This window comes from Sapajus apella, unplaced genomic scaffold (assembly GCF_009761245.1).
Source record: "Sapajus apella isolate SASKATOON/1434 unplaced genomic scaffold, GSC_monkey_1.0 scaffold2, whole genome shotgun sequence".
Taxonomy (NCBI): Eukaryota; Metazoa; Chordata; class Mammalia; order Primates; family Cebidae; genus Sapajus; species Sapajus apella.
Window position 1 is genome coordinate 50,705,400 of NW_022436942.1, and position 137,129 is coordinate 50,842,528.

Genomic DNA, 137,129 nt, shown 5'->3' on the forward strand with positions numbered 1-137,129 from the left:
TCCCCACTACCCTCCCCTCCCCACTTCTCTCCCCTCCCCACTACCCTCCCCTCCTCTCTGCAGGAGGGAAAGCCTGAAATTTTGAGCAAGATACTTTCTTCTCTGGTGTAAATTCGCGTCAAGGAATGATTTTGCAATTGCCATATGAGCAATTATGTAAGCTTTTCAAAAGCATAGAAAATTTCTAGGGCAATTGTCATCTATACACCACTGTAACAATCTAGATGGTTTTAAAAATAAGTAGATATCACCCAATAACAAACATGTGGTCTGAAATTTTTCCCAGAAAATCCAACTGAATCTCTCTTCTCCCACTGTTTTTCTCTTCCCTGTCATAAATTGTAGTAGAATTATAATACGCATAAGAAAAGGCACTGGGTTGCTATTTTAGGTTGGCATGGAAATTGAATTCAAAGAAATTAAGCTCCTAGCAGCCAGTATTAAGAACAAAGTTCTCCAACCTTAAGTATCCTCAATACAATGATTGTTTTCTTCACTCCTTTCCCTGCCTAAGAATCAGTTAAAAAGAGACAAAATAAGCCAGAATGAAGTGTAAATGAAATTTTTGGCAATGTGAGAAAAGAGAATATATGATAGCAAGCTTTCCAACACATGGCAATCAGATATTAAAACTTGAATTATTCATTTAAAACATGCTTATCGCTTCACATTTTACAAAATGCTGTGAATCTCTTGCTATAGAAATAAACATTTGCTGGATTCAACTGCAGAACAAGCAGCATTAAATCGAGAAGAAACATTAACTGCTCAAAGTAACTTAGTTAATGAAAGAGCATGAATTAGAATCCAGGACATTTATTTATTTATTTATTTTTGTTTTTTTATTTAATGAGACAGGGTCTCACTCTGTCACCCAGGCTGCAGTGCAGTGGCATAATCAAGGTTCACCACAGCCTCTGTCTTCCAGGCTCAAATGATCCTTCTACCTCCATCCCCCAAGTAGCTGGGACCACATGTGCATGCCATTATGCCTGGCTAAAAATGCCTGGCTAATTTTTGTATTTTTTGTAGAGACAGGGTTTCACCATGTTGCCCAGGCTGGCCTCAAACTCCTGAGCTCAAGCGATCAGCCCATCTCGACCTCTCAAATTGCTGGGATTACAGGCATAAGCCACTGCGCCCAGCCCAGGCCTTTTAACTGCTAATGTATAATACTCATGTCATGACATGCATTCACTCACTAAGCATTAAATAACTGCCTGCCATGGACCAGACACTGTGGCAAACATTTATAAATTTTACAAGGGTAAATAAGAAGAGATTCCTGCTCTCACGGAACTCAACAATCTAAGAGTGGAGGCAGGCATTTAAACTAAGAATTATAACAGAGCATGACAGGTACGAACATTAAGGGGGCAGTACAGTGGCGGCCAAAAGAAAAAATAGGTCAGTTAGATCAGAAAAGGTCTTCACTCTTCCTGCTTCACATTAATGTTAAAATAATGACCCGCTATTGTGCTAAGTCAAATAAGACGTTGCCCTCAAATTATCCTAGAAAAAAATCAATTACTTGTGACATGTTTTAAATTCCACTTTAGGTATAACTTCATCTGTTGAGTGCTTCCTCCAATTTTTTGTTGGTGCATAATTTTAAAGTGGGGCTCCGTGGTTTCCCCACTCTCGTTGTTTGAAAGAGATGTTCACTGCAGGATTTTGCTGACATGCTAAGTATTATAGCTGAAATTTGGAAAGGAGTGGGCAAAAGGAGACTAGTTTAGATGAGAAAATTACGCATAATTCCTTTCCTCTCATTTTGTGAAAATCTAAGACTCACAGTTGCTAGGGATTAGAAAGAACTTTAAGCAAACCCCTGCCTTCTGCAGAGTTTTTGTGTGTGGGGAGGAGGGGGCGGAATTTAAGTCCAAGTTTTTACTTTCTCAATTGACTATTCCGCCATCATTTCCCTGTGGAATTAATTCCCATCTTGAGGTGTCCATTGACATCTTCCTGATAGGTGTTTCAAAGTCTCAAATGTTGATTCATTTTTTTACTCACAACCAGGTTAAGTGTTCCTAAGGGAAAGTTAATGACTACCTGGAGTTAGTACCTGGTTTAAGGCAAATGTGGTTAAGTGGGAGATAAATGATCAACAAATACTATAGTGCTTATTTGAGTCTGACTTGATAGACAGATACAGGAGACAAAAACCTGGACTGCTTGAAATTCAGTACATCTTCCAGAATTTTTAATTCAGCACCCATCAGTTTCAAACTAAGCAAAATCAATGAGATAGAGTAACATTCTTATAGGATAGAATTTGTCCTCTTTTCTTTCTAAATTAGTTTTAAAAAGGAAAACAAAACTCATACTGCAATCAGGCACAATAATTTCTTAAAGGTCTTCCCTTTTCCTCTCTCCTCTCTCTCTCTCTCTCTCTCTCTCTCTCTCTGTCTCTCTCTTTCTGCATTTGTGTGTGTGTGTGTGTGTGTGTGTGTATCTCTTTTATCTTTGTCTCTGTCTCTTCAGACTACAGTGTAAAGCTAGAGAAAAGAGAGGCATAAAAGAAAAATAAGAAGCAGTTGAGTCCTATTGTACGTATAAAGAGCATAAAATACCCTACCATTATTACTTGTATAGTGTTTTTACTGGTTTATAAAATGTTTTCTGATATACATAATAATAACATCTGCCTCACAGAGGTATTGTGAGAACTAAATTGCAAGCGAAATTAAAAGATCCTACAATGGTTCCTGGCACATAAAAAGCCATCAATAAGTGTTAGATGGTATTACCATTATTACTCATGCTAATTATTTTTATCACTGTTATTATTGTCATAGCTTGCTAACCATATACTGAAAACATTTCGGCAAGTCCAAGTTCACATTTAGTTGATTTAACATACTTAATTTAAAAATGAAGGATTCTATTTCTAAACCCTAAATTACTATCAATACTTATTTCACTACTGTGGGAACATTCATATTGAATTTCTTCCACAAACTAAAAAATATAATCATACCTTAAGCATAACTTTATTTGAAGATTTACTATAAAAGACTTTCCCTTTGTTAGGAGTGGTGGTGCATGCCTGTAGCCCCAGCTAAGCAAGAGGCTGAGGCGGAAGGATGGCTTGAACCCAGGAAGTTGAGGCTGCGGTGAGCCATGATCACGCCACTGCACTGCAGCCTGGGTGACAGAGTGAGATCTTGTCTCAAAAAAAAAAAAAAAAAAAAAAGATTGGCTATTAAAATAATTCTGAATAATTCTAAATTCCTTAGAAAAATAGTCACAACTCAATTCTGATCTACTTCCCCAGCCTTCCTAAATGCTGCTTCCTTTTCTGTATATTTGATGAACTAGACACAATGGACAACTTGCCACTCCCCAAGCATACCTGCACTTTCACATCATTCTACTGCTGCACTCATGCTGTTCTTTATCTCTGCAATATCCTCTTCTGCCTCTCCTATGAAGGTTCAGTTCCTCTCCTATCCATTGTCAAGTCTTAGCCAGAAAATATCCTTCTCCCTCTTCTCTGCTTCCAGAGTTCATTCTTCATGCTATGTGCTGAGATATGTCCTTCCTCTATTTTGTTCTATCCCTCTGCATAGGAATCCTTCATTCACAGGCCTATGAGCTCCTTTGAGTGCACAACCTACGTCTTCCTAAAGAATATTCCCAGTACCAACTATAGTGTCTTAAAGACCCCTTTATTGTTTGCCAGATTTCAGCAAATATATTTCAAGTGGGAAAGACCAGACCCACGACAAATTACTAAGCTCCTGGTTCGTAATTAAGAGTTGAGAACACAGCAAGAAAAAAAAAAAAAAGGCTGTTTTAGATTGTTGATTTGGTGTCCTTAGGCTTCTAAATCAGCATTTAACAGAAATATCAAAACAATATCCCTTGTAATAGTCATAGTAATAAAAATAGTAGCCATTTGTTGGGCCAGCCACTTTCTCATATTTCATGTTTTTGTTTAATCCTCCCAACAACTCTATTAGTTGTGTTCTTCTATTACTCCCATTTTATGGACAAAGAAACAAAGACACAGAGAGATTAAGAGTTTCTGCCCATGGAATACAACCAGGAAGAACTGGATGCACAATGAGAGAATAAAATTTGAACCCAGGCAAATCCCTAAAGCCAGAGCTTTTAACTACCACTACACTATTTGTGGTTGGTCAAGGAAACTATGGTGTTTTATTGAAGATTTTAACACTTACAGTAGATAAAGGAATAGAGTTTTTCTAATCATCTAAATGCTGTTAATGGCGTGTTGACGATAACAAGTTTTAAAATTTTTCATTACCGCTAAAGACAGATACACCAGATTCTCATTTATTAAATTCATGACCAAATGCAGGCTTTGTACACTTTTCCTAACCTGGATGCATCTTTCCAATTCTATGTCGTCTCCCACTAGTTTCTAGCACACATGCTACACACTCACTGACCCAATCACCCCCTATTCTGCCCCTACCCCTCAATAGAGAGCCAGAATATCTCACAAGCATTACTTATACTGTTTTCCTGCTCTCCCTCTTCTCTTCCCCCAATTACTTTTTCTTGACTTTTCATAAACCTACGTTTAATAATACAGCCATCACAGCTTTCTTTTGCATGATATAATTAATTTTTGCATGATATAATTTCCCATCTTTTTATATTCAACCTCTTCAGTATATTTTAGGTATTTTTCTTATAAACAACATAGTTCTTGGTTGTTGTTGTTTTTTAAATCTAATCTGATAGTATTGGTCTTTTAGTTGCATTATTTAGCCCACTTATATTTAATATAATTATTATTAATGCATTTAGGTCTATGACTTTGCTATTTGCTTTTTATCTGTACTCTGTCTATATTTTCTTTCTTTTGTATTTTTATGGTTCCATTTTTTACCCTCTGTTAACTTGGTAGCTATACATTCTTTTATTTTATTTTATTGTTACCCTAGAGATTTTTACACTCATTTATTTTAGACACATAGCTTATTGAAGTCTAAAATAAATACCATAGAACCAGTTCCATTAATATGCTAAGCCACTTTTGTATTCCATTGGTGGTTTTTTTCTGAATTTCTTGTTCTGTTCTACTAATAATTTATTTTTGTACCAGTATTCCATTGTTTTTAATTACTATAGCTTTATATTATATTATGTTTTATATATATATTCAGCAAACACTTCTTTCTTTCACATAGGCCCATGATGCCTGGGCTTGTCTGCTTGTTTGCTTGTTTTTTCTGGCTAGTCTAGAATAATTAGTTTTATCACATAGACTTTAAAATCTTTTGTCTTGGCAGCCAGACCTACTTTCTCAAAAAAGAAAGCCATTGTGATTATTTATTAGGATTGCAATAATTTTAGAAACTAAGGAGAACACATATCTTTATAATATTGAGCTCTTTTAGCTAGAAACATCTTAGATCTCTCAGTTAAACTGCAAATATTTTCATATAAATAGTGCATGTTTCTTAATAAACATTTCAGTATATTTTATATCTAATAAATGAAATTCTTTTAATTGTATTCTCTAATTGGTTATTTTAATATACAAACTATTGAATTTTTTCCATTATTAATCTTGTAAAAACAATCTTACTTATTATTTCTGATTATTTCTGACATACTTTACTAGTTGATTCATTTGGCTTTTGAAGATATAGAATTCTATGGTTATCTAGTGGTGAGAAATGTGCTAACTTCTTTACAATATTTATAGTACTTACTCTGTTCCTTTGAATAATAGCACATTAACTTGAGTGGGAATGAACCTCAAGCTTCAACATTAGGCTTCAGCCTTAATTTACATAAACTAACCATTATCATAATACCGATCCCATCATCAAAGTGATTGGTTCAAGGATAAGTAGCACAGACCCAGACTCAGTGTGGCATGGCATACCATCATAGTGATGTGGGGGTGGGATAGATACAATTCAAGATCTATACGATTCAAGAACTTTTAAGGTTTTCAGAAGAGGAGCTCTTTCTTCTGCTGGACTATAGGGTATAAACACATGAAAGGCCTGGAACCAAACCTCTGTGGCCATTTTGCTGCCACGGAAGAAGCTGCACAACACACCAGGAAAAGAGAACTGAAATATGGAGAGAAATCAAGCCACAACACACAAACCATGCCTGAAACCAGATCTGCCCTAGAACTTTATAAAAGCAAATCTATCTCACTCCATTTTTTTAAATCCTTGTGCATTATTTGCAACCCAAATTATCCTAACAGATACACCAGCTCATTACTATATTCAAGAAACATGCCTAAATCCAAATGATGAAGTTTTAAAATAAAGGCACATGGAAAATTACACCACATAAATTTATGCAAACAAAAAGCAGAAATGTCAAAATTAAAATCAGATAAGAATTCAAGATCAAGATAATTAAGCAGGGAAAAAAAGGCATACTATGAAATCTAAAAATATAATTCATGAATTCTTGTAGACCAGAATCTATAGCAGTAAAATACGTGAAACAAAACTGTAACAAACACAGGTATAACCTTTATAAAAATCACATATCAGAATTTATGATTTTTTATTTGTTTTAATTATATTTTTTGATTAAATTTAATTCATTTTATAGAGTTGGGGTTTTACTTGGTTGCCCAACCTGGTCTTGAACTCCTGAGCTCAAGCAATCCTTCCCTCTTGGCCTCCCAAAGTGCTAGAATTATGAGTGTGAGTCACTGCACCCAACCCGGGAATTTTACATCAGAATTTAATACATCAAACAGATAAAAATAAATAAGGATATAGAGAACATAAGTAATACAATGTAAAGAAAAACGGAAAAAATTCTACTTTTCTTCCTCATCAAATTTCCACCTACCGCATCTTTCTCATACAAACATGTTTCTCCTGTCATTAGAAAAATGAAAAACTCTAACTCCATCCCATTTTCAGCCACCATCCATTTTTCTGTATCTCTTCAAAGCAGAATTGTCCATACTCCCTACCCAAAATGCTTTCATTCTCACCTGAACTAATTCCAAGCAGGCTTCTGCCATCGTTGACAGAAATTGCTCTTGTCTCTATCACTAATGACCACATGTTGCTACATCTGAGCACCTCTCCAGCCTTACCCTATCTGACCTATTAGCATCGCTTAATACATCCATCAATCATCCCTCCTCTTGGAAACGCTTTCCCCACTTGACTTGCAGCATATACTTTGTTCAGGGACATATCCAAGATCCCTGTGACCTAAAATTCTCATAGTTTGAGAGTGGAAAGCACCTCTTAAAGAACATATAAAACTATGTTTTTAATATTAAGCTGAAAATTAATTGTGTAATGAATATTATATGACAAAAGACATCTCAAAAATAATAAATTTTAAAAAGTTGGCAAAATCACAAACATCACAAACTCAAAAGATGCGTTGCTATTAGGCATTAATTCAGTGCCTAACATATCTTATTTAGTGCACTTTTTAACTACATCTTTGATTGCCTTTTCATTTAACAACCACTTTGTTACATGTTTCTATAGAGACAAAAGGAAGATACTTCAGTCTGTTCTTTAGCATGATTGATGAAAATTTGCTATTCGTGCTGCCTGAAGTGCTAATTCCTCAATATTTATTATTATTATTATTATTATTATACTTTAAGTTCTGTGGTACATGTACAGAATGTGCAGATTTGTTACTTAGGCATACACTAGCCATGGTGGTTTACTGCACCCATCAACCCATCATGTATATTAGATATTTCTCCTAATGCCTCAATCTTAACTAAAAAGTCAATTTCTCAGACAGAGCTTCTCTGATCAAGCCTAAATTTGAAACCACCTATCAATATTTTCTATTGCACCTTTGAGTATTCTCATTTGCTGTTCTGTCTGCCTGCAATTCCCTTTCTCTAGGCACCTTCACAACTCATTTTTTTACTTTCTTAGGCCTTTACCCAAATGGCCATAAGACCCTCCCTGACGATTCCATTTAACATTGCGACTATCCACCTCTCCCTCCGCAATATTACAACACTCCCATCTTCCTGCCTGCTTGATTTTTCTCCATAGTATTTGTCACCAGACAACATTCCATTTTCTAAGATTTATTTTTATTTTTATTTATTGCATTGATATAAAGAAATGAATATTTGTTTGTTTATTGTTTATATACATCCATGAAAATGTAAGCCCATAAAAGAGTAAGGCAAACTCAGTTGCCTGTTTTGTTTACTTCTGTATCCTCTGCACTGAGAACAGTGCTTTGAACATTGTAGGCTCTCAACAATTTGTACTGAATTAATAAATTTTTGTTTTATGCCCACCTTAATAAATTTTCTAAAGTAGAGATATTAATTAGCCATTATCTAGTAAAACGAGGTAAGAAAATGACCAAGAAAGTTAAATGCTTGAATATTGGGAACAAGCCTTCTAAAAATTAGTTTATCTTAAGATAAAATCAAAACTGAGATTACAAATTATCTAGAATATCTTCATATAAAGACTAATAGAATGAGGTTTTTAAGTTGTATACGAAAAAATGATAGATTTAAATGTTTGTTATTAAAAACGTTTAATTTATGGAGGATACAACTTAGGACACTTAAAAATAACCATAATAACTGAAAAAAATTTAGGTTATTAGAGGAAAATTAATAAAGGCTGAAATTAATGAAGCAGCAAACAAAGATAATAGAAACATTAAATAAGTAAAGCTTAGATCCCTGAACTAAAAACAATAAATAAACTCCTAGACATACTGATTTTTAGAATATGAAGAAATAGAGATGGAGAGAAAGAAAAAAGAATTACAACTTTGAAATTGGAAAAAGAAATATAACCACAGATACAAAAGATATTAAAATAAATATAAAATAATTGCTGAAGAAAATTAAGTACAAATTAATATCAATGCATTTATAAGTCTAAAGGAATCGGATTATTTTCTAGAAAATATTAATAATTGGGAGGGTGTGGTGGCTCACACCTGTAATCCCAGCACTTTGGGAGGCCAAGGCAGGCGGATCACGAGGTCAGGAGTTCGAGACCATCCTGGCTAACATGGTGAAATCCTGTCTCTACTAAAAAATATATATATATATAATCAAAGTTGACGTTAGAATAAAAATAAAAGAAAACATGAAGAGACCAAAGAATAAATTGGAGCATCATGAAAACCGTAGACCAAGAAAGGATCTAGACCCAAACAGTTTCATTGCAGAATTCAATTTAACCTTCATAATAATAAATAAAAGTTCAGGGAGTATTTCTCTCTATCTCAGCTCTCACTATGCAACTTAAGAGCTGAATATATTCTGAAAATTTTACCAGATCCTTTGGTTTCAAGAACTCTTGCTACTCACGATCCAAACCTCAAAAAATCAAATATGACCAGATATTGTGGTACCCATCTGAACTTTTGCTTTCTGAACTCCAGCACCAAATAAATTTGAATGTTAAGAAAATATTTGTAATTCCTATTTTACCCATTTTATTCAAAATACACTGGACTCCCAATGGTAATTAAAAACTAACAAGATGATCTATTAACACAAGAATATCCAAACTTACTAATTTTAAAAAGCGTAAAAAAAGGAAAATAATTTACTTACAAATATAAGTGCTAATGTTCTAAATAAAATATCAGCAGGCATTAAAAGAGTAACATAACCTGGCCAAGTAGAAATATTTCAGAGAACTATAATTAGTATAGTAAATTTTTTAAAAATATATCTTTAGATGCCAAAATATAGATATATTTTAAATAAATGTCACCAAAAATTCCAAATAAAAATTCTGAATAATTTTTTAAAAATTACTTGTCATTTATCTAAATATTTTTAGTCTATCTGTTTATTATTCTTATAGTTTTTTAAAGAAATCTAAATATAAGGGTCTCCAAAAAGTTCATAGAAAATACAGATTATTAAAAAAATGCATGAGTGGATTTCAAAATTTTGTTGCACCGAAATAAACCTGTACTAACTTGTTCTAACATGTCTGAACAGGATCTAGTTTGAGGTATGAAAAAGGACAACATCAGTTAGAAAAAAGTCCCTATGAGAGTAACATGAATTCTGCTAACATTGAAGTAAGAACAAACATCAAATTTATAGTGAAGCTTGGGTGGAAGAGTGGTGAAATCATGGATTTTTTACAAAAAGCTTATGGAAACAATGCCCCAAAGAAATCAGCAGTTTACAAATGGATAATTCATTTTAAGAAGGCATGAGGCCAGGCATGATGGTGTGTGCCTGCGGTCCCACCTATTAAGGAGGCTGAGATGAGAGGACTGCTTGAGCCCAGAAGTTCAAGTCCAACCTGGGCAATATAGTGAAACTCTGTCTCTCTAAAAAAAAAAAAAAAAAAGGAAGAAAGAAAGAAGAGAGAGAGAGAAAGAGAGATGAGACAATGTTGACAATGAAACCCACAGCAGCAGACAATCCACATCAATTTGCCAGGCAAAATTCATCTTGTTCATGCCCTAATTGAAGAGGACTGATGATTCAACAGCAAAAACAATACCCAACACTATAGACATCTCAGTTGGTTCAGCTTACAAAATTCTGACTGAAAACATGAAGTTGAGGAACTTTTCATTCCATGGGTAACAAAACTTTTGCATCCAGATCACCTACACACAAAAGTAGTTTTCCATGGAAATTTTGAACAAGTGAGATCAAGATTTTAAATTATTTCTTCAAAGAATGGTAATGAGGTAAAACATGGCTCTCAAAGTATGATTCTGAAGACAAAGCACAATCAATGCAATGGCTGCTAGGAAGTGAAAGTAGTCCAGTCACAGTCAATGTGGACCAGTCAACAGCAAAGGTCATGGCAACCGTTTTTTTTTGGATGCTCAAGGCATTTGGCTTCTTCGCTTTCTGGAGGGCCAAAGAACAACAACATCTGCTTATTTTGAGAGTGTTTTGAGAAAGTTAGAGCTTTAGCAGAAAAACATCCGGGAAACCTTCACCAGGGAGTTATTCTCCACCATGACAATGTTCCTGCTTGTTCATGTCATCAAACATGGGCAATTTTGCGAGTTTCAGTAAGAAATCATTAGTCATACACCTTACAGCCCTGATTTGGCCCCATTTGTTTGACTTCATTTTATTTCCTAATCTTGAAAAATCTGTAAAGGGCACCTATTTTTATTCATTAACAACATAAAAAAATATTTCATTCACATGGTTAAATTCCCAGGACTCTCAGTTCTCTAGGGATAGACTAAATGGCTGGCATCATCACTTACAAAATTGTTTTGAATTTGATGTGGCTTATGTTAAGTCTATTTTTTTTTTACTTTTATCTTTTGGTTCCATTTTTCACAAACTCTTTGAAGTCTCCTCAAATATTAAGTAACTTTTAATAAAAGCAGCAACAAATATGTTATAAATGGTAACATTTTAAAGCCAATGCTACTAAATTCAGAATCAAATCAGAAATTCTTATCACTATTGTTTTTTCAAAATTATTTTGGAGGATCTGAATAATGCAATAAGGCAAGAAAACTAAATAAACATTTCATATAAAACAGATAAATTATGTTTATTTGTAGGTTTTATATTGTGTCCTTAGAAAAGCCAAGAAATACAACTACAAAACGATTAAGACTAATAGGAAAACTTGGCAAAGAATCAAAATATGAAAAAAATATAGACAAACTAATCACTTTCATTATATTAATATTATAGATTTAGAAAAAGCATATACAATTATCTTATTTACAATAAGGATATAGAGGAAAAAGTATCTAGAAATATATTTAACAAGAAAAAACCTACAAAAAATGTTTTATGTAAATAAGATATGAATAATTATAAAGCTATACAGTTTCCTAAATGAAATGACTTGGTACTATTAAAATATTAACCCTACCAAATAAGAACATAAGTTAATACAACTACAATTAAAATTTCAAAAGCTTTTTGTTAAACATTGTGATAGATATTATTTTATAATATAAAAATTTAAGATATAATAGAAAACAATTTTTCTGATTAAAGGAAGTCCTGAATATAAATTCTGAAAATGCCATTAAGCCACAGGAATAATTTAGTAGAGCTCACAGTCATTTGCAAAGTATGAGAAATCTTATTCTCCCACATCCTCACCAGCATAAAGCAAAGAGGCATAAATAAAAATACCATGAACATCCATCTTCCCACTACCTTACCTTAAGATGATAACCAGTGCAGTTGAAATTCACTGTGTATACATTTTAGATGCCATTCTCCAACCTCCTGGCATAGCCACTTTCTTGAATTTGGAGTTTATTATTCTCAACCATTGCTTTATATTCTCATGTTATACACATAGAAATGTTTACATGTTTTCAAACTTTACATATAGTATTAAAAACTTGCATGCCTTTTTCTGCCACTTGCTTTGTTTTCTTTTGGATAACAGTATGTTTATAAAATATTGATGCATTATTTAGCTCCAGCTCATTTTAGTTTTTCATCTCCCAGTACACAAATCATTCCCAACTTGTCTCTCCACATCAGTTACTAGTTAATTTCTTCCATTGCCTTGTATTTTTCCACTGCCTTCTCTTCTTCTCATGCCTACCCTCTTTACCTCTGATCTATTTTCAGTGTTGATTCTGCTGCTTCTAAAGCAGTTTTCATTTCAAAACTGATTATATTTTCTCCTTCCATTTCTTAAACATGCCAGCTCTCCTTTCCATTCTCCATGACTTGAATTCCTTTGAGAGGACAAAGGAAATTTAGTCTATTATTTTTATTTCCTTAAGTAATTCTCTTTTGAATATGTATTATTTACCTTTCTTTTACACACCACAATTTTTTCATTACATTTTTCTTTATGAATTTCAGGGAAGCCTCACTTTTCCTTCTTCTTATTCATCTTTTATTAGACACAATTCCATCTAGTTCTGATATTTGCCCAGCAGCATTGGTGGATTACCATCATATCTGTTCAATGTTTACCTGATCCCCTTAAATTACTGTTCCTTATAACTTATGCTGGAAAGCTGGACACTTAGTGGTTGCAGTATTTTTTTCAGTCATTCAGGTAACTAAAGAAGAAAGAGAAGGTGGAGATAGGTGGTGAGTAGCTAAAGTTCAGGTATGGTTATGTTACCTATAGGCACTTTCCCAATTAATTTATTCTCATTCCTGCCACTTCTATGAGGAAACTATAGTCTTTCTCCTCTTCAAGGTGACAAGTTAACCCTATAGAAAGCCAGGCCAGTGTGAGAGCCCTTGGCTCAAAGACCTTTTGTTAGTAATTATTAGAATTCTTACTTATCTCTGTTTAGTCAGCTTTTCTCAGGAGATATTTGACTCCCGACTCCTAGCCCCAACCCTGTCCCAACCCAGTTTCCTTCTAGGCTGCTGTCTTTTTGAGAGCAAGGCAAATAAAAATGTGCCTGATTAGGTCTCTCTTCTCCAGCACCACCCTTACTTTTGGGTATGCAAGTGTACTCAGAATAAAGATATGTGCCTCCAGTCCTCATCTCGCTGAGCGTTCTTGAATAGGCCTTACAACGCTCTGTTATTTCCCATCAACTTCACCATTTGAAACGGGACTAGATCTATGTGAACTCTGTGTCTTTGCTGAAATTATCATTGTTTAACAGAAATTCCTCTTAGCGTGTAGTATGAGACTGTGGCTGTTCCCTAGTTGATGAAGCATCACTATAAACATGAAGTTATCATCGAAAATAGAGGAATTGTGTGTACTAATATGTATATGATTTATTTAGAGATCTTATTTAAATTGCAGGATAAGGGCCTGAGAATATGCATTGCTAATAAGCTCACAGATTATGCCAATGCTGCTGGCTGCAAACCACACATTAGTCAGGGTTCTCCAGAAAAAAACAGAAAAACAGAACCAATAGAATATACATATAGAGTGATTACATAGAGATATAATGTACACACACTCTGTGTGTGTATGTGTATTTTTATTATTATTATTTTTAGTACAGAGGGGGTTTCCCTATGATGCCCAGGCTGGTTGCAAACTTCTGACCTCAAGTGATCCTCCTGCCTTGGCCTCCCAAAATGTGTGAGCCACTGCACCCAGCCCATATATGTATATTTACATATACATTTATACATATATGTATAAAGAGAATTATTATAAAGAATTAGATCGCCCAAAGATAGAGGCTGAGAGAAGTCCCATGATCCGGTCCACAAGCTAGAGACCCGGAAAAGCTAGGGGTAGCGTTTGAAGGCCTGAGAGCCAGAGAGGCAATGGTGTAGATTCCAGTCCGTGTGTAAAAGCCAGAGAGCCAAGAGCACCAAGGACAGGAGATGATGAGTCCCAGCTCAGACAGTCAGGCAGATCTAGAATTCGACTTTCTTCTGCATTTTTGTTTTATTCAGGCCTCAACAGATTGGATGAGGAAGAACAATGTGAGGTCTCCCCACACTGAGAAGGGCCATCTGCTTTACTCAGTCCACCAATTCAAATGTTAATCTCTTGCAGCAGAAACAGCCCCACAGACATACCCAGAAATAATGTTTAACCAGATTTCTGGGCATCCCATTTCCCAGTTCAAGTTGATGAATAAAATTAACTACTATAGGCTGTTCTCGTGCATCATCCAAAGGATGAAAGGGCTAAATGGCTGGCCAAAACATTAAGAATAATAGCTAATATTTATTAAAATGTTGACTACATCCCAGCCATGGCACTAAATGCTCTCTGTGGATTATCTCATTTAATTCTCACAATGTTCCTGTAAGGTACATTACAGTCATGCGTCACTTAATGACAGGAATACATTCTGAGAAATATATCAGTAGGAGATTTCTTGTTGTGTGAACATCACAGAGTGTGATTACACAAACCTAGATGGTATAGCCTACTATACTACACACCTAGGCTAGATGGTATAGCCTACTGCTCCAGCGCTACACACCTGTACAGCACGTTGCTATATTGAATACCTTTGGCAACTGTCACACAATGGTAAGCATTTGCATCTGAACAAATAAAAATACAGTATTATAATCTCCTTGGACAACCGTTGTATACACAGTTCATTGTTGACTAAAACATCACTATGCGGCACAGGACTGTATTTCCATTTGATAGAGGAAGAAATTGAGGCACAGAGGCATTGGGTAACTTGGGATTAAACCTTTAGCAAGTGACAGAATTGAGCAATCAAACTTCAGAACCTCAACTTGAAACATCATTTCCTGGTGCGAATCTGGGAACTTATTACTCTACCATACAGAAAGCATGCTTGTATAACAACTGTTTGTTTGTTTGTTTGTTTGTTTGTTTTTTGATTATTGAAACTGAAGGGATGTTGGGAAAGACAGGCTGAGCGCTTTCTCTAAATTTTAATACAGCATCGGTGCTTCCTACAATGTCCAGGCTAGGAGAGAAGCGAATGGAACTTTACTAAGGAAGAGAAAGTGATCAGTACCAGTGAGAAGAGGTGGCAAAAACAAACAAACAAACAAAAAAACCTAAAAGAATTCAGTGAAAAAAAGAAAAAGCAAAACTTAGAATCCTTACCCTTCAATTTAGGGAAAGGGAATTGTTGCCTAGCAGAATCTTGAAATAAAATTTCATTAGAAAGCCCCAGAAAGTTTTTGTGTATATTACAAGTCCAAAGGATAAGGAGAACTTACATATGCTTTCTTCTTATTTCCACTGGGCAAAGTACTGCTCCATCAAAATTCAGCCCGCCATGAAGCTTTCCAATCAACCCTCGAATACCACCTCAGTTAGGGCTTTCTCCTCTGTGTTCCAAATCACTTTCTGCATAACTCAGAATGCAAAATGTATTCATTCGTTTATTTACATTTTTTCCTCGCTAGGCTAATTTTTTTTTTTTTTTTTTTTTTACAAGGCCTTACTTATAACTTGTGCTCTAGGTAGACTGGAATACTCTATTCACGAAACACAGCCTTAGCTTTGCAGTCTTGACAAATTCCCTTTTCACTATTGGCATCCCTCAACTCATCATGAGTTCTACTAAATGCCACTTTTACAACGAAGCCTTCCCCTGCTTCCTTCCCGAAACTCATTTCACTGTACCTATATCATAACATAAAACACTGCCTTGTTATGCTTTGTAAATCTCTTTTCTGCATTACTTTATAAAGTTTTGGTGGTTATGACTAAGTCTTCATCACCTTTGAAGTCTCATTAGGGATTACTTAGCTGAATCCTGCACAATAGCAGACATTCACAAATCAGATATTGAATGCCTTTTTAAAAAGAAAGGGCCAGGCACGGTGGCTCAAGCCTGTAATCCCAGCACTTTGGGAGGCTGAGGCGGGCGGGTCGCCAGGTCAAGAGATCAAGACCATCCTGGCCAATGTGGTGAAACCCCATCTCTAAAAATAAAAAATAAATTAAAAAAAATAGAAAGGAAATGGGTCAGGCTTGGTGGTTCACACTTGTAATCTCAGCAATTTGGGAAGCCAGGCAGGAGGATTGCTTGAGTTCAGGAGTTCAAGACGAGCCTGGGCAACTGCCTCTATTGAAAATACAAAAAAAATTTAGCTGGGGTATGGTAGCACATGACTGTAGTCCCAGCTATTCAGGAGGCTGAGGCTGGAGGATTGCTTGAGTCTGGGAGATACAGGTTGCAGTGAGTGAAGATCATGCCACTGCACTCCAGCCTGGGAGACAGAGTTAGACCCCATTTCAAAAAGAAAAAGTAGGAAGAAATTAAAAGGGAATTAAAACAAATTAAAAAAAAAAAGAAAAGAGGTTTAGTTATAATGAATCTTCCTGGATTGGCTAACATGGGCTCACAACAGCTTAAAACAAAGTTTGAAAACCTCACAGTCCCCTTTAGAGAGATCTTCCAGATCCTTTCAAATATAGACCCTTTCCAGATCCTTCTTTTTCTATCGATCATATCACTCAACCAAGAGCCATTTTTCCCCTTGTTCTTCAGAAAGTTATTATGTACATGTTTTGGGTATAAAAGAAAGGATACAGGAGCCACATTTTTCTTCAAACTAAAATCAAAACTGAAACAACCAGATTGAAAAAAAAGAAGGAATTCAAAATTCAGAAAGGAATTTACAAGACAAAAATGTATTAAATTCAATTTTGTTTGAGAGGAAGCTCAGACTTTGCTTGTTGTTGGGGGTGCCATACCTAGAGACTGAATAAATGTGGTGCTGATGATGGGGGAATTACTGATTCATTCTCAAGTGCAGTGTGTGGGCCAGACGCATCTTAGAGAAGGCCAAGAAAAATGTGGTTATTTGCACTCTTCCGTTACAGAATAAGGAGAGATCTTTTGCAATTTCCTTCTTTCCCTTTAACTCCAAATGTAAGTGCTTTCATTTCCTACATATTCTTTATTTCTTTCTTGAGGCAACATTACTGGGGAGAGGCTGCTGTGTGCCGTAAAGAACCAAGAAAGCCATTACAATTAAAGAGCAAAGTGTGGATTCTATTAAGAAAACAAAAACAGAGAATCATAGTAATTGTGAGCAAGACAAATTTATTTCTTCAGCTTCTAAAATAACTGTCAGCAAGAACTGACTAGTGGTTGAGTATACAAAGTAATCATAAAATTGTATTAAAACTAAGAATCTCAGTGCTCTATCTACATCTCCTTTTTACTTGCAACAGTTTATTCCATTCCTTGTCTTTTTATGAAGACAACACAGATATCCAGATCTTAGACTAGGATCTGAGAACGCATCTTAAAAGCAAAATAAAACACAACAAAAGCAAACACCAAGACTACTTTTAACAACTTAAAATATGTAATGGAGTACATACTCAGAAATAAAGTCTCCCTCTTTATTTCAGACAGGCAACATGAATTCACAACTTGCTGCCAGTTTGTTGTTTGTTGTTGTTATTGTTCTTTTTTATTTTATTTTATTTTTTTAAGAGACAGGATTTCGCCATGTTGGCCAGGATGGTCTCAATCTCTTGACCTTGTGATCCGCCCACCTCGGCCTCCCAAAGTGCTGGGATTACAGGTGTGAGCCACAGCACCCGGCCCTAGTTTGTTCTTTTTTTTTTACTAAGCATCAAGTTTTGCTTTGTTTTTTTTTTAAATAATAGAAGGATGTTTTAATTATTTTATCACCATGGGACAAAAAGTCTTTAATTTTTTATTTCGATCAGTCAAGTTCTTCCAGTCTAGACCCATTTATTCTTATTCATACTCAACTTCCTAAATTTATGTTTAGGAAAAAGAATTTTACCTTACCTCAGGCAACAGGCCTTACAATGGAGAAAACACCAAACAAAATGCCATTCGCTCCCACCCCTCAAATCATCTTGTATTTATAGCCAAAGCTTTACATCGTGTGTATTCATTTTCCATTTCCCTCACTAAGTTGTCCCTGTTGAGAAGTTCTTAGCACCTGGCCTCTAAGAAAATGGTCTGAGAGTTTTATGGAATGACTGTTTCACATTTAGCATCTTTTAACTATTAATCACTACTCTCAGAGAAAAGCCCTGCAGCCTCCAAAGTAATCAGCTCTCTAGTTCCCTGAGATCAGAGGAAAAGGGCTTTTGAGCAACACACACACACACACACACACACACACACACACAGAGAGAGAGAGAGAGAGAGAGAGAGAGAAAGTGAGCGAGCGCTGGGAAGGAGGGAGGATGAAAGGAGAGGAGCAGAGGAATAGAGAGGAAAAGAATACTATTTTTCCTCAGTTAACAAAGTGGAGTTAAGGCCAAACGTGGTGGCTCACACCTGTAATCCCAGCACTTTGGGAGGCCAAGGCAGGCGGATCACTTGAGGCCAGGAGTTTGAGACCAGCCTGGCCAACATGGCGAAACCCCATCTCTACTAAAAATACAAAAATTAGCTAGAGGTGGTGGCGCATGCCTGTAACCCCAGCTACTCGGGAGGTTGAGGCAAGAGAATCGCTGGAACCCGGGACGTGGAAGTTGCAGTGAGCTGAAATCATGTCACTGCACTCCAGCCTGGGTGACAGAGCAAGACCTGTCTCAATAAATAAATAAATAAGTGAAGTTATGAGGGCAATGAGAAGAGATCTAAAAAGAAAATCAAAACCAACTTCAATACTCAAGACAGATATAAACCACAGATATAAAAGAAGCCTGTGTGTAAACTGCAGGGTATTGTGCACTTCCTACAACTATTGCAAAGTTTCATGGCTATTCCTGGAGACAGTTGTATTTCTGGAACTGAGCATTTTTTGGATTTTTAGAAAGACAATATGAAGCATGTTCCTATAGCATGAATCATCTCCCATGGGAGCTGGAATTCAAATGCATTAATCTTCCTGCAGTAAAATGTGTGGATAGACACTAATGAATGCTGAAGACCACGTTAAATAGTGTCACATTGGGGCACCTCAGGTTTTACTGCCAAAAGTGGTTTTACAAATCTAGTTTTTTTGTTTTAATCTGTTTTCAGAGTTTGAATTCTGGAGTTGAAGAATGAATGTATTATCGACTGCATTTTAAAGGCAAAGGAACTGGGAGTCAAAAAGGATGAAGTGTTTTGCCTCCTGGCACTGCTGCCAGTGTTTGAGCTGGGATCCAACCAGGAAATGTCTGATTCCAGAAACTGTGCCTAGCGCTCCATTCTCCTGGCCCTCTGGCTGTCTCTGGGTGCCTAAGCAAATGCAGGGTTCTCTACAGTCTTTCTGCCTATCCTGAAGACTTCATCCGTTCTCTCTGTTTTCAGTATTTTTCTCTGCAACCTTACCCAAAAAAAATGACTGCAGAAAAAAAGAAAAAACACTGTTTTTCTTTCCCTGATAGCAGAGAGAGGCAACATCAGCTTTGGTCTCCGGAGACACAAAGAGAAGGGAAGGGAAAGGAGGGGAGGAGAGAGAAGACTGCATGGAGGGAGGGGGAAGGGAGAAGGAAGGGGAGATGGGGGATAAAAAGGAGAAGGGAAGCGGGGAGGGTAATGGATAAAGGAGCTGGAGCCTGGATCAGGAAATCACCAAAGCATTAAAAAATCCTAACAATTCAAGACATAGTTGTAGCTTCAGTGTAAGTCTCTGCTGTCATCTCACACCTTCTGCAGAGATGGCTTCTTTAAGTGAATGTTTGCAGTAGAAAGATGAGAGGAAGCTTCACATCTAGGTAGTAGGCAAAAAGGACAGCCCACAGAGGCTGATAACATGACCACCAAACTGACCTAATCCAGCAGCTGCAGGGGTCCAAGACCAGAGGTCAGAAGAGAGGATGTGCCACAAGGGAAGGTGCAAAAACTGGACAATGACATTGGGCTTTATCAGGCCAGAAGAATGGGGGTTGATCAAGGCAGCTCTGGAGGTACAGGGTGACCCTGGCTGAAATGGAGGTAACCTTTTGCAGGCATGCATCTAGGGCTCTCAGCACTGTTACCCTTACCCTCCCATATGCTAATGTGCTTTCCCCAGGGAAAGAAAGGCGTAGTCACAATGAGTATACCTGGAATTACATGTAACCCTGAAATGTTCATGGCAGTATGTGGTTTGTGAATGTTTTCACTATGCCTATCAAATCAAGAAAAGGGTTGACACCCATCATTTGTGTTTTTCATTTGAAATCCTAATATTTAAACTTGAACTTGGTGGTCAAACTAACACTCCAAAAAATCAACCCCACATAAATCAGAGATGTGTAAGGGCAGGCACAGCAGATTCTATGTCAATATTCCGGCCTTCAAATCAGGGCAGCTTGCCCGATCATAAGTGCTCTACAGTGTTACATTCACAGATGGGCATTTGATCTAGGTCTAAGGTTAGAGGTAGGATTTTAACATCACCCCTTCTTTCTGTAACCTGAGGCTCAACTTGTTATAATACGTCATCCTTTTTAATTGGTGTGGCCTGTGGCACCAATGCACAGCTGAGGCCTTGTCAATCTGCCTCCCTTGTATATTTCACGTTCCCAACATGAAGAGAGCACTCAATGCCAATGAGAGCTGCTGCACACAGCAGGCATTCCCTAAATGTTGGTGATCTGAAAAGCATATGAAAACTCTACCTTCTTGGTTCATAAATTTTGTAGGTCCTTTAGCTTAAATTAAAAAAAAATTAATAAGTCTTCTTCCTGAGCTACAGCTAAAAAAGAAAAAAAAAATAAGTCTTTGCAGTCATGAACGCAAGTGCATTCTTTTCTGGTGTGTTGACAGATGGTAGTAAAAGTAGTATTTTTTCAATTTCTCTTTGTAACTTTATAAAAATCAGTGGCCAGACATCAAAAGAAACCGTATCTTTTAAAAAAACTAACCTAGGCCCGGTGTGGTGGCTCAGGCCTGTAATCCTAGCACTTTGGGAGGCTGAGGCAGGCAATCGCTTGAGCCCAGGAGTTTGAGACCAGTCTGGGCAAAATGGTAAACCTAGTCTGTACTAAAAATACAAAAGCTGAGGTGGGAGGATCACCTGAACCTGGGGAGGGCCAGGCTGCAGTGAACCGTGATTGCACCAATGCACTTGAGGCTGGGCAACAAAGTGAGACCCTATCTCAAATAAAATAAAATAAATAGTCAAGGCTGGACTGTGAGTCTTGCAAGAAGGAAAAATTTAAACACTGGAAAAAAATAAAAACCACAGACATTAAAAAGAACTAATCAGCACGTTACTCTCCCTACGCTAATTTAAGAAAGGCAAAGGTATACACATATGACTCACAAATGTATGCAGAAATCTTCCTTTTGCACTATTTCTTGAGTTTTACTTTCTTCCTTCCAGCGCTAACTCTGCCCATCCCACTCTCCCAGCAAGCACATATGTAACACACCCACACACATACACACAAAACTCATTTTGTTCCTTTGAAATAAATTTCTAGTGAAAGTTTCCACTGAAAAAACACAGCAGAGATCTGTGCTCAAGATACTGAAATAAATTTTTACTCAACAATACCCTAAAAACCTTGAACTATGAAATAGGCTACTAAGCAACTTCATTTCAATTACCTTTATCGTAACTTTCTTGCTTAACAAAGTGTTACACCAAATGACTAAGGTTAAAAATAACTTTGTCCAACTACACATTTGGAAGTTTTTATTTCCTTCTACACAGCAGAGTATTTTCGTATCTAAGTTGACAAGTTCAGTGTGAGTAGGTGGAAGAATAAAAACAAAGGGATACTCATTAAGAAATGAAGGCACGACTTTTTTTCATGAACAGAAGGGCAAAAACACCTTTCAGAGCCAGAGAATCATAGCCAGCATTTTGATAAAGAACAAACTTTGATCTGCATTGATGAATCTGAGAGATCTTCTGGGAGAGATGCCACAGATTATTACAACAAATTATTAGCAGATCCGCAAGGCTATAATCACTATCCGTATCCATGGTACCCAGTTTCAAATTAACATGGTTATTTTACTTGTGTTCCCAAATTTAACATTAGGGAATTTTTGGTTGTGGGTCTATTATCACTAGGCAAATACATACATTGGTGCTGAAGATAATTTTGAGATAATTAGACAAGATAGTTCAGCATTTACAAGAACAAGTTTGGCAGTTGAAGAATCTATTTATATGACGCAAAAAGAAAAAATGGTCTCAAGGCACCTGTGGTAAATGTTTGCTTTGGATAAAATTTCTAGATCTGCATAAAACCTCACATAATATCACCACTGCTTTTCAAAGTATAGTTCCTTTTCTTTTTTTTCATTCATTCCCTTCCTCTTTCCCCCACAATCTTATCCCACCATTTTTAATCAAGTGGCCAGAATTACCTGGTTATTTTTAATTGGGAGCTTTGACAAGGATTCTTAAACTGAGAGATTTCTGCCTCCTTATCAGCTTTGCTTAGACTCTCAAGAGTGGGAGAGAATCATATCTGATAGTGATATGGACCCAACGTTAACATGCCAGCAGTACTTATTCCATTTTTATGCAGCGTTTCAAAATGGAAGGAGACTTTCTCACTTCTCAGGCTGGGGAACATGGGTGGGGTAGAATTCATGGTGAAACATATTTGAGAAAGTACCTTTTCACCCATCTTTGTTAACGGAAGTGGAACCAGAGAAATACTTATTTTTATATCTTAACACCGGGGCTTTCTATAATGCAAGAATAGGTCAGATACTTGCCAGCACCTTAAAATAAGTTAAATGTTCCATGATGTTTAAGTGACTGTATGATGAAGTTAATGTATCCTTGCTTTTCTCTTCAGTCACATATACAAAAGACCAGGGGCTCTAAATGATAACAAGTGTCTGTACTATAATCTCAGATTTTGTAAGTAATAGGCGTTTGAGATAACTGAATTTCCTAGGTATCTGTACATCAGCAAGCAAACATTTGTTTTCAACACTTGTCTGTTAGCTTTCCTAGCCCTATGTCCTACCAAAATATTGAGTGCCTCGCTGAACCTGTTCATTATACTGACCATCAATTCTTATTCTATATTTATTGATATATAGTTTTTTAAAAAATCAGACTTAAAAGTTCAGGTCTTCTTATCAGCCTGTTTATTATGAATTGCAATTATCTCTAAAAGGGAGAAGGTGTGTGGGGGCGGGGTGGAAACCCTGTTGAATTTTCCAGTAATCAAAGTTGTGCTGACTCCTATGGTATGCAATCACCAGGAAACAAATAAAGAGTGGTCAGGAAAACAACTGCCATAAATCAGGTTGGTTGACATTATAATACAGTACCCAAGAATGCCAAATTATAATTGTGTATTTGGGGAGAGATAAGTCTGGAAGGATTTTGGAATTCACTCAACTATTTGGAATGTTCTTTCTCCAGATATCTCCTGAGCTGTTTCTCTGGTCTCCAAGTTTCTGCTCCAATGTCACCTTATCAGTGAGGCCTTCCCTGACTATTTTACTTAAAATAGTTCCACTTCAGCAACTAACTCCCTCCCTCTCTCCTTTTTCTGACAAGCTCATGCACAGTTTTGCACAACTCCAAGAAGTAATACTCACAGAACCAACACAGCAGCTCTGATCCTCAGCACCTGTCACCATTTAATACAGCATACATTTTCCTTGCTTGTTTCCCTCTCTGAGGGTAGGGATTATTGTTTGGTTCACTGCTGTTATCTCCAAGTGCCTAGAACAATGCTGGGCACATAATAGGCGCTAAATAAATATGTATAAATGAGCAATCTGTTAAATCTAATTTTGGCATCTTATAAAGCTCTGGTCTAAGAGTCGTCTCTGACTTTCATGTCTTCCTAATGGGAAAATCAGACATGAATGCAAACAGTTACAATGCAATAGGATCAGAAAAGAAACCTAGTCAACACTGATAGCCCTACCTGGAAGAAAAAAAAAAAAAAAAAAAAAAAAAAAAAAACAAGAAACCAATGCTTGAGGAGGTGATATGTATTGGTTAGAAGCTAGTGCTTGATCTTTGACAAATCTGGATGCTAGCCCCAAATCGGCCCATAGTTGTGTAACCCTGGGCAAGTTATATAACATCTCTGTATCATAAAAGCCGCAAATGACAGATGACTGTAACAACAAATGTCTATGCTTACAGGCTTGTGATAAGGAGTCAGTGAGGAGATGTGCAGAGGTCCCCAGCACAGCCCTGGCACCCAGGAAAGTTGCAGGAAGTCCCTAAAGCATCAGGACAGAATTTTACAGAAGCAGAGCAGCAGAACAAGGGGTATAAAGCTGCCTGGCAGCACTGGGACAGCTTGCCAGGAAGAGGACTGAAGTAGGAATGAAGGAAAACTTGCCCCCAATATGCGTAGAGTTAAATGTCACATTGATTCGTCCTGTGCTTGATGAGCAAAATTTCCTTTTTAAAATGAGGAACAAACCTATTAGTGAAATGAATGTGTAATCAGAGTAGGAGCTTTTCCAGTTGAAAATGGGTTATTAACAAGCCTTTCCACTGACCAAATCTGGCTTGAACCCACCTTATATCTTCACTGATTTGCCATTCTTTGTAGAATGGAGTGTAGGGGAAAAAAAAAAAAAAAGCAAAAAGCCAACTGGTACTGAAATACTATGTATTACTGTTCTGAGAAAGAAATGCCTAAAAACCACCACCACAGCCCACCAGGGCTTTGACAACAGAGGTTTTGCTAAGCAGAACACTTGGACCCTCTCAGGAAAAAACAGTTAATTCAAGATCTGGTTCCAGATCAGATTCCAAACAAGAACCTGAAAACTACAGGGGAAAAAAGGAGTAAGCTCCTTTTTCAATCACTATTCCTCAGTAGATCCCAAACTTATTAAGAAGAGTGTTTTTAGGACAAGTCTTTGTCTCTGATTCAATAATCTTTCAAGACAGTGACACATAACCCTTCAATTGAATCAATTTCACAACTAATTGCACTGTAACAGGTCCGTGTTGTAACTGCTCTCTGGCAACTGATGTTGAGAATTTTGGGAGGAAAAGAAGTACTCAAGGCTCGGACTCAGCTGTATAACACTGGCTTGACACTTGTCCCTCCTTCTTATTTTCATAACTCACTATAGAGTGACATAAACAGGCTAAAACGAAAAATAGGGGAGAGAAGGGTATTATGTAACTAACTATCACAATCTTTTTTGACCGATCAAGATTCTATTGCTTAGGCCTAATAATAAACAGGCAATCCTTAGTGAGCTTGTGAGTCAGTGATGGGGATATGACTCAGATTTTACTACTCACTTTAAAGGACGAAAATGCCATAGCAAATTGGGCAGGGACATACTATATTAGTAACCACTAAATCATAACTAGTCGAAAGGCAACGGTTTCTTCTGGTGACAATTTGGTTTATGTTTAAAGTAACCACTGCTGCATGTTTAGGAAGCAAAAATAAAGTTATAAAAGGAGAGGGAAAACAACTTATTTCTAATTTGAGGCCTGGCTCCACAACCATATTTCTTAATCAAATTTTTAAGTGTCCCAAAAGGGAATTTTCTGGGGTGGCAAAATTGTTCTATCTCTTGAACAGGGTGCAGATTATATGAGTGTGCAAAATCCCCTGAACTATTTGCATTTTACTATACAGATTTTTATATCAATTTAAAGAAAAAAATTTAAGTGGCCTATACTTTGGAAATTATTGTCCACAAGGTACTTATACTCGAAATGTAAACCTAAAATCAAACTATTTTTTAAATCCTATTTAGGCCAGGTACGGTGGCCCATCCTCAGCACGCTGGGAGGCTGAGACAGGTGGATGGCTTGAGGTCAGGAGTTCGAGACCAGCCTGACCAACATGGTAAAACCCATCTCTACTAAAAATACAAAATCTAGCTGGGCATGGTGGTGTGTGCCTGTAATCTCAGCTACTCAGGAGGTTGAGGCAGGAGAATCACTTGAACCCGGGAGGCAGAGGTTGCAGTGGGCTGAGATTGTACCACTGCACTCTAGCCTGGGCACCAGAATGAGACTCTATCTCAAAAAAAAAAAAAAAAAAAAAATCTATTTAAATAAAAATCCTTTGCAAAAATGACAAGTGCTATAATTTTAAAATGTAGAAAATATTCAAGATCTGTTTGAACCGCGCTGTTTCATACACCATGAAAGTGAGTCGAATCTAGTAGCACACATTAAAACCCATCTTTTTATGCCAAACTATTAAAACATGAAAGAGTCACTAATATTTGTATCAGAAAAAAAATTAAAACAATCAATCTAGCTGTTTGGAAAAACCCAGCCTTTGAGTTCTACTTGGTTCCTTTTTGGACTAACTCCCTGACACTTTCATTAGGAAGTAAACACACTGCTGGTTGCCAAGCCTTTAAAAAGGGATAATACTGTTAACAGCAAGGTGACCATACGTCCTGGCCGAGGCTTATAGTCTGTGTTTAATAATTAATAGCACCCTTTTTTACTCTCAAGAATCACAGTTTGGTTGAGAAATTTCTCAAATTATATGGTCACTTTACCTGTAAAGCCCCACGATTTGGCCTCACTCACATTAATTTCTCTCCACTCCAGTTGCACTGGTCTTCGTCCAACCCTTTCCATTCACCATCATTCTGGAGCCAGATTTTGTGCATATTGCTCTCTTTTTCCTGCCTTCTCCACTTAAACCCCTACTCATTCTTCAGATCTCAGCTCAAGTGTCCCTTCCTCTGGGAAATCTTTCTATGGCAGTCACATCTCTCCATGAGAGCTCTCGGCCGGGCACGGTGGCTCACGGCTGCAACCCCAGCACTTTGGGAGGCTGAGGTGGGTGGATAATGAGGTCAAAAGATCGAGACCAACCTGGCCAACATGGTAAAACCCTGTCTCTACTAAAAATAGGAAAATTAGGTGAGCGTGTGGTGCCCGCCTGTAGTCCCAGCTACTAGGGAGGTTGAGGCAGGAGAATCACTTGAAGTTGAAAGGCAGAGGTTGCAGTGAGCTGAGATCGTGCCACTGTACTTCAGCCTGGCGACAGAGTGAGACTCCGTCTCAAAAAAAAAAAAAAAAGAGCTCTCAGGACACCACTTCACCACTTCCCTTTTCCTTAGCATGTCTCAGATCCAGCCCAATTTTTACATTCATTGGTTAACCCTCTCTCTGCCACTAGATTCCAAGCTCATTGAGGGCAAAGACAGTGACTATTTTTGCAACCCTAGCGCTTACCACAGTAGTTGGCACAAAGAGGGACTCAATAAGTATGTGTTTAACAAATGAATGTAAGAGATACAGATGATAGACACAAGACAAAACACCACTTGTATTTTAACCACCAGAAAAGATCTCAGGAAAGTTAAAAAATGAGAGACTTAAAGGGTAGTGGGGAAAAAATGCAAGAAGCTGAGAGGGAAAAAGAGCTTGTATCTAGTCATACTACCTAAGAGCTCCATACTTAACTGTAACAATGACTACTGTCTCCAGAAATAACTATTCCTGACAACCCTGGCCACCTAACCCTTGTTTTAATGGGTTCCAAACTCTTATTCTTACATCACAATCTTAGACATTATAGGGGCACACTGACTGATTTATAAGGCTATACACAACTTTAAGCAATGGCCTGAACCACACAGGGGCTTTAAGATGCAGGACTTCTGAAAGGGTCAGAGGCTGATTTTCCCTGTAAGTCTCTTGAGGTTCTTTTAAGAATGGGTCCTTTGTTTCCTATACCATTGTAAAATAAATCAGCACAAAGCTCTGCTGGCTATCTACTTCACTCATGTATACCATTATGCTATACAAGCCCAACAGCAAGCTATTCAATAGCTGCACATAGAAAAAGAAACTTGAGTATAGACTAAAAGAATCCATGGTCACTGACTCATTTATGACTGGCTAAGGGGAAATCAATTACATTATTAGCGATTCAGGCAAACATTGCATCAGGTTACATCACAAGAAGAAACTCAAATCCAACTGACAACTTATGAAAAGGCTGCTTTTCTTTGCAGTTAAAGGAAATACTCATACCACTCTAGATTAAGAAAAGATTGAGAACCACTGAGTTCTGTTTAAAAATCACTGTTTGTAAGTCTCTTGCAAAAGCATGGCCAAATACAAATGGTTTGAAGGACTAAAAACCCTGGGAAAAGTCAACTTCATATAGCAAAGGGCAGTTGTGAGGATTAAAAAACATAATGGAAGCAAACATGCTTTGTACAGGGCTACATTGCTATATATGTTTGGTCGCATTACTCCATCTCTCAACTTAAGGTGTCTTCAGTATAGACAAGGATCTAAAGGACTCTTTTTTACTGAGAAAATAGCTCTGAAAACACAATGTTTAAGAACGTAGCTCAGGAAAGCTCTATAAACTAAGATGCAAGGCCTGGGTTGTCTATTTCCTTCCTTCATAATGGAAGAGCAGTTTATTTTCCTTCCTATATTACTGTATTCCAAAAACACAAGCACATTTCTAGCAACTATAGGCTAAAGCAATCTTTGAAGAAACTCCTATCATACTATGATCAAATTGTTACACACACACACACACACACACACACAGGAAAACAATCTGCTATATTTTGTTGGCCTCCATTGAGTATTCAAATTCCAAGAATCCAAACATTCACTAGCTATATGATTTCATGTTTACCTTGACAACAAATGAGTTGTCTCCATTATTACACATGGAATGATGGGCTCAGAGAGGCTAAGCAACTGGTCCAAAGTCACATGTCGGCACAAGTCAAGATTGCAACTTATTAGTCTGAGTCTTAGACTCATATTCTTTATGCTAAATTGCAACTGCCTCTTAAAGAAAGAAGCCTAATTGTAGACTGCTATATGCCTCTTGAACACAGAGAGTTAATGAGTTTCAAAGCCAAAAATGACCAAAGATGGCCAACTCACAATGAGAAGTTAAAATGCATGTTCCAACAGTGTGAAAGAAGGTAGACAAATCATGCATCACAATGTAACAATAGTTAGAGCTTGGATTCTGTGATCAGAAAAGCCTGAATTCAAATTGTGAATTAGCTGTTTACTAGCTGTCTGGCTTTAGGGCAAATTACTTAAGCTCTCTAAGCCTCGGTTTTCTATCCATAAAATGAAGATAAAAAATACTGACCTACTTGTCAATCTCATCCACTTGTTGGAAGGTCAAATAAGAATATAAAGATAACTTGAAGACTCACAAGTACAATTTGTGGGAAATACAACCCCATTTAGTCTATTGACTTGAGGGGACAAAACCGGCATAAATCAAGACAACTCCTAGAAAGTGTACTCAAATCTGCTTATAGTGCAATTGTCAAGTCCAATAATTTTATGGTTATGGTCATTTGTGGAATCTTCTCAAATAAAGTCCAATTTGTTAGTCATCTTTTCCTTCAAAAATTTAGGGATGGCTCAGAACAACAGGGAAAAGATATGGGGCCTTTCTGTCTAAGCCATAACTACTAAAATAATTAAATCACCCATCTACAACTTCGATAATTCAGTTCTTTTATAAGCATGTATATCAGCGTTACAAAGACCCTAACATTAAAAAAACTTCTGAGAAACAAAAATATGAATTTCAACACACAGCAACATATAGTTGAATATACAGGAACATGTATTGGTGTAATACATTTGGATATCTGTTGGCTATAAAGGCTAACTTGATTTTATTATTACAAAGACTTAGGCAGATAAGCTAAATTTATATAAGACAACTCCCTTTGTGTGCTACAATAGCTTGTCATTTTAAGACTTACCAATTAAAGGAAGAACATAATTATGAATTATTTGGGGGAAGGCAAATATTCATCTACTTTAGTGAAAATCTAAAGAAATAGTCTAAACATTTCTGATCATGCATTCTATTAACAAAATTTTTAGTGTATGTCAAATATATGTAGTTGTTTAGAAAATGTGCCAGATGCTTTTGCATGCACACATGAAAATACATATGAAAATATTCTAAAAGAATGACAAAACAACTTTGGAGATGACCATCAAGAGAATCATTAAATGTACCCATGGGTGAAGTATCTCCTGTCAATGCTACGATTTAAAATTATAAGTAGTGTCTGATGTTAATATTCTCTAAATACAGAAATCCAGTTAACTATAATGGTACTAATATAATGTTAGATGTCTGGCCTACTCTTGGTCATTCATCTACCACTGGGAATGGGGTCGCAAATGGCCTTCACAACTTAAAGGTACAAGACACTATAATCATCAAGTGGTTTATAAGAGATACCTAAAAAATATTCTCCCTTTAGAAAATACTGAGAGACGTGCGTGCAACCCATCCACACCTCCCCAAGACCAGTTTCCATGGAGTTCCACCTGCAGTACCACTCTGACCTGCATGTTCACAGAAACAAATTGAGCAGTGTCTGCCCCACAATTCATGAACTGCAGAATCGTTAGTGATTCCCAAACTCTGCCAAGAGACTGTGCTATGCAAATTTGTCAATATACACCTATGGCCATAGCAAATGAATTTTTATCATCAAACCTTCACATTCCCTCTTAGTTGAGCTTCCCAGTTTTCATTTTCCCCATCCTTTCCCTTTTTATCCAACTCTAGATTCAAATCATTTCACCTCTGAGCATCAGTACTCTTAAGCATACATGACTCCCAGAATACTGCATCTTCAACACTAAAATGACAAATATCATGAAAAGGTTCATAAATAACAGAAGTTGAACTCCATTTTTTTATTCCTATCTTGGACATATTGAGCAATACGAAAAGTGATAAACCAAATTAAACCTGCAGTAAAAAAAAAAACTGGTGTCAATCATATTCCACAAAGTGTTGAGGAGATGGTATCAATCTTCAGGATTAACACAATCTAAGGTTTACTTGTTTAGGCGCATCTCAAAAATACAACACTTAACAGCAGAAGAAAATGTATAAAGGTCTATAGGGATAACAAAAAATCAGATCTCATGATGTACAGATTTCTCTATTTACAGTCCCATATATTAAATGATTTAAGGACTCAAGCAGCTAAGTCAGCTAGTAGTACAAACTATCTTACTGTAAAAGATTTTGTGATACTGTTATGTTCCAAATATGAAAATAAACCAGTTATATTTTGATAGCAGCCATATCTAAAAGTTCAGTGGCACGGAATGAGATGAGTCTAAAATATTTGCAGTCTGTATACCCTCAGATAAATAAGAAATTTTTGAAGACTTCTATGCATAGATAAAACTATTGACAAATGTTCTCCATATAGCCTATCAAGAGCATTTTATCACCTCATCTGAAATAGGGGTGAAAAGGGGAGGGGAAACATCTTTAAACTTCAATATGCAAAATACAACTTCGGTTATCATACCTCTCTTCTGTAAAGAGGAAGAAGAGAGAGTATCAGAAATGTTAAAAGTCACCCAATGAAAAGTCCAATAGCAGATTTATTTGCTCCCAAAATTAAAGTAAGCCTGGAAACCTGTAGTCATTAAACACTAGCCATCAGGAATACAGCTTCCTTCCTTTTAACTTGAAGGCCAATTTCATAATCTGTAACACCTATGCAAACCAAAATTAATTACTTGCAATGTGCGAGTTATAGTGACCTTAAGGAAACTATTTGTGTAATGTACCAGAAAGCCTCTTTCTGGTGGCCTTTCCAGTCTTTTATTATAGAAATATTCTGAATAAGGGTAAGGACATGTGATTCACATTCCAGATGGCAAAATTAACAGCCACATTATCCTGCATGAACCAGGATAACTCTTGCTATACAATCCACTTGAAACCTTGTTTCTACACTACAGAGGCAGGCACTACTTAAAATATGGAAAAAAAGGAAATAATTTTAAAACTACCTGTTAAAACTTAGAAAGTAACATTCCTCAACCTTATTGCCAATCACAACTGTTAATTCCTGGTGCCAATGGCAACAATAATTTTGAAAGCAGTCATCCTATCTTAAAAGGATTTATATTTCAAAACATTCCCCAGAAACAGTGAACAAGAAATATGCAGCTACTGTACTGCAGATATAGGTTCAGCTCAATTGGGGAAGGTAAGGTTAAAGTCACAGGAAACAGGTGGTCTCAAGAGTGATGTGTGCAAGCCTTTCGAAGAGAAACTTATAAACACTTCCTCACATGCCAGACATCACCTGAATTCTAAAATAAACATTTTTATTAACTGTTTCCATCATTTTCAAAGATTGAAAAAGTCTGATGTCAAGATCTTTAAAAACTTGAAAAAAGGCTTTATGATAAAAAAAGGTTTAAGTACTTAGTTTCAAAGGACTTATCAGATGAAACGTAGTTGAACAACAGTAGTCAGTACTGGTGAGACCCACTTAAAAACTACACTACCCGGTGTTTTTATTTTAATTCAAGTTTGAAATACCAAGGAGCTTTTTCACAGAGTAGATTTAAAAATAAAACCATAACAATTGGCAAGGGTGCTCCACTTGCTGTGGGTCTACGAATTCAAACTCTCGAGAATGGTATGCCAATAATATACACAGACATTTATACTCTAAATACCTGCATGTTCAGCAGCCTATTCCTGCGTTGTCTACAAAATTAGAGTAATTTAATCCTGCATGTAGAAATAACTTTTCAAACTTGAGATTACTGATTTCAATTACTGATTTTAAGTAATTTAGATTGCATATTTCCAGTGTGAACATGTTTACATATATACCAAACAAAAGGCCATTGTATGGCAAGTTAACTGTGTGGAACAAAATTCAATTTTTCCACTTTCAATTTCCACTGAAAAAAGATGTTATCCTCTACAACTAAATTACCAGCAAATCCTTATATTATATGGGGTAGCGGAGTAACCTGCACTACAGCCTTATCAATGTTCACTTAGGTTCTTAGAGTTTATCTGAAATAAAAGTCTGAAAATGAGGAATCGAGACAGTCAGCATTTCAACTTTTGAGAATAAAAGTTCAAACATACCTTTTGTTGAATTCCAGCTTAAGTGATTTTTATGTAAATCTTGCAGGTGATGAAAAGCAAAAAGCAACCAATCTCTCTGTAGTGTTTAGCCTGTTCTTTAATACTATGGGTCACCTGCCCCCAGAAATTCCTAATTGAACAAGGAATCCATGGGGCAAAGTAATTGTTTTTCAAAGGTGGGTCAGAACGGAACATTTATATCTTCACTCCAACAGGCAAGCATGAAATGTAATCCTTGAGTATCACATTTTTGGTAGATGCTACCGTGGTCTCTTATCCTTATTTCATGGGATCATTAGCCTGTGAATGTGTCCATGTTTTGACTTTAGAAATTTTTTAAACATGTTATTCCTGTGTTTCCTCTAACACCTCAATATGTATATACATAACATCTTCATTTCTCATCAAATGTTGTTTCAGCACAACCAGTGTGCAACTGATTTTCAGAGTTCACAGAACCTATCTTCTAAGAAAAAATACTTTTAGCTGAACCTCTATAATCATGACAAGAGATTGATTAAAATGCCAAGATAAGAAACAATTTATTATAGAGAGAAGAAAAATTTCTCATCCAAAATATAGAAATCTGTACAACTTTGCCACAATCAATATACATGAACTGTACAAATTTACACCAGTTCATAATTTACCAAATAAAAGATGACTAACAAAGTTCACAAAATAGATGGTGGTTTGTGGAAAAGACTTTTACCCAATTAAGTACAAGGAAAGTTACAAACCAGACCTCCACTTTCTAAAAATAAGAAGTTTACTCAGTCTTAGAAAACTACAAGCTAGCAAATGTACAGAGAGCTGGCTGGTGCTAACACCACAGTTGAGACAGTGTCTTTTTAAGGGTCTTTTTAAAAGCCTGTTGCCATGGCAGATTCTGGTCACTTGCTACTTTCAAGGCCAAAAACACAATACAAGGTCTGACCATTTCCCCAGGTCATGCTTACTAGTTTGTCTTTATGTACATTTATACATATTTAAGTGCTAGGTAAAAGTCTTGTAAAATTTCCAGTACTATCATGTTTGAAATGTTTAGCTTTCCTATTGAGCTGCCAAAAAGGTTAACAATAACAATTTTCAAGTGTAATAGTGCAAATTCCTCTGCGAGACTTACTGCAGAGAAAGATTCTTTGAAATACAGATTTTCTTTAAAGGGATTGATGTAAAAATTTAGGTATGTCTGCAAGAAACTGAAACCACCCTAGGACTTCCCTCCCTAGCAAATAAAGTGATCATTTACTTGGACTCACAGGCTATTAAAATTAATCATTGAAAGGTACTGTCCAAACTATGGCACTGTCACTTAAAAAATTTTTTTTACCACTCTATCTTGTGCCAGATCTTCACAGCTGTGACACGGTTTAAATTCCATAATCCATCCCCAAGAGGAGCCCACCCAAAGCAAAAATCAAATTTATCCATCATTATAAGATGATCCATCCATAGACTATATCTTAACCTGATACAGTCATCATATTGTAGTTTTTGGAAGGGCTCGTTCTGCCCAAGAGAAGTTCCTCCTTACAGCTGATTCTGCTGTCTACCACTTGCACGTTGGTGCTGTTTTGAGTGCTACCTCCTGCTGGTGAGGCTTCATACAGCACACAGATGGAGCCATCCTCTCCAATTCTGTAGGACACTTCGTAAGGGTCAACCCAGAGTGTGAGTTCACTTGGGAGAAGCCTGAACAGCTCCTGACTGCTCAGTCCAATCCGCTGTGCTGCCTGTCCAATCAGAGGATCCATTTTATGGTTGATGCGAATACAACGGTAACCCGATCCCTTGCATGGCTTTTCTGGGAACCAGTGATGTTTATAATGTTCTATAGAAGAAAAGAAGAACAGAGAAACAATGCTTAGGATCGTTAGATAGCTCCTGCTGTTGTTTCCTCCTACCGCAGGCTCCTTTGAGGCGTGAAAATGAAAACTACCAACTTTTAAAAACGTCCAGGATTGCATCCGTTATTGTGTATGTGCGGGGACGGGGAAGGGACGGGCAGGGTTTTGGAAATAACACAGTAGTACGGGACAAAACAATCTCCAGGAACCAACCGGTTGAGCCGCCAAAACAGGAATCAGGCGCGCAGCTCCGCCAGCCGGGAAGCCGGTGGCACCTACGGCCAGGCGGGAACCTGTTTACTTTCTCCACCCCATCCCAGCCGCACACAATGGAGTTGATGGCTTTGGGGATGAGAAGCGCCACCAAACTGTTAACCCCGAAGGGAAGAAAAACAAGCAATCCTAAACCACGCTCTGGGCAGGGCTGTAATTGTGCCGGTGACAAATCCGATGATTAATGGGCAGGGGCAGGAGGCGCGGGGAGACTGCACGTCCGTCCCGAGCTGGCTCCGGGGCAGCGGCGAGGCTTCCCACCCCGGGTCTGGGCCGCCGACCACACAACGGTTGGAGGGAGCTGGGGGAAGTGGGCGTCGAACCCACCTCAGCCCCGCGGCTCCTTTGTCCCCAAATCGGCGGACGGCCCTCGGACCGCAGCTCCCGCCTCAGTGGGCTTAAGTTTCTTTGTTGTGCGTGTTTTCTTCTCCCCTCCGTTCTGCCAGCTGGGGGGAGGGGGCGCCATCCGTCCAGACCCCAAAGCCTCGCTGGGAGCCGCCGTTAGCAGCCGCCCAGCGAGACCACACCGGTCCCGCCGCGCAGCTCGAGCGCGACCGGCCCCGGGGCGCTGCCGAGGCTTCCGCAGCCCCGACGGCCGGACTCTGACACAAGGATGTGGAGCCCGCGTCCCCCCGACGCCCTCGCCCGGCTCACCTGCCAGCAGCTCCTGCAGGCTCTGGCTGAAGGTCTGCAGCTGTCGCTCGCTCGTGAGCCCCTTGGTGCGGAGGAACTTGGAGATGAAGGACACGGCGGCAGCAATCTCGCCTATCATGGTGGCAGCCCGGGTGTAGAAGGGATGCATGGGGGCGGCGGGAGGAGGCGGCCCGGGGCGGCCGGGGCTCGGCGGCGCGGCCCCGACGGCGGAGCGGCCACCCCGGGCTTCCTCACCGGGAGGAAAGCTGAGAGGAAGAGAGGGCGTGAGGAGCGGACGGCTTTTTTTTTTCTTTCTTTAGACTAAAAAAGTTATTTTCGAGACAGGAGGCGGCAGGAGAGAAGAGGAGACGAGCGATGGCGGCCTGGTCACATCGCTCGGACCTCCCCAGCCGCCTCCGCCTCCAGCTCCGCAGCATCCGAAGATCCCAACAGCTGCATTTCCAGCTCCGAGGGGCGAAGAGATGCCACCGCCGTGCAGCACCCTTTATAGAGCCGCGAAAAGGAAGTGGCGTAGCTGGAGCGTGACGGCCGACTCCAGCCAATCCGAAGATCGCACCATTGTGACGCAAGCAGGTTCCGAGCCGAAAGGGGCGGGAAAACGGTCCAGGAGGCGGGTCCAGAGACAGGGAAGAGAGGGAGGAGCTGACGTAATCCGCTTGTAAACAAATAAACCCAGAGTGGCGGCTGGAGAGCCAGTTGCTGGGCCGAGGGACGGAGGGAACCGGGGGTGCGCGTGTGAAAGCTCCGCCCCCAGCCCTAGGTCCGCCTTCCCGTTTCAGCAGGTCCAGGCTCTGCGCCAGTGCATCCTTCAGCAAGAGTGCGCTACCCGGACGCTACCCGGACCCACTTGCCCTGGAGGGTTATTGCTGGGTAGAAAAGAACTACCTGGCGCAGGCAGTGCCTTCACGCGCTGCCTTCCTCAGATTGGGCTGCGTGTCCCCACTGCGTGTTTACATCTCGTTCCCGCTCCGGGTTTCGGTGACTGGCTCCTCGAGCCAGAGGCGCGTGTGGTGCGGCGCGATAGGGGCGCCCGCGCTGTGGGCGCAGGCGGTGCGCTGCGCGAGTGCGGGAAAAGTGAAGGGAATGGTCTCACTGGGCGTTCTGCCCGAGAACAGAACTGCAGCCTCGGGGAGCCAGGGTCCCCTCGAAGACGAGCTGTCTACGCCGCGGAGCCGTTTCTGCTCCACCCAAGGGGAGGAGTAGGGGGATGTCTTTGTAAAAGTTTAATTGCAAAATAAGTGGGTTAGTAAGGCCATTTGTGGTTGCTGTTTCAGTAACTTCAGCAGTCAGCGGAGAGAACAGTGGAAACCTTACTGGATGCGGACAGGAGAGCCAGTTACTGAAGACAACGCAGATCCTGTAAATCGTGGTCTGTAAAAAACAAACTACAGTGTATTTTAAAACTTGGGTACACAAAACCAAAGATTTTCTTTTTTTTTCTAGTCCAAATGCCGTCCTAGTCTTAGAGTCCTACTCTTTATTAAAAATAAGAGAAATTAAAAAATTGAGGCTTCTGAAAGTAAGCTTGTTTGAAACCCTACCAAAAAAACAAACAAAAAAAAACTTTAGAAAACAGTGTAGCAGGAAGGCAGGAGCCTGCTAAAACGATTAGGACTAAGACAGGGTTAACCTGAACTCCCATTAAGGAGAAGGGGGAAAAGAAAAAAAACAAAAAGATGAAGAGAGGCAGGCAGATGGAGAAAGCAAACAGGAGGCAGAAGTTGAACTCTACCAGATGGAAATAAATATCCCCAGCTTAGTTGGTCATCAATATTGCAAAACACACCACTTTGAGTTTGTTTTTTTTAAATACTGAGCTAAGGATGTAGAAATAAAGCAAAAGTATGACATTATAAAACAGGAGAAAACGTTTTATTGTTGAAAAATATGAAAAACTCGATTAAGAAATAACAGATTATTTTTTCTTCATTAGTGTACATAAGTAGTTACATGTGAAATAAAGATAGTGGGTTTTTTTTTCTTAAACTTTTCAGAAAGAACTGTGCTTAAAAATAATAGTTTCAGTGGAGGCATGAAACCTCTTTTACTACTCAAAAAGAAGAGAGAAGCAAAAGTAAATTCATGAAATTACCATAGCCCTAGAAGAAGAACTCCTGATCTCCCTTCTAACCTGACCCACCCTTCGTCCCCTGCTCTGTTCCTTTCCCTTACATTGTCTTTAATATGTCACCGAGTACAAATTAGGACTCAAGTGAAAGTTTTTCTCTTCTAAAACTGGTCTTCATTTTGGCCTCTCGGTCACTCTCTTCTTAAATTGACTCATCTAAAAAACAGAAATAGTTAAATCAACAAAAATGCTAGGATTGGACTCAAGACTTCCCCCAAGCCCGTGTTCATCCCACTACTTTTAACTGCCTGCACTAGCAGCTGCAGGACCTCTTCTGAAAGCCTTATAAAACCAGTTGAACAGGGTTAACAGAAAGTTTAACCCACAGACTCAGGGAGAGTTATTTCTCGAACTGAGTTCTTTTTTTTTTTTTAATCATATATGTGTTTCCCACCTTAAATCATCCCATTAGGAGACAAATAGATTTGAGAAACTACAATAATATTTAACCTGGGGAATCTAGAGAGTACTCAGAAAAAAATGAAAATGAACTTGGTCTTAAATGTAAGCCTCAGATGGTACAGGATGTTAATTGCTAATAGTTTTCAATTCTGGACATAATTTTATATGTTTAGTATCATTTTCTGGAAGTTTAGTCAGGCCCTTTCCATCTGGGAAACAAGCCGGGATTTCTTGACAGCCTTTGAATTATAAAGGTGCTTTCTGTGTTACTATGCTAAGTTTACCAAGGCTCTCCCAAGTACTTTATTACTATTATGCAATTTGGTAGTAATGTTTCAAATTAATTTTTTTTTTTTTTTTAGAATGAGTCTAGCTCTGTCACCCAGGCTGGAACGCAGTGACATGATCTTGGCGCACTGCAGCCACCAACTCCTAGGGTTCAACTGATTCTCCTGCCTCAGCCTCCTAAGTACCTGGGATTACAGCTGTGCACCACCCCACCCAGCTAATTTTGTGTTTTTAGTAGAGATGGGGTTTCATCATGTTGGTCAGGCTGGTCTGGAACTCCTGGCCTCAAGTCATCCACTTGCCGGGGCCTCTCAAAGTGCTGGGATTACAGGCATGGGCCACCGTGCTTGGCCTGTCAAATTAATTTCTAAAACTTAGAACAGTTCTAATCAAAGTATTAAAAATCTCAGGAATGCTGTCCAAACAAATTCAAAAAATGAACCTGGGTTTTAAAATAAGTAGACAAAAGCGCAATTATCAGATATTGTTTCCCCAGTTGGACCTGCCCTTTCCCTGAAGGCACATTCAGGGCCAGGGCCTTCCAGACTGAGCCAGAGGCAGCCTGCCTGTTATTAGTCAGCCAGCTGCAGTCACTAAAGTTGTGCATGTTATGAACCTACTTCCAGATAGAGTGCTAGGTGTCTAGAAAACTCACAACTTAACCAATAAGTAGGAGTCAAGTGAGAGAATTCTTGAGAGAGTGTTAATGGCAAATAGAAACAGGTCATTTATTTGTGTGCTTTGGGGCAGAGGGAAAATAAGAAAGCCCCAAAAGTGAGTGATGTCAGCTAAGCCAGTGAAAGTGACCCATGATTAGTTCTCCTTGGAGCAAAGGAAAACAAGGGCCGGATCTTGGAGTATCTTAAAGGTATAAACCAAGGAGGGTAAGTATTGTTGAAAAACTGGGTAGATGGAGGCAGGCATAGAGTACTTGGGAATATTTTTAGCAGGCAGATTATATGATCAGGTTTACTTACCTTTAAGTAATTGAGCTTTCCTGTGGGCTTATATCTTCAACTAGAGACCTATGCTTCTTATTTGTCTATTTTTTGGTGACCCATATAAAGCAGGAGACCACTTTTAGTTGCCTCCCGGCTAGCACCCTGACTTGTTTTGCTTGGGTAAGAATCCAAGGACACAAGCTAAGACATTTGCACTGGGTTTAGATCTGTTGCGTTTCAGAAAACACAGAAGAACTTGGCAATCAGAGGGTGACACATACTGATTTTAGACAAAACTCGGTTTTTTGTGGAAGCTATTCAGATTGTTTGGAGAGTGGGAGGAAGAGGGAGTGAAGCGTTGCTTAACAGCAGAAGTAATAATGCAGGTTATTATCATTTTATGATTAACAGTGCATCAGTGCTAAGCGTTTTACATGTTTCCTTTGTTTTTTTTTTTTTTTTTTTTTGAGACAGGGTCTCACTCTATTGCCACCATGCCTGGCTAATTTTTGTATTTTTTGGTAGAGATAGGGTTTCACCATGTTGCCAAGGCTGGTTTTGAACTCTTGCGCCCAGAGGATTCACCCACCTTTGCCTGTAATTCCAGCACTTTGTAATTCCAAAGTGCTGGAATTACAGGCATGAGCCACCACACCAGCTATGATGCCTCATTTTAATTCTCTAAGAAACCCAATCAAGTGAGTCTAGTTGACAGCATTTAACATATGAGAATACAGTCTTAAAGAAAATAAGTAATTTACCCAAGGTTTTAAAACCAGATTTGAACTCTCAAGTCACTGACTACAAAATTTGAGCTCTAAATACCTGGTAGGTTTTTCAAGGGAGCTCCTGATACTAGCTTTCCTAAAAAGGATCTTGAGAAATAAAACTTGATAATAGTTAAAAGACCATCTGGAGATGAGTAGAGATAGTAGAAGAAAAAAAAAAACCAAAACTCAAAGCAGCTGAGGGGATATCTCATAGCTGACATACCCTGGAAAATACAGCTACATTTATTAAAAGGCTCAATGGAAAATGAAACAAAGGACATATTAAAATGTTAATTTGCCAAATAATTTAACTGGAATAAAAATTATCCCTAAATACAGATAAGTGAAAGTAGCAAAAATGCTTTCTATTTAAGACTAAACTTTTCATTTCCCCTTTGGCCTAAATTGACAAGAGGAACCAGGGGCCTGGTCAGTTCCACAATCTCTCTTGCCCAGCAACTGAAGAAAGCCCTGGAGGGTTGGGTGGAGGAGGTGGGAGGGAAAGCAAGAAGGGATTGTTTTGTGTCGAGGTCACTGTTGAATTGGATCAGTTGGCCTCCAGGAATTTTCAGTAAACTTTGTATTGTATATAGCCTCAGGGCCATTTCTCAAAGCAGGGCTCCTCCCAAACCTTCTTTTCCTTCCTGGCGTCAGAACCTCTGGGCCTATCTTTTTTTTCTTTTTTTTTTTTAGTGATGGGGTTTCACCATGTTGACCAGGATGGTCTTGATCTCTTGACCTGGTGATCCACCGCCTCGGCCTCCCAAAGTGCTGGGATTATAGGCGTGAGCCTATCTCTTTTTAAAGCTCTCACCATCTATTTTGTCACTGGAGGCAGCCCTCTGGTGGTCAGGGTTACTGAGTGTGTATCTGCACCTCCCCAGCTGCCAAAGACTTCTTCAGTTTTAAGGTTTAACAGTAGAATGGGGAAAGAAATGATAAGAATCAACTCTGGAACATTGCAAACTTTGAAGAATCCTACAAAGTTCTTACAAATTATAATCCTGGCCTTTAGTACTTATAACTTTCTGAATGAGGAGGAAGGGTACATGGACCTCCCCTTCCTTTTATTTACTTAGTTTTTGAGGCAGGGTCTGTCACTCTGTCACCCAGGCTGGAGTGCAGTGGCACAATCACAGCTCACAGCAGCCTCTACCTCTCAGGCTCAAGTTATCCTCCCTGCACCCTGCAGCCCTCCCCACCTCAGCATCCTGAGTAGCTGGGACTACAGGTGCACACTACCATGCCTAGCTAATTTTTTTAGTTTATGAGATGGGGTCTCCCTATGTTGCCCAGGCTACTCTTGAACTGCTGGTCTCAAGCAGTCCTCCCTCCTCAGCCTCCCAAAGTGCTAGGATTATAGGCGTGAGCCACTGTGTCCAGCCTCCCCTTTCCCTTAAACTAATGAACCAAGGGATTGGGACTTCTCAGTGGTTCTCCCAATGTGTTCCTCAAACCAGCAGCGTCAGAGTCATTCTGGGAACTTGATAGAAATGCAAAATTTTGGCTTCACTCTAAACCTACGAATTAAAAACTCTGGGGGTAGGGTACTATCTAGGCACTAATGTTGGAGAACCATTGCTTTGAAAAGTAATGGCAAAATTCTGTAATTAAAAACATCGAAGAAATGCCTACACTTCCATGTTTATTGTAGTATTATTCACAATAGCCAATATATGGAGTCAACCTAAGTGTCCTTCAGTGGGTGAATGGATAAAGAAAATGTGACATATATACACAATGAAACATTCAGCCATTGATAAAAGAATGAAATTCTGTCCTTTGCAGCAACATGAATGGAACTGGAGGTCATCATGTTAAATAGGCTTCCCACTTTTTTCTTGTGCTGGAAAAACAAAAATATTTTTAAAACAATTGGAAAAATATAAGCCAAGCATAGAAAGACAAATATTACATGTTCTCACTCATATATATATTGGGAGCTTAAAAAGTAGATCTCATGAGGATGGAGAATAGATTGATGGCTACTAGATGCCAAGAAGGTTAGGGAGGAGAAGGGATGAAAAGAGATTGATTAATGGGTACAAAAACACAATTTGATAGAAGATAGGCTGGGCATGGTGGCTCAAGCCTGTAATCCCAGCACTTTGGGAGGCGAAGGCGGGTGGATCACCTGAGGTCAGGAATTCGAGACCAGCCTGGCCAACATGGTGAAACCCTGTCTTAAGAAAAAAAAAAAAAAGATAGCAGATATAAGATCTAATGTTTGATAAATCAGCACATTCCAGAGTATGTTCCAGAAATTTAAAAAAAAAAAATACAGTGACTATAATAAATAATCTATTTTATATTTCAAAATAGCTATTAGAGAATAATTTGCATGTTCCCAGCATAAAGGAAAGATAACTGTTTAAAGAGATGGATGCCGCAATTGCTCCTGTTTGATTATTACATATTATATGAATGTGTCATAATATCACATGTGCCCTGAAAATATGTACATCTATTAGGTATCAATAAAAATAACCTAAAAAAAAAAAACACTGTTTTTTCAGGTATATACCGTATCCAATAGAAATCTCTTTCTTTAAAAGAAAAATGCGCGTCAATTTAATAGATAAAAGCTGCCTTTTAAATAAACTAAGTTTTCAGTGAGTTGTTATTTGCTTCCTTTAGGTTCTATAATCTGGGTAAACTCCATTCCTCCCAGTTTCTGAGACATTAAGCAAGCTAGAGTTACTCTTATCCAGTAATGGTGTCCACATTTTGCTCTTAAGAGGGAGGATCATAGGAAGCTTGGTATCATACCCATATAAACAAATGTTTGCATATTCTATGCTTTATTTTCACTTCAAAGAAAAACAGCAGGGTTGGGCATGGAGGCTTGTGCCTGCTATCCCAGCACTTTGAGAGGCCAAAGCAGGAGGATGGCTTGAGGCCAGGAATTAGAGACCACCATGGGCAACATAGTGAGAACCCCCTGACTACAAAAAATTAAAAATGTACCCAGTCTTGATGGTGCATGCCTGTAGTGCTAGCTACTTGGGAGGCTAAGGCAGGAGGATTGCTTGAGTCCAGGAGTTTGAGGCTACAGTAAGCTATGACTGTGCCACTGCACTCCAGCCTGGGCAACAAAGTGGGACCCTGTCTCTTACAAGAAGGAGGAGGATGTGAAGGAGGAGGAGGAGGAGGAGAGAAAAACAGCAACTTGTTATTTTTATGGAAACTCAAACTTAAAATCTCAAAGTAGATTAGAATTTAAGTGCATTAGGATGAAGTCACATCGTTCTCTCGAAACTAGGTAGTCAACTAAAACAAAGGAACATTCATGTTGCAAAAGTATGGTACAATAAAACAAATACAGAAGTCCTACATATAGATAACCAACATGATTGTGGAAAAGATGGGTACACTGAATATACTTCAGTGGAAATTTAAGGGTTGAAATCTTATTGGTAAATACAATTTAGGATATATTCACTTAATGGGGTACAGCAAGTCAGACACTCAAATTCCTGAAAAGACTATGTTCTAGCCATGGAAGAAAAGGTTTCTAAAGAAAAGAATAGTTATTACTGGCATATCAAATAGCATGTATTTTCTTTTTTTTTTTTTTTGAGACTGAGTCTCTGTTGCTCAGGCTGGAGTGCAGTGGCGTGATCTCAGCTCACTGCAACCTCCACCTCCCAAGTTCAAGTGATTCTTGTTTCTCAGCCTCCCGAGTAGCTGGGACTATAGGCGTGAGTCACCTCGCACAGCTGATTTTGTATTTTTAGTAGACATGGGGTTTCACCATGTTGCCAGGCTGGCCTCTAACTCCTGACCTCAGGTTATCTGCCTGCCTCAGCCTCTGAAAGTGTTGGGATTACAGACATTAGCCACCATGCTCCACCAAATCACATGTATTTTCTGATAAGGATGAAGATAAAGTGAGAGCCTCCTCGTGATTTTGTGTCCCCTTATCCATTTGTTTAATAAATACTTATTTTCCCTAAGTGAAGCAGAAACAATCTTCAGCTACATCATATAGCTAGATAATATAGTGGGCCTTCTGAATCTTCATGTTCTGCACTCATGAATTCAATCAACCATAGATTGAAAATATTTGGGAGAATCTCAGGCGCAGTGGCTCACACCTGTAATTCCTGCACTTTGGGAGGCTGAGGTGGGAGGATCGCTCAAACTCAAGAGTTCGAAAGCAGCCTGGGCAACATGGCAAAACAACATCTCTACAAAAAATACAAATATTAGGCAAGGTAGTCCCAGCTACTTGGGAGGCTGAGGTAAGAGGATGGCTTGAGCCTGGGAAGGGAAGATTACAGTGAACCAAGATCGCACCACTGCACTCCAGCCTGGGCAACAGAGGGAGACCCTGTCTCAAAAAAAAAAACGAAAAAAGAAAATGTTCCAAAAAAAACCAAAGCAATAAAAAATAATAATACAACATTAAAAAAATACAAAATTTAAAAATATAGCATGACAACTTTTCACAGTATTTACATTTTATCAAGTATTATAAGCAATCTCGAGATGACTGAAATTACAATCATGAGCTGCATAACATTTCAGTTAATTAGAGGCCACATATAAGAAGGTTCTTCCCCTAAAATTATAATACCATATTTTTACTGTTCCTTTTATACATTTAGTTACGTTTAGATACAAAACTGCCATTATGTTACAATTGTCTACAATATTCTGTACCTTAACATGATGTATAGGCTTGTAGCCTAGGAGCAATAGGACATATACCATATAGCCTAGGTGTATAGCAGGCTCTACAATCTAACTTTGCGTAAGTACACTCTATGATGTTTGCACATGATGAAATCGCCTACACATGCATTTCTTAGAACTTTCTTTAAGCAATGCATGACTGTATACAAGAGGATGTGCATGGGTTGTATGCAAATACTATGCCATTTTATATTAGGGACTGGAACATCTCTGAATTTTGGTATCCTTGGAGGTCGGGGACCCAATTCTCTGAGAATACTGAGGGAGAGCTGAATTCACAATCTGATGTGGTCAAATGTTGCTGGGTGGAAGAAAACAGTTCACCAAAATATGGCACTTCACCATGCTGAGCACTTTGGAAATTGAAAGTCCTGAGAAATTAGCCCCAGAACCACCGTCTCGCTGTGACCTTTCTCCTTTCTCCCTGTCTCTCATATCCTGTTTTCCAAAGCACCAAGAGAGACTCTGGAATTTCCTTATCTGACTAAGAAAGCTTAAATGCGATTGTCTTAATACTCCCTCCCAAGAAATCTGGTCAAATAACCAGGAAATATCAACCCCCAGAGAAGAGCAGAGACTGGAGTTACTATGCAAAGACAGATTTTTCATCTGTTATTCTGAACACAGCTCCAAGAGCTTACCTGGGGGACTGGATCTGTGAAATATGACAATGGTTGTTCTAGCCCAGCTCCACTCCTCACCTTCCCATAGTCTCTGCCTTCAGCCTCCCAAATCTATCCATTCTCCCTAATGACTGACTACCCATTAGAACAATTCTCTACATTCCCCATCTCCCCTTGAGAAAGAGTATGTAAGCATCTGAATCTGTGATATTCTGAAATATACATTTGGTTTCCCTCCTGTTTCCTATCATACAATCATGAAAATCCTTGGAATCTCCAAAGTTCTTTCTTTTTGTATGCTAAAGCAGACTGATAGCTTCAGGGTGGGACTAGTCACCTGAAAGCCAAAAGCATGATTAGAGGGTTGGGACTTTCAGCCCTACCTCTCAACTTCCACCGAGGGGAAAGGAGCTGAAGGTCCACTTGCTCACTGTTAGCCAATGGGTTAATCAATCATGCTTATGTAATGAGGCCCCCATAAAAAGCCAAGAGGACAGGGTTCAAAGAGCTTCCATTATAGCTGAACATGCAGAGGTTCCTGGATGGTGGTGGACTCAATGAGGGGAAATTCCATGCCCCTTTCCTATACCTCACCTGCCCAGGGAGGAGATCTTAGGAATCCCAACTTGAAGCCAGTAGACCAGAAGTTCCAAGAGGCCTGCTTCTTGATGAATAGATAATGAAAAGAAAAAAAGAAAAAGAAAAAGGAAGGAAAGAAAGGAAGAAAGAAAGAAAAAGAAAATGGAAGGAAAGGAAGGAAGAAAGAAAGAAAAAGAAAGAAAAAAAGAGAAGTTCCAGAGGTCTGAACTTGATACTAGTGTTTGGGGTGGTGGGCAGTTTTGGGGTCTGAGCCTTCAACATGTGGGATCTGATGCAATCTCCAGGTAGATAGTATTGGAATTGAATTGGAGGACATCCTGTTGGTGTTCACTGCAAAAATGATTTGTTGGTTGTTGGTGGTGAGAAATTCCAACATATTTTGGGGTCACAGAAGTGTTGATTGTTATTGTGTTGGTTTAAGAGTAGATAAATAGCATGGTCTTAGAATTTTTCTGAAACAGTACCACACTGGGTATTAGGGTAATTACTCTGTGTGGTTTTCCCCAATTTTCCCCCCATGCGTGTTAATAAATTTGCATACCGGTTCTCTTGTTCTACCTGTAGACAAATTTTAAGAGAACCTTCAGAGGGCAAAGTGAAAGTTTTCCCTTTGACTGTAAAATATGAGAGCAAAGCATCCTTTTATTAGCATTAATGCATGTGTTTAAAAAAATCCATATTTGTATGATTTTTATTTAAACCTTTCATCAAGCGAAAGGTAGAAGATTTCATCTTCTGAAAGCCAATTTGAATTTTAACTGTAATGCTGACCATCAAATTCAAAGAATGGTTGCCATGTGGTTTTTGTTGTTATTGTTTGTTTTCAATGTCCAACCCTACTGCTTATCTCACAAGCAGATTTAAAAAGTGAAACAGTAGTAAAAGATAAACCATTAGAGTACTCAAGGAATGGTTCTTTTCTTGGTTTTCTCCCTTGTAGAAACAAAGCTGTCTGTACAATATTTATATGATGGGAGATTGTAATAGTTAAGAGGACTTCTATCTTTATACTCAAAAAGATCTATCCTTAGTTCCTTTGAACAGATGATGTTCTTGCCTTTTTTTTAAGAAGCTTTATTGAGATATATTTTACATATTATAAAATCCTCCCATTTCAAGTGTACAATTCAAGGATTTTTAGTTAATTTACTGAGTTATGCACCATCACTACAATCAGTTTCAGAACATTTTCATAACCTCCAATGAAATTTCAACTTGCCCTTTTTCCCCCACTGCTGCCCACCCCTCCCCCACCCCATCTCCAGGAAACGGCTAGTCTATTTTTGGTCTCTATAGATTTGCTTATTCTGGACATTTTATATAAATAAAGTCATACAATAAGTGGTCTCTCGTGTCTGACTTCTTTTGCTTAGCACAATGTTTTTGAGATTCATCTGTGTTTATCATTTATCAATAATTCATTATTTATTTACTTGCCTATTGTGCTGTTATCGTCCCAGATTTTTCTCTTGAGGAAAACTATATCAGGAAAGCTTAATTTTATAATTGCATACCAGGCTGACCTCAACAAATTTTGGAAGGGTGTTTCTACTTTTTTTCCGTGACCTTTTCCTTTCAAAGATTCTTCTCTCTTATCTAACGCCTTCAAGATGTCATTTCTCTATGGCTTAACCTAGGCAGTCCCCTCCTAGCCCCTTACCTCATGCACAACTAATCGTGCTCACTTTCGGTGCCTAGCATATTTCATACACCCACACCCTAACATCCAACTGCACAAGGAATAAGTTAACTGAATGAGTGTAAAAGCTTCTTCCTCAAGACACTTCCTACTAGTCCTCAGGAGAGGGAGAGACACACATTTCAGGTTGGAAAGAGGGTACTGAGAGGACTGTGATTACATCATCCAAGGACAAATATTCGCCAGATAATTTAGCCAAGAGGATTTAACTAAACAGTTAAGCTCTTAACAGAAGCTTTATTTAGGCTCATTCTAACAAACATGATCAGCAGACAAGTTCTTTTTAAAGAAAGTTCTCTTTCATCTGACTAAAAAGAAGGAACACATTTAAACCAAAACAGGAACTACTCTGGCAATATATGTGTGCAAAAATAAGCACCCTATGGGGCTCTTTTTAAATTAGCCAGAGTGCACAGAGAAGTCTTTGAAAAGAAAACTGTGGGGGTAAACATTTTTCTTGATTTCATAAACACTCATTGTTTAATCATCTGAAGAAAAGGCAAACTTATGATTAAATTCCTCTACCTCCTAAGCTGATGAACTCTTAGTTCACCTCCTCCCCCCAGCCTGATGTACTTAAGGAGGCAGGAGAAGTAACATGAAAACCAGCCTACCAGAGAAGCAAGTGGCTGGCCTAGGATATCCTAGCCCTCAAGCTGGATACATATACGTAGGGCTGCGCCTTGCAGGTCTGGCACAGAAAGTAGAGTATGCCAAGTTGCTGCCGTAGTATATTAATATGCTATTTACACTTCATAAGCAGTGGATAACCAGCTTCAGTTTATTTTGCTAACTTAAAAAAAAAAAAATTGCCGGGCATGGTGGCTCACGCCTTTAATCCAAGCACTTTGGAGGCCAAGGCGAGCGGATCACCTGAGGTCGGGAGTTCAAGACCAGACTGACCAACATGGTGAAACCCCGTCTTTTAAAAAAAAAAAGAAAAAAAATTTAAAAAAAAAGAAAAAATTAACTTCTAGGATGCCTCACCTCATCCTTTCCTCTCCCACATGAGCAAGATAGTTACAGAATTTCAATCAGAACACTTAGAACCTCTGAGACCAGCTGTAACTTCCATCCTTACCAATTGTTCAGATACTACCCAAGATGTGCTATTTATATGCTTTTCTGGACTTACTCTGATGAGAAAAAATGAATCTTAAACAGAATCAAGAAACAATTATAGGGCTTATGTGGCTGGGTGCAGGGGCTCACTCCTGTAATCCCAGCACTTTGAGAGGCTGAGGAAGGAGGATTGCTTCAGCTCAGGAATTTGAGACCAGTCTGGACAACATAGTGAGACCTCGTCTCTAAAAAACAAGCAAACAACAGACTTGAGGTGACTTAATATGAAGCAAATACTTTTTTTATCTTTCCTCCTCAGCCTCCCAAGTAGCTGGGACTACAGGCATGTGCCACCATGCCTGGCTAATTTTTGTATTGTTAGTAGAGATGGGGTTTCACCATGTTGCCCAGCCTATGAAGCAAATACTTAACAGATTTTAAAATAAACAAAAAGGTTAATAAGCTGTGTAAATAAGATAGGAATAAATTTTACCAGAAGTCTGGGTTTGGAGAGCATTGCTATAAATAAGCAATACATTTAATTTTGAGCTTCCTAGCCTCAAGGAAGAAAAAAGAAATGTAATAAAGTATATTGCTGTCTCTAAAAAAACACTATCAAAAGAAGAACATTAGCATTACACTCAAGTTAGTGGATCACTTCATAATTCAATCTTGATAGAAGGAACAACTTCATACAATTTTGTAAGACATTCAGGGAAATGTGCTTCAGGTGGCTCACTCTTCATTTGACTCTCTCAATCACTACCGAGTACAAGTTTACTGCAAAATGTCTGATGTGTAAGTGTACCAGCTGTTCATAAATTCATTCCATAAATTTGACTGCTGTGTATCAGGTACTGGCTAGGCACTGGAGCTACATCTATGAACAGCAAAAATCTGTCTTACATTTTCGGGAATCTAATAGAAAGACAAAACTAAGCAAATAGCAGAAACAAGCACATATTTGCTATTCTGTAAACTGCTATGGAAGAAAAATAAAGTAGCTATGAGAGTCTAACCTAGATAGGGACAGGTCAGAGGGACATCACAGAAGCCTTTCCTAAAACAGTGATTTTTACTGAAGGATGAGTTGGAATGAACCTGGATGGAGGGTTGGGGAAAAAGATCTGCTGTTCAGACTAAGTAAACAAGTGTTCAAAGGGGACAGAGGTATGTTCAGAGTGGAGGTGTATGATCTCTTAGTCAAGAGACTAAAAGGAGAGACACCAAAGATAAGGCTGGAAAACTATGTGAGGTCAGAAACTGAGGTAACTTGTGATTGTATTTCAGATATTTATCATAGGCAAAGAATGAGGAAGAAGTCATCCAAGAGTTTTAAACCAGTGAATGACATGAACAGATTTGCCTGTTAAAAGTTGCAGTCACTCGGTGGGGCATGGTGGCTCACGCCTGTAATCCCAGTACTTTGGGAGGCTGAGGCAGGCAGATCACTTGAGGTCAGAAGTTTGAGACCACCCTGGCCAACATATTGAAACCCTGTCTCTAGTAAAAATACAAAAATTAGCTGGGCATGGTGGCACATGCCTGTAATCCCAGCTACTTGGGAGTCTGAGGCAGGAGAATTGCCTGAACCTGGGAGGCGGAGGTTGCAGTGAGCCAGGATTGTACCACTGCACTCCAGCATAAGCAAGACTCCATCTCATTAAAAAAAAAAAAAAAAGAAAAAGAAAAAAAAACAAAGAGTTACACTCAATAAGCACCAGGGGCAATGGGGACAAAGCATTCTAATATTATGAAAATTTGAAGGTAAAGATCTGTCCGTTATTTGCTTTGCAGGAGAGATGTGAGAATGTCTGTAAGTAAGGCAGCATCCCTTAAGAATGAAAGGCTGTATCCATTTAGATCTGCTCAAATATTCAATAACACTGAACTTGAAGCCCCAGAAATCTAGATCAGTAATGGTCAAAACTTGTTCTATAAAGGGCCAGGTAGTACATACTTTTTGACTTTGTTGGCCAGAGGAGCTTTGTCATAGCTACTCAATTCTGCAAATTTTTTAAAAATTTAAATTTTGTCAAAGTTTATATAGCTAGGGGGTACAAATACAGATTTACATGGATATACTGCATAATGGTGAAGTCTAGGCTTTTAGTTTACCCATCGCCCAAATAGTGAACACTGTACCCAATAGGTAATTTTTCAGCCTTCCTATCTTTTGGAGTCTCTAATGTCTATTATTCCACTCTATATGTCCATGTGTACCCATTGTTCAGCTTCTATTGATAAATGAGAACATGTGGTATTTGACTTTCTATTTCTGAGCAATTTCACTTAGATAATGGCCTCCAGTTCCACCTACATTGCTGCAAAAGACATGATTTCATTCTTTTTATGGCTGAGTCTTATTCCATGGTGTATATATATGCCACATTTTCTTTATTCATTGATTGATGAACATGTAAGTTGATTCCCTATCTTTGCTACTGTGAATAGTGCTACAATAAACATATGAGTGAAGGTATCTTTTTGATGTAATACTTTCTTTCCTTTTAGGCATATACCAAGTAGTAGGATTACCAAATCAGATGTTTTATTTTTAGTAATTTGAGAAATCTCCATATTGTTTTCCATAAAGGTAACACAAATTTACATTCCCACCAATGTATATAAGCATTCTCTTTTCTCCACATCCTGGCTAACATCTGTTGTTTTTAGACTTTTCAATAATAGCCGTTCTGACTGGTAAAAGATGATACCTCATTGTGGTTTTAATTTGCATTTCTCTGATGGTTAGTGATATTGAGCACATTTTATATGTTTCTTGGCCACTTGTTTGTCTTCTTTTGAAAAATGTCTGCTCATGTCTTTTAAAAAACAATTTTTATTTTATTTTAAGTTCCAGGAGACATGTGCAGGATGTGCAGGTTTGTTGCATAGGTAAACGTATGCTATTGTGGTTTGCTGCACCTATCAACCCATCACCTAGATATTAAGCCCTCCATGCATTAGCTATTTATCCTGATGTTCTCCCTTTTCCTGTTCATGTCTTTTGCTCACTTTTTTTTTTTTTTTTTAACGAGACAGGGTCTTCCTCTGTCACCCAGTGCAGTGGCAAGATCTCTACTCACAGCCTCAACCTCCTAGGCTCAAGTGATCCTCCTTCTGCAGCTTCTCAAATAGCTGGGACGACAGGTGTGCACCACCACACCTGGCTAATTTTTTCTACTTTTTTGTAGAAATGGGGTCTTCTTATGTTGCCCAGGCTAGTCTTGAACTCCTGGGCTCAAGCAATCCTTCTGTCTAGGCCTCCTGAAGTCCTGTGACTGCAGGTGTGAGCCACTGTGTCTCACCTTTGCCCAGTTTTTAATGGACTTACTTGTTTTTTCCTTATTGAGCTACTTGAATACCTTGTAGACTGTGGCCATTAGCCCTTTGACAGATACATAGTTAGCAAATAGTTCTTCAAATTCTAAAGGTTGTCTCTAGCCTGTTATTTCTTTTAAGCTTTTTAGTTTGAGTCCCATTTGTCTGTTTTTGTTTATTGCATTTGCTTTTGAGGACTTGGTCATAAATTTTTTGCCTAAGCTAATGCCCAAAAGAGTTTTTCCTATATTTTATTCTAGGATTTTTATAGTTTCAGGTCTTCTGTTTATGTCTTTAATCCATTGTAAGTTATTTTTTGTATATGGTATGAGGTATGAGTTCAGTTTCATTATGAATATGGCTATCCAATTTTCCCAGCACTATTTATTAAATAGGGTATCCTTTCTCCAGTGTATATTGTTGCTGACTTTGTTGAAAATCAGTTGTTTGTAGGTGTGTGGCCTTATTTCTGAGTTCTCTATTTTGTTCCACTGATCTATGTGTCTATTTTTATACCAACACCACGTGGTGTTAGTTACTAAATAGTCCTTTAGTATAAGTTAAATTCAGGTAATGCAATGCCTCCAGCTTTATTCTTTTTTCTTAAGACTGCTTTGGCTATTCAGGTTCTTTCTTGGTTCCATATGAACTTTAGAAGTTTGTTTTTCTAATTCTCTGAAAAAACGATGTTAGTATTTGATGAGGATTGAGTTGAATCTGTAGATTGCTTTAGGGCAGTATGGTCACTTTAACAATATTGATTGTTCCAATCCACGAGCGTGGGATGTTTTTCCATTTGTTTGTGTCATCTATGATTTCTCTCATCAGTGTTTTATAGTCTATCTTATAGAGATTTTTCACCTTCTTAGTTAAATATATTCCTAGGAGTTTTATTTACTTTTTATTTTCGTAGCTATTGTAAAAGGGATTGCCTTCTTGGTTCGGTCCTTGGCTAGATCGTTATTGGTGTACAGAAACACTACTGATTTCTGCACATTAATTTTGTATCCTGAAACTTTACTCAATTCATTTATCAAACCTAATAGTTTTTTAGTGAGGTCTTTAGGGTTTTCTAGATAAAAGATCATATCTTCAGCAAACAGGGATAATTTGGACTTCTTCTTTTCTAATTTAGATGCCTTTTATATTTTTCTCTTGCTTTATTGCTCTGACAAGGACTTCCAGTACTATATTTAATAAGAATGGTGAAAGTGGGTATCCTTGTTTCAGTTTTTAGGGGGAATGCTAAGAACGGGAACAGTCGTATGCATTTGCATTTGTATTTCTGTATAGTATCATCAACTCTGCTATTGTAGTGTGGAAGCATTACAGAAAATATGAGTTTGGCTGTGTTCCAATAAAGCTTTATTTACAGAAACAGAAGACAGCAGATTTAGTTCTTGGGCAATACTTTGTCTATCCCTCATCTAGATCAACAAGCATCAAAGAGATGATCATTATTGTCTTCTAGGTATGGGGATGAAGAAAGGGGAAAAAAAGAGATGATCATGATAGGAGATTTTGGAGGCCAGAGTAACCATCTAAGCAAAAACACTTTTTAAAAAATTTTTATTTTATTTGTTCTTTGCAAAAACACTTTTAGTAGGATAACTTTTCTCCCCAGGGGCTTTAATTTTGAGCAGTACTGCATTGTGATGGGATTGCCAATATTAATTAAGGACAAAATACACCTTCTGTGAGCTGAACAAATTGACCCTGTGAACAGAATTATCATCCACGTAGATTCTGAAGTTTATAAGCTCCTTAGAGGCAAGGATTTGTGTCTGTTTTGTTCAATGTTTTGTTGTTATTGTCGTTAGTTTAGTTTGTGTTTATGCTTTTTGTTTTTTAACCCCAGCTGGATGCAAGGATTTTCAAGTTTTGTGAACAGAATCAGATATTAATGAACAGATGTACTTCACAAGGTGAATGTTTAATTAATGACCTTTCAGCAGTAGAGCTCTTGAAAAGTCTTATCACTATTGGTAAAACTCCTTTTTATTCCCAGTGTTAAGACTTTTTCACCCAAACACACTAGATATACATACTAAGAAATTATCTCAACATTATGATTCCAGGCATGAACACACTCACCAATTCACTCAACAGAGTTTCTAGTCATAATATCATAGGAAAAAAAATTAAATTGAATTCCTTATGTGGATAATCCCAAACATGTTTGTTTTGCTTGTGAACACGAAGCAAGAAATGAAGATATAGCATCTTCATCTCTTATAACCCTTTGGTCTACGTGTGCATAGACTATTTCCATGCGGTGTATGTACACTGTTTGTGCTTAGCTTTTTTTTGCCTGAAAAATAACATTTAAGACTTATTTTAAGCAAAACTGACCTAAATAATAATAAGCCTCTTCAAAAGATTAAAAATTTCATAAGAAAAATAGTGCAAAAAGAAGAAGGAGGCTTTTTTTTTTCTTTTTGAGACAGTCTCGCTCTGTCACCCAGGCTGGACTGCAGCGGCACGATCTTGGCTCACTGCAACCTCTGCCTCAGAGTAGCTAGGACTACAGGCGCACCCCGCCATGCCCGGCTAATTTCTTGTATTTTAGTAGAGATGGGGTTTCACCGTGTTGCCCAGGCTGGTCTCAAACTTCTGAGCTCAGGCAATCTGCCCACCTCGGACTCCTAAAGTGCTGGGATTACAGGCTGAGCCACCGCACGGCCAGAAGGAATTTTCTAAATCTAGGTTCTCTCACTTCTTCCCTGCACATCCATCACCCACTATCAAGTCATCTCTTTCTCCTTTGCTGAGTACAAAATTATTCGAAGGATTACTATACTTGATTACTTTCAAATTCTTTATTATTACACAGATGTGCTCTTATTATATACATATGTGTATGGAGACATACTAAATATGTATATAATTTTTGAAAATTGTTTGGGTGTTTTAGATTAATATGTACCACATAAAAAACTTTCTCATTAAAATTAATGAAGTTTGTTTTGTTTTGTTTAAAGAGGTTACTTAAAAGCAGGGCCTTAAGAAATTAACCTTATTAATCAAGGTATAGACCAATCAGTTTCCTTTGTAATCCAATGTATTTTAATCAGTACACTATAAAAATATTGTTTGGAGAAAAAGTTTATACTCTTCAGACTGCTAAAAAGCTCTATGGTACACACACATAAAAACCACTAGACCTGAACCCTAGAACAGTATCTAACATACAGTAGTGGCTCAATAAATATTTATTGAATACCAAATGACTTTTAACCCAGAGAAACAATATTGGCTTTGTTGAAAAGATGCTAAACTATATAGACAAAAATTGTTTAAAAAGGGTCATAGTGATGCCTGTGGCATAAAATTCTCTTTTAGATAAGCAACGGCATTGAACTTATTTTCTATGGCAGAAAAGCATAAGAAACACTAAAATCTGCATCATATTAGTGTAAATGCTTCAAAGGAGAATTAGAGACAAAGAATGATTTCAATCACATTTAGGATTAGAATTTGCTCAAAGAAGTACATAACTATCCAGCACTGTAACTATTTTGTTCACCAATACATTCACAGCACTTAATATAGTGCTTGGTAAATAGTGGCATCAATAAATATTTGAGGAATGAATGAACTCTGAAATTCTGTGGCAGTAAAAGCTCTGACGGAAGATTAAAAATCTTGAATCAATATCAAAATCATATGGCTTGGCTAAGTGGTACCTGTCTATGGAATCAAAGATTGATGAGAGATCTATAAATATTGCAGGAGTCTTGGGTTATTTTTAACTGCATTTCCCCCTCACCCCCTATAGATTTAAAAGTACCAAAAAGGTCAGTAGGAGAATAGTGCTGTTCCAAATGTTCCTTCTTTTACAGGCAGAAAATTAAATGGAGAAGCCAGACTTGCAACACATAGAAAAGAAAGCTAGTTGAGACTTGGGAGCTGATTGATTGAAGGTGGCTCTTAGGAGGTTGCCCTTATTGAAGATAAAGGCTGATACTGTGACTCTGTCTCAGGGGAACTTAGTAAAGAACTCCTCAAAGATGTGGGACCACTATTCAGAACAGGATTTGCAGAGCTGGGGCAGAGAAGATTTTACTCTGAGGATCTCTTCAGCTGGGAGTAGTAAATTGGTTATGCCTTAATGAGTCAGATTTGTCAATATTTAAGATAGGATGTTATTATGCCTTTTAAAAGAATAAGATAGAGTATACCAACTGATTTGGAGTTCTTTCCAGCATTTTAAGGTCTTTAAAGAAAACAAACTGGAGAAAAAGAAATAAAAACAGATCATGCTATACATATAGTATTTATTTGTGTATGTGTATATATATACACAAACACACACACACAAGTATTAAAAGATTATATATACATAGAAAAAAGTTTAAGGCAACACATCAAGGGGGTACTCCTCTGAGGGGTATGTTTAGAGAGGAAGCAGTTATTTACTTTTTATAATCCTGAGTATTGGCTTTCTAGATGAAAGAAAGTTAAACTGCTACATTGTATATAACATAAATTCTATTTAAATTACATTACTAAAATAAAAATCAATAAAATAAAAATCAGGAAATGTGTAGATTAACAAATGTGACCTTCTTAGTCTGTTCGTGCTGCTGTAACGGAATACCATAAAGTGGGTAACTTGTAAACAACAAACATTTACTTCTCACAGTTCTGGAGGCTAGGAAGTCCAAGATCAAAGCACCAGCAGATTTGGTGTCTGTGAAAGCCTGATTTCTGACACAGAGGGCCATCCTCTTACTATAGCCTTACATAATGGAAGGGGCAAAGAAGTCTTCTGGGATCTCTTTTATATGGGCATTTATTCTATTCATGAAGGCTCCAGTCTCATGACTTAATCACCTCCCAAAAGCCCCACCTAAACATAGCACCACATTGGGGATTTGAGTTTCAAGATATGAATTTGAATTTGGCGGGGAATACAAACATTCAGCCTATAGCAGTGAGGATGGGTGGAAAAACTAAGTAATTCAGGAAAACAAGAATTTATAAAGGAAAAGATTAAAACATCTGAGAAAATAAAACAAAATTAGATGTTTATGTATGATAAAAAGCATCATTAAAAAAAAAAGACAGAAATGCTAGTCAGTCCTTTTGGCAGGAACCACCGTCTTCCAGTAATTCACCAAAATGATGAACACTGAGAAAGATGAGAGGCACCCCATATTTGATTTTTAGGCCTTTTAGAAAACATGAAGGTGTTCCTTTGGCGAAGTATATGCAAATCTATAAGAAAGGTGATGTCATAGACGTCAAAGGGGTGGATACTGTTCAAAAAGGGATGCCCCACAAGTGTTACCATGGAAAAGCTGGAAGAGTCTACATGTTCCCTAGCACACGGTTGGAATTGTTGTAAACAAACAAGTTCAGGGCAAGATTCCTGCCAAGAGAATTAATGCGGGCATAGAGCATATGAAGCACTCTAAGAGATGAGATAGCTTCCTGAAACGCTTGAAGGAAAATGATGAGAAAAAGAAAGAAGCCAAAGAGAAAGGTACTTGGATTCAATTGAAGTGCCATCCTGTTCCACCCAGAGAAGCACGCTTTCTGAGAACCAATGGAAAGACCCTGAGGTGCTGGAACCTCTTTCCTATGAATTCATGGCATAGGAGGTGTTAAAAAAGAAAAAAAAATCCAAGACCTCTGGACTGGAAAAAACAAAAACCAAAGAGAGCTAGGCAAACAAGGAAGATCGGTGACACATGTGAGAAACAAGGAATTATTATTAAATATTAATACTAATATTAAATATATAGTAAATAAAAATTCAGATATAATACTTAATATTGTCATATAAAGAACTACAAATTGAAAAAGATAAACAAAAGAAAAACAGGCAAAATATAAGAATAGGCGATTTATTAGAGAACAAAAAGGTGAATAATAAATATAGTAAACATTCAATCAGTAGTAGTCAGGAAAATGCAAAACAATGCTATATGCCATTTATTATCTATCAGATTGATGGATAGTAAAAGATTAATAATGTCTGGTGTTCATACAGTGATAGGGAAATGGAAATCTCATACTTTGTTTATGGAAGTATAATTAGCTACAATCTTTTTGTAAAGTATTTGGTAGAATTTATTAATTGAAAATATGCTATGCTTTGATATCCCGCTTTTGATAATTTTTTAATAGAAATTTTATAGATAAAAGTCAGTTTTTATAGAAAAACTCAATATATAAAAATATATAGATAAACATATATGTTCCCATACATGTGTGTTAAGGGTATATGTTTACTGCAGAATTTAAAAATAATGGCCCTAAACCTGAAATAACCTGAAGGTCTAGCAATAAGAGAATGATTATGTGAATGATGAATCATTCATACTATAGTAATTTCACATAGCTAATAAAAATTATATCTGTTGTACATTGACCAAGCCTTAGAGGAATAAATGATATATTTAAGTTAAAAAGGCAAGTTGTGGAGATATAAATAGGATTCCTAAAATGCTGTAATAGAAAAGCCCTAGTGAGAAGAGAGAGATGTTAAAGGGCACATATTACAATATGAACATACTCCATGCAATTTATTGGTAAACCTCGGTGTAATTTTTTTTTTTTACTGCAAAGAACAGTGATTTTAAGGGAAAATTAGATCAAGAGGAATTTATGCATCCATACCATTAGTAATGGGCCCCAAACATGAATTTTTGACCATAATTGCAAGGCTCAGGGCCTCTTGTAGTCATATATATATTTTTTCCCTTCAAACATTCTTTATAAAAGTACTTAGTAAATCTCTGTGTTGCTTGAAAATAGTATTAGGAAGTAAGGTTTTGACACAAGTAAAACCTTGTAGCAATTGACTGCTAAGCTTTTTATTGCTTCATAGCACTCTTTAGCAAATCAAAAACCAAATCAAAATCTTGTTTCCTGCTTGCTCAGATTATGGGTGGGCCTTTTCTAGATTAAGTAAATAGTTACAGACTGAATGGAACACAGAAGACAACATATAAACTGAGAAACTGTCTTCTAAATGTCATCTTTCTGAGCCCATCATCCGAGCTGAGAGTAGAGTCATTTGCAGAGCAGAGTTAAGTCAGAAAAAGGGTTTTGTTTTATTGGTGTTTGTTTGTGTTTTAGGCTATCCAAGTGAAGCAGTGGAAGTGGAGGAGGAGCAAAGAAATCTGTAACTGCTTGTGATCAATTCGTTGTCGACACCATGCACTCAGAGCAGCCAAGTCAGAATACAGGTATTGATCGACTTACGACCTATGCAACTTACGGCCATTTGACTTTACGACTACAATCGCTAGCCACGACTGCTCCGCGTCTGGCAGCGCAAACGTTGCCCAGCTGGGCGTACAACAGTGTGGACCAGCTTCCGGCAGCATTACCATCATCCGCGTGCATATAGCCTGCTCAGCTTACAATCAAATCGTGTTACGGCCGGTCTGTCGGAACCAATCGTGGTCGTAAGTCGAGCACTAGCTGTAAGTTTAAAGCAGGAGTGATCACCTTTATCCCCAAGATACCCACCCATCTCGGGAATGGAGATAAACAGAGAAGTCCTAAGTAATAGATACATACGACTTATCCACATAGTACCTCCTTTCTTGGAAATCCCTCAAATACTCCCTCATTTTCTTTCCTCTCATTTTCATCCATGACTATAGGAGTAGTCATAATGGGTACCTAAGCATAGCCAGTGAATTTATTCACTGGGGGTTTTAGATCTGGAAACACTGGAGATCAAGATGGTCTCTCTCCTGTAGTTGTACGCTCTGCAAGTAAAATCTTGAAACCATTGGCAACCATTTTTTTCTACTATAGCTAGTGCTTGACTTACGACCACGATTGGTGCCGACAGACCGGTCGTAACACGATTTGGTCATAAGTTGAGTAGGCTATATGCACGCGGAGATGGTAGTGCTGCCGGAAGCTGGTCCGTACTGTCGTACGCCCAGTTGGGCAATGTTTGCGCTGCCAGACGCGAAGTAGTCGTGGCTAGCGATTGTGGTCATAAAGTCAAATGGTCGTAAGTTGCATAGGTCGTAAGTCGATCAATACCTGTATGTAAAGAATACAGAGAGAAAGTGAGAGAACAAAGAGAAACAGAGATAAGAGGTACAGAAAAAACCTTGGGTATATTTAAGCTCCTGGCTTGAGATGTTCCAGAGCATTCTCCTGTCCTGTAGGCTGGCTGTTCTTGTGACTTAGTTATTCACCCTCTCAGATTCTGTAAGATCCCAATAACCTGCAATAAGTTCCTTTTATATTTTTTCTTAAGGTAGTGTTTAACTTATTATCCCTTGCAACCAATACAATCCTAAATAATTAAGGATTCTTATTAAATAATTAGTATCTTGATAAGAATATTCCAGATGTAAGGATCTTGCGTTAACAATTACAAGTACTAAGTGAAGGCAAATACATGTTCTTCTCCCTCCACTTGGGTTCTGACATCCCCTCTGGAACACTCCAACTCCCTGTCCCCCACAGCCTTCCCCTGAAGCTCAGGCCTACCCAGCTTAACTCTACTTAACTTCTTTAGGACTGACTTTTTCAGGAAAGGAAAGGGAAGAGGACAGGGAACATTAGTAGCTCGTTCTACAGAGCATCAGGTCTGCATAGCTGATATATGGTAGAGGTCAGACAGGCATGCTCCTAAGTGTAACTCCATTATCATACTGCTAAACACTGTGCAAGTTTGCTCGATTATAGTTATTTTAAACTGTTTTTGCTTTTAGTTGCTTACTTTTAAATTTATATTTACACCTAATTGTTTTTAAAGCAGGAAGTACAAGAAACTGACGTAGAAATACACACTAATAAGGAGCACAGATTTGACTTCATTAAATATGTAAACTTCTGGCCACCAAAAAATCAGAATGAAAAAAGAAAAGATGAATAGCAAACCAGGAAAATATATTTTTAATAGTTTAAGATAGCTAATATCCTTAATTAGACAGAAGAGTTGGCATCTTTTGAATTTCTTTTTTTTTTTTTTTTTTTTTTGAGATGGAGTCTCTCTCACCCAAGCTGGAGTGCAATGGTGTGATCTCAGCTCACTGCAACCTCTGCCTCCCAGGTGCAAGCAATTCTCCTGTCTCTGCCTCCCGAGTAGCTGGAACTACAGGCTCCTGCCACCACGCCTGGCTAATTTTTTTTTGTATTTGTAGTAGAGACAGGTTTTCACCATATTGGCCAGACTGGTCTTGAACTCCTGACCTTGTGATCCACCCATCCTGGCCTCTCAAAGTGCTGGGATTACAGGCATGAGCCACCACGCCCGGCCTTGAATTTCTAATTCAGCTAAGAATCAGTGTCCAGAAAATAGGTTACAAGTATATAATCACATCTTTTTTTTCCTTCGAGACAGGGTCTCACTCTGTCACCTAGGCTGGAGTGCAGTGGAGTGATCTCAGTGTTGGCTCACTGCAGCCTCGACCTCCCAGGTTCAATCAATTCTCCTGCCTCAGCCCCCCAAGTAGCTTGGACTACAGGTGTGTGCCACCGCAAATGGCTGATTTTTGTTTTTGTTTTGTTTTGTTTGGAAGAGACAGGGTTTCACCAGGTTGCTCAGACTAGCCTCCAACTCCTGTGCTCAATCGGTCTGCCCATGGTGGCCTCCCAACGTGTTGCGATTACAGGTGTGAGCCACCCCACCTGGCCAGATTATCACATTTTAGAAGACTTTTTTCAGAGTCTGTCCTCTGCCTGAAGAGATTAAACAGGGAGCTAGTGTTATATGCCAACATAATAAACAATAAACAAAAACCAATTTTAAACATACAACATGCATTCACATCCATGTACACCCAAGTAGACAAACAGGCAGTGAATATGAAAAGATAATTCCCAAATCAAATCCATTGATGAGGGAGGGAGAAGTAGAAAGAGTATATGAAGGGCAACAGCAATTTGCTGGTCCTGGCCTTTGATACACTATGAGCAGCCTCTGGGGTGTTCTTTTTCTGGCAATTTCCAGAGGCTTTAGGGCTATTTACATTATTCCTCAGAAGAGTACTTTAGCTTGTGGTCTTCCTGAATTCTCTAGATGAATATTTTTAACCTGTTTCTTTAAGGCTCTCTACCAGGCCTGGCAAGGAGATACAATTTGAAGCGCAGGAAGGAAGCCTTTGGAGCTACCTCTGGGATGGACACTATTCTCTGAGGTGCTGCTTCCTCTTCCCCACTGCTAAAAGTGAATTATTAAAGGGAGATTAAAATAAGCTAAAAATTTAATTAACAAAGTAATGAGATCATCAGAACCAGCAGACATAATAAAAACAGGACAGATCCACCCACAGACAGGCCTACGTCAGAAGCAACTGAAGGTAATAACTTGTTCTGAGTAGCAGATGTGAAGTTGAGAGCAGGGATGTTTCTTAACCAGAGTTACAAGGTCCTTGAGGCCTCAAGCAAGCCTAAGGCTTGCAAACTCTCCACTGGGCTACCTCGCAGGCTTATGTGCCCTGATGTGGCTATGGACTTGTAGGCTGTCTCAGCTGTTTGCAACTTCTTGCACTCTGCTGACCTCAAAGAAGTCATATGCAAATTTTAAAACTGTAGAGTCAGCGTGTGTTTCCTTAAAAAGTGGGGTATGTATGGTACAAATAATGCTCCTATTTTAGATTCTATTTTTGGCTGGGCATAGTGGCTCACATCTGTAATCCCAATACTTTGGAAGGCCAAGGTAGGAGGATTGCTTGAGGCCAGGAGTTTAACACCAGCTTAGGCAACATAGCAAGATTCCTGTCTTTACTTAAAAAAAAATAGATTCTGCTTTTGGGGAATGTTCATCTGGTTTATAGCTCATTTCCCTATGCATTCCCATGCCAAGTCCATAACTGATTGCTTTATGGACACCAGGGGTGGGTTTCATAGAATTTGCAATATCTATTACTTTAGCTTAGGAATTCTAGACTAGCCTGGGCAACATATTGAGACCCCATGTATAAAAATAATAATAACAATAATAAGAATGCTATGGAAAATCAGTTTGCAGCTGGGTGCTGTGGCTCACGCCTATAATTCCAGCACTTTGGGAGGCCGAGTTTGGGTGGATCTTCTGAGGTCGGTAGTTCGAGACCAGCCTGATCAACATGGAGAAACCTCATTTCTACCAAAAAATACAAAGCTTGCAGGGCATGGTAGCACATACCTGTAATCCCAGCTACTCCGAAGTCTGAGGCAAGAGAATCACTTGAACCCAGGAGGCGGCGGTTGCGGGGAGCCGGGATCGCGCCATTGCACTTCAGCCTGGGCAACAAGACTGAAACTCTGTCTCAAAAAATAAAAAGAAAGAAAAGAAGAAAACCAGTTTGCAACAGTGAGAGATAATAATGCTACTAAAATTATAAGCAAGAATAAATGGTGTCCCAGAAGAAAGCCTTTGAAAGCAGGCTCTGACATTTTGCTAGTCTGTGAACACATTTTAAAGCAGTTGCCATATTAAGCTACTTTAGAAATTGCTGATTTCGGATATTAGCGATAACATTTTAATTACAATTGCATTTAAGATAAAAATGATATCAGTTGGCATAATAGTATATTTATAAGAGCATTTCATTAAAGCAATTACATATTTGGTGTTCACCTCTCTCCCCATGAAAACTGTGTTATCAGTTGAACTCGAAAGAGGTCTCTTCAGCCAGAGACGGGCAAATCCGAAATCCATTTTCCAGGCTTCACTTTATACATTCTAAATCTTATCAGATTTTAAGCAGGTGAAACAACATAAATGATGTGCAAATCAGCCATTCCTCCTTTGGTTTTCTTTTATGCTTTCTAGAGGAGAAGGTTGAAACTTAGGTTTTTAATGACTTGTAGACCAGTCTTTCATGCATTATTGCTATAGAACGTGAAGAATCTATGCCTGATAATTACCCACATTATCTTCATTTAATTTCTTCACAAAAACACAAGGGAGACCTAGATTCAGAATAGGTGATGAACTAGACCTGTAGCATTTGTTTTATTGAAAGACAAAATCCAAAATTCAAATCAGTGAGAAAGGGGGAAAAAACAGGCATCCTTCAGATGTGACAAGTGTTACGTGGGGGTGGCAATGGCTGACATGTTCTATTCAGCTAAAAGGGTCAATGTCAGAGGGGGAATGAATAACTGCCGCCTGGCAGGGAGTGGTTTCTATGGAGGATTTAGCATTTCTCCTCTTGATCAGGATTATAGAATAAAGATGCTCTTTAAATTTGTGGACACCACTAAATTTAAAAGCTAACATATTTAGGATGAGAGTTAGGATGAGAGAAGGGTTTGCCAGATAAAATACAGGATACTCAATTAAATTAGAATCTCATTTAAACAGCAAATAATTTTTTAGTATATAAACAATTATAATTTTTAAGCGTGTTTCAAGTAACATTTCGGACATACCTATACGAAAAAATTATTCACTGCTTATCTGGAATTCAAACGTAACTGGGTGTCCTGTAGTTTTTATTGCCAAACCTGGCACCCCTAGATGGGGGACTTGTGGGAGAAAAGAGACTACACAGTGATTAAAAAAAAAAAAAAAAAAAAAAACAAAGTGTAAGACTTAGAGTAGTGAGCACCTCATTTTGGAACTCAAAATGATCTCATAAATCTAAAGAAATTCTCAGACTTCAAAACAATAAAATTGATTGTGAGAAAAACCAATGTTCTCAGATGGTAAAGCTAAAAACAAAAACAAAAAACAAACAAACAATGAAAACCGTGGTTGTGTGCTTCTAAATGGCAATTTTTCTAAAATTTTCATTTTATGTTTATTTATTTTTAGAGATGGAGGTTTTGCTATGTTGCCCAAGCTGGACTCAAACTCCTGGACTCAAGGGATCCTCGCTTCTTAGCCTTCAGAATATCAGGGACCACAGGCTCATACCACCTCTGCCAACTTGGGCAGCTTTTATTTTCCTTCCTTCCTTCCTTCCTCCCTCCCTCCCTCCTTGCCTCTCTCTCTATTTTCTCTCTCTTTCTCCCTCCCTGCCTTTCCTTCCTACCTTCCTTTCTTCCTTCCTTCTCTCCTTCCTTCCTTCCTTCCTCTCTCCCTCCCTCCCTCCTTTTCTTGCTTCTTCCTTCCTTCTCTCTCTCTCTCTCTCTCTCTCTCTCTCTCTTTCTTTCTGTCTGTCTGTCTAGCTCTGCCACCCAGGCAGAGTGCAGTGGCAAGATCACAGCTCACAGTAACCTCGACCTCCCAGGCTCAGTGATTCTCCCACTTCAGTCTCCTGAGTGTAGCTGGGACTACAGGTGTGTACCACCACACGTGACTAATTTCTTGCCTTTTTTTGGTAGAGATAGAGTCTCATTATGTTGCTCAGGCTAGTCTTGAACTCTTGTGCTCAGGCAGTCCTACTGCCCTGGCCTCCCGGAGTGCTGGAATTATAGGCATGAGCCACTGTGCTTAACCTTTTGACTAATTATTTTTGTTCTCCCAATCTGCAGGCTTTTACTTTAGGTAGATAAGCAATAAGTGTTTTAGAACGAATCAATCCTTTCCTTAAACATAATCCTCTTTCCAGTGTTAACTCTTACAAGTTTCTTAACAATTATTGGCTTTATTTTATAAGAAAATCATGATACTTGTCTATTTCTTAAGAAAAAAATCAGGGATATTTGTTTGTTAACTCTTACAAGTTTCTTAACAATTATTGGCTTTATTTTATAAGAAAATCATGATACTTGTCTATTTCTTAAGAAAAAAATCAGGGATATTTGTGTAGTGATCAAAGTGAGAAAATATTCAAGTCTGAGTGAAACCAGAGCCATTAAATTGTGGCTACCTAGTCCACAGGAGCTCAGAAATGCAAATTGCCTACTTGGTTGAATCTGTGCCCAGGATAATTTTCCAAACACTAAGCTCTTCCTAAAAAAGAAAAAGAATTCAACCAACAAGCTAATCAGAAGAGATTCACCTTGAATGAAAAAAGTAAGGCAGCAGCCTTCCAAGGACTTTTTTCTATAACCCTCTCAGCAAGTGAGTGAGGACCTTTTAAGAATTAAGCTTTGTAACTGCCTATTGTTATTTGTGGACTCCCTCTGCTATTGTTTCCTCCATAGTGTTTTCCCCTAGTGATTGACAGACAAACCCCTAAAATGAGAAGGATCAGTGGTCTGTCTACAGAGAGTGACAGCATTGAAACAAGACATTCAGAAGCCAGCCTGACACAAAGGGGACAAGAACAACTGCCACCCCAGCCCCCATCTCATTCTAACCCAAGAGATGGTGAGTCTGAGTCTAAAGAAAGTAGGGGGGTCCAGGTGTGGTGGCTCACGCTCCTAATCCCAGCACTTTGTAAGGCAGGAAGATTACTTGAGGCCAGGAGTGTGAGATCAACTTGGGCAATATAGCCAGACTCTGTCTCTACAGAAAAAAAAAATAGCCGGTCAGATGGGAGTTAACAAATAATTTTGGCAGACAGTGAGAGTATTGGAGTCCTTGATAAAGTTTTCCTTTTAATAAAAAGCAGCCCCCAAATCATTTTCTTTTCTAACAAAGAGCAGCCTGTAAAATCAAGCTGCAGGCTAGACAAGCAAGCTTCCAGCTTGCACAGGTGAATGCCCCGACAGTTGAATCCACAGAAAAGGCTACCTGGTACTACACATGATCAACATGGTGGCTCCATCTTTCCTTCTCTTTGCTAGCCACGTGTTCCATAAGGAGCAGACAAAATGGTGCTGGCCAAGTGGAAAGTCCATTTGCATAATAAGATTAGGGTGGGGCGGCCAGCCTTCCCTGTGCTATGTAAAGGACACACCTGGTCAAACCAATCTGTGGTAAATCAGACACTGCCCTCTAATATCTGCTGCTGTCTGCTACAGGCCAGCTTTTCCCTTTTGGACGCCCCTCTGTTTTGCAAGAGAGAGAGAGAGGGCTGCTCCCCTCTCTCCTTTCTTCTGCCTATTAAACTTTCCGCTCTTTAACCCACCCACGTGTGTCCATGTCTTTAACTTGGCCTGAGATGACAAACCCCAGGTACTTACCCTAAACAATGATGTTGCTTCATTGGGTGTGGTGACAGGTGCCAGTAGTTCTAGCTACTCAGGAGGCTGAGGCAGGAAGATCCCCTGAGCCCAGGAATTTGAGGCTGCAGTGAGCTATGATGACGTCACTGCCTCCAACCTAAGTGACAGAGAGAGACCTGGTCCTTACAAAAAAGAAAAAAAAAAAAAAAGAATAAAGAGAATAGAGGAGGGCAGGGAGTCTGGGGAAGGGAAATGTGAATCCACTTGTACATGCACAATCCATTTGTATGTATGCATTCTTTGGGAAGGAGGGTACATATCTTCTATTATATTTTAAAGAATTTATTTTTTTTTACGTTTTTTCATTTTTATTTTACTTTGAACCCTGAGAAGCTATATATTTTAAAGAATTTTATACAAACCACAGTGCAGAGTAAAAAACATATCTTAAAAAAAAAGAGTTTTAAAGATGGCTTTGGCTGAAAGTTGGACAGGTAAAATGAACTTGAAGAAACAGCTGGAGGCCCAGCACAGTGGGCACACCTATCATGCTAATATATTATTTTTTATGTGGGAAGTCAAGTCAGGAGGATTGTTTGAGGCCAAGAGTTCAAGAACAACCTGGGCAGCATAGCAAAACCCTATCTCATTTTTTTCTTTCCAAGATGGGATCTTATTCTGTCACCCAGGCTGGAGTGCAGTGGCGCTATCTCAGTTCACTGCAACCTCTGCCTCCTGGTTCAAGCAATTCTCCTGCCTCAGCCTCACGAGTAGCTAAGAATACAGGCGCACACCACCACACGTGGCTAATTTTTGCATTTTTAGTAGAGACGGGGTTTCACCATGTTGGCCAGGCTGGTCTCAAACTCCTGACCTCGAGTGATCTACCTGCCTCTGCCTCCCAAAGTGCTGGGGATATAGGCATGAGCCACTGCACCCAGCCCCTATCTCTATTTTAAAAAAGAAATAGTGGAAAAAAACCTTGCTTCCTTTTCTAAGCAATAAGATGTCGTGGGAGCATATTTGTCTCATGACAGCCCTGTTGGGTCCTTACCATTTCCTAATTCTTAAAGGAATAAAACATTAAGTTTTAAATAAATCAAGGTTTACTGAAGCACATTGAAAATCTTTGTGTTCTCTTTGCTTATTCAGACTCAGTATATATAGCAAAGGGAAATAAGAAGATAATGAAAAATTTACCTACTTTACACTTTCACTCATGGTCAAGTCCCCTTTATTTACCTACCTCAGATTAATAAGTGCTCCTTAGTAAATACCAAGGCCTTCTGAAAACAAAGACACCCTCAGTATAGCTTCAGAGCCTGGTTCTAGGGTGAAACAGCTTTAGAACACCTGCCAACAGTATTTGTTGTGGAAATATAATAGAATCCTTGACATACTTTGCTCATGTGATTTTCTGTCTGAGGACAAAACCTCTATCACAGAAAACATAACACCTACACTCACCAAGAATCTAGGTGAGATGGGAGGGGAGGTGGAGGTGAACTTCACAAAGTCTAGAGATCACACATTTCACACATTCCAAGTGCTGAAAATAAGTGTTCTTGCACCTCCAAAGTTATTGTCACAAAACGAGGTGCAATAATAAGTTAACATCTAGGTTTCAGTTACCACTTAGCTGCAGGGAAGTTTAAAAAATTATTACATTTATGAAATTAGATTTAATAAAAAAATTCTTATAAACGAAACATAACCTTAAAGAGAGCCTGTATATTGTCATGTATCATGGCAATCTGTAATCAATTAAACAAATAACTTAGAGACCAGTGACCTTTTGTTCCAGTGAATTGATAATCATAAATGTATACTTTTTCCAATACAGTCTCCTCATTTAAAAAATATATATTTTTTCATAAGCAGAAAACTCAAAATAAATGTTCTAGTTTTTTTGTTTTGTTTTTTTTTTTTTTTTTTTTTTTTTTTTTTTTGAGACGGAGTTTCACTCATGTTACCCAGGCTGGAGTGCAATGGCACGATCTCGGCTCACCGCAACCTCCACCTCCTGGGTTCAGGCAATTCTCCTGCCTCAGCCTCCTGAGTAGCTGGGATTACAGGCATGCACCACCATGCCCAGCTAATTTTTTGTATTTTTAGTAGAGACGGGGTTTCACCATGTTGACCAGGATGGTCTCGATCTCTTGACCTCGTGATCCACCTGCCTCGGCCTCCCAAAGTGCTGGGATTACAGGCTTGAGCCACCGCACCCGGTCATGTTCTAGTTTTTAATGCAATACTACAATGCAGGATTTTAATGTTATACATTGATATCCGTGTGTCTGGAATGTTGGATGCAACTGTATTTGGAGCAAGGGGTTGGACACTCAAGAGACCATCTTAGTTCTGCTTAACCTAGAGGGTGAGAATGACCTGTCCGACCAAGTCTATTTCCTTCTTTCTCTCTTATACTTTCATTTTCCTCCTGGACCTTTGAATAGATGAGTAAAGAACTTGTGAGAACTATAGGTTTTATCTACTTCAGCAAGTGCTCCCTACCCAAGGTACAGTGGCTCATACCTGTAATTCCAGCACTCTGGGAGGCCGAGGCCAGTGGATTCCTTGAGCTCAGGAGTTTGAGACGAGCCTGGATAACATGACAAAGGCAAGTTTCTACAAAAAATACAAAAAAATTAGCAAGGCATGGTAACGCATGCCTTCAGTCCCAGCTACTCAGGAGGCTGAAGTGGGAGGATCACTTGAGCCCAAGAGGAAGAGGATGCAGTGAGCCGAAATGTTGCCACTGAACTCCAGCCTGGGCAGCAGAGCAAGACCCTGTCTCAGGGCATCAGAGGAAGACCACCCTGAGATAATGAGCTTTTATTCCCTTTCTTTGTGACTATTGCTCCAGAAGACCTATTTACTATACACCTTTCTAAAACATTGCAAACTCCTTAATAAAGTAATCTGCTTTGCACCCCCATGACCAGGCTCTGTATGCAACACACAGTAGATACTCCCGAAATGTGTGTCGAGTGCATGTAAATGGCAAGAAAGAGTTAGATATTGTTGGATTTCAGAAAGCGAAACCCTGAAGATAGGCACTTTGGCATGCTGAGAGACTTTAGAAGCTGCCTAAGAATCAAGACCCTTCTAAAACCTTGTCTCTGCCTCCCCAAGCACAGGGTGAGTTTCTGTTTCAGTTTTTCTTACCTGATCAGGAGAGCTTCTTTCCAAGAGAAATGCAATTGTCTTAAGACTCCCTCCCTAGAAATCTTATCAAAGAACCAGAAATGATCAACCACCACAGAAAAGCAGAGACTGGGGTCACCATACCCAGAAAGACTTTGTTTTGTTGAGAAAGGGTCTCACTCTGTCATCTGAACTGGAGTGCAGTGGTGCAATCTGGGCTCACTGCATTACTGCAGCCTCGGCTTCCTGGACTCAAGCAGTCCTCCCATCTCAACCTCCCAAAAAGTGCTGGGGTTATAGGCATGAGCCACTATGTCCAGCCCCAGACAGACTTTTCATCTCTTCTTCTGAGGGCAACTCTAAGAAATTACCTGCGGAACTCTATCTGCATAAAGCAATGTGCAGCACAGTTCCGTCTCACCTTCCCTTAATGTCTGCCTTCCACCTCCCTGACCCATTCATTCTTCCCAATGATTTATTGCCCTTCAAAAGAGATGCATTCCTCATCTCCTCCCACCCCTATGAAAAAGGGTACATAAGCTTCTATACCACACTAGGTATTTGGGTAATTAATCTGTGATACCCCCCCAACCCCTGCCCCCCCCACCACGCACTTGAGTGCATTAGTAACTTTGTACTCCTGTTCTCCTATTAATCTGCCTTTTGTCAGTTGCTTTTCAGCAAAACTTCAGAAGCAGACGAAGTTTTCTCTTTACCCCTCCAATGCATTTGGAAAACTACTCCTGTAGTGGTTGAATAGTGTCCCCTCAATGCTTCTATCTGTTCAGAATCTTAGAGTGTGACACTATTTGAAAACAGGATCTTTACAGATATGAGTTATGTATTTCAAGATGAAATCATCCTGGATTTGCTATCTACTTTAAATACAATGACTAGTATTTTTATAAGGGAAAGGAGAGGCCAGGCACGGTGGCTAATGCTTGTAATCCCAGCACTTTGGGAGGCTGAGGTGGGAGAATTGCTTGAGCGCAGGAATTCAAGACCAGCCTGGGCAACATAATGAGACTCCATCTGTACTAAAAATTAATTAAAAAAAAAAAAAAAAAAAGCTGGGTGTGGTGGTGTGCGCCTGTAGTTTCAGCTACTAGGGAGGGGGAGGTGGGAGAATTGCTTGAGCCAAGGAGTCCAAGACGGCAGCGAGCCATGATTGCACCACTGCACTGCAGCCTGAGTAAGAGTGAGACTCAGAGAGAGAGAGAGAGAGAGAAGAGAGGGAGATTGGAGACAGATATACGTAGAGAAGATGACCATACGAAGGTGGAAGTGGAGATTGGAATCATGCTGCCATAAACCAAGAAACACAGGAACCAGCGGAAACTAGAATAATCAAGGAAGGATTCTCTTCTAGGGTTTGCAGAGGGAGCATGGCTCTGCTGCCACTCTGACTTTAGACTTCTGGTCTCCAAAACTATGAGAATAAATTTCTGTTGTTTTAAGTCACCTAGTTTGTGATAACTTGTTATAGCAGTCCTAGAAAACGAACACACCATCGTTTGGACTGCAACTGTGATCCAACATGATTGGGAAAGAACTACAAACTTCTTTTCTCTTCTCATTCCCAGAGAACTAAGAAAAAAATACACAGGCATACCTCAGAGATAGTGCGAGTTTGGTTAGAGATCCCCACAGTAAAGATAGTATCACAATAAAACAAACCTCATAAAATTTTTGGTTTCCCAATACATGTAAAAGTTATGTTTAAACTACACTATAGTCTGTTAAGTGTGCAATAATATTATGTCTAAAAACCTCAATGGACAAACCTTAATTTAAAATTTCTTTTTTTTGACATGGAGTCTTGCTCTTTCGCCCAGGCTGGAGTGCAATGGCATGATCTTGGCTCAATGCAATCACCACCTCCCGGGTTCAAGCGAGTATCCTGCCTCAGTTTCCCAAGTAGCTGGGATTACAGGCACATGACACCAGGCCCAGCTAATTTTTGTATTTTTAGTAGAGACAGGTTTTGCTGCGTTGGCCAGGCTGGTCCTGAACTCCTGACCTCAGGTGATCCACCCGCTTCAGCCTCTCAAAGTGCTGGGATTACAGGCATGAGCAACCATGTGCAGCCTAAAAATATTTATTGCTAAAAGAATGCTAATGACCATCTGAGCCTTCAGTGAATTGTAATCTTTTTTGCCAGGGGAGGGCCTTGCCTTGATCTTGATGGCTGCTGACTGATCAAGGCGGTGGTTGCTGAAGGCTGAGCTGACTGTTACAATCTCTTGAGATGAAACAACAATAAAGTTTGCTGTGTCAATTGACTCTTCCTTTCGTGAAAGATTTATCTGTAGCATGTGATCTGTTTGATAGCATTTCACCCACAGTAGAACTTCTTTCAAAATTGGAGTCAATCTTCTCAAACTTCATCACTGCTTTATCAACTAAGTTTGTCATATTCTAAATCCTTTGTTACTTTAACAACGTTCAGAATGTCCTTCCCAGAAGTAGATTCCATCTCAAGAAATCACCTTCTTTGCTCATCCATTGGAAGCAACTCTTCATCCCTTCAAGTTTTATCTCGATATTGTAGCAATTCAGTCACATCATCAGATGCCACTTCTAATTCTAGTTCTCTTGCTATTTCTACCACAACTGCAGTTCCTTCCTCCACCAAAGTCTTGAATCTCTCAAAGTCATCTATAAGGAAGAAGAATCAACCTCTTCCAAACTCTTGTTAATGTTGATATTTTGACCTCCTCCAATGACTCATAAGCATTCTTAATGGCATCTAGAATGGTGAATCTTTTCCAGGTGTTCAACTTTGCCCGGACTCATCAGATGAATCAGTATCTATTGAAGCTGTAGCTACCTGAAACGTATTTCTTAAGTAAGAAGATTTGAAAGTCAAGGTTACTCTTGATTCATGGGTTACAGAATGAATGTTGTATTAGCAGGCATGAAAACATTAATCTTGCACAACTCCTTCAGAGCTCCTGGGTGACCAAATACATTGTCAAAGAGCAGTCACATTTTGAAAAGAATCTTTTTTCCTTCTTTTTTTTCCCTGAGCAGTAGGTCTCAATGGTGGGCTTAAAATATTCAGTAAACCATGCTGTAAACAGATTTCCTGTTTGAAATATCTGAAAGTTTGAATTATTGAGAGAATCACCAAAACTGAACATGAGACACAAAGTGAGCACATAATGTTGAAAAAATAACACCAGTAGACTTGCTGGACACAAGGTTGTCACAAACCTTCAATTTGTAAAAAATGCACCAACAGCAAAGTGCACTAAACCAAAGCACCATAAAACGAGGTATGCCTGTATTAGACTAAGTGTATAATATGATATGCAAGGACATACACATAATATTACATATGTCATTGCTAAAATTATTTCCCCATTTAACAAATGAGCACATAGGGGTTGAAAGAGTTTAAATAACTGGTGTCAAAAAGTGTGTAATAATAAAAGCTAATATTTGAGTGACTACTCTGTGTTAGACACCATGCCAGGCTCTTTATATAAATTAGCTTATCCTGACAGCAAAACAATACAGGTACTTTTCAATATTTCTCTATTTTTAAAATGAAGGAACTGAGGCACAGAGTGTAAATGATGTGCTCAAAGTCTCTAGTACTTGGCAAAGGAAGGATTTGAACCCAAGGAGAATGATTCTAAAGCCCAGGTGCTGTGCTGTATGTGGACACTGTGTGCTCACCCCACCCCCATCCCCCCAATCCCTGCCTCTGATTTCATGGGCATTCCACACACCCACTAACTGCCCTTTAGCATCCTGTCCATGTGGTTCCATTATCTCAGCCATTTCCAACAGAATGCTATCTTTAACTCTCTTGCCAGTGCGCTTATCACATCAAAATAACAATAAAGTATGCCTATTTTTCCTGATTTCAGAGCTAATCTTTACAAAATGCTTTTGATATATGAAGCCAAAATATAGTGGCCAAAATATAATATAGGCTTCTATGATATGTTCTGTTTGGGATCCTAGCAGCAAAGCCTGTCTGTTTTGTCTGCATCGTTTGATCGAAGTCAGTATTCTGCATTTATAGGTGTAGGCAGTTCTGAAGGGACCTTCTTATTTGTCACAATTATACAGTTGTAGTTTGATAAATGTTCGTCACCTTGGTACGACAACTGATTCTGTTTTTGTTGTTTTTTCCCCCTTTTCCAGAATTGTGTGTTTTCACATATGTTGGACAATAGGCAGAGAGCGGGGATCCAATGAACTTGTGATATGAGGGAGGTAAGAAGCTTCAGTTGGCCTCAAATGTCAAATAATATCCTTACTGAATAAGCAAGAATGTCAAGCTTTTACTTTCTACATCTTGCCCTGTACTTTGTACCAATCTCAAGTCCCATGTGATGCACTTTCTAGATGAGAAGTTTTCTTTTAGGAGACCTTAAATTTTTCTATATTTACTTTTTAGAGTGATGGTGTACAGTACTTTCACCATGTTAGTAATTCATGTTATATAAATGATAAGCCAAAGTAAGAAAAATAGTGAAACGAACTGTAAATCCAGCTACATTTAGTTTCTATAATTACCACAAAAATTGCTGTTGGTGCACTTGATCCAAGAAGAGTCATTCACAATCTCTCCCTTGCATGTTTTCCTCCTGGGTACAGAAGATTGGTTTAGAGGTCAGCTTCTGACCCAAGATCAGCCAATCCAATGCCTGCCATTAGAGTTTTGGAAAGGTGCCTAAAAAGACATTACTTTTCCTCCAGATGACAGAAACTAAAGTCAGGTAAATGTGGCAGCTCTTGGTATACTTGGATGCTGAGGATCAGACAGAGTGGCTTGGTAATGAGAGAGATGAATGAGGCAGACACCCAGCGAAAAAGGAAATTAAGGAGCAGTAAAAGCATTTTACGCCCCTCCCTCCGCTCTGCCAATATTCACGGCTCACACACTTCTACTAACTATAATACTTACCTGCTGTTGTTAACCAAATTGTCTCAAAACTAAGTGACTTAACACAGAAACATGTCTTATCCCACAATTTCTGTGGGTTGAGAATCTATACAGGATGTAGTTGGATCCCCTGTCTCAGAGCCTTTCATGAGATTGCAGTCAAAGTCCTGACTGAGGCTGTGTTTCATCTGAAATTTCAAATGGGGAAGGGTCCTTTCCCAAGTTCACTCATATGGTTGCAGCAGGATTCAGTTCCCTGCAGACTGTTACACTACGAGCCTCAGTTTCTCACTAACTGTTGGCCAGAGGCTGCCCTCAGTTTCCTGTCACATAAGCCTCTCAGCTTACAGCATGACATCTGCCTTCATCAGAGTGAAAAAGGAAAGAGCAACCAAGAAGGAAGTCACAGTCTAACTAATCTCAGAGGAGAATCTTATGACTTTTGCTGCATTTTGCTTGTTAGAAGTCACTACAGCCAGTCTTTCTACTCATGGTAGGAAAATGACACAAGGTGTGGGTATCACGAGGCAGGAATCTTTGAGAGCCATTTTAATGGCAACCTAACACACTGACACATTTCAGTCCTTAGGCACTGTGAAATAACCCTAATATCCCTGCAATACCTCTTAATGCTTGCCTAAATTAGTCAAAATTGTTTTCGATTATTTACAACCAAACTTCTTACTTATGTCCTATAGTTTAATGAAATCCAAATTTAGATTCAAGATGTAATTGTATTATGAGAAAATGCATTACTACAGTTCTAAGTTCCCTTGTCACACATACACAGACACACACAACTAACAGACTATTTAATAGTGATAAAGGCTGATATATGAGAAAACAAAATATTAAGAATTCTTACTACTAGGAAAATAAATCCTCCGAAGATTAAAATTGCTGAAATTTTCAAGTATTCAGTGAAAATATATGATGGTTGCGACCTTTCTTCCTCTCCTCCTCATTTTCCTCCTCCTCCTTCTTTTAAACCCCTAAATACTACCGTGGAGGATATTTATTTTTCCAAGCTTTTAATTTTCTAAACATCTTAATTTTCTCTCATCATTTTATAGAGTGGAAAAAGTAAGCAAAAAAAAAAAAAAAAGGATAATACTATGACAACTTTGAATATTTCTCTGCTTTAGATGACAAGGTACATTTTTGTGGTAATTATAAACATTGAAAAAAAAAAGAGTGAAAACCCCTTATCTTGGGTTACTGTGTCAATCTGTAGGAAATCGAACAGCATTTCAAAAAACACCTTTAGCAAAAAGTCCCCTCCCTGGTTTTTCCTGCAAACATTAACCTCAAGCATTTACTTCCTTCCATATTATTTATACATTTAACCTCAAAAATTTTTTTAAGAAGTCACAAGCAGATCTAAGAAAAGGCCCAAATGTCAGCCATCTGTAGACCAGACCTGACAAGCTTCCTAGAGGAGATGAAAACCTCTCATTTCATAGAACTGAAAAAGGACCATTGTGTACACCACAAGCTGGGGTGCAGCTCCTCCAGGTCTCACTGCCAAATCAAGAATCCTATAAATATGCACCTCAACCACATAAACAGTTTCTCTTCAGTTTCTGCATTGGAATTTATCTTTGCTGTGCAGAATCAATTTATCTTTGGACAGAAAAATTGCAAGAAATCAAAAAAGTTGGTTTAAAAAGCAAACAGAGACAGGACGGGCATAATTTCCTAAACATACCAGAACAGAGCCATGTGTTGGATGCTATGTAAGAAAGCAAAGAAATTCCCAAAAGATTACCTCGAGTTGGTTTCTCATTTTGGTAGATTTCTTGTGTCTCTTCGTTCTATCAATTTAAATAGAGCCTTAAGGATACAATGACAGTATAAACTGTTTAAAAAAGACCTTCGAATCAGAAAAGGAAGTTTGGTGCCTTCCAAAAGGAATGTGAGGGGCAGGAGAATATGGTGAATATGTATCACGTTTCCCAGGCGCCTCTTCTGGATTTTGACAGTTATAAAGCAGAACAAATAGATAAAGAAGACTCACAGATTTTTTTTTTATTATTATTAAGATGACATACATTTCATTTCAACTCTTTCTCATTTCATGAGCCCCCCAAATAACGTATAGACACTGAAAAAACCTTCTTACAACCTTCTTACACTTTTCTATACTGCTGGTTTCACTAGCCTTTTAAGTGTTGGTTTGGACCCTACTGATCTATAATGCTGATTTTTTCAGTAGGGTATCCACCAACGGGTTCTGATTGGCACTTTTCATCTTCAAATCTGCGATGTTCTGCCTCACTGACAATAGCAAATGGACCAGTAAATCTCGTTCTTCACTTCACATTAGGATCACCTGGGAAAGTGTTAGAAAAACAAAATCCCAATGTCCAGGCTTCTCCCTAGACCAGTCAAATCTGAAGAGTCATTCACAGTCTCTTTAGTGGTAGGATTCATGCACTGATATTTTCTGAAGCTTCCCGATGACTCCCATGTGCGGCCAAAGCTGAAAACCCACTAGATTCTATTTTGGTATATTAACCATGATCTTAACCAATGAAAATTGCTGAACTTCTGGGGATTTGATTAAGCAATGGAATATTCCTTAGAAACACAATGAACACCCACTAATTTTAGGCAGTAACACAAGATTTTTGGGTCCTTAATATTCTTTTTAGGGAAACACATTTCACAGAATTCCACAAGCTGTAGAAGACATGTCCTCTTTTATGAAAGAATATGCCACCAGGTTCACAGGAAGAAAAAATAATGGTGCTACTTTTACTACACTACCAAGGAGAACAACACAAGAAAAGTATCAATTCCTAACTAGGGTGAACATGCCTAGAATATATCACAAATTGAGAAGCAACTTTTTCACCATTAAATTGACTCTGACAAAGCAATTAATAGAATCTTAAAGTCTAGAAGGAATCCCCTGAAATGTATAATCATGTTATTCTACACCTGAGGAACTTAGGGTCAGAAGTAAGTGGCTACTCTAAATGTATTGCTCATGAGCGGTGTTATAAAAACTACCCTTCTCCTCATACTAGTCCAGGAGTTGCATTTTTGATGTGTGCAAAAGCATTTCATTTTATGTATGGCCAATAGTAAATGATCAATAAATTGTAGCCATTGGGAGAAGTAATGATGGCAGTATTAATGATCACATTGGTAATAATAATGTCTACAGGGTTTTATTTAGTGTTATAATCACTGCCTTAAAATCCTTAGCAAATAAAAACTATTTCTTGCTGGGCACAGTGGCTCATGCCTGTAACACCTGCTACTTGGGAAGCTGAGGTGGGAGGATTGCTTGAGGCCAGCCTGGGCAACATAGCAAGACCCCATCTCTAAAAACAAGCAAACAAAAACCTATTTCTTTTGTTGATGGCATCTTATTTATTTGAAACACAATAAATTTAAAAGCAAAATAATAAAAGGTGGCATAAAAAAGGCTTTTACTTAGAGCTTCAATGAAAACTTAGCATAGCCTTTCACTATTTAATGACTCATCAGTTGAACATTTTATGTAATTAATTATAAAATATACGTAATTTGATCTGATTTTGTCTAGAAGATTCTAGAGTATCATTTTCCTGATGAAAATACTATACATGTGTTTATATCTGAAGAGTTAAAGGTACTTTCACCATGCTATTTAATTCAACTCTCACATATAATCAGAAAACAGAGATCTTATCCCTCCTTCTTTAAAATGAAAAAATGTAAGCTCAGAGATCGAAATGGACCTAGCTAAAGTGTCTCCACTAGTAAGTGGCATGGCTAGTATTTCATCACAGGTTTTCTGCCTTTGAGAGCTTCCTTAGGTTACTTCTTTGGACTGTGTCACTCTGGCCTTTTGAATAATTAACTTTACAGAGTAACGGTCTAATGCTATATCCCTGGCTTTCATCAGGCAAAATGTGAAACACATCTATTTGAAAACTTGCTTTTTGAAAACACAGGACCTCATTATGTTGTTCAGTGTTTCTCCTTTAAATTCTCGAAGACAAATTATTCTCCAAGTTCAGAGTCAGGAAAATATCAATATCATCCACCAAAGCTGGGAGCTTTCTTTTGTTAGATCCGGAGTGATATGATCCATTGAAAGTCCCTCCTTGCCTTGGCTTCTAGGGTGCTCAGAGAAAAGTTTCATACTTAGTCACTCCAGATCTGATTCTTCTCAGTCCAAGTTTCTATTGCATCCTCTCTCTCTTCCTTCCCCTCTCAAATCACTATCACCTTTAATACATGACTTTTGCTTTCTTGTGTTTATCAATGATTCAATTTTATTGTACTGTAATTTTAGTAAACATCTGTCGTGTTCAAGTGGAGGATTTGTCCCCCTTTTGGTGATAATAGAACTCTAAACTTTCTTGGTTACATCATATTTTTTACTATCTGATGATTATGTTGGTTATCAACCCTTCTTCTGCAAGGAATGAAACATAACAACATTACAGCGCATCATTCTTTGTTTTGTTTTTGTTGATTTGGGTAGAATATAGCAAAAATAAAAATATGTTCATTTTCTGTCATTTTGGCAATAAATCTGAAGCCATGGTTAACAGAATAGTTTTACGTTTAAAATAAAATAATTTTATGAATATTTTAACCTTTTAAAACAAGGATGTTTCAGTTCTTATGGCATCAAAATGCACAAATTAAATTCACAAGGCTCTTCAGGACCAATTATATTGGTGTTTAACCCTCCCAGTGTCTTTTTTGCATCTTAACATCATTGATTTCTTCATCAATAATGTCAAATATGTAAACCACTCCTGCTTAATTGTATATGTGTACTTTGATTGTTTCTCTAATTGGTATTATTCAGATTCAGTGCCTCAAAATTGAGGATAATCAACTCACCCATGGTCCTCTTCTCAAAGATTGAAAATGTGGCTTAAAGTATTTTATGTGTGGTTTGCAGAATCAGTTTGATATCTTTTAGTTATACCTCCTGTTACTGACTGAATGTTTATGCCTCCTCAAAATTTATATGTTGGTTGGGAATGGTAGTTCACACCTGTAATCCTTGGTGTGAACTCTTAGCTTAATCTTGGGAGGCCAAGGTGGGAGGACTGCTTGAGCCCAGGAGTTTGAGATCAGCCTGGGCAACACAGATCTCCTCTCTACTAAAAATAAAAATAAAATTAGCTGGGCATGTTGGCATGCATCTTTAGTCCCACCTACTCAGAAGGCTGGGATGGATCACTTGGGCCTAGGAGGTGAGTCTGCAATGAGCTATGGTTGCACCACTGCATGCCAGCCTGAGCAACAGGGCATGACCCTGTCTAAAAAATATGTATATATTATATGTTAAAGCTTTAACCCCCAATGCAATGATATTTTGAGATAAGACTTTTGTCTTATCTCTGTGGTAATTAGGGTTAAGTCAAGTCATGATGGTAAACCCTCAGGATGGGATTACTGGTTTTATAAGAAGAGAAAGAGAGAGAGAAGGAGGAGAGAGAACTCTTTACCACGTTGAGGACATAGCCAGGTGGCAGCTGTCTGAAAGCCAGAAAGAGAGCTCAGACACAGACTCTACCAGCACCTTGACCTTGGACTTCCCAGTATCCAGAACCGTGGGAAATAAATTTCTGTGGCTTAAGCCACTTAATCTGTGGTACTTTGTTACGGCAGCCAAAACTGACTGAGGCACAGCCTGTGAATGCTTCCAGTCTGTTTTCAAAAAGTTATAGTGTTTCATTTTTATTTGCTGTAAATATAGCAGTTAAGAAAAAAAAAAATCTGGTAAAATCAAGAATAAATAACCAGCCAGGCACAGTGGCTCATACCTGTAATCCCAGCACTTTGGGAGGCCAAGGTGGGTAGATTATTTGAGGTCAGTGTAAGGTTTATTGCCGATGTAAAATGAGGAAACCGAGGCAAGTATGAGAAAATGAGAAGCCAATTTATTCAGCTCCCGAGAGGTTCTGTGGTCCAGGAAGGGGCCAAAGAAGTTGTGCCCAGCTGTTTAGGTCATGGGGTTTTATGGGGAGGGAAGGAGATTGATTGGCTATTGGGGAAACAAAGCAAAGGCAATTTTATTGGCTGTTAGTAAGCAGGAAGTGCCTGAAACTAGTTGCTATTGGTAGGTGGGCGGGACTTTGGGTAAGTGGGCCTTGATAGGCTGTTGGAGAAACAAAGTGAAGGCAATCTTATTGGCTACTTAGAAGCAGGAAATGCCTGGAGCTAGTGGTTATGGGTAGGCGGGCGGGACTTTGGGTAAGTGGGCCTTGATTGGCTGTTGGAGAAACAAAGTGAAGGCAATCTTACTGGCTATTAAGAAGCAGGGAATGCCTGGAGCTAGTGGTTATGGGTAGGTGGGCGGGCCCTTGGGTAAGCGGGCCTTCCTGGGGCATACAGAGCAGGCTGCTACTGGGCAGGGTCTGATGGGGCTACTTTTAAAAAATTTTCCTGCAGGGTTTATCAACAGCAGGCTGGGGGTTGAATGCATAATTAAGTGCTGAATGTGGGCTTGGGTCTGGTATGTGGAGGCGGGTGCGGCGAAGCCGTGCGGCAAGGCCAGATAATGAACTTGGGTGATGACACAGTTATGAGGCGCGGAGAGAGATGGATGTGTCCGTTTAACCCTCTGTGAGGCAGCCAGCCTTACAGTCAGGAGTTCAAGACAAGCCTGGCCAACATGGTGAAACCCCATCTCTGCTAAATACAAAAAATAAGCCAGGCATGGTGATGCATGTCTGTAATCTCACCTACTTGGGAGGCTGAGACAGGAGAATCACTTGAGCCTGGGAGGCAGATGTTTCAGTGACCCGACATTGTGCTATTGCACTCCAGCTTGGGCAACAAAAGCAAAACTCCATCTCAAAATAGATAAATAGATAAATAAATAAATAACCAAGCTCGTAAAGTAGTATTTTATCTCCATGACAGGAAGAAGATTTCCCATTAAAAGGCAAATCTTCCATTTCAAAAGTTTGAAAGAGTTCTTTAAAAAGAACATCACCTGGTTAAATATAAATTGTTGGAGATGCAAAAATCTAAGAAAGTTTTTTGCTTTTATCCCACAACAAATTCACTTGAGAGTTAATTGGATACATTTTAATTCATGCACAACTCTGACATTTCCTCCTTGTTTCTTTCCCCTTTGTGGACACGCAAACAAGCACATGTAATCAGTTTCATTCTATTCTTTCAATTCTTTAACATTGACTCTTTTTTTTTTTTTTTTCCTGGAAGCACACTGGTATGGTGGAAGAACACTGGTGTCAGAGTTTTAAGACTTGTGTTAGCTAAGAGAATTTGTGCAAACATTTAATTTTCTCCCGGTTTTCCTGTCAGTAAAATACAAACACTGATACCTGCTGAATTTAGCTCGTGATTTTTGTAGATTACATGAATACTTTAGCCAACTGTAATTTTATTCAATAAGCAGAGTCAACAAAGAAAAACTGCCACGTGCCATGGACTGTGCAAGGTGCTTGGAATAGAATGATAAAAACTACAAGTTAAAATTTTCTTAATTTTTTTTTTTTTTTTTTGGCAGGATTTCACTCTGTTGCTCAGGCTGGAATGCAGTGGCACGATCTCAGATCACTGCAGCCTCGACCTCTCAGCTGCAGGTGATCCTTCCACCTTAGCTTCCCAAGTAGCTAGACAACAGGCCCGTGCCGCCCAGCTAATTTTTGTGTGTTTTGTAGAGAGAAGGTTTCTCCATGTTGCCCAGGCTGGCCTCAAACTGCTGGGCTCAATCTGCTCTCCTTGGCCTCCCAAAGTGCTGGGATTACAGTCATGAGCCACTGTGCCTGGCCTTAAAATAAAAAAATAAATAAATAATTTAAATAACACATTGCTTTGGTCAAGAATCTCACATTCTGTTAGAAAAAAACAGACAAACACATAAATGTGGGTCCAATAATGTGCTCTTTTGGAGCACGTTTTCCTACTAGTTTTATTATAGCTCATAACTCTTATTATCTCTCTCCTTCTGCTTCTTTTAATGTCTCCTTTCTTTACTCCATGAGGGCAGTGTCTGTTTTGCATACTGCTCTCTCCACACTGTTTCCAGCATAATTATCTAGGAATTGAGAGGGGAAAAAAAGTCTGGTAAGCCACTTGAAAATTCAGTGTGGTATTATTTTTAAAGCCTTTCAATGTTAATTGACATTTCCACTTTAATCTTGAGGAGGAGAAAATCCCAACCTTCCACTGTTACACAACCTGAGAGCTTTTACTCACAATTCTTTACAAATCAGTTAACTATGTGTAATTCCTATCACTGGACACCATTTCTTCTCTGCCCTGATTTTGTATTAGTAAATAATCAGGTCAGATACCAGTTCTCATTCTCTCAGCCTAAATACATTAAACCAACAACAGTGAAAAAGGAAAACGAAATGGGCTTTATTTCCCATGTACACAAGGATGCTCGGTTTAAATAATAGCCTTAAGTGTTCCATGGTTAGACTCTTTCTACGCGTTTCTGGTTTCAAGCTGCAACCTGTTTGTCCTTGCTGTAAATAAATCAACAGGGTGCATAATCTTGTTCTGTAACCACCTGCAAATCCCAGGGATGTGCAGAATTCATCAGCGTCAAGGTATGTGAGGCTGGAATTTGAAAAGAAAATCCTCTCACTCTTAAAGAAATGCCCTTAGCACGGATTTATACTGAGAAGTCACCTTCACCTTTAGTGATGTGAATATGTGTTTAATTCTTTTACCAAGAACAGTTTATGGAAACTGGGATCCTGAAGGAATGCTGGGTTTTCGCTGGTCTCTGCCATTAATTTATTTTGTTTTCTAAAATCTGATTCCCTAGAAAAAAAGATGCATTTGAAATTATAATTAAAAACAGTTAATTCTTGTTCAATTGATACTATATTTCAAAAAGATATGCATTTATAATTTATATTGTGTCCTAAAAATTAGAAAACCAAATCAGAAGGATGTTCATAATTTGGAGAAATTTCAGAGATTCTCTAAGTTATTTTTTTCCTTTCAAGAATGATGCGAAAGGAGAAAGGAATATGTGGGTATAAAGCAAGCAGGCGCTCTGGCTCTAAAAATCAACTCAATGGTAGACGGCTGAGATTTTCTAGCCATTCTGACCCTATTTGAGAAGATTGTATTGCTTTGTCAGATCAGACCTTGTGTCAGAGAACCAGGTGTCAACTTTCCACTTAAAGATTAAGCAGCAAGAGTCAGTATGTCTGCTTACATAGAACACAATCTCTTCTTGACCTGTAGCATTACACTTGCTCTTTGCTGCAGAAACAGTTTTCCTAGAGATCTCAAAATGGTGCTGATGTGTAGGAAATAATAAACCTTCATCTCCTTATTTCTCCCCAAGCAGCAGATGCTACAATATAATTGGAAAATAACAATTTCATTGAGTTTTCCTAATGGCACCAACTAACTACCCTCAAGTATGTTTTTTTTTTTTTTTTTTTTTTTCCCCAAATCCCACTAAAGACTAGAATCTATAGCTTTTTAAGAAACCCCATCCTGGCCGGGCATGATGGCAAACTTTGAGAGGCCAAAGCAGGTGGATGACTTGAGGTCAGGAGTTCAAGATCAGCTCGGCTAACATGCTGAAACCCTGTCTCTATTACCAAAAATACAAAAATTAGCCCGCTGTGGGGGCCAGCACCTATAATCCCAGTTACTCCAGAGGCTGAGGCGCGAGGATCACTTGAACCGGGGAGGTGGAGATCGAGATGGCACCACTGCAATCCAGCCTGGGCGACAGAGCCAGACTCCATCTCAGAACAAACAAACAGGAACTACAAAGGGGAAAATTTTGCTATTGTGTATATTAGAATATTATGTCTTCAAAAGGTGTGAATCATAATTGATTAGTGAAGAATAATCTAGTTTCATCACATTGTAACTTTCCTTAAGAGCAATTTATACTATATGAAAGAGAGAGAGAGGTGTGTGTGTGTGTGTGTGGGCAGGGGGTGGGAATTACTAAAATCTCTCAATCATCTAAGTTTGTCAGGGTAATTGGATCTTTCTGTCTGAGGTGCATAGGGAATGGTATTTACTGAGACTAATGTTACCAAAATGGTGAAAATTGGCCATTAATATATAGACTTTCAAATGCTCAAGTAAATGTAAACAGGCAGTGTTACCTTTTGTTACTTACTTAGGAATACTATGGTTCCTCCTTCCCTGCTAACTCTCCTTTCTCAGCGCATACTCTCCACCACACAAAGTCTGTTTCTAAATTTATAATCAAATTACAGACATCTGGATAACCCAGCCACTGAAGTAAATTGTTCTCCATAAGTCACGTTTGTGATTTGCAAATGTTGAAAAAGCAAATACGAAATCTGTAATTTTTAGATGAATATTACCATTGGAAACATTTCTTTTAAAAACAACCCATATAACCCCAAACCCTAAGCTTGGCATATTTGATTTGGCTATCTTTTTACAAAAATTCATCTTTTTTTTTTCCCAAGTCTTAATTCATATGATGAAAATTAAGCTAATTAAAACCTAATATGGAAAATTTTCAAAATACTTACAAGTTGATGTTATGCTTTCTTTAGTAACTTAAAAAATTGAATAGGCTCAGAAATGTTGGTATAAATTCAATTCACCATATGTCTATTTAATAATTATTTGGAAACAACAAGGAACAAACCTCCCACAGACAACTCTCTGTGTTACTAGATTTCTTCAAAGCATGGACTCAGCGTATAATTTGTCTGGGTGACATAAGGGCTGATTGAAAAAAAAAAAAAGAATACAATTGGTTTTGAGCTTGAGAATGGTAAGAAACAAGCCCCATGTAGACTGGCTAATGAATTTAATGGTTTGTTGGATAGTTACTCAGGATGGCCTTTATTTAAATATATACAGTGGGCCAGGCAAGGTGGCTCACGCCTGTAATCCTAGCACTTTGGTGAGCAGATCGTGTCAGATCAGGAGTTTGACGGATCAGGCAACACGGCAAAACCTGTCTTTACAAAAAAATACAAAATTTAGCCAGGCATGGTGACAGCACACCTGTAGTCCCAGCTACTTGGCAGGCTGAGGCGGGAGGATTTCTTGAACCTGGGTGATTGAGGCTGAGTTAGCCACAATCGTGCCACTGCACTCCAGCCTGAGTGACAAAGTGAGACCCTGTCTCAAAAAATAAATAAATAAATAAATATATGTATATATTTATGTGTATATATAATTATGTTTATATTTATATACTTTTTATATTTATATTTATATTTATATAATATTATAAATATTTACATGATAGTTGGTCCAAAGGCTATGGGTATTGTTAAGCTGATTTAGCACTGTTTCTCCTTACAACCATCACAGCCATGCTTGACTAGCTGAAGTAATAATAATAATGATAGTACTAGAATAAATAAATAAATGTATACAATCAACTGTAGCCTTTGATCCTTTTGTATTCAAAGGCATTATACATTCAATATCAGAAAATGTGGAAGAAAAAAGGTTATAACAGTCTCTAGAAATGATGAAATCCAGAATTTAAACTGTGCAGTACCAAAGGATGTTAACTCTGGAGAGAAAAGATTGGGGTTCAAGTATGGCCAATTATCTAGTTCTACCATCTTTATTTCTCATATGGCAATGTAATAACTATTGCTCTTGGTTCTTGTAAAAGTTAAAATAGATGCATGTGGAAAATGTGAATTATAAAGCAAAGACACTATATAAGTAAGATACATTATTATTCTTTGACTTATACAACAGAAAAAGCCTAGGACATCAATACATATAGTAAAGTGATTTTTGGTTGGGGGGTGACGTCAGTCTGTCTGATCTGGCTCATGCTGGTTTGCTCGGAGTTGTTATAGCTGATAAATTTTCAGGAATTATGTGAGCTGGTTGACATCATGTTGATAGCTTGAAATTGGCTGTGGCGAGAGGGTGGTATTTACACCACGGTAATTGTCAAATAACTGCAGAGAGGGCTTATTCCCCTTCCTCACCTCCCTCCAGAGGACCAGTTGACCAGCACATCAATGGGTTACTTATTCTGTATATTTGGATAGTGTTCTAGTAATCTGTTACTGTGTAACAAAGCCAGTCCAAAATTTAGCAGCTTAATGCAAGAGCTACACTACCATCCATTATATCTCACATTCTGTTCAGGGACTAGTCTCAGCTCAGTGGTTCTTCTGCTTCATGGAGGGTCACCTAGGGCTGCAGTCATCTAGAGGCCTGGCTGGGCTGTAATATCCAAGATGGCTTATTCTAAGGGCTGGCAGTTGGTGCTAGCTGTTGACTGGGAGCACGCCTGAGACTGTCTATAGGATCATGTAAATTCTCCTCTTCCAGCCCCTCATATGATTTGAGCCTCTTATAGTATTAAAACTGGGTTTTCAAGTAGGAGCTACAGATTTCTTAAGGCCTAGTCATCAGAGTTAGACAGCATTATTTCCATTATAGTCTATTGATCAAAATAAATCGCTGGGAAAGAATTTGCTACCATGTTTAATTAATCACAGATATTATGATATCCAAATTTATATAAACTTGAGTATTCATTAAATTGTGGATGCTAACATTTTAAGTAATTCTCTCCTCTAACTTGTTACACTGGAGATAAGAGTTACTGCTTTATGCCACATATTTTGTCAAGCTTAAAATTTCCTTTAGTGAGGGGCATGGTGGCTCATGCCAATAATCTAAGAACTTTGGGAGGTCAAGGTGGAAGGATTGCTTGAGGCCAAGAGTTTCAGACCAGCCTAGGCAACAAAGCAAGACCCCCATCTCTACGTAAAAATTTTAAAAATTAGCTGGGTTTGGTGCACACCTATGGTCCTGGCTACTCAGGAGGCTGAGGAGGGAGGGAGGATCTTTGAAGCCCAGGAAGTCCACTGCACTCTAGCCTGGGTGAAAGCATTAGACCCTGTCTCAAAAAAAAAAAAAAAAAAGTTCCCTTTAGTCTTGGTGTTCCACCTATATAACTGGCCAAATACGTATATCAAACTACTGAAGACTTTCTGAAAACAGAATTTTTAAAAATTTATAACATATTCATCCATGTCCCTGCAAAGGACACAAACTCATCGTTTTTGATGGCTGCGTAATATTCCATGGTGCACAAGAGCAGATGATGAGACACCGCATGTTCTCACTCGTAGGCGGGTGTTGAACAATGAGAACACATGGACACAGGGAGGGGAGCACTACACACTTGGGTCTGTTGGGGGGATATAGGGGAGGGACAGTGGGGGGTGGGGAGATGGGGAGAGATAGCATGGGGAGAAATGCCAGATATAGGTGATGGGGAGGAAGGCAGCAAATCACACTGCCACGTGTGTACCTATGCAACAATCTTGCATGTTCTTCACATGTACCTCAAAACCTAAAATGCAATAAAATAAATTTAAAAAAAATAAAAAAAATTACAACATATTCTTTAAAACAAAATGAGTGCTCCAACATGCAAAAATAAAAATAAAAGAAAAAAAAAAGAAAAAGAAAACAAAATGTTTAAAAGCATGTATCAAGTGTTTTAAAAAACCAAAAGGAAGCCAATCATGAGCCTAATCAGAAATCGTTTGAATGGCTGGATAATTCAAGTTTGTAAGGCTGCAAAAGGCAATCTCACAGGCATCCTGTTATAGAAACTATCTATCTATCTATCTATCTATCTATCTATCTATCTATCTATCTATCTACCTATCTTTCTATCTAAACAGCTAGGTTAGATGTAGACTGAAATGCTACAATCCTTAAGTCTTGGGAGATCTTGTGATTAATAAACATTATAGGATATGGGATATGGCCAGTTAGAATGCTCCCAGCTGCAAGAAATAGAAAACCTAATTAAAGGAGATCTAACATCTCACATAATAATAAGTCTTGAGTTTGATGATTGCAGGGTTGCTTAATTTAATAGCTCATTCATATCAAGGTTTTTGTGTCTGCTTGTTTTTTCTCTGGACAATGCCCCTCACAGTGGGTGGCACTATATTGTATTGCCCACATCCAAACACCAGATCCTCACATAGCATGTCTACAGGCAGAGCAGCCAATGGCAGCAGGTGAAGGGAGAAGGAGTGGTAGCACCTCATCTCTCTCTTTTTATTTGAGAAGAAAAATCTTCCCTCGATAACGCTTCTCAAATTCTTCTTGCATCTCTTTGGCCAGAATTGGCTCTGATGCTCATCCTTCAACCACTCACTAGCAAAGGGGAACGGATTAATCATGATTCAGCTCAGCCAAACTTCTGGAACTCTACAGATAGTGGTCTAAATCTTTCTTGAACACATCATTATCTGATACCGGAACAAAATTGGAATTGTATCAGCAAGGAAGAAGTGGGATATGGCTACTGGGGCAATCAACAGTGTCTTCCAGGTTTATCCTTAAAATCTCAATATGGTTCTACGGGATTAATCCATTTAGTAGCACCATTTTTCAGGAGCTAGAAGCACAAAAACATGGTGAAGACCCAAGAAGCAGGTGTAAGGCTTTAGACAAATAGGGTGTGGTTCAGGACAGTCTCAGCAGAGAACTGAACAATGACAGAAAGTAATTTAGATTTATTGAGCACTGAATATGGAACAACCACTATGTGAGGAATCCCTCCACCTTATCCAACATCATATTTAATACTCAAAAGGAAGATATTATTAGCTCCGTTTGAGAAGTGAGGCTCAGAGAGAAAACTGTTAGGAGTTAGTAGAGCTAGACAGTAAAATTGAAGTCTTTTCAACTCCAAGGATAATCTAGCTCAACCCATGTTGATGAGCAGCTATTTCCTGCTCCACCTAATAGCAAATACCCCTCTTTCTGCATTTAATTCCCCAGCATTTTCACCTTCTCAACCATCCCCACACCAATGTTGAAAGAGGGGAAGGCAGTGAATAAGAGCCAGAAGCCTCCAAACTTTCCAATACATCCCAATCCACCTTCTCAATGTTCTGTCCTGAGAAATAATGAGAAAAGAAAAAATAGTCATACAAACTGTGGTGACAATATATTGCAATCCTTTATTTAATGTCACTGACCTCATCAATTTGACCAATTTAAGGTGGACTGATGATTGGATGCATCAATATCAAGGGTGAATACCTTGAATACTCAGATTAAAACTCAAATTGGTTTTGAGATTCAGAATTATTTCGATATTGGATATTTTCACGGTTAATGGTACTAAAAGACCTCACTGCATAAATGCTTTGACCTCAGAAATTTGGTGAGATATAGAAGGAGATTGCCTGTATGTCCTTATTCTTTCTAGCTGTTCTGATGGAGAAAGTGGATGGCTGACCTCTGCTATAGAGGACATTGCAGCAAGAAAACAGCCATTAGACTCTACATATAACTTTCCTTACTAGGAAACCAAGTTTATCAAAGATTATTATGTTTTCCCTGAATCTTCAGGAGGCCACTGTATATAGGCTTCTGTCTCTGGGAAATATTTTCAAAAGAAACATATTCTAGGAGGCTTTCTTGTGGGATGAAGGTAGCCAGGGCTCCATTTTGGCAGGATATTTTCAGCCCTAGATTAGGTCGTTTATGGGCCCGCAATCACATTGCCCTCTGTTAAATAGAATGAAACAAACTTGCATCACTCACCATAACATTTTCTAACATATATTGTTTCTTTTTTGATATATAAGATATTTTGAAGGATGATAAACATCCAGAGGGAATTGCAAACTTCAGGCAATTACTCAGATTCTCTAATCCCAAAACATTTTATTAAAGCATTTTGCAAAGGGCCACAGAATTGTCTATCTAGGTTTTGCAGCTTTCATCCTAAGAAACAATGCCATTTAGACTGTGCTTTAACTTTAGGTTTGCATAAGTGGTATCATATTTATAACTCTCTCTCTCTCTCTTTCTCTGTGATAATGCCTTGTTTTCAGTAAAAGAGATCAAGAACTTGGTGATAATGGAATGGGAAACAAAGGAACAGCAACAAGTAAACGACCCAGTTGGGCCTTTATCCTGGTTTCTCTTGGCTGGAGCACCCCCTACGGTGGCAAGCATTTCTCTAGGGAGATCATTCAACCAACGGTTTGAAAAAATAGTGCTTCTAGAAGCCTTTGGTTGTGAGAATGAACTGAGGTGATTAGAAGGGTGCTTCCCTGGTCAGATTCTTTGTTTCAGTACTAAATTGGCAGCAGTGAAAGATGGAAGAAAAACTCACTTGAAGAAAAGAAAAACAATTCAAATAAAAACACATGGCACTGGTTATCGTGGTCCTTACGTTCTGGGGCAGTCGTTCCCAGGGCCTCTGTATGGGATGTGTGTGGCACAGGCTTGTATTGGGGAAGGGAGGGAGCCATCCTGCCACTGGGCATCTGGAGGGAAAAATCCATCCAGCTATTGCTAATGGATGGTGTAATTCATACATAATGCAAGCAGTCAATTCTGCATGCCCATGCATATTATCAGATATATGTCATAGAGGGAGCAAACAATCATTTTCAACCACAAGTCCTTCTAGGGAGGGAAGAATGAAAGGCCCCTTTGTCTTTTTGTGTACCTTGAAGGTGGATCTGAAGCTAGGTCTACAGGTAGGGCCTTGAGGGAACCCCTGGGAACCCCTCTTTGACTCGTCCAGAGGAGAAATATTTTGAAGCATATGTTAATAAAATATGTACATAAACTCTCTGCTTAGTTTCTCTTAGGATTTCACACACAAGGCCATCAGAAAAATGTATCAAGCTTTTTCATCACCTACTCTTTCTATGTAATCTCCTTCAGACATCATGATCAGGAAGAAATTAATTTCCTGCTTTGGTGATGAAAATTTTAGCTTCCAAAATAGACCAGACTTTCCTTCCTGCTCTCTGTTTTATAATCTCTTTTACTTTGGACCTTACAAAGAAGAAATCCTGTAATGACAAGAGTATAAATTTAGACCTTCTTTCCAACTAAACCTGGACTGCCATCTTTTACTGAATTACTATGTTGTAGGGTGGTATGTTTGACAGATATCTAAAGAAAATCAGAAAACTTCACAACGTACACATTTATGAAGCTAAGTTATGAATACTTATGATGAATCTGTATAGTGAAAAGTTCATTAGCCTCCCTCCCTCATGCTTCCCTTCCCAGAATCTTCTGTCTCTTCTTGTCACCTCCATCCACAAGGTATTGCAGAGGCAAACATGTTATGTTGTAAGTCAGATCTTAATTTGGGGTGATTAGTTCATGGTTAGCTAATGAAGTAGGATTTATTTTTTCTTGGGACAAAGAAAATATGCCACTCTTACTATTCAGAGCTGTAAAATTCCAAGATGTTGGCTGTAATGTTTTCCATATGTGGCCAAAGCTGGTCTGTAGTAATAGGAAAGGTTAATCCTGACAATTTTGTTGTGCGTGGTTGCAATTTCTTTTTTTTCCTGAGATCAAGTCATATTCCCTTCTTGAGCTCCCTGAATCATCTCAGTGTCCTCATTAATAAGAAATCATCTTCTTTGCTTAAACTAGTTTGAATTAGGTCTCTGTAACTTACTGGGAAAAAAAGTTTCAAGTTATATAGCAGCTGTCTTTCAAAAGAAAGTGAAAACTTTGCTCCTGGGGTGGATCTGTGTTCCTTGCTGTGAAGAGAGGGCAACACCTTGGCTTAGTGAAAAGACAGCAAAGTTTAGCACCAACGGTCATTTTAAATTCCTGTTTTGTCATTTACCAGCTCTGTGCCCTTGAGTAAATCACTTAGCTTCTCTGATATTATTATCTCCCCTGCAGTATTGTTCTGAGGGTTAGAAATAGCACATGTAAAAAAGCAAGCATAATAAGCACCCAATGAACGGTAATTACACTCTAAAACTTCCTATTGTAATGACTTAAAAAAGACTCCTAAAAGTACAAAATATCACAGCTGAGTGCAGTGGCTCATACCTGTAATCTCAGCACTTTGGGAGGTCAAGGTGGGAGGACTGCTTGAGCTAAGGAGTTCGAGACCAGCCTAGGCATCATAGTGAGACCCTGTCTCTAAAAAAATTTTTTTTTTTAGATTAGCCAGGCATGGTGAGACATTCCTGTGGTCCTAGCTACTGAGGAGGCTGAGGTAGGAAGATTGTTTGAGCCCAGGAGTTGGAGGCTTCAGTGAGCTATATTGCGCCGCTGCATTATAGCCTGAGTAATAGAGCGAGACCCTGTCTGAAATTAAAAAAAAAAAGGACTAAGTATAGTGGCTCATGCCTGTTATCTCACCACTTTGGAGGGCTGAGGTGGGAAGATTGCTTGAGCCCCGAAGGTCGAAGCTGCAGTGAGCTATGATTGCACCACTGCACTCCAGCCTAGGCAACAGAGTCAGACTGGGTCTCTAATAAATAAATAAGTATAAAACTGCAAAGCGGAGTCAGAATTTATTTGGCTCATTTTTTCTTCTTTGCTCCCCTCTCTCTTCCCACCCTTCCTCTTTCTATCTCTCTTCTTTTTCTTTCTTCTATTTTCCTTTTTGAGAACCAGAGATGGCAGAGGAGTTTAAGTATTCACTCATATGATTGCTAGGGGTCAGCTTCAGGTGTCGTGAGAATTCATTATGAGTACACGCTTTTGCCAGAAGAATTTTCTCAGTTGTTACAGATCCTACTGCTCTGGGTGCAGGATTCTCAATGTGACACTCTGTCTTAGGTTGGAGGCCTCTCAAATTCAGAGGCAGAGACATGCACACAGTGGCTGAGTGGGGAGTGCTTGTGGGAGCAGCACCTGTGGGCTAAGTAGAGAGCCAGCAACAGAATGGGGCAGAGGGAGAAGTTGACCTGGGAGGTGGGTACAGCTGGGGTCCCAGCCTATCCATCCCAAACGCGAGGAGCTCTGGAATTGAGATGACTCTTCAGAGTTGTCTCTGCATCCAGGATAAATCACAGAATGCAGGTAGTTCCCAGTAGAGAGAGTAACCTGGGTCAACCAGCTAAATTTTTGAAAAATATTTTGTAGAGATAGGGGTCTCCCTGTGTTGCCCAGCCTGGCCTCAAACTCCTGGGCTCAAGCAATCCTCCTGCCTCCACCTCCCAAAGTGTTGGGATTACAGCATAAGCCATCATGCCAGGTCAAGAACATAATTTTAAAATATTACTTTTTGCTTCCTTAATCTTGGAGTATCTGTTGACTTCTGTGATTTGGGAAAAATATTCTTCAATCACAGCCTACCACAAGGAAAAAAATTTTGTGACAGAAAGTAATAATAAGACATTACCAATTATAGCCTCTTTTTAAGTCTACAAACAAGGTACTGAATTCCACAATTTGAGGCCATCACTTCTACTTTAAGATGGGGCATTTTAAATCCCTAGATGGGCTGATCCTAAGAAATGTATCCACTAATCTCTGTAATCCAATAGGGCACAGAGACAAAAGACCTGCATTGTCAGCACAGGCTGGGAAAGGGCCTGATGTACTAAAACTGATGAGGCATGAAATTCAGGGCCTTTAAGGGCCAGATAGAATGGATTAATGAAAAAGAGAGAATAAATGGAGGAGAATTTAAACTTTCACCCTGCCTTTTTATGTCTTTCACTCAAAAGAGGATGACAATATACTTGATTATTTTAATCAAGTTGAAAATCATTCTCTCTGAGGATGACTGAATGATTCATTATAAGCTTTATTTGAGTCTCAAAGCTGGGGCGTTTTCCCTTAAATGATTCTGTTGTGAGAACTCCACATTTAGAATTTTGTTGATGACTCAATTATTATTTTATTTATTGTGCTCCCACGATACTAAAAGTCATTGAGTAGCCCTACTTATGTTTTCCAGTAATTCTTTTTGCTACCAATGCGCCTATCTAAATGCTAGTCAAGTGATTAAGTTCATAGTAGGAGAAAATATTATCTATTGTTTGGCATGATGCTTTTGAAATAATGTATTGATAGGACGATATGCTTTTAAGCTAATAATGTTGATTTATATATCAGAGTAGATATTTATGGGTTTGGAATGAATGTCTAGAATTTTTTTCTTTCTTTCTCCTGGAAACTATTGGCTTTCTAATCCAACTCACATAGTTGTATCAAGGAATATAAGGTTTTTATATGATCATGCCCTGTGCCTGCCAGAGTTGATTGTTTTAAGGGTGAGCATTTGACCAAGACTGGACCATTGTTTTCTCTTTCCAGAATTCTAAAGCTGGAATGAGGAAAATCAAGGCTTTGGGAGAGCCGCATTTTCTCCAAAGGCTCCAGGAAAGAATTCTTCCTTGCCACCTCTTGCTTCTGGTGGCTGGAGGCTTTTCTTGGCTTGGGGCAGTATAATGCCAATTTCTCTCGTCTGACATTGCCCTTTTCCCTGTCTCTCTGTATCTCCCAAATCCTCTCTGGCTTTCTCTTATAAGGACATCAGTCATTGGATTTAGGCTGGACCCTAAATCCAGGATTATCTAGTTTTGGAATCTTTAACTGTATCTGCAAAGACTCCTTTTCCAGATAAGTTCATATTTACAGATCTGTTCCTGGGAAGCATCTTTTAAGGGGCCGCTATTCAATGTACACTTGATTCTCAAGCAGGAGAGATTTGCCCTCGAGTTTATCCAGCTTGGAAACATTTTTGATTATCACTATTTGGGTGGATGGTGGTAATGACATGTAGGAGACCAAGGAAGGGCTGCTGCTCAGCATCCTACAATGTCACAGGGTAGACCCTCACAACAAAGGATTATTGAGAACCGTTGCTTTAGACATATGACTATTGTGGTAATATACAGTATGGCTAATGCTGACTTCGCATGACTAATACAAATGGTAACTAAATACTGAGACTGATCTTATAGAATTGGCTATCACTTAGGGGAATCATTACGACATAATTTAATAAATAACCTATTGAAATTAATAGAAGTGTCATGAAGCAAAATAATCACCTAATTATTTCACACTTGTAAAGTCTTACAGTCCCCCAAAAGCTTACATTCTTATTTATGTAAGCTTAAAAGTCATATTTTTCACATTTTCATCTTTCTGAAATCTGAAATGAATATATATGTATACATTTAATGTGTACATTTGATGTGACATTGATTCTTATTTTGCCTTAAAAACTGGCCCAGACACGGTGGCTCATACCTGTACGTAATCCCAACACTAACTTTTCTTTGTTTCTTGAACTTGAAATTTTTGAAGATTGTGTGCCAGTTACTTTTTAGAGTGCACCTTAGTTGGAGTTTGTCTGATGTTTCCTGATACTTAGTATGGGTAATGCATTGTGGCGGGAATATCACCAAGTGGCATTGTGTTCTTGGTGCATCACCTCAAGAAGCATATGATGTCACTTTGTCCTTATGTTGGTGATGTTAGCTTTGGTCAGTTTGGTGATGTCTGCCAGGTTTACCTACTATAAAGTTACTGTATTTTACTTTGCAAATGATAATTAATTTGCAAGGAGATACTTTGACACTATGTAAATATCCTCTTCCTCAGTAAAGTTTTACCGCTAGTTTTAGCATCCATTGATGATTTAATAATTCTGTGGCCCCTTCTCTATGTAGTAGTTGACATTGTGCTGTAAGGAAGAGCTGCCTTTTCTCCCTCATTTACTTACTCAACCCTTTGTTCATGTTATTATACAGTGGTGGAGTCTCTGAGTGTTTGCCTTGGTCAGGATGATCCTAATGCAAACTAAAGTTTGAGAACCAGCATTTGAGTGAACAAAGTGATTTCCAAATAGGTCAATTAGCTTATTCAAGGTTACATAATTAGTGGAGGATTAAACTCTTCTCTTCAAAATTCACATTTGTATGTTCTTCATGCAGAAATCTCCAGATCTAAAGAGTGGGCACCTACTGGATTATCTAAATGTGAATGAATCACCTGAGAAACTTGTTAAAATGCAGCTTCCAGGTCTCATCTCCAGAGATTCTGATTGAATACCTCTGGTATAAGGCCTTGCAATCTGTACAGAAAAAAGAAAGAACTCATAAAGCGCTTTTCATCTACTTAGTGCTTTTTAGAAGGCAAATATAAATTATGATGTTATATCTTTGATTCTGAGATAGCAAGCACTATCAATTTAATAAGTTATTTTTATATTTATGTATTTGTTTATTTATTTATTTTGAAACAGTGCCTCACTTTTGTGCCCAGGCTAGAGTGCAGTGGCACAATCATGGCTCACTGTAGCCTCAACCTCCAGATCAAGCTATCCTCCAGCTTCAGCCTCCAGAGTAGCTGGAACTACAGGCACCCACCAGCACACCTGGCTAATTTTTGTATTTTTTGTAGAGACGGGGTTTTGCCAGGTTACCCTCGCAGGTCCTCAACCCCTGGGTTCAAGCACTCCCAAAGTGCTGGGAGTTTTCTAGGCATGAGCCACAACACCCAGCTTTATTTACTTTTTAACTTTTGCAGAAGACAATCAACACAGTCACTGTCAGATGAGTTCATGGACATAAAAGGAGGAACAGCAAAGGCATTAAAGGCAGCTTTCAGGGAAGCCCTTTGTCAAAGCCCTGGAGAGTAGAGGTCTCATACTTGAACGTGCATAAAAATTGCCTCGGGGCCCTGTTAAATGCAGATTGTCATTCGGCAAGTCTGGAATGAGACCTGAGAGTCTGCATTTCTAACACGTTCCTAGGATCCTGCTGTTCTGAGCACGACACTTTAACACTCTGAAAAGCAATACTTAGTGGACAGCAGGCATCTTCAGACCTGCTGCCCGTTTTTGTAAAGTTTTATTAGAACACCAAGTCGTGTCAGTTTGTTTACACGTTCCCTGTGGCAATGTTGAGTAGTTGCAACATAGACTATGTAGCCCACACATCTTAAATGTTTATTAACTTACCCTTTTGCAGAAGAAGTCTGAAGACCTCTGGTCCAGAGTGATTACAATCACAGAAATCTGGAATAAGAATGTCTTAAGTTTGCATTTGGGCTTTGCCACATTTGTCTTTGTGCCTTGTCAGTCAGCTTCTCTAAATCACAGTTTCCTGTCTATAGGGAGAGGATAAGAATAGCACATGCTTCATAGAGCTGTTGAAGGATTAAGCAAAAACAATACCAGTAAAGAGCTTAGCACACAAATAAATATAAGTATGCTTCAGATACCTGGGGAACATGTATAAAGTTTACATCCTGGCTGGATGCAGTGGCTCATGCCCATAATCCCAGCACTTTGGGAGGTTGGGGTGGGAGGATTATTTGAGCCCAGGAGTTTGAGATCAGCCCGGCCAACTGTCTGTCTCTACAAGATACTGTCTCTACAAAATATAAAAAATTAACTGGGTGTGGTGGCGTGCACCTGTAGTCCCAGCTACCGCAGAGGCTGAGGTGGGGGGATTGCTTATGCCTAGTAGTTTAAGGGTGCAGTGGGCCGTGATCACACACTCACTTCAGCATGGGTGACAGAGCAAGACACTGTCTCAATAAATAAATAAATAAATATTACAAAATGCAATAAAAGCTGCCTAGAATGCAATTAAAAAGAAAAATGGAGTGATCTTGGGTCACTGCAACCTCTGCCTCCTGGGCTCAAGTGATCATCCTACCTCAGCCTCCTGAGTAGTTGGGTCTACATACAGGTAGGAGCCACCATGCCTGGCTGATTTTTGTATTTATTGTAGAGATGGGATTTTGCCATGTTGGCTAGGCTAGTTTGACCCTTTTTCTGCAAAAGGATCAGTTAATAAACACTTGAACTCCTGGCCTCAAGTGATCTGCCCACCTTAGCCTCCCAAAGTGCTGGGATTACAGGTGTGTGAGTCACTGAGCCCAGCCAGAAACATGCTTCCCAGAGGATTTGGATGGAAGTGATCCATAGGGCCACATACTGAGGCAAATATTTAGCAAGTTCTCTTGTTCACTTCACGTTCACACCTCCATCCCATTCTCCTTCCTTCCCTCCACCCTCCTTTCATTATCTGTATCATCCCCAGGAAGGGCTGCTGAGCCTTGATGCTCTGCATTGCTCTGGCTCCAGGTACTCCACTCAACCAGCCCTATGCCTAAGCTTCTTTTCCAGGATGTCCGCAGGACTTCAGCTTTAGACTTTGTTCCTAAATTAACAATATCTCTGAGTGGACATATTACTTATTTCATGCTCAGAACTGCTTTTGAATGATCAGCGTTTCTCTCCTTTGCAAATCTGTTATTGCCCTCCCTTGACTCCATTTTAAGACAGTGTTCTGGAGGTCAACCTGGCTATGGCTTAAACTCATGTTTCAGGTGGGGTCCGACCATTATTTAGGTGGTAGAAACTAGAATAGACCATTGAGTGTGGGGAAGTGGTTCTTACCGCTATTGTCAGAGGATAGTTGATGGAGAGACTGATATCTGGTGCACAGGTGCTCTGAGCAGGTCATTATGGTTTCTGAACATGTGGCTCTTCCCTTTGAAAGTACTGTGCCCTAGAAATAGTAAGTTCAAAGTTTTTTGGAAACCAGCATGATTCATATCCTGCCTCACAATATATGGTCACTAATATAACAGAGGACTTTGCAAAAGATTTCTCAACTGCCTCCTTACTCCCCCATGTATCCAGACACACATACACATACACACACACACACACAACAACAACACACAACAACAACAACCCTCACTAATTTGAATGAATATTATTTCTGAAGAAAGAAAATGAGCCTGGGTGATATAGCAAGACCCCATCTCTGCAAAAAAATACAAAAATTAGCTCTGTTTAGTGGTATGCACCTCCACTCCCAGCTACTCAGAAGAGTGAGGCAGGAGATCACTTGAGCCCAGGAATTCATGGCTGCAGGGAGCTATGATTGTCTCACTTCACCCCAGCCTAGGCGACAAAGCAAGATCCTGTCTCAAAAAAGTAAAAAAATAAAGCTACAAAATAAATATTGAAAGCCTGAATGTCACCAGTTTACACCCCAGGATTTCTTGAGAATGCTTTTTGATCTGTCAAGAATTCAGCCTCTCAAGTAGCTGGGATTATAGGCACCTGCTACTATGCTTGGCTAATTTTTGTATTTTTTAGTAGAGACAGGGTAACACCATGTTGACTAGGTTGGTCTCGAACTCCTGATCTCAGGTGATCCACCCACCTCGGCTTCCCAAATTGCTGGGATTACAGGTATGAGCTACCGCACCTGGCCACAATTTTTTTTCTGCCACAAGAAAAAGCATTCTAATCTTGGAAGAGAGACACTAAGCGAAGAAACAAATATACACATTAAGCATAATAATAAAAAGAATGGAGAGAGAGGGGATTGAGGGTACCACTTTATATAAGCTTAACAAGCTGCAGTTGGAATATAGACCTGAAGGAGGTAAAAGAGTGAGCTCTGAGACTTTCCAGGGGACAGAGTGTTTCAGGCAAAAGGAAGAGTAAATACAAAAGCTATGTGGCAGAATGCGATCAGCATTGTTGAGGGGGAGTGTGGCAATCAGTGTGACTACAGTAGAGTGAGCAAGGGGGAAAATGCCAGGAAACGAACCAAGAAGTGAGTGGGAGGTAGATCATATAAAGCCTCGAGATCATGATAAGAACTTTGGAATAAACAAGGGAGATGGAAAGCTATTGGCAGGCTTTGAGCAAAGGAGGAACATAATCTAAATTAAGTTTTAAGTTGCATCAGGTTGAGAGAAAACTGTAGGACCCCAAAGATGAAAGCAAGAAAATCAATTAGAAATGCTTGAAACTCATGTTGATTGAAAGTGGCAGAGATGGGCTGGCTCTTTATCAAATCCTTTTTCTCTTCTCCTGGACATAGCTGGAGTATTTCTCAGACGTCTTTATAGTTAGGTATGACTATCTGACTGAGCACTGGCTGATACTATATGAGTAAAAGTAATGTATGCCACTTCCAGGCCTGGCCCACAAAACTTCTGATATACAACCCTCCATGCTCTTTTCTTTCTGCAGCTTTAGACGCCAATGTTGAAGATGAACAACCAAGAGAATGTAGGAGACTGGATCCCTGAATCTCTGCATGGATAATGGCAGCAAGCTTCTTTGGTGTTAAACAACCTAGATTCTGATAAAGCATCTACTATTGCCTTAACTAAAAAGTGATGGATAATATTTTCTTGGACAAAGGTGACAGAGATGAATATGAAGGGAAGTGGTCAGATTCTACATACACTTTGCAGAGAAACAGGAGGTCCTGAGAATGTGGATATGGTGAAAAGGTAAGAGAAGAGCACTAGACGATCTGAACGTTTTTGCCTTGCACATTGGAAGAAGGAGTTGCCGTTTATTGTGCTGGAAACATTGGAGGAGGAATAGTTCCACAAGCAGAAAACCCATAGTATAATTTTGGACATGTTACTATTGAGATGTGTGGTGTTATCTTCATAACTTTATATAAATATTGTTACTTTACCTTTTTTGGCTGAGGAAATAGAGATCTGGCAAAATAATTTGCTCAAGAGAATAAGTTTTAGGACAGGAATTGTTTTGTTTTGTTTTTTGAGACAGGGTCTCACTGTCACCCAGGCCAGTATGCAGTAGCATAATTGTGGCTTACTGAAGCCTTGACCTCCCTGGTTCAAGCAATCTTCCTGCCCCAGCCTCCTAAGTAGTTGGGACTACAGGCACACACCACTGTGCCTGTTTTTTTTTTTTAATTTTTTTTTTTTTCTTGTAGAGACAGGATCTCACTTTGTTGCCCAGTCTGGTCTCAAACTAATGGGCTCAAGCCATTCCCCCATCTCAGCCTCCCAAAATGCCAGGATTACAGGTGTGATCCCTTCCCCCTACCCTCCCCAGCATCATCTACTTTTTACTTCTATGAGATCAACTTGTTTTAGCTTCCACATATGAGTGAGCACGTGTGGTGCTTAACTTCCTGTTCACTTAACATAATGTCTCCCAGGTCCATTTGTGGTAACAGGATTTCATTCTTTTTTATGGCTGATTAGTATTTCATTGTGTATATATACCACGTTTTCTTTACTCATTCATCTGTTTTTGGATATGTAGGTTGATTCCATATCTTGGTTATTATGAATAGTGCTATAATAAACATGAGGGTACAGATGTTTCTTCAATATACTGATTTCCTTTCCTTTGCATAAATTCTCAGTACTGGGATTGCTGGATCACATGGTAGTTCTATTTGCAGTTTTTTGAGGAATCTTTATACTTATTTTCCATAGTGGCTATATTAGTTTATATTCCCAAGAAGAGTACATAAGAGTAGTTCTCTTTTTGCACATCCTTACTGGCACTTGTTTTTTTAATTTGTTTGTTTTTGTTTTGAGGTTTTTATTTGTCTATTTGATTAATAGCCAACCTAACTGGGGTGAGGTAATACCTCATTGTGGTTTTGATTTGCATTTTTATGGTGATTAGTGATGTTGAACTTTAAAAAATATATTTATTGGCTATTTGTATGTTTTCTTTTCAGAAATGTTTGCTCAGATAACTTGCCTGTTTTTTAACTGGATTTTTTTTCCTGTTATATATTCTGGATATAAATTCCCTGTTGAATGAGTAATTTGCAAATATTTTCTCCCATTCTCTAAGTTGTCTCTTCACTCTTGACTGTTTCCTTTGCTTTGCAAAAGCTTTTTAGTTTTTGTAACCCCATTTGATTATTTTTTGTTTTTATTGCCTGTGCTTCCGAGGTGTTCATAAATTGTTTTCCCAGACTAATGTCCTGAAGAATTTCCCTTATATTTTTTTTCTAGTAGTTTTTATTGTTTTGGGTTTTATGTTTATGTCTTTGATCCATTTGAGTTGATTTTTGCATAGCATGAGAAGTGGAGGTCTAGTTTCATTCTTCTGCATATGGATATCCAGTTTTCTCAGTACCATTTATTCATGAGACAGTTATTTCCCCAATGAGTGTTCTTGGCCTCTTTGTCAAAAATCAGTTGGATATAAATATAAGGATTAATTTCTTGACTCTCTATTCTGTTCCGTTTGTCTATGTGTCTGTTTTTATGCCAGTACCACCTGATTTTGGCTACTATAGCAAAAGGAAAATTTTCAGGCACAATGGCTCACTCCTGCAGTCCCAGCACTTTGGGAGGCTGAAGTGGGTGGGCTGCTTGAGTTCAGGAGTTCAAGACCAGGCTGGGCAACATGGCGAAACCCCATCTCTACAAAAAATACAAAAATTAGCCAGGCAAGGTGGCACACGCCTGTGATCCCAGCTACTTGGGAGACTGAGGTGAGAGGATTGCTTGAGCCCAGGAGTTAAAGGCTACATTGAGCTGAGATTGCACCACTGCACTCCAGCCTGGTCAACAGAGCAAGATCCTGCCTCAAAAACAAAACAAAACCAAAGAGAAAAAAATGAAAGAAAGAAAATGAAAATAGACAATAAAGAATTCTCTATCTAAATCTACATTCTGGCATCAATTTCTTCCTCTTAGGCTAAAATTTTGACTAGGGAAGAGCATGATAAATTCATTTTGATGTGTAAGGTCTTTCTTAAGGCAGCTGTATTGGTGGATTACTTCCCCAGGCCAACCCAAGAGAGTGCTATAGGCTGGATGTTAGTGTCTCCTCCCAACAAATTCATATGTTGAAACCCAGTCCCCAAAGTAATGGTAGTTGGAGGCAAGGCCTTTAGAAGGTTATCAGGCCTGAGGACAGAGCCTTCATAATTGGAATAATGCTCTAGGAAAGAGTCCCAAGAGAGCTACCTTGCCCCTCTCACCAGTGAGAACACAGGGAGAAGGGAAATGGGCCCTCACCAGATACCTAATCTGTGGGTGTCTTGACCTTGGACTTGCCAGTCTCCAGAACTGGGAGAAATAAATTTTTGTTGCTTAAAAGCCACCAAGTCTATGGTTTTCTGTTATAGGAACTCCAGCAGACTAACATAGGGAAGTTGCAGGTTTTTGGATAGAGCGCAGCTTGTGGCATTGGGCTGTCTGTGTCCAGCATGGCATGGAAAAATAGTGTTGTATTGATAAAGGGAGGCAACTCAATAGATGAGCCTGAAAAAGTTTTTCTTCTTCCTGGTGGCTTAAATAGTTGTTCATGGACTTTAAATGTCCCCATGTGCCCTGATGAAGCAAGACAGGAAGTGCTGAGAACACGGCAGATAAGCTGAGTCCTGAGATTGGAACAATGCAGGTGTACAATGCAGCAACTTTGCTTCTTGATGTTGCAAATCCAGTATTTTAATACAAGTTCTGATAAGTTATAAGCCAGGAAGAACCAGTCATATCTCAGTCGATTATAGTCTAGAAACCAGAACAGATGAGAAACTTCATGGCAGAAACCAGTGAAGACCTTCTGATAGTCTCCACATCAGAGGTCCCTCACAAAGTTACTACCAAATTGTGAGCTGTCACTCTCTCTTACAAAGATGGCATCTTGAGGATGAGCAAGGAGAAGAAAAGCAAAACCTAGAAAACTGAGCAGTTATCTGAAATATTATGAGTCATTCAAAAGAGACTATTCAAATGGAAACAATGAGACACCATTATTTGGTAAATTTAAAATCTGCCACCTCATCTCTTACTGGAGTTAGGGTTCATAATGGAGATATAAAATCTGATCACAGCTGTAGAAAAGCAAAGCATTTATCTTTTTTTCTTTGTCCAATTTATTCTCTATGTATGATAAATGGATCACCCATTCTACCACTGAGGGTTTTTGTTTTGTTTTGTTTTTTGTTTTGACAGAGTCTTACTAGTGCAATGGTGTCATCTTGGCTCATGGCAGCCTCAACCTCCTGGGCTCAAGTGATCCTCCCACCTTAGCCTTCCCCATAGCTGGGACTACAGGCATGTGTCACCACACCCAGCTAATTTTTGTATTTTTCTGTAGAGACGGAGTTTCTCCATGTTGCCCAGGCTGGTCTTGAATTCTTGTGCTCAAATGATCAGCCTCCCAAAGGGTTGAAATTACAGATGTGAGCCACTGTGCCTGGCCTCACCTCTGAGTTTTTATTCAAATGTTACCCTCTCTCTCTCTCTCTCTCTTTCTCTCTTTCTCTCTCTCTCTCAAGAGTTGGGGCATGTACTACTATGCCTGGCTAAGTTTTTACTTATTATTTTAGGCAGGGGTTTTGCTATGCTGCTCAGGCTGGTCTCAAACTCCGGTTTCAAATGATCCTTCCACCTCAGCCTCCTAAAGTGTTGAGATGACAGGTGCTGACTCCTGTGCTGCTTTATATGTCAGGTTGCTCCACTCCACTTTTGTAAAAATACTTTTTATATTTTCACCTTGATGGTAAAAATCTAGACTAATTCACCAAACAGTTTTTAAGTGACTATTCAGTGCTGAGTAATCTGTCGCTGGGGAGACAAATAATGAAAAAGCATAGTCTTTTGCTCACATTTATAAGAGACAAGTCGGGGAGCAGGATGAATTAATAATTAAAGCAGAGTGCATAAAGTGCTGTAATAGAGGTATGTAAAACGCTGAAGCATTAGGCGGTGGGATACAATGGTCCCAGCACTTTGGAACCCTATCTCTACAGAAAATAAAAAATAGATCATTAGGGTAGGTAGCACTAAGTAGAGAGGAAAGGGAAGAACGTGATCTGCTCAAGAATTGAGGAATCAAGAAAGGATTGCTTGAGAGAGAAGGCAGAAGCTGTTATTTAATGGGAGGATAGTTGAATATGGATCAGAAGAAGGTAGGTGATGATAGGTATACCATCAGTGAGAGGAACAGTCCAGGACCATCATGAGAAGACATGGAAACCAAAGGGCTTGGTGTGCTCAGGGAATCAAAGTTGTTTGTTTGGGGTGGGACATTGCATTCAAAGTAAGGGGTGGTAGAAAAGGAGACTGGGAAGGTAAAGAGAGGTCAGCATGTTTTTAGGAAGGGTGGTGAGTAGCATACTGATGGGTATGTGCTCTGTGCTGTTGCTCCTAATAAAGGATTTTACCTTAGACAGTGACATGATCTTTGATTTTAATAGTTCTAGGAGTAGTATCAACAGTGATCATTGAGTGGAGAGAAACTGGTTATGACAGACACCAAATCTAGGCTTGCTATAATTTTCAGCATTTACAGTGCTAAACATCAGCTTTCATTCCAGTCCTTACAGCCTAGGGAATGCCGTAAATCAGACTCGTCTACTTGGGACCCAAAATATCACACACTTTTTTATTTTTTGTAGAAACGAGGTCTTGCCATGTTGCCCAGATTGGTCTCAGACTCCTGGGATCAAGCAATCAGCCACCTCGGCCTCCCAAAGTGCTGGGATTACAGGCATGAGCCACTGCCCCCAGCCAGATTTTTTTGTATTTATTAACTAAAAACACAGATTTCATTAGACATAAGAAAAGAGAATTGGGTAAATTGTTTTATGAGAAAAGTTAAAATAAAAGAATAAAACATGCATGAAGAGCTTTTTACCAAACTCTACCTTATTGTTAGTAACTCCATGAAGGCAATGTCTCAGGCTATCAGAGATTATAATTTTAGTTTTATAGAATATCAAAATCATGTAATAGCCTCAGGACATGGATTGATACATTGCTCAACATTAAATCCTGTCTTCAGTGATGACATTTAAATGCCATCAGATGATATTAAACTATAAACTTTGAAAACTCCTTTTTCATTTTTCGCTAAAGTTATTTACCTAACTAAAGGGAGCCACTATTTCCATTGTTAAAGAAAGAAAATAAATGAAATTCATCTGGTGAAAAAGTCCATTCTTATTCTAAATCCTAGCCAAGAAGCCCCATGAATAATGCCAAAAAACAGCTTGCCATTTCATCTTTCACCTGCATGCTAAGTTTTCATAGATTTAACTGTAACCATTAACTGTTTCCTATCACCAGCTTTTTATCAGAAAAAAATCCATAGTTAGAAACATTGGAAAATCATTTCAAGGAGTGGTTTTATGAGTAAGAAAAGTTTTTCTATTTTGAAATAGCTCAAATGTCTTTGTAGAAAATTACACAGAAATAATCCTATATCATACAGCACACTAAGAGATGTAGTTATGTGCCAAGATGTAGAATTGTGAAATCAGAGCTTGAAGAGAATAAAAATGGCCAAGACAACTGCAGTAACAGCAACAGTGCGTTTTACTTTCACATTTCTCACAATGCCTCCATAATGAGTTTGCTTACAATAGAGCAAGATTATCCTACAGGGACAAAGTAGGAAAGAAAGAATTTGCAAGAAACAATTAGAAGGCCAGGGTATGTTCTGGGTAGGTCTCCTTGAACAAGGAATTAAACAGAATGGAAGTGCAAATACATATTCAAACCCAGCATGACAGATGGCGAAACATTTGTGGGCAACATACAGTGTGCACCCCTCTTCTAGAGATGCTGCCCAAGGTTAAATGGGAAGTTTTCTGGAGGCTGGTTAGCAGAGGATTTAGATTTAGATTCAAATTATACTAATGTACAGATCTGCTTGTTATTTCTTGTGGGACTTGAGAAAATGTTACCTGCACTTTCATTCAATTGTCAAATCTTTTTTGGGCACCCTTCTGTGCCAGGCTTTGGGCTAAGTGATCAAAATTTCGTGATAAACTAAGGAACAGGTCACTGCTCTCAGGAAATTCACAGTAGACATATTAATTATTATTAATTAATTATGATTGTGGTAAGTGGTATAAAGGAAAGATTCAGGTGCTATGAGAATTTATAAAAGGGGACATCCACTAGCCTGGGATACAGCTCATTTCTGTACCTCAACTTCTCAATTGAAAATATGGAAACGGACCAGGCAGGGAGGCTGAGGTGGGCAGATTGCTTGAGTCCAGGAGTTTGAGACCAGCCTGGCCAACACGGTGAAAACTCATCTCTACAAAAATACATAAAGAAAAAAAAATTAGCTGGGCATGGTGGCACATGCCTGTAGTCCCAGCTACTTGAAGGGCTGAGGTGGGAAGATCGCTTTAGCCTGGGAGGTGGAGGTTGCAATGCGCCAAGATCATACCATTGCACTCCAGCCTGGGCAATAGAGCAGCAAGACCCTGTCTCAAAATAAAAAAATAAAGTGGAGGTGATATTTCTTGCTTCACATTATTGCTGTAGTGATAAGATTAGTGAATATATCAGAATAGAATATATAGAATATATAAAAGTTAAAAACTACATATGCCTTAAAATACTGTCATGATGATTTCTAGGATATGCTAATAATCCTGATAGGATATGCTAATAATCCTGATAATTAAATAAAATATAAATAAATAAAATACCCCTGACAATTTGATAATTTGCTATAAATCAGTCTTTACTGCATACCAGTAATCTGTATGGACTTCAGTTACTTAGTTACTTTCTGGATACTAAAACCTCAGTAGGTGGCTGGTAATGGCTGACAGGCTTTCCAGCCGGATGGGAGACCCCACATAGAAATGAGTTGGGATAAAAAAGGAAAAATAGCATTCTCTTCACCATACCTGTAGGCATGATGCTGAAAAATCAACCCAATCTGCATTTTATAAGCTTCAGTATTTTTCTATCATCTCACTATGTTTCATAAGTCATCCAACAGCATGCTTATGCCATCCAACAATATTTTTAGCTTTTTAACAAAATAGTTTTGCTATCTGATTTGACCTTTTATTATATTTATATATATATATATATATACACACATACACAATTGTCAGGTGAAATATTTGTGATTATACATTTCAAATCCATGATTTAAGTATGTCTGGCAATCAGAAATGCCCCAGAAGGCAATGAGATTCATGTCCCAAATTTTATAGCTTTATGTTTAAATTCTGCAGCCAAACAAATATTTCTTTTTTTCTTGAAGATAATTAAATATTATTACAGTGGCTGTTTCTGCCTGAAACAATTTCTTTGACTTGAAGTTTATTACTATGTTTTCAGCCAGGGAAACACAGCATTCAACTTTCCAAAGTCCAGATTTCCACACATGTACTATATTCTTTTCATCACGAAATAAATGAAACTACTTGTACTTTTAAAAAGAAGAGTCTCAGTCAGGCACAGTGGCTCATGTCTGTAATCCCAGCACTTTGGGAGGCCAAGGTGGGAGGATTTCTTGAGCCCAGAAGTTTGAGATCAGCCTTGGCAACATAATGAAACCCTGTCTACAAATAACAAAAATAAAAAACTAGGTGAGCACGGTGACACACACCTATGATCCTAGCTACTTGAGAGGCTGAGGTGGGAGGATCATTTGAACCCAGGGGGTTGAGGCTGTAAGGAGCCAGGATCATGCCACTATACTCCAGACTGTGTGACAGAGCAAGACACTGTCTCAAAAGAAAAATAAAACAGAGACTCAGCTTTTCAAATTGTAAGATCCTTTTTTTTTTCCACTACCATAATGCAGTCTGCTTAAATCTACCTTAGTTATAGAGCCTGGTTTATGGATGGAGACAATAGGTAGCATAGTAGCAGAAAAAGAGAGAGAGAGAGACAAAGTTTACATTAACATTTAGAGGGTTTATTGCAACAATCTTCCACTGTGAGCTTATACTCTTTGCCTAAGCTCCTTTACTTATGTTATCTATATCTATAACTAGGCATAGTTATAGCTTTATCAAAGAGTTCTTTCTTGAGTTTGTATTGGGGTTTTTTGTTTGTTTTGTTTGTCTATTGTTGTTGTTTTTAATGCATATACCTATTCCCACATTTCTGGATGTCATTGTGCAAAGGAAAGGTTTGAATTTATCTGATAATTTCTTTTTGAGCTAACATTTAATCTCATCTTTGGATCCCAACCCAGCCACTGGCATGCTTTGATACCAAGTAGGAAAAGGAAGTGCTTAAAAACGTAAAAGGCTCTCTCTTCCCGTTTATTTACTTCTTTTCCCATGTTCATTCGGGCACACTCTGTCTCAGTGACGGCTGACTCAGGGGAAGGATGATGTCAAGTTGCTGTCAAGCCAGTTGCACGGAAAGAGAAGAATTAACGTGTTCTCCCTTCAAAATGATGGATTCCATGGCTCCACATTCATCATCTGGTTCATCATTACCAACTCTTTGCAGCCCATTGCAGGATGACCTCGTTAGCACTGTCTGTGTGCTTTCTGTGATAGCAGACTGCCTGGAGGCCCTGCATGTGTGGTGTGGGTTAATGAGGGTCTGAGTCATCAAGCTAGAAACTCACCTTTCCAGCCATCAGAGCCAGAAGTGCTAGAGAAAGGCACAGGGCTCATAGTCAGACATGCCACATTGACCAAAGAGTAATGTCTCATCTTGGTAAGATTGTCCACAGGACCTCTGCTGAATAATGGTCAGGCAGCCATGAGACCAAGGTAAGCTCCCATACTATCTAGGGGTCAATTTATCATCCAAGGTGGCCTGCTTTGCATACTGCAGCAGGCATACCTGCAGGACCAGGTAGCAGGCAGCAGGAGAGGTAGTCCCAGAATAACACAGCATGTATCCTAGAGCATCTTCTTATTGAGATGGAAGATTAAAAACCTTTTAACGAAAACTAATGGTCCTGTTTGGTGTCTAAAGTTGAGTAAATTTTAATGGTGAAATAAAGAAACTTCAAATAAATTCTGCACTTGAGGCTGGCCCTTGGAGTCCCTCTCTCAAACCTGCCCCCAGCTCATAGTTTCCCACTCCCCTGCTGCTTGATACTTCAGTGGGAAAGTTTAAACAGAACATTCTAAGACAGTGTTTTCCAAACAATGGGTCATGACCCATTAGTGGCTGTGAAAATAAATGTAGTGGATCACAACCAAATTTACAAAAAAGAAATGGGAGCTGGGTGCAGTGGCGTGGGCCTGTAGTCTCAGGTACTTGGAAGGCTGAGTGGGGAGAACTGCTTGAGCAGAGGCTGCAGTGATCTATGGTGGTGCTTGTGAATAGCCACTGCAGTCTAGCCTGGGCAACATGTAGGGACACTGTCTCTAAAAAATTTTTTTTAATAAGAAAAGAAATAAAATAGAACATCTGGTTGCAATGAAATGCATTCTTTATTGGATATAGCCATAAAAACTCTTTCAAAGCTGTTGTCCTTAAGTGATAAATTTTGGTAACTTTTTCCTATCTAAAACAATTATTTAAAAAATCCTGAACATTAATAAAACAAATATTTTATAATGACTGATCCTGGCCACATCTGGTGATTAACAGGAGCAATAAGGAATAACATGCTAATCCAACCCTCATACGCCTTATCACCTCGATATTTTTTCTTGAAGCAACCTCCACATTCTCCATAGTGAGGACTATAACTGATTCAGGGCATGCACGTATGTGTATGTGTGTGTGTGTGTGTGTGTATTTGCATGTGAGTATGTAATCTGGCTTCTATGGAAAGAAACACATTGCTGGAAAATGAAATCACTGAACATAGTTCTTTATTTCAAGGCTTTTCAGTTACACAGCTTCTTTTGAAAGTTTGACATGCAAAATTGTTAGATATCAAAATCCAGATCATGTAATTTCTCTTCCAGATGTCCGCTTATCTGTGTATTTTTCAGCCTGTGTATGTAACACCAATGCTCAGTAATATTGCTTTCTGTTCAAATCATCTGTTTCTATGACCTTTGCCTTTATTGATTCGTTTTCTTTTTCCCTATTTTTAATGTTGCCTTTGAGATTAAAGTCATTTTTCTTCTGCAGTAGTACGTGAACAGTGACTTTGCTACTAGGAAATAAAAATTTTGATGAGGGGAAAAAAACAGATTGGTAGCTCTATAAAGTGTTTTGTTATTGTTCTTGCTGTTGTTGTTAAGAAACGCACTCAGAGGGCAATGAGATGTAAACACTGTCTCCCTCTCTCCTAAAAACAAAGGTTACATAGCTAGAACCAAAAATGATCTAAATAATAGCTAAAATGTATTGAACACTTACTATGTGTCTAGAAATAAGCTCAGCTCTTTAGAGGTTTACAGCGGTTTGGATATCCCACTCAAATCTCATGTTGAAATGTAATCACCAGTGATGGAGGTGGGGTCTAGCGCGAGGTGATTGAATCATCGTGGGGGGATCTCTTATGAACGGTTTAGCACCATACCCGGGGTGTTGTCCTTGTGATAGTGAGTGAGCTTTCACTAGATGTGATTATTTTAGAGTGTATGGCACCTCCCCTCTCTCTCTTGATACTGCTTTCTTTATGGAGTGTCTGCTCCTGTTTTGCCTTCCCCCATGAGTAAAACCTGCCTGAGGCCTCCCCAGAAGCAAGTGGTGCTATGCTTCCTGTAGAGCCTGCAGAACCATGAGCCAATTGAACTTCTTTTCTTATAAATTACCCAGTCTCAGGCATTTCTGTATAGCAAAGTAAGATCAGCTAATACAAGGTATTATCTCATTTAGTCCTCGCAGCCACCTTAAACAAAAGGCTTTATTATTTTCCTCTTTTTTCTGAAGCTAAAACTGACTCAGAAAGGTTAAGTAGTTTGCCTAAAATGTCTTATGTAATGGATCAAAGATTCCAGAGAGCTGGTCTAACTCCCCTGGCCTTGTTTCCAAACCCTGACTTCTTGCTAAGACTCTTAAATCACCACACTCTGCTATTATATACTCTGCCCTCCTTACAAATAAAAAAAAATGCAAACATCAGGTAATATTTCTCATATTTATTCACACATTTACTCATTCAATTTGACAAATATTTATTGGCTATCTACCGTATGTGAGGATCTAAGCTAGGTGCTAGGAATACATTGATCCATTGAGTAAGAGATAATGAATCTATAGAGCAAAGTAAAATATGAAAAAATGTATGTTTCCCAGGCTTAATTCCAACCATAGTTTTCTGTGAACTAGGTAAGTGCTTGGGAATGGAATGAGGAAAAGAGGAATGTTCTGTGAAGTCAATTTTAGCAATTACAACAGCAGTACTTCAAAAGTGGATCACAAATTAATTTTGTAGCCAGTATCCACTTATTCCTAAATATTGTTCCTAAAAAGAACTATGAATGCGATGGAATTTTAAAGGCCATGTACTTAGCTTCGTTATTATACTGAAGTGGCTAATAAACTAGCTAGTTTTAAAATAGTGTCCCGTTCCAATGTTTGGGGGAGTTTGGAATGTCGTAGTAACTACAGCTGCAGCAGCTGAAGGGCCCACGGTATTCAGGAGGAAAGGGACTTTGGTGAGCTTTCATTATCATTCTTCTAAGTAGCATGGGTTCCTTCACCATAAAACACACGCCCATTTAGTTCTTCTTGGGTCTTCTCCCCACCACGAACATTGAGTGGTGCACAGTCATAAAGAGATAACCCATTAACCCTGCTATTTCAATTTATTTATTTTATTTAGAGACATGAGGTCTCACTATATTGCCCAAGCTGGTCTTGACCTCCCGGGCTCAAGAAATCCTCCTGCCTTGGCCTCCCAAAGCGCTGAATTACAGGCATAAGCAACCGTGCCTGGTCTATCCCCTTCATTTCTAGATAAACTGTTAACACACGCAGGCTTCAACAAAGTCCAGGTGGTGCGAGGTATAAGGAGCAGAGAGTGTGTGGCCTCCAGTGTCAAGAGGCTTGGGGTTGAATCCAGCCCTGCCTCCCCTTTAATGGCTGCGTGGCTTTCAGCAAGTTGACAAACCTATTTTAAATTTTTAAGCTCTTACAAAATATTTCAGCCACACAAAAATGATACAGGTGATATAGAGAATGATATAATGATTACTCATATATTCACTTCCCAGCCTAAAAATAAAACACACAAATAGAGCAGAAGCCCCTATGTATATTTTTATCTGACCTCATTAACTTCCATCAGAAAAGAATCATCCTGAATTTTATGTTTGTCACTTCTGCCCATATCCTTAAACATTTACTACATATGTATTTACACCTAGGCAATATGTACCACCATTTGGCATGCTTTGAAAAAAGTACATAAATTCTATTATACTGTTAATATCCTCTGTCACTTGCACTTTTCATTCAGCATTCTGTTTGGGAGATTTATTTATCATATGATGTCTTTGAATTTTAGTTTCTTCATCTGTAAAATGAATACAGCCGACACACTGCATAAGGTTGCCGTGAAGCTCTTAAACAAAATAATAGAATGTGCATGGCACAGTATTTGGCACATTTACAGATGCTTCAGAGAAAGTCATCCCCTTTCCGTACCTAGTGAAATAATGTTCTGCATCTGGCATCTGAGAGGCAGCAGCCACTTGGCTTGCTCAACTGTAATGTTCAAATTACAATTTGCCGCTAAACATTCCCATTGGTATAAAAATGGCCCCACACAGCAAAGGCGAGCCGATGATAGGCATTAGCTTCTAATGTTTCCCCAAGAGGACTTGGCCTAAGTATTCTGCTTTACATAGCTATAGTCATAATTTCCTTCCGGTTCTTCAAAATCAGACTTAGATTTCTGAATATGGAAAATATAAGAGTAATGTTCAAATGCATTCCACACATGGAACAATCCGAAAATTCTATGTTAATCATCTCTGAAAATATTACAAAAACATAAGCGAACGGCAGTGTAATTTAATATGCTTCACTTCTATTTTTTCCTTAGTCTTCATGTTCCACACACTTGTATACAATTCCCTATTTTTGTTATATTGTATTTAATTGCCTATGCTAAAGCAAACATATTGCAGAATTGCCAATTATCTTATAAATATGTATTGCTTTCATTGAGAGGGCTTTCATTTTTCTGGAATTCCAACAAATTTCGATCAATCATTTATACCACAAAAATGTAGTAGTTTAGAAATCTTTTAAAAATTTGTCTGAGTTTTAGGTTTCTTATAAAATTTGGTCTAATGTTGGCTGAAGGCATGTCTCTATAATGTCAAAACACATAGTAATTCAATTATTTCAGTAAAATTTACTGTCAATTTGTAAGAGGGAAAAAAAATCAAACCGATGTTTTGACTTCATAGAGGGTAAACAACTGACTTATTAATTAAATCTTTTACTTTTCTCCAGTTATTTATTTGTTGTATCAATGTAGGCACAATTGTAGAGAACACAAACATTTGCTTGAGGTAAACAACATTAAAAAAGAGAAATTCTCACTATCTCAATGCAGTAAAATGTGTTGAATCACATACTAACAGTATTCATTTGGTGGGAGGAATGGAGCTCCAAAGGTTTATTATTCTCCAAGTGAACTTGACTTCCACATAAAAGCCAGCAGGAAGCCTTAAATGTGAAATACAGTGGATGGCAGTTGTGTGTAAATCTGATTAAAAATTTATTTGAAAATTCTACTTCCACCAGCTGATTAAAGAAGATGAGCCTGGTCATTTGATAAAAAGGAACTAAATTTCTAAAAATATATATATACACATGCAGAGGAGTTAATTGTTACAAAGGTAATGCTTAAAGAATCACTTGGTAGTGCTTTTCTTGAAACAAGCTCAGCCCAAGGTAGATTTAGTAGTGATTTTCAAAACATCCATAAAAGATTATTAAGCTTGGCATAATTCTTGCTCCTCTTTTGTAATTATGATCTAGTATGGAATTGCTAAGGAGATGTTAAAAATGTCTATCTTATTTACATTGGACATTATTCTTCAGAGGTGGTAAGAGCTACCTGCAAGTTATACAATATGTACCAAAATATTTAGCTGAACTAAATATTTTTGCCTTTAACATATTTTTTCTATTAATAGAGATAGGGTTTTGCCATGTTGGCCAGGCTGGTCTAACATTCCTGGCCTCAAGTGATCTGCCCACCTTGGTCTCCCAAAGTGCTGGGAAGTGTGACCCATCGCACCCGGCATAATTGAATTAAATATTTTTAACTGAAGATTCAGTTAACCTTGACTCGCTTGGCTCCAAGACCTCCAGCAGCTGATGGGATGAAATAATTTTCAATGCTTCTCAAAATAGGGGATTAAAATAATAGTAATAACACATTAGAAACAATTTTTTTCAATAACTGGACAGCTTACTCATACTCTTGCTACTCCCTTGCTCTGTCCCATCGAAATACTTGATTGCCTTAGAAAAATTCAAATGGGATCAGAATTCATAAATAATGGGTATCTCCAAATGGAATCAGAATTCCTGAATAATGGTTATCTCCGATAGTATTTGAACAAATGATTATGTGTAATTTTTGTGTGGCTTCGTGCCAAGAAGCCACACAAAAACCATTTTGATTGGCTTATTGGCACGAAGGAACACAAGATTATCCTAGTTTTTTAAAAAAATTAACATCTTATCAGATTTATCATTACTGTTAATAGTTTACAGATAACTGTAAATTCACATTTTCCATGGGTTATACAAGCAGTCTTCAATTCATAGTAGCATGTGACGGTAAAAATAGCCATCCAGGCTGAAATGTGCAAAGATACCTTAATAGTCAAGGGGAAAATAATAATAGTTTTATGACCTTTAAAGTTGTTTTTGTCAAAACATTAACATTACTGCTAATATTACTGTTAATGTAACATTAATCTTATTGTTAGATTGCTTGATCCCAGGAGTTTAAGATCAACCTAAACAACATAGTAAGACCCTGTCTCTACAAAAAGAAAAAGGTATCCGGGCATAGTGGCATGTGCCTGGGGTCCTACATAATCAGGAGGCTGAGGTGGGAGGATTGCTTGAGCCCAGGAGGTCAAGACTCTAGTGAGCGGTGATTGCACCATGCACTCCAGCCTGGGCAACAGCGCAAGACTGTCTCAAAAAAAAAAAAAAAAAAAAAAAAAAAAAAAAAAAAAAAAAAAAAAAGCAGTTTGAACAGTACTTGTCTTATTCTCATTACCTAACATAATATGGAGCAAGAGTCATTTCTGTGTTTCAACTAATTGTTATACACTCTTCTAAGTTTTGGATTAGCTTCCAACATTTTATCCTTTGCACTTCCAATGTCATAAAATATCTGTGAGAAATTCTTTAATGTCAAGATTTTTGCTGGTGTCTTCCTCTGGGACATCTTCCTCCATTTCATCACAACCATTTCCTCATTTATGCCGATAAGTTCCCTTTAGTTAAGTTCTTCTGCCTACAAATTGAGTCTTTCTAAAGACAACATTGTCACCCTTCCCATGATCGGCTATTTCTTCTATAACTCCGTTTACATGAAAGTCAAAATTCACTTCCAGTGTTACCATTTTTGTTTCTTTGCTGCACTTTCGCTTTTGTTGGCCAATTCCCTCTCTCAGTTATTCATTTTTGTAAAATGTCACATAGGTTTATCCCTGGGAGGCAAGGGGGCAATACAACTGCATGCTTTGTTGTCTATGTGTGAACTGAGATGCTCAGTGACCATTCAGTGACAAACGTTGAGAGATGTGACGTGATAAGCTGCTGATAGTGATATGCATCTGTTATTCAGTGATTTGTGGGCTGAAGAGCTAGCCGTGAAGTTTAGACTTCATGCAATTACTCACGGCTAATATACCATGGTTGCTAAAACTTGAACCATGTTGTTGGGAACTGGTGTTATTTAATTCAACCATGGTAACTGGAATCTGTGCATGTTAGAACCATGAGAAACAAGAACTGTCTGCATTTGATTTCTTAAAACAATTCTTAAGGAAAAGATTAAAACTGCCATAATCAGTGTCACAATAAGAGAGCTTGAAGCATTTACTTTTGTGTATAAACAAAACATGTGGCTCATTTTAAACCATTCATAAAAAATGTAATTTTATCCTCAATTTTTTTCCAGGGTAGAAGTGTTTTTTTTTTTTTTAAGGCTAACCTTACTGCCACTCACTCCTTGGAATTAATAAATGTAACTACTGATCAGATTCACAACTGAAATATTTTGTATTGACATGCAAAATAATTTCCTAGGATCATATTTGAGTAATAAACTATTACTTCTTTTAGAATTTACTTTACATTGGCATAAACACACAATCTCTTACTCATCCATGCATACTTAATGATGTATATAAAGCAATGACATTGAACCCACAGAAGGTACAGAGATCAGAATACAGATGTAGAAATAGTGCTTATATATGGAATTTATATATTGGATTATAACATATGTATACAAAGTCAGTTCTGTTATAGTGCCGGTTTGGGAATATGCATTTGCCCTATTAGGGAGCAATCTGAACACAATGCAAATTTTGCATTTGCTTATGCATAATTTCACATGAGAGAAACACTAGGTGTATGCAGAAGACTGCACCCAGATGAACCAAGCTGCACAGGGCTACACAAAATGCACACACCTCAAACATCTCCCAGCTACGTTATTTCACCATGCATATCCTGAGCCACATTTGTCCACACCCATGGTGACAACTGTTGAGTTTTAGCTAACCCTTTACAATTTCATAACAAGTAAAAGCTATAATCCTTCAGATGCTTTCTTCCACCAGCAAATTTCAGGTCTCTTTCAAGGTAAAATCCCATATTTATTATAGTATTTGTATATTTTTTTAACCATTTATGATGGAAAAAACTGTTACTCTTTTTTTAATTGGATTTCTTTTTTTTTTTAATGTGTCAGTGAAAATGGTATGCCCTAACCCCATAAGGCCTGTGGTTTTTATTGTGCAATTTTGCATAGTGCAGTGACTTTTTTTTAAATGCACACATCATGTTGCATAGTAGACTATAACAAGAATGTGCACGACTTTTCTCTCCAAAGATTACAATTTACTAGTATGAAATTATTTAAAGTCTGAGTGGTGAAGCCCATTGTGTAACATTGTTTTTCAGGGCTTTACACATCTAATGTGAGAAAGCTAAGTTTAAAAAATAGTCAAAAGGATGATTATCCAATCTAATTTCTAAAAACCAACCCACGACCGTGAAGGTTGTTTGCCTATTCTATCAGTAAATTTATAGTTGATACAAAAAATTTTTTCAGCGTCTGCAGAGAGGTTCTATCTGTCTAGCTTTGAATTGTCTAAACCAGTTGTTCTCAAACTTGAGTGTGCCTTGGAATCACCTGAAGGGCTTGTCAAATGGATGTTGCTAAGTTTCTGGATCATTAAATCTTGGGTAGAGCTCAAGAATTTGCACTTTCAATAAGTTCCCAGATAGTGCCAAGGCAGACTTATCCATTAGGCACAGTAAACACAGTGCCTATGGTCCAATTCACTTTAGTGGACCATGAAAATAGTTTGATTTTAATCTTTATTAAAATCAGAATAAAATAATTAACATGATAATGTATATGAGGAATCTAACATAGAATATATTCATCTTTATATTAATGCAGTTTAAAAATATTAATTCTATTTGTTTATTTTTAATGAACAGGGGGACATATGAAGGCAAAAGTGTCCCTGGTCCATGGAAGTCACAATGTGGCCTTGGCTGATGCAACTGTTGCTGCAGGAAGCATATGCTGAGAAGCCCGACTCTGAACTCACTGATCTTTTGAGATTTGTTAGTGTTCTGCTTTTCATTCTGAACTCTTTTGACTCTGTACTGTTTTTACCCAGAGGAAATAAAGTTTTTAAGCCCCCTGCAATGCAAAGGAAGTCAATGGAACAACAAGCTAGTTTAAGCTCAGGACATGTGGGGAACAACAAATGGTCAGAAATGTGTATCTGATGTGGTTGTTCTATTCCTTACTCTGATGTAAGTTGTAAATTACAACTATGTGTGTTGTACCTCCATCATTGCAAAAGAACCAGTTTAAAGATCCAACCAGTGAAGAATTTGGTCTATAAGATAATACCTTCATAACACTGTGTGTGGGTCCAGACACCATACTGTTTAAAAAGCACTTTTCCATTTAGGATCCATTTGTTCCTCACAACCTCCTGTTCAGCAGGCATTGCATTGTACTGAGAAGCAACATTTCTATATTTGGTAGCATTAAGAATAAACAAAAAATGTCCCCACCCCACAAATCAATCATAGGATAAGCAGAGTTTAGACAAACAGTGCTTCATTACCATGGGGCAACTCTTGTTTTTGTTACAACTCCTGTGTTCCTTCTCTTTCCAAAATCATTGCTACAAAAACTCAACAAACGATACAATAAATGAATTCATATTGTATTATAACACCTTAAGCATTCTCAATACTCTTTCCTACTTAATATAATCGCTAATGAAAAAGAGGCTATAAATGAAACAAAGCTTTTGTTGTATTTTTGATATTATAGACATTTTATACATTCATTTTGGAAAATATGAAATCTACTGACTGCTGGGAAAAAGAAGAAAATAAAAATAATTCATAACCCCACTTCAGAGATAACCATTGGTAATATTTTGATATTATTTATATATATTGTTGATTTCCATATACAGTATTTTTTAAAAAACAGATGATATTGTTTATAATGTTTACAATTTTACTTTAAAGCTCAGCAATATATTACAAACCTAAAGAATAAATCATGGGGTTAAAATTTTTGCATGAAATTCCATAGGAATGGAGCTTTTATTATTAAATAACCAATTCTTTATTATTAGAGGTTTAGATAGTCTTTTATTTTCTGTTACAAACACGGCTCTGAAGAAATTTTTTTGTGTGTGGATGGTCAAACATTTATTTCTTTAATTTATAGAAATGGAATCCCTAGGTTAAAAAGACTGGCATTTTTAAGGTTTCTGACTCATATTTTCAAACTGCTTTTAGCTCCAGTACTCCTCCAATTAACATCAACAAGGAGGTACTGTGCAGTGAAACTGGTCCCATTATCTGATATAAAAAGACCAAATAACTCTGGAGGTACATTTAGCAATAGTGGAGATCTGGAGCAAAACATATAAATGTTGTCACTAATTGATAAGAATGCACCAAGTCAGGCTGTGGGGTGAGAGGGAGGAGACTGGGGAGGAGAAGGCAGCCTGGGCTATGAGCAAAGTGCTCCTCACTTCTGGGCCCTGGCTCCTTTTCCACACATCAGCTCCTGAAGGGTCTGTGTCTGGACAGAGGAATATCTCCACTCCAGCTGAAGAGGTAGTGACGGCAGAAGAAAAATTATGTAATTTTTTAATTATTATAAAAATTCTGCCTTTTAAATGGTGCCTTGGGGCGAAGTCCTGACCAGCTTATCCAAGTTTTAGTTCTGAGGGACTTCCTGTGTTTACCTTGGTGGTCTTGGAGAAGTGGTACAGCCCAGCCCCAATGGCAGATGACTCTGGAAGAGATCCTTCCAAAACAGCTTAAGTTTCACCCTTATGGGAAATCCGGATGGTAAGTTTCATCCTCATTGGAGTGGTAGGGCTCCCTGGAGTTTTGTGTTGAGAAGGATCCTGAGCTGCAACCAGAAGAGGTGGGCGGAGGGCTGTGATTGGTTGGCAATGTCTATTATGGGCACAGGAATGGAGACCGACACCAGAGTATTCAATAGGCCTCTTTCTTTTTTTTTGAAAGAGTCTTGCTCTGTCACCCAGGATGAAGTACAGTAGTGTGATCTCGGCTCACTGCAAACTCTGCCTCCTGAGTTCCAGCAATTCTCATGCCTCAGCCTCCCCAAATAGCTGGAATTATAGGCAAGCACCCACCCGACTAATTTTTGTAGTTTTAGTAGAGACCGGGTTTCACCAGGTTGGCTAGGCTGGTTTTGAACTCCTGACCTCAAGTGATCCGTCCTCCTCGGCCTTCCAAAGTGCTGGGATTATAGGTGTGAGCCATCATGCCCTGCACCCTGCCCCATTAGGCATCTCCTAAATTCCCTTTTAATTAATGCAACTGTTGGTCACCAAAACAACACTCCTCTAATTTACCTACAGCCAGTCCTTGTACAGGGCACACCTTCACCTCAATTATAGTAGTAGGAATCCACCTGCTCAAGGCTTTGTTTTTCTTTTTTTTAAAAAAAATGTTTTTAATAGCAACAGGGTCTCATTAGGTTGCCAAGGCTGGTCTCAAACTCCTAGGCTCATGTAATCTTCCTGCCTCAGCTTCCCAAAATGCTGGAATTACAAGTGTAAGCCACTGTGCTCCCCCTTTTTATTAAGTGAAAAATATTTTAATGAATTTGTATGTTTACAGTTTTTTTCCCATTTTCCCTGTTTTCTATTTTGTTAAAAATGAGGTAAAAAAGTATAAAGTCTATTACCATAAATTTCTGCTTCCTGTTAACATGAACATTTAATATAAAGTAGAAAAACGAATATATAGGGGAAAAGAAAACAGGAGGAGAGAAGGTGAGGGCAATATCAGCTGGAATTTGTAGAGGGAAAAGAAATGTACAATTTATGATGCAGAGAGAAAACATGAAGGTAAATATGGACATGAATTGGGAAGAAAAGGGAAAAAGAGGAGGAAGCCAGAAGGAAGGAAGGAGGGGGGTCCCATAGTTCTTGAAAAGACTAACAGAGCTAGTAAAAATGAACAGACTGAGTGAGTATAGACAGAAGAAAATCTCAATTTAATCTCATCAAAGTTAGTTGATGTAAGATTGGAGATGCTGCCTCAGTGGCAGCCCAGAAGGACTTTTGTTGAATATGCAATTAAATGTTGAATGAAGAAGCCAACAAATAGTATTGGCCAATTTCGTCTAACATCTTGCTTCTAGGAATCCTTCGTTTCTATTAAGGCTGATAGTTTGCTTAAGGACAATGAATCACAGTGGTGACATCTCATAATATTCTCATATACAAATTCTCCTAACTCAATAAAAGTAAATGCAAATCTGCTGTCAGAGGCTATAGTGTCTGGCAAGACATGTGATATAAATAATCGGTGTGGGGCTGTCATTATGACAGCAGGCATTTGAACTGAAACTGATGTTGCACTGAGGCCACTGGGATTAATTTTAACACTTGAATAATCCTGCAGTATCAATATGCAATTTTGACCAAAAATTTTTTGAGTCATTTCCTAGGAAAATGTTGGTGCTTTTGGAGCATTATGTTTAATTTCTTGACCTGTGCTAGACTAATCAGGTCTTTTGTTTTCTAATTCTCCCCGAAAAAGCAAATTGGTTTAAAATTTAAAAAGGTGTACACATCTAATTTGACATGTTAATAATACATCAGCATATAAAATTAAAATTGAGTATCTCTTCAAAAAAAAAAAAAAAAAAAGGAGGAATGGGCCAGGCATGGTAACTCATGCCTGTAATCCCAGCACTTTGGGAGGCCGAGGCAGGTGAATTGCTTGAATCCAGGAGCTCCAGACCAGTCTGGGCAACATGGCAAAACCCTGTCTGTAAAAAAAAAATTTAAAAGTTAGCCAGGCATGGTGGTGCACACCTGTAGTTCCAGCTACTTGTGAGTAGTTGGAAGGATCTGAGGTGGAAGGATCGCTTGCACCTAGGAGGTTGAGGCTGCCGTGAGCCCTGATGGTTGGTGCCACAGTACTTCAGGGTGGCAGAGCAAGACCCCGCCTCAAAAAAAAAAAAAAAAAAAAAGGAATGTTTCTCAATCCCCAGGAGCAACTACAGTTAAGAGTTTCCTAAATCTGCACATCTTGCACATGTACTCCTGAACTTAAAAGTTAGAATTTTTTTTTTTTTTTTAGATGGCGTCTCGCTCTTTTAGCCCTGGCTGGAGTGCAGTGGCATGATCTCAGCTCACTGCAACCTTCACCTCCCTGGTTCAAGTAATTCTGCCTCAGCCTCCTGAGTAGCTAGTATTACAGGCACCCACCACCATGCCCCGCTAATTTTTTGTATTTTTAGCAGAGACAGGGTTTCACCATGTTGGCTAGACTGGTCTCAAACTGCTGACCTCAGGTGATCTGCCTGCCTCAGCCTCCCGAAGTGCGGGGATTACATGTGTGAGCCACCACTCCCGGCCAGAAATTATTTAGAAAACAGTTTCCCATTTGTCTGTGCCTCCAATGCATCGAGCACACTTCAGCCTCAGGGCCTTTGCCCTTCCTCTTCCTTCTATGTGGAATGTTCTTTTCCCACATCCGTCCTTTAGGAATGTCCTCAAATATCTCCTTCTTAATGAGGCTTTCCCTGACTATCTTCTCCAACACTGTAGCCCTGTCTCTGTCCAACATTCTCCCCCTTGCTCCACCCCACCAAGGACTACAAGCTCCATGAGGCAGTAAGTTTTTTTTTGTTTTTGAGACAAGGTCTTGCTCTGTTACCCAGGCTGGAGTGCAGTGGAGCAATCACAGCTCACTGCAGGCACACACTCCTGGGCTCAAGTGATCCTCCCATGCAGCCTCCCAAGTGGCTGAAGCTGCAGGTATGTGCCATCACCCTGGCTAAATTTTTTTATTTTTTATTTTTAGCAGAGACAAGGTTTTACTTTGTTGTCCATGATGGTCTCAAAATCTTGAGCTCAAGTAGTCCTCTTAGGTTGACCTCCCAAAGTGCTGAGATTACAGGTATGAGCCACCACACTCAGCCAACAAGGTTTTTTTTTTTTTAAAAAACAAACTGTTTTATTCTGTTGAATTCCTATAGCCTAGAAAAATGCCTGATGCATAGCATGTACTTAGTATGTATTTGTTGAAATAAATGAATTCACATTTATTCTTAGAAATATTAGAATATATTATTATATGTACAATTTGACAACTTTTTAAATATACTCAAAAGAGAGTCATAGGTATCTTTCTATTTTGGCACTTAAAGATATCCCTTATTTCTTTTAATGGCTACATACTTTTTTCTTACGAAACAAGTACTATAAACTGGCCATTCTTCTTCATTTTATTTTGTTTTATTTTATTTGTTAGATACATGTTTTCATGCTGGTTGCCCAGGCTGGAGTGCAGTGGTGCAATTGCAGCTCACTGCAGCTCCAGCCTCAACCTCCCAGGCTCAAGTGATCCTCTCACCTCAGCCTCCCGAGTAGCTGGGACTACAGGCACATGCCACCACCTTCAGCTACTTTTTAAAAATATTTTTTGTAAGGACGGGGTTTCCCCATGTTGTCCAGGCTGGTCTCAAACTTCTGGCCTCAAACAATCCACCCACCTCAGCTTCCCAAAGAGCTGAAATTACAGTCTTGAGCCACCACGCCCGGCCAACTATTTTTATGTTGATGTACATGTGATTTTGCTCCAATTTTAATTGATTTCTTTATTGGGGAGATGGGGCAATGCTATAATTTTTTAATACAAAAAAATAATGCTGTAATGAATATCACTGCTCATATATTCTCTTTGGGCCCTTTCAATATAACAGTAAAGTCTGGGCCACCTGACACTCTTTCTTGGCAAAGCTTTCATGTATAGTAAGTTCTCAATGTCACTGTAAATAGATTACTGAAAACTGCTACTTTATGTAAAACCATATATAATGAAATCAATTTTACCATGAGCTAACTGATAATAAACAAATGTTAAGTTCCTATGGCATATTTCTGATCACAACAATATCACCAAGTTTCTATAAAGAGACCCAAAACACTTCTAATAATAAAAATTGAAGTAAATACAATAACTTGTCTTCAAGTGTTTATCCATTTTCCAACTCTCTGATTCCAGATCAGGGTCTTGGGTGGCTAGAGCCTGTCCAGGCAGCTCAGGGTGTCAGGCAGGAACCAATCCAGGACAGGATGCCCTTCAATTGCAGGGTGCAGTCACATGCACACTCACGCTCACTCAGCCTGGGGTCATTCAGACATGCCAGCTAATCTAAAGTACACATCTCTTGGATGTGGAAGGAAACCAGAGTCTCCAGAGAAAACCCATCCAGGCTTGGGAAGAATAGGCAAACTCCACACAGGCAGTGGCTGAGCCAGGAATTTATTTTTTTCCTCATCACATTATAACAAAACAATGTTGAACAAAATGATATCATTTGAGGGCCTGCTGTGTAAAATTTGCAATATGCTTCATTTTTTTGTGGCTAGGAATATGTGATAACTACTTTATGAAATACCATATCATTTATCTTTGTTATTAGTTCATAAATGAGCTAGTAATTCTTTTTTTTTTTTTTTTTTGAGACAGAGTTTCGCTCGTTGCCCAGGCTGGAGTGCAATGGTGCGATCTCGACTCACTGCAACTTCCGCGTCCTGGGTTCAAGTAATTCTCCTGCCTCAGCCTCCTGAGTAGCTGGGATTACAGGAACCCACCACCACACCCAGCTAATTTTTTGCATTTTTAGTAGAGACAGGGTTTCACCATGTTGGCCAGGCAGGTCTCAAACTGTTGACCTCAGGTGATCTGCCCGCCTTGGCCTCCCAAAGTGTGGAGATACAGGCGTGAGAGACCACGTCCGGCCAATAATTCTTACTCTTTAAATTCATCAACTAGTGTATCCAACAGAGTCCCTAGCAAGAAACAAGTGGCACACTCAAAAAAGGTGGCAGGAAAGAGTTTAGTAAAATCATTCACAAAAGTGTGAGCAGGGTTAAGGAAAACCGCCAACAGTCAGTAAAGAACCCCAGGGCTGGCAAAAGTGGGAAGCTGTTACTGGTTCTGGCTGAAGGAGGAAGAGAGGGAGCAGTTCTTGGAATATAGTGAGATCTGCAGCTGCAGAGAGAGCCACTCACTAGAAGCTGTGTTCTCAAATAGAATTATGTAGTCATTGCTAACCTATGGCCCTGCAGGGAGAGAGCTGGGGGAATAAAGGCCTGAGGTTTCCCTTCTCTTACCATTCAGGTTCCCACCAGAGCCTTTCACTGGCTGGACCCAACCAGAAGCCAGGTGGCCAGGAAGTAATCTATAGAGTATCAGCTCCCTGAGACCAGAACAGAGTAGAGAACAATGGAGAGTGAATCTGAAGGGACAAATAAAAAATATCTAGCACCAATAGTTTTCTATTAGCTTTGCTTCTTCCCTCCACATTTGGTTAGCTTACTGGGCATCACCAGGGAGTTCTAATATCAAAATGTCCATAGTAGATGGCACTGCCTACACAAATAGAATTTTCTTTCTTTTTTTTGTTCACACAGATACAGACACTTTATTAGTTTCCTCTACAAGAGACAGTAACATCAATCTTTTTTAACAGGAATCTCAGTTCATTTGAGAAGCCAAATAGATCCAAAGAAGGAAGATGAAAATTAAATACTTAATCAAAAGGCATTATAATACCACCTAACACCTACTGCCTCAGTGGCAGCAGGCTAAGGAAGATCAAGGTATAGCACATCATCTAATGTGAATGTTAGCGATTACAAAGCAGGAAGCACTTTTGCTTTCCAGAAGACTAGTACAATGTTGATTTGGGCCCAAGAGGCTATTTGGCCAGGAAAGGATCAAGATAGATAAAGGTAAGGCCAAATCAAAAAGAATAGGTACAAAGGAGAACACAAGCTACATAGTCAAGCAGATGGTGATGGATCAGGCTTCTTCCCCTCAAGAAACATTTGCTGTCTCCCCTGCTTAACCTATCTCCACCCCCATCCCCCCTACCCCCACCATCTAATGTCTGCTCCAGTCCAGCTGCCTGCTCCTGCCTTACAGAGTGCTGAGCCACTGGGACTAGGTTTGGGGTTGCCCAAGGCTCTTGCTATAATTTAGCATAGACCTTGGGGAGAACTGGTCACCACACATGGGTTGGCTTTGTTGCTAGTTCTCAATAAAGAAAACCCTGAAGCATTCACATGCAAAGTAGTCTGAGCTTTCCCAATCACAAACACCCTCACACAACATCCTCAAAAGTCTGAAATCTTGCAGCAGTTGAGCTATAGCTAAAGCTGCAAGGCTCACAAAATCATCAAGGAAGCCAGAATGAGATAATGCAGGTAGGAGGTCCCAGTAGCTAATCTCAATCGTCTTTCCCCATTTTGGATAAGCTATAATATACCTGATGTAGGATGTAGAAAGCTACACTGGAGCAAGCCGAGTCTTCCGCTGAATTTGTCATCAAATACCAAGGGAAAACAAGGGGTGGCATGGATTTTTTTTTTTTTTTTTTTTTTTTAATCTCAAAAAGCCTCAGAAGTTATAAAGGGACATGGCTGAATAGGTAAGAAACGGATTCCCCATTGTGAGTTCTCCTGATGGCTTCTGCAAGAATCATAGAGATGTCGATCACTTGTATTTTGGAGCAATGCTTCATCTTGTCCTCCTGAGGTATGGTGTTGGTGACCACTACTGCTTCAAAGCATGCGTCGTTGATGCGAGAAATAGCTGGACCGGAGAAGATTCCATGAGTCAAGATGGCATAAACTCTGGTGGCTCCAGCTGAGAGAAGTTTGTCAGCTGCATGGCAGATTGTGCCACAAGTGTCAGCCATGTCATCTACAAGGATGGCCACCCGATCCTTCACATCTCCCACAAGCACCATGCGGTCCACTTCATTGGCCTTCTTCCGTTCTTTGTGAATCAAGGCAAAGTCCACATTCAGCCTGTCTGCAATGGAGGTCACTCTCTTCGCTCCACCAGCATCAGGTGAGACAATCGTGCAGTTCCTCCACTCAGAGATATTCTCCCTTATCCACTTTAGGACAGCTGGCTCTGCATACAGATTGTCCACTGGGATATCAAAAAAGCCCTGAATTTGAGAAGCGTGTAGGTCCATGGTGATAATATGATCTGCGCCTGCTACAGATAGCATATTTGCAACAAGCTTGGCTGAGATTGGCGCCCGGCTCTTATCTTTCTTATCCTGCCGGGCGTAAGGGAAGCATGGGATGACTGCAGTGACCCGGCTGGCTGAAGCAATCTTGCAGGCATTAATCATGATCAAAAGCTCCATTAAGTTGTCATTGATTTCGCCACAACCACTCTGAACGATGTAGACATCCTCTCCACGTACACTCTCGCCAATTTCCACACAGGTCTCCTGGTTGCTGAATTTCTTAGTCACCACCTTGCCTAGCTCCAGGCCCAGGCGGTCGGCTATTTTCTGAGATAAGTCCTGGTGGGAGCTGCCGCTGAAGATCTTGATGTTCGGCATTCTGGCCAACTACCCTAAGCGCTCCGGTAAGCGATCGCAGCTGCTGCAGAAACCGGAACCGAAGTCGCCAGAGCCTGCACACCGAGCGCCCTGCGTTGCTACTCCGCCATCTTGCCTTCCCGCCCGGCGCGCGGCTGGAGATGACCCAGAGTCGCGGAGGTGGAGTCAGCGGCGAAGTCCACGCCCCGCCGGCAACGATTAGCCGAGAGGGCCACAAAGGAATTTTCAGTGGCAGATTACTAGGGCACCAGCCTTCAATGCTCGTCTGGGCTTCTAGACGAGAAAGGAGTTGTAAGTACTCTAACTGGGAAGCTCTAATGATGCAAACATGACAACATCCTGTAGGGTGCAGCCACCACACCTAGGACTAACCTTTTTTTTTTTTTTTTTTTTGAGACAGGGTCTTGCTCTGTCACTCAAGTTGGAGTGCAGTGGTGCAGTATGGCTCACTGCAGCCTCGACTTCCTGGGTTCACATGATCCTCAGCCTCCTGTGTTCCCTCCTGGGAACACAAATGTACACCACCAGACCTGGCTCCTTTTTTTTTTTTTTTTAAGTTTTTAATAGAGACGAACTCTCACCTTGTCCAGACTGGTCTCAAACTCCTGAACTGAAGCCATCTTCCCATCTCATCCTGCCAGACTGCTAGGATTAAAGGTATGAATCACCAGGCCCATCTTAGTATTAATCTTTAAAGCATGGTTTTTAGAACCAGATAATTTTTGGGATTGGATCCTTACTTCCAATCTAGCCACGTGAACTTGGGCTATCCAATATGGTAGCCACTAATCACATGTGGTTATTTAAATTTATATTTATATAAACTGAAAGTAAATAAAAATTCAGTTCTGCATTCACTCTTCCTATAAGTCAGGAGCTCAATAACTTACGTGGCTAAGTGGTTACCATATTGGGCAGCACAGATGTAGAACTGTTCCAGTATTGTAGCGAGCTTTATTGGGCTGTGCAGGGCTTAATGCTTAAACTCTCTGAACTCATATAATGGTACTTAATTCGTGGGCTTATTTGAGGATTAAATAACTTGGTATACATAAAGTTCTTACTAAACTGCAGGTCACAGAGTAGGTACTCCGTAAATGGTAGCTATAGAACTGACAACAGTAACAACAAAAGCAGCAACGTAATTGTGACATATTATATTCCTGGGGATACTTTCAGCAATATTCTTACACAAGGCTTTCTGCCAAAGCTGTGGAGGCGTCCAGGCTTTAGTAATAATCACACAGCTGTTGCTGATGAGAACTGTGTGTCACTGAGCTCAGAGGCTCCTCATAATAAAAGCTCCTTGGCATTGCAGAGAACTGACTAGCAGGCCTCCATCTTGCAAGTGTAGTCCTGATATCTCTTGAAAATGCTGCTCCAGGCCGGGCACAGTGGCTTATGCCTGTAATCTCGGCACTTTGGGAGGCCGAGGCGGGTGGATCACCTGAGGTCAGGAGTTCAAAACCAGCCTGGCACAAATGGCGAAACCCCGTCTCTGCTAAAAATACAAAAATTAGCCAGACATGGTGGCACACGCCTGTGCTCTCAGCTGCTTGGGAGGCTGAGGCAGGAGAATCACATGAACCCGGGAGGTGGAGGTTGCAGTGAGCTTACATCGCACCACTGCACTCAAGCCTTGGCATCAGAGCAAGACTCCATCTTAAAAAAAGAAAAAAGGAAAAGACTGCTTTGTCCCGAGACATTTTTCCATAATCTTTTGAAAATGATATGAGCCCTATTTTTTTCTGGTGGCTTGGAATGGCATGCTTTGTCAATATATTCTTTTTACAGAATCTGATTTTGTTTCCCTTTTCTTTGTGTCTGCAAACAGAATATGGTTTTAATCTTCACAGGACTTGTAATTATCATCCTAAGCTTCTATGTAACCATACAATTGCATCTCTGTATCATGTTAAGTAACCAGTTTGATTCATGTTTTAATGGAAATTGTTTAGTTATCATGTAGTCAAATTTACAGAATATATTAGTGATTTGGGGACACAGGTTTTAGAATCTCTAGAATGAATGCTCTATTCCTTAAGTGGAATGAGAAAACTGTTGGTCAGCAACCAAATATAACTCATTTCTTCCACTTTTCTCTATTTCCATTATTCCATCTTTATATTCCAAATCACCATTATTCTTGTCTTCTTATAATCAATTTTCCACCCTACTTAAGACACCCAATGCCTTCCTGATGCTCTTAGAAAAGAATCCAAATGCCTGTCCATGAGCTTTTATTTTCTTCAAAGAACTTATGTCTAGCTGTAATTATTTATCTCCTCGCCTGTTTGTTTTCAGTCTCCCCTCCTGCCACTGTTCCTGCAGATTTAAACTCCATGGGAGCAGGAATCTTGTTTCCTCATTGAACATTATGTTCTCAGCTCCTGGAAAAGTGCCTGTTACAGGGCAGAAGCTTTCAAAAGCCTTCAAGGCCATCTTCAGGCAGGATGTAAAGAGTAAGTACCAAGCCTTTAATTTACAGTCTAGCACCATGTTTACTGCATTCTAATGTTTTTCTCCCAAAGCCCAATAAGTGGTTTTTAATCTTGTTATGTCTGTGCCATAACCCCTCCGAGTGGTCTAGTGAATCCTATGAATTCCTTTTCTAAATAATGTTTAAATGCATTAAAAAAAAAGGATGACAAAAGAAGGCAACTGCTCATATATAGTTATTAAAATACTTAAAAATTTCAAAGTTGTGCCATGGTAATAGATGTGCTTCTTTATTACTGTGTTGAAGAACAAGCTCTAGTGGAGGTCCTGAAATGACTGTTATTTGAGGCTATGGCAGTTCATAAACAATATTTTGAGACGTCTGTAACAACTGTAATAAGATATAAACATATCTGTGATTTCCACTGGTGACAAAGTCACAGGTACTACTGCCACTTTTGGGGCTTCTTGCCTGTTTTTTCTGTTGAAGAAACTGACAAATTTTAATTAGAGGTTAATAAAGATGCAAATATATATATTTTTAATCCACATTGATAGACCTCCTGGATTCTATGCACAGACCTTGGTGGGTCCATGGGTCTCAGGTGAAGGGACTTGAACTGAGTGTGAGAGAGCATGTGTTCAGGTGTGCATTTCTGTGCATCCTGGCTGTAAGTGCATTCTCAGCCATGGTGCTCACCTTGGATATTGTCTGCCACCTGAAAAACAATCCAAGACCTTTTAAAGTTACTGGTGTCATTTATTCATTTGTATTTCCAATACTGGGAAAGAAACACACACAAAAAGCTCACTGTGATTCCATCATTAAAAAAAATATATAAACCAGGTGAGAATCACCTCTTTCCAACCACCTTACCTCCCAAAGATCATCACTGTTAAGAGCTGGTGAATATAATGCATGACTTAAAAAGCAAAATAGATGTGCATGAATGTGTGTGTGTGTGTGTGTGCACGCCTGCGTGCCAAACATATATCTACAAGAATGAACTGATATTGAAAAAATTCATTTACTGTTGGCTTTTCGTCACTTAATATTATGTTTTAGACTTGTTTCCAGATTACATTTTATTTTTTTAATGACTGCTTGGTATTCTTTTGTATGGTGCACCATAATTTATTGAAATTTTCTAGTAAGTGTTTTCATTTGCCACCACACATAATGCTACAGTGAGCATCCTGTATGTATACTTTTATGTATCCTTCCTAGTATTGTACAAAATGGATTCCTAGATGTGGAATTGTTAGGTCAAGGAGTATTTTTACTTAAGATTTTAATATAGATTACAAATCACTTAACAGAAAGGTACTTAATTTACATTTCAAAAAGAATAGCTATTTCCTTACTCTCCTACCAAAACTGAAGATACATACAATTATCCACCCATCGAATTGGCTAATACATATTTTAAAAAATATATAAAAAATATAAATATTCATATTTAAATATTTATATTTGTCATACATTTATATTTTATATATTAACTATATAAATATGTAATTATAAATATTTAAATATGTATATTTTATATATGAAGAATAAAATATATGTAAATATGTATTTGCCTGTTTTGTTTTTTTTTTGTTGTTTGTTTTTGAGACAGAGTCTTACTCTGTCACCCAGGCTGGAGTGTAGTGGTGTGATCTCAGCTCACTGCAATCTCTGCTTCCTGTGTTCAAGCAATTCTCCTGCCTCAACATTCCACATAGCTGGGGTTACAGGCACCTGCCACCATGCCCAGCTAATTTTTGTATTTTTAGTAGACACAGGGTTTCACCATCTTGGCCAGGCTGGTCTTGGACTCCACCCCCACCGTCCTCCCAAAGTGCTGGGATTACAAATGTGAGCTATTGCACCTGGCCATATTTGCCAGTTGGATGGGTGAAACTGTTAGCTTACTACTTTAATTAATTTACTTTCCCCTGATAACTAGTGAAATTGGTAATTACTTCATTGCTTTATTGATCATTTATATTTCCCCTTCTGAAGATTGCCATTGAATTTATAATATTCATTAGTATTTATACCAGGTATTTATCTTTTACATATTAATTTGTATATGTTCTTTGTATATTGAAGATGATAACCGTTTATCAGTAGAGAATATTACAATCACTTTTTCTTAGTCTTTGTTTCTCGCTACCGTGTGTGTGTGTGTGTGTGTGTGTGTGTGTGTGTTCATTCAAAAACAGGTGGTCTCAATTATCCAAGGAGCACTGATACAAAAACTCTATTTTAAGAAAGTCTGCTTTTAAAATGGACCAAAATGTCTTAATAAATCTATTTTTCAATGGATTTACTCTTTACCTTGTAAAATAAAATGGAAAACAAGAAATTAAGCTGATTTTGTTTTATATTAAGTTTAATTCTAAAAATTAGTTAATTGCTAAAACATGCAAATGCAATTATTTTAGTTTGATAATGAATAAGGTATAGGTTAAATTTATATTGTAGCACTTTAAAAAGACTACCACAATATAAATGCTTTCCCAGTATAATTATTACTCCCTATTTTGCAAAAATAATAGAGAGCTTTACTCTTTTGTCTAGGGTCCCGTGTAGCAGTTGTTAACTGGCCCACTTTTTCTGGATTCTCATTTGTCAGTGACTTTGTCAATGATTCAAACAATTCTCCACAATCACTGTTATCAACTTCCTGACATCCTAAGATATTTATGAGATTTGTAACCTCACAATTAAAATTTATATGGAATTTAAATTACATTGTTTAATCATTGTTTGCAATATTAGACAATCACTAATTCATTGAAACAGTGAGTTAAAATAGATATTAATCACAGAAGTAGCGGGCTTAATATATATTAGTGAGCATTTTTATATTTTGACCACTTAGACTTCTGCTGAAACTGAAGAAACTTCGGTAATGACTATTCTGAGAACTGAGACCCTTAGAGTAAAATCTATTCTTTTATAATTTTTTTTCCATTATGGCTTCTGGTGTTCCTGCCATTAGTTTTTCTCCAGCCAGGTGATAATATTTTTATATTTATTTTTCCAATAGTTTTATTGTTCTGCCTTTTATAATTAGATATTTACTTAAGCTGGGATTAATCTGTGACATATATTACATTGGTGCAAAAGCTTTTGCGGTTTTTGCCATCACTATTAATGGCAAAGACTTTTGTTTGTTCACCTAAAGAATAACTTATATTACCAACATGTTTTTGAATAGGATTTTTGGTAGTAATTTTCCTCAGTCCTTTGGATTTTATAGACCAGCAAGGTTTAAGTACTTGCAGAGCAAACATACAGTTGTCAGTCTTTAATTTATCCACTTAGTGGCTTCAAAACCAACATATTTCCATCTGCGAATACCATCATTTCATAAAAATGACACCAAAAAGTAAAATCCCAGAATTAAAACAATTCAGATTTATTAAAGCTTCACTATTTTAATCTTGTCTCTCCTCTTTCACAGTAGAGGGGTGAAAATCTGATCACAGAACGGAACCAGTGTAGGGACCAGTACTTGGGATCAGCTGCTTTAAATAATAACCAGACTCTCCTATGTGAATTAAATGCACACTTACTCATCTATAGCTAGGGAGGCCATTTCAATCCCTGCATCTTAGAGCTTATCCCCATCTAGAGTGGAGCATGTCCTTATACATGGTAATGGCCTTACTCCATCCTTTTTCACCTTGTAAAGATTCTGAAGCTCTCGAGCACGGCCGCTTCACAGTCCAAAGAAATGAAAAGCTGAAATGGATAGGACTTGCCAAGAATCACGAAGACACTTTCAATAGAAAGCACCTAACACTGAGCACAGTTCACAAAACCCAATTACCAACAATTGGTTGTGCTGAATGAGGTCAGCTGCACCACGATCTGATGAGATGAGCAGGTCATTAGATTGTCTAGCTGCTCAAATAAAGGCATCGGGTGAAATGTTGCCGTAAGAATCAGGTATTCTTAGCTTTTATTGTTATGCATTATATTGCTGGATAACACATTGTTGGAAAATTGTATTTGGTGATTTATTTTTCTGTTCCTCCATACATTCTTAGGTACATTATTTCACCCATATCCAGGAAGATTACATTAATACCATAATGAGATTTGAATGTCAGTGGATGTGTTCCTTTGTTTATCTCTGTGTCTGGCTGTGTAATCTATTTATTTACATGGTAGTTCTCAATAGCGCTTGTACTGATATCATTTCATTCATCTCAAGTTCTATGTTATCCAAATAAAAATGAATCTCTGCAGGCATCAGTTTGGGATGGTTGCCTTTGAAATATAATAGTAAACTGGCTGTCTCAGCATCCATGGAGCTTAGCTCATTCCATCACCTTCCAGAATTATAATTCCCTGTTTGGAGTCTCAGAAATGTAGTGATGGGAGAAAATGGCTATGAGAAAAGAGACGACTGATCAGAGAATTCACAGTGCTAGAAGATGAATTTTTATGTCTTTGCTCCTTTACTTCTCTCTGAACAGGTGTATTTTGCAGAAAAGTCATGTTTTTAAAAAGTTGCCTATATGAATTTCTATGTGGCAAATCATAGTCTATTTACTTCTATAAAATTAAAGGTATTTTTTCAATGGGAAAATATTGATCCCCACATATTAAAACTCATACATGTATCACAATTGCATTTTAAGAACAAAAACCAAACGCTTTAAATAAAATACGAGGAATAAACCCGAGAAATAAATTACAGAATAAAAACACAAGAGAGGTTGGGTCATTTTTGCATTTGGAAGAAGCAGCCTGAAGATTTAAAAGAAAAATAACAACACGATAGTACTGAACAGAACATGCCAGCGGCAGAACTGAACTGTCTTATGAAAGACATTTTTCATTTTTAACCAGAGTATGCCTGCGTGTACAAGATGACAAAATAATCAAGTGAAGAGTGAATAATTCTGCTCATCAACAGGTTGTTTCATGTTAAATTGATGCAATGCCAACCAGCTGGTTTGGATATTTTCCCCCTTGGAATATTTGTCTAAACAAATAGTTTTAAAGGAAGAAAGCAGCTGAGCTTCAGTAAAATAAGCCCTCAACTTAAGAGTCCACAACTTATTGCTGTGTCGGGCTTTGTTTCTCTGAGATTACTTGAGATGTCTGAATCTTCATTTCCTGATCTAGAAATGAAGGCCATTATTGGTTTGTGAGGGTAAAGCGAGATCATGCATTTAAAAGTATCCAGCAGATAGTACATACGCAATATAGGGCCCAGGAATGGCCTGTGCACTTTTCTTTGACAGTATCCTGTGTATTTTGCAAGATTTTCCATACTTCTGTTTATGTACTGATAACAGTGTAGATATTATATGCAAGGAGAATCATTTTTAAAATTTTTAATTTTATTTCAATAGGTTTTTGGTGAACAGATGGTGTTTGGTTACATTAATAAGTTCTTTAGTGGTGATTTCTGAGATTATGGTGCACTCATCACCTGAGCAGTGTACACGATACCCAATGTGTAGTCTTTTATCTCTCACCCCCACCAACCCTTTCTCCTTAGTCCCCAGAATCCATTGTATCATTTACACGTTAGCATCCTCATGTGGTGTGTGTGTGTGTGTGTGTGTGTGTGTGTAGATATATGTATATATCACTAATGACCAGGGAAATGCAAATCAAAACCACAATGCAATACCACCTTACTCCTGCAAGAATGACCATAATGAAACAATTAAAAAATAATAAATGTTGGTGTAGATGTGGTCAAAAGGGAACACTTTTACACTGCTGGTGGAAACTTAATACATTTTTTATATATATATATGTACAGATATATATATATAATATATACATTTTATATCAATATATTTATATAAACAATACATTTTATATAAATATATGTAGATATATATTTTTTATAGCTACATATATGTATATATACACATATATACACACATATATACATATCTACATATATGTATATATACACATATATACATATCTACATATATGTGTATATACACATATATATATATACACATATATATATG

The 137,129-nt window shown here is 38.6% G+C and overlaps 1 protein-coding gene, 1 long non-coding RNA gene and 1 pseudogene across 3 annotated transcripts; 1 reads left to right on the plus strand and 2 right to left on the minus strand.

Moving 5' to 3' along the window:
• Positions 1–33,609: 33,609 nt before the first annotated feature.
• On the minus strand, positions 33,610–37,387 carry BTG1 (BTG anti-proliferation factor 1). Its single transcript, XM_032297546.1, has 2 exons — positions 35,870–37,387; positions 33,610–34,926 (listed from the first exon to the last, which is right to left on the minus strand). Exons 1-2 carry the CDS (start codon positions 36,015–36,017, stop codon positions 34,559–34,561), a joined length of 516 nt encoding a protein of 171 aa, XP_032153437.1. The 5' UTR covers positions 36,018–37,387; the 3' UTR covers positions 33,610–34,558.
• On the plus strand, positions 36,996–120,901 carry LOC116564434. The gene is made up of 4 exons (XR_004274893.1): positions 36,996–37,228; positions 74,623–74,694; positions 101,097–101,362; positions 119,222–120,901. It is a non-coding gene; the product is annotated as an uncharacterized LOC116564434 (long non-coding RNA).
• A 5,812-nt stretch (positions 120,902–126,713) lies between these two features.
• Positions 126,714–128,794, minus strand: LOC116564441 (annotated as a pseudogene). Its single transcript, XR_004274897.1, has one exon. The product of XR_004274897.1 is annotated as a ribose-phosphate pyrophosphokinase 1 pseudogene (transcript).
• Positions 128,795–137,129: the final 8,335 nt, after the last annotated feature.

Excerpts from the sequence above, each read along its gene's own strand:
- BTG1 (XM_032297546.1), bottom strand. The coding sequence starts at position 36,017 with ATGCATCCCTTCTACACCCGGGCTGCCACCATGATAGGCGAGATTGCT. Across the intron at positions 34,927-35,869 it reads CCTGCAGGAGCTGCTGGCAG|AACATTATAAACATCACTGG; the intron begins GTGAGCCGGGCG and ends TTTCTTCTATAG.